This window comes from Sitophilus oryzae, unplaced genomic scaffold (assembly GCF_002938485.1).
Source record: "Sitophilus oryzae breed Bouriz unplaced genomic scaffold, Soryzae_2.0 scaffold_154_pilon_pilon, whole genome shotgun sequence".
Classification (NCBI taxonomy): Eukaryota; Metazoa; Arthropoda; class Insecta; order Coleoptera; family Curculionidae; genus Sitophilus; species Sitophilus oryzae.
The window spans coordinates 79,804-184,087 of record NW_022146225.1 but is presented as its reverse complement, the minus strand read 5'-3'; the positions used below and the strand labels follow the sequence as shown (position 1 = coordinate 184,087).

At 30.9% G+C, this 104,284-nt stretch overlaps 2 protein-coding genes and 1 pseudogene across 3 annotated transcripts; 2 read left to right on the top strand and 1 right to left on the bottom strand.

Annotated features, from left to right (window-relative positions):
* Positions 1-3,833: 3,833 nt before the first annotated feature.
* LOC115878986 (twisted gastrulation protein homolog 1-A-like) lies at positions 3,834-19,984 on the bottom strand. Its single transcript, XM_030895601.1, has 5 exons — positions 19,752-19,984; positions 13,167-13,381; positions 7,002-7,202; positions 5,625-5,832; positions 3,834-5,314 (listed from the first exon to the last, which is right to left on the bottom strand). The coding sequence occupies exons 2-5, from the start codon at positions 13,372-13,374 to the stop codon at positions 5,200-5,202; spliced, it is 732 nt and encodes a 243-aa protein (XP_030751461.1). The 5' UTR covers positions 13,375-13,381; positions 19,752-19,984; the 3' UTR covers positions 3,834-5,199.
* A 7,015-nt stretch (positions 19,985-26,999) lies between these two features.
* Positions 27,000-33,645, top strand: LOC115878976 (paraplegin). 2 transcript variants are annotated; one of them, XM_030895586.1, is made up of 13 exons: positions 27,000-27,226; positions 27,278-27,568; positions 27,628-27,993; positions 28,048-28,237; positions 28,289-28,415; positions 28,629-28,674; positions 31,641-31,814; positions 31,868-32,001; positions 32,524-32,660; positions 32,756-32,958; positions 33,069-33,258; positions 33,314-33,435; positions 33,494-33,645. In XM_030895586.1, the coding sequence occupies exons 1-13, from the start codon at positions 27,074-27,076 to the stop codon at positions 33,593-33,595; spliced, it is 2,235 nt and encodes a 744-aa protein (XP_030751446.1). In that variant the 5' UTR covers positions 27,000-27,073; the 3' UTR covers positions 33,596-33,645. The 2 variants fall into 2 exon arrangements, with proteins under 2 accessions (XP_030751446.1, XP_030751445.1); XM_030895585.1 differs by lacking the exons at positions 31,641-31,814; positions 31,868-32,001; positions 32,524-32,660; ... (2 more) ...; positions 33,314-33,435; positions 33,494-33,645 and adding exons at positions 28,901-29,034; positions 29,536-29,672; positions 29,768-29,970; ... (1 more) ...; positions 30,325-30,446; positions 30,505-30,730 and having other exon boundaries at positions 28,629-28,848.
* Positions 33,646-36,351: 2,706 nt separating this feature from the next.
* LOC115878965 lies at positions 36,352-103,812 on the top strand (annotated as a pseudogene).
* Positions 103,813-104,284: the final 472 nt, after the last annotated feature.

The following is a 104,284-nucleotide window of genomic DNA, read 5'->3' as shown; positions in this document are numbered from 1 at the left end:
AAAACGCTTAAACACATATATACACCCTGTATATAAAAAAAATATTTTAAGATTTTTTAAAAATGTATAAGGTGTTTCATAAGAATAGACCATTGATTAGTCACGATCTTGCTTAAAGCTCTTGACGTTAAAGCTGATTTTTGGCAAACGGATGTCTGTGGGTTGTAAGAGGTGAAGGGAGGGGAACCAAACCGAATTCAAATTTCAAGAGGGTGAGAACGCCCTTCAATATATTACAATATTTGCTTTAATTAAAAAACGGTTAGCATTTCGGGAAAACGCTTGACAAGGCATAATTTATTTGGCTTTGTTCACATATTTTGAATTTTTAATAAACATACAGGGTGTTCAAAAAGTGTCTGATTGACCACGATTCTGCTTAAACTGCTTGACGTAAAAAGCTATTTTTTGGCAAACGATTTTTCGAAAGTCTAAATTCAACGATATGAAACTACCCTCAAATATTACCAAGTTATATAATAATCATCGCCATATTTGTTTTTTCTCATGCTGAATGCTGACATAAATGTGAGAACATTTTATCTAGTTTGTAATGTTAATGGAAATTCTTGCTTGCTTTATCATCCCCAATTACAAATGATTAATTCGACCGAACGAAGTCGCTGTACACGCTAAGTTATCTTTATAAATTATAGCCTATGTGTTATTCTGATGTATAAGCTTTATTTGAAAGTCATTAAAAAATATATGAAAAAAAAAAAAAAAAAAAAAAAAAAAAAAAAAAAAAAAAAAAAAAAAATTAATAATTATTAGTAAAAGATTTTCAAAGGCGTAAAAAATAGCCTATAATGTTTCTTAAATAAGTGTATATCTATGTTTAAAGCAGTTTTATACAAATGTCTCAAAAAGTAATGAAGTTTTAAACATTTTAAAATACTTGTTTTTTTTTAAATTTGACAAAAATGTGTAAGCTATAGCTATTTGCGAAAAAAATAGATTAATCATATGCATTGATTTCTTTTTGACCAACATTACTTACCAGGTACAACACTGAAAAACTCTTCATTAATTTTAGGAATTGGCGTAGGCTGCAGAATAGCGAGTCTGTCCGATGGTGGACGGTTACCGAAACATTTGCCCTTCATCAGGTTGCCCGAGAGTCAAGAGCCGCAAGATGACAGCGACACCGACGATCCTCCAACGGAAAAAAGTGGGTATTCACCTTTTCCCAAGCCCACTTGAACGGATACTGCCATGTATAATATCCTAGATCATATATACTTGCGTGGATAGAACTATAAAACTCTCAAATTTTAAACAGTATAAAAAAAACTTAAAACTTACTTTAAAGTAAGTTTAGTTTATTGTCGCTTCTGTATAGCTAGGGTATTCTTGGGTTGGGGTATCATTCAGGAAAGTATATGTGGTCTAGGCATATCACTCATATTTTTTCTCTAGAAGATATTAGATGGTTAGTAAATATTGGACCTAATATTTTTATATATTCAAAGTTTTTTACCAAAAAAAATTTAACTTCTTTTTTTATTAAGTATTGATGACAGTTCTAATAATTTTCATTTGGATGGTATCAAAAAATATATTTTTATTATTGGGTACTATAATATAGTTATATATTGAATTACCTTTAGAGATAAGATTAATCGTCATTATTAGTATTTCATTCTTGGGTGTCATAAAGTGTTTACTAAATGTCTACTAATCATTGCGACATATTTATTCGGTGTATGTTTGCTATACCGGGTGTCCTCTTTTTGGTTGAAATAAACGGGGTATGTCAACGATTGACTATAGAAGATTTATATTATGCACGAAAAATATTTGGATGTAAAATACACTTTTAATAAATGTGTAGATATATACAGGGTGTTTCAAAAACCAATTTCAATGCGTTACAACAATATTTAAGTAATTTTTTTTTTTTTTTTTTTTTTTCTATGATCGTGCAAAAACTAACTATTTTTACAAGAAATTTGCCAAATATCCTGTATAAATGTGATATTAACTATAAATGATATAAAGAAATACTCTTGACAAATGTATTTATTTTGAATAATGTCTTGGACGTAATTTTTAGATGGCATCTGGTGTATCAAAATTATAATGCGTATCATATCATACTATACATATACAGAGTAATATATTTTACCTATATTTTTATTCTTTACATTTTTTTTTTTTTTTTTTTTTTTTTTTTTTTTTTTTTTTATTTTTAATGCTTATTTTTTATAAAAAAAAAAAACTATGAAATTTTAAAAGCAAAATTTTTTAATATTATAGATTTTGATATATTACTCTGCACATAAAACAATAGAAAAAAAAAAAAAAAAAAAAAAAAAAACATAATTTGTTTTTTTTTACGTAGAATACAGTGGGTTAGTCTGTTATTCTATGAAAAAAAATTTAATACTTCCATCTTGTTATAATCTATGTGATATCTAACAGCATAATATATTGAAAAAAAAATGCTTGTAACGCTAATAATCGATTGTCTAAGTGTAGATCACTTAAAATAACATTACTTTATTTACTTGAAATATCCAAATAATTTAAATCTCAGAAATAAGTAAACATAGAGGGTCCTGACAAATAAAATAAAACCAATCTATGTTTACTTATTTTTTTTTTTTTTTTTTTTTTTTTTTTTTTTTATTGTTAATATTTTGATTTTTTTTATTGTGGATTATATCTTTATATTTTATATTTATTGTAATGTTTATAATATGTTGTTAAATAGAAATTATAATTTTTAAGAAAAATTTTTTTTTATTTTAAAATTGATTTAAAGTATTTTTGTTATATGTTTCTAGTCATGTAAGTTTTTGATCTCTTTGCTGGTCGAAGAGGAAATTTTTTACATTATATAAACCTAAAAAATCTATACTCAATGTGAACATGTATCCATGAAAAGGTAAAATAAACATATACAAGTTGATTGTATGATTTTTTTATTTCCTTATCCAATAAAGAATATTACTACATTTTCGTTAAATTAGTTTTAGAAAAAAAATGACAGAAAATTACACTGGGGTAGAGACTTAATAAGTATATTTATATACAGAGGTAGATTTTGTAGCCTCAACTAAGATCCATCAATAATGTTAATTATTATTTTTTACTTTTACAAGACTTATATATCAATATATATGTCTAATAATACAGGGTGTTCGAAGCGAATTCAGGGAAATCAGTGGGTGATTCTTAATCGAAAAATATGAAAAAAAAGTCCTATAAACCTGGCCTGAAATTCCGTAAATTCTAAAAGTATATAGGGTGGTTAAAAATTTTATCTATATAATAGAGAAGCAGCGAGTCCACCTTGAGTATATTTGCCTTGTACAGCCTCTCAAATAGTGTCGTTATGATTCGGTGATAAACTCTAGGTCCATGTTCTTGTGAACACTGATGATACACGTCACAAAAATGCCTTTCAAAAAACTACGCATCAGACCCGTATGTATAAAAACGTTTTTCCATATATTTTAATGGTAAATCATCCCAACGATAATATAGCGGCGTATTTTCGAACCCATGTAGTATATTATATACAAGGGTTTCATTTTGCAATACTTTTAAAAAGAACACTAGTATTATTAACATAATATTTAGATGAACAATAAATACTTTTAATAATACAATAGAATAAAATACAAAGTCTTTATACAGGGTGTGCCATAAAGATCGCAACAAATGAGAAAACTTGTTTAATTACTGAGTTATTAAAAGTTTATTTTCAGCATGTCAAATATCAAAAAGATAATATCTTGAAAAAATCCTGGGTTTGCCCAAACAAAGGCAAATTATTTTATTATATTGTTAATTTATTTTTTTGTTTTTCAGTTATTATTTTTATCGTTTTTTATTTTAGGAAATTTGTTTTACAAGTAAAAAAGCCACAAACAAGCTGGTTTCCTTCCGGATTTTACGCAGTGGTGTTGATTTCCTTAGCAATGTAGTAATATCCCTTTTTCACTGGTAAAATACCCAGGATTTTATAAGAAAAAAAAATAATTTTGACATTGGAATGTGAATATTATTATGATGACAAATTATAAAAATTATTTTTACATAAGCAAAAAGGAGCATTAGGTAACAAAATATTTTCTAAATAGATTTTGATTAACGTATTTATATCCAGAAATAGGAGGGACTTTCAAAAAATATTAATTTTTTACATTTTTTCAAATATTTCCAAAAAATCGTATGATTTTCGCTAAAATTGCATAAAATAAAGGTTCATATACAAAATATACACACAAAACGTCAATTTTAAGAATACATAGAAGTTAAGAACAATAAGAAATTCCGTATAAACTTAAATAAAAAAAAATTGTTGCGAACTTTTTGACACGCCCTGTATTAACTGCGACAATAAAAACAATTTTTGAATATATACGAATATTGACAATAATATAAAAACTTGTTAACGACAACGTGTTTTACAAATACTTAAATTCTTAAAATATAGAGTTGTCTATATTTAATACACTATATATAGCATAAAACTAGCGATAAAAAAATAAGACTCTTTCAATATTCACAAATAAAAACTAAATTATATAGTTTTATCATTTAGCCAATAGCAGCAGTCTCTTAAATAGGGCTAATTCTTTGAATCAACACAATAAAAAATAAAGTATAAATAGTACTCGTACAACGTATACTATACTAAGATAGGTTTAAAATTTGACTCTAATCCTCCAATACTCTCGCGGGGTATTTTTACACCCCACACGGAATACGGGGGGTATTTTTACACCCCACGCAGAATATGCGGAGTATTTTTATACCCCGCCCAAAATTTTCAATTAAACCAAAGGGGGCGCGAGCAACAAAAAGTTAATAAATTTCGGATAAAGTCCAATTTAAATGCGATCTTGTTAGATCATATATGGCTCTCAAATGATTTGATCTGCGTTTGTTAACTTCAGACCTATATATGTATGGTAAAAAACATATTTTAGGTATCTACATGTTTTGATAAAATAAAAACAGTATCATAGTAGGCATAGAAATAACATAGCACGTGAAAATTAGATTATAATAAAAACAAGCGTAAAAAAACTATTTATATTTTTCACACTGTAAGATTTGACATTTAACAAACTAAAATATTATTTCTAAGCCTACTGCGACGTTGTTTCTATCGATCACACTGCACCGGACAAAAATTGCAATAAATACTTGTAAATTAATATGTTGAAGTTGAATAATTTAAACTCAGTCTTCAACGTATTCCGTATCGTCGTCGTTTTCTCCAAAATCGGGTTCATCCTCGTCTATGTCATTGTCTTTCAGGACAATCAGCTCGTCGCTTACTGGACAGTTGCTGCACCTAAATAAAAAAGATGAATTAGATATTAATGCTGCAATCATTACATTATCACTGCAACAACTGCTAAAAATAAAAAATAGAGGATAATGGGGTAAAAAAAGAGCAAAGAAGTGCGAAGTATTTTTTGAAATCTCTCGAAAATATGTCGAAAATTTACAGTGGACGATGGACTTCCTTACTTTCTTCAAAAACCTTAAATTTTGTTTAAGTGTAAACCTAAAGTATGTATGAGGATGTATTTCAGCAACAAAAAAATATTTGCACTTATTTAAGACTCGCCCTGTATATGGTACAGCGTGTGTATAATTACCTGCTCTCATTTATTCCGTAATTAATGCATTTATCGCCCACGCATTCGCAGCAGCCGTCGTGAAACCACCTGAAACTTTCTGCTCCCATCGATTGACAGCTGGACTTGCATTTGGTCCAGCTCATGCACTGAGCCCAAAACGCTACAGTACAGTTCACCGTGTATATGTTCGAGCTGGGAAGTACCGATTGCTCTGCGTTTTTTTGTTCTGGAAAGAAATTAATCGTTAAGTATAAAGTTCTGCGTCTTAAGTATTGCTTTTATGTATAAAAAAAACATAGCATATACAGGGTGGTCCGAACTGTATTCCGGAAACTTCGACAACATATTCTGCAGATAAAAATAAGCAAAAAGGTTGGTATTAATGTATGTCCTAAAATGCTTAGTTTCAGAGATACAGGGTGTAGAAGTTTCATTTTTATTTCGATTTTTCCAAATAATTTCTGAAATAACGTCAATATTTGGATGAAATTTGATGTCTGGGAGTTTTTTGACATGGGAAATTTGATTTTGATGTCAATATGACTCCTACTAGTAGAGGGCGCCACCTGCATGTGTTTTAACTGTTTTGAAGCGTAATAACTTTTTTTCCGTACCTGTATAAAACTACCGAGCGAAAAAATATACATCTCTGTGACTTTTTACCTAAAAAATATATCTTTGTAAAAATCGCTACGAACAACCGTTCTTAAGATATTTAGAATAGAAATAGACAATACATGTCATTATTGACGAAAAATAAACACGTTGAGTAGGTTTGAGTTTAGTTTTCTAAATATCTCGACAACCATTACCCGTAGCAATTTTTACCAAGAGATCTTTTTCACGTAGAAAACGTCGTAAATGTATATTTTTTTACTCAGTAGTTTTATACAGGTACGGACGAAAAGTTATTACTCTTCAAACTAGTTAAAAAATATGTAGGTGGCGCCCTCTACTAGTAGGAGTCATATTGACATCAAAATCAAATTTCTCATGTCAAAAAACTCCCAGACACCAATTTCATGAATTTTCATGCGAATATTCATGTTACTTCAGAAATTATTATTTGGAAAAATCGAAATAAAAATGAAACTTAGTACTGAGAGAATTGTCAGCTCAGAAACTTCTAACAGCCTCAAAGGGAAAATGACATACCAAAAATGTACAACTTTGAGAAATACACCTCACTGTATTGCGAAACACCTCAGCAGGTAAAATTCCTTTTGTACCATATACTCTGGTACGACTGATATCGGAAATAGAGAACTAACGTCTGTAAAACAGTCTTAGATACTGGCTTTTGTGAAAGCCCTATGAGTGTATCATAAGTTATAACGGAAACTGGACCTATTTGGGGACACTATAGGCCACCCTGTATATTTTTTATTGACTTACGGATCATAAATTTGATTTCCTTCTTGTTGTTGTAGTGTGTGATATCAATGTCAATGGGAAAAGTGGTGCTGTTCCATCTTTTGAAGTTGTCAGGGGCTTCTGTCAAGGCATTGAACAATCCTGGTAAGGATTCTTGGAAGTCTTCTACATGGGATTTCTTGCTGAGGGGACTGCTGGTTGCGTTGGGCTTCGGACACATGTCTGAAAGTAAAAAAAATCATTATAATGATGGCTTTACTTAAAAAAAATAGTAGGTATTTTAAATTTCAATCTGGAGTACAATGGCTGTGTGCATAACGACAATTTGACTCTAAATACCAAGTAGGTTGGGACTGTAATAGGCCTAAACATTTTTTTGACAACCCGGTATATAGGTATAATTACGTAGTATTTAGAGATGAAAAATTGAGATGGAACTTGCTAATTTAAGATAATTTAGCGCTCCCCCACATAACAGTTCTGTTGTATAACTAAAAAAAGTGCTAAGTAAACTATGCTTTCCCTAATAATTGTAACCTTAAAGTGCTACAAAGCTATTTGTTTACATTAAACCATTAGAACTTGATTTGGAACATTATTAATGTATTGTTAATACAAAAAAGTGGGTTCCATACAAATTTTTAAGTACATATATTATAAATAAAGTTAAAAATAATTAAAAATCTGTTTAAGCTTGCGCAAATGAAGCCCTTTCTTACTCCTGCCGTTCTTTGCATAAAGACTCTGTTTTTTTATGATTAAATTAAAAATTAGCGGCTTTCAGATTTTCCTCTTCTGTACGAATTAGTAAAAGTGAAAAAAATCTACAAGGAGATTTGATCACCTAGAGAGCTGCAACAACAGACTTATGTATTCTAAAAAAAATTTCTAACTTGAGGTAAGACTTAAGATTTATTAAGTCTTGAGTTTAATCAAAATGATTTAAATCTTAGTATTATTAGTATGAAAAAATGATTTAAATTTTAGTATTATATGTGACATCATTAGAGTAGATGAGTGTCCATTTTCATTTTATATTATTACTCAAAATCTCTATTGTATTTCATGGTAGTTATCTATAAAAGGTAGAGGAAATTATGACATCTTAATTCCCGTTAATAATGTTAACGATACAAGCTTATAATATCAATTCAGTAAGAAATAAAATATTGTAACACAGATAACATAGTTAATTTATAGTCTTTTACATACGGAAAACCCTGTTTGCAATCACATATTTTACCTAATAATTACAAGAAAATAGATAATTTTGATTTGAATCACACATTATTTGCACATCTGCCAGATGCGCGCACATATTTTAAATTCCTCGGGCGTTTTTGCGAATCGAAAATCGATGATTTTTCATAGAAAATGTCTGTGGGAGTAAAGACACTAATTTAAATAAAATGTTATTTGTTTAAAATAATGGTATTCAGCCAGGTGTTCGTTCGTGTAGAAAGATAGACTTTGAAAAAATAAATTCACACAATTTAAATGAATTCCATATTTTATTTATAATAATACTGCTATGCTATGCTATGTGTGTAACGGTCTAGTCTGGGTTCTATTTAAAAAACTCTAGTCAAAAATGCTCTTATACAACGATGGTTCTTTCTGCATAGGTTATATCAAAAACATCATTACAGTGTTAGAATGAGTGAATTTCTTGAGTTATAACTCATCATACAGTCTCAGGGCTTTCACAAAAGCCAGTATCTGAGACGGTATTACAGAAGTTAGATCTCCAGTTCCGATATCAGTCGTACCAAAGTTTATAACACGAATGGGTGTCGTCTCGGCGCACTTCGTCATTAGGTGTTCTGGTGTTTCCCCATTTTCCCCACAGAATCTGCATTCGCCATTGTTTCTTAGCTTCAAACTACTGAGGTGTTCATGGAGGAGACAGTGTCCTGGTAAAATCCTCGTGACAATCCGAAGATTATTAATTCTTACTTAAATCAAGGAAAATCTTTGATTTTTCTCGGTTGTAAGTTCTGAGAAATTCTTCACCTCTTCTTCACACTTCTTTTTAGTGACACGCATCTTCAAAGATGAAAGATTTTATAATTCAAATATTTGTCTCTCGTAAAACAGCCAGAGTTGGTTATAGTAGACAGCAAACTGCAGGAGAGGGGATTGGGCATTAGATACAGATATAGGGAAATTGGAACAACTTTCGTTGCACGTCATCAATAACACCATGCGTCGTCTTATGGAGTTTGCTTGTGGTCGTATTATGATGTCCAACGCTAATGAGGCAGTTTCTTCAAAAATTATAAAATCTTTCAAAATCTAAACCGCTCTCATTGAAAAAATTCCGAAAAGTATTTAAAACGTTCATTTTCGAAGTAATTATTGCTATCTTGTGAGTTTAATTTAAGTTTTATTTACTCAAACCCGTGATAATTGTGAAAAAGTGACATTAAAAACTAAAAAACTGTGTTGTGAACTGTAAACTGCAAAAACCATCGTGGATCGTGGCATAACGTCGGTTTCCAATGTTTCATAGGTATTTCATATACATGTCCTGAGATAAAATAAAGTTTCCTGTATGCAACATACTGTATTTTATTTATAAAATTAAAAGAAAATAATAATAAATTCGAATAAATAATATTTGGCGACATAATTCCGGAAAAAGCCGAACCGATCCGAAATTATCAAAAGCTTTGGGTCGCGACCGTTGCAAGAATAGCGCCAAATAGTGTTTACATTGTTCTCATGGGCACTTTCCAATCTAAACTTATTTAATGTTTGTGTGTTGTAGAAAACTTACTATCCAGATTTTTTTTTCTTTGTGTTTAGGGTTGAATTACTAAATAAACCACATGGTTTTATGCAATTTAAATCAGTGTATTGTTTGTTTTGGTACTCTAAATTCGTTATTAGATTCCTTTAAGTAATGATCTTGTTATAGAGTTTATAAATTTGATACTGTTCGGTGCAGATGCCGACGTTGATCGTTAGCATCGTAAAAGCGGAGAGTGTTTGGCCTATTCCTGGAAAAAATCTGGAGAAGTTTGGGAAACAAATACGAAGAACATCAATATTTATCGATGGGAATGGCAAACGTATTTCTTGCAAAAATAAATAGAAGATCTTTCAAAATTTGAGGGTTTTTATCAACACAGACAGACCTTTTTCTCTAAATTTCCAGAATAAATTACAATGATTTTAAAATTATCGTTTTTTTAAGAGAAAAATCTGAAAGCCAATCACAAAAAAACAGGGTCCTTATGAAAGGAACGGCGCGCGGCGGCGCACAGTAGGGTATTTGACACAGATAGTTGATCGAAATTTTTTTATGTAGACCTTGTATAAATTATTGCTATTTTCAATTAAAGAGGAAATAATATGAACAAAATAAAGGATAATTCGTCGATTCTAAAAAAAGATAGAAAAATCACTGTTCCAGTGTTTCCACGGTCAATGCCACTAATGCCAGTAGTAATATCGCAACTAATACTACTAATGCTATGACTGATCCGCGAGCAATGCCCATACCACTAAAGTCGCTACTAATGCCAAATTGTGCTATACTGCTAATGGCACTAATGCGATCGCTTTGTACACAACATGCCATCGCGGTTTACACCTCGCATTAGTATATCACTGATTGGCAAATTAGAGGAAACCAAGAATGTTTTTCTCATTTTATCAGCAAAGTCATAAAAAGTCGCAGTATTTTATTTTACTGTATGAAAGCCCAATGTTTACTAAGTAAAACGTATATAGACAATATGCTGAATTCTTCGAAATGCGCAACTAAATCTCTAAGTATAATAAAAATGTCACAAATTTAATCAAATTTTCTGAACGCCTAACTTTTAGTTGCAAAAAAAATCGTTAGTATAGAGAACATCAAAATAAATAATACGTTTTTGTAGAATACATACCTGCAGCTTGCTGAGCCATTTTCAATCAAAACAATAATATAAACGTAAAAAGAGCACAAGAACAACAACAATTTATAATTTTAAACATAAAATTAAGCCATTTGCCTCTTATCTGTGAGAAGTACCAACTTTGACGTTTCGTTGAAACAAATGAATGCAACTAAACACACCCATAGCAACGCCATTCGTGGCAGAGATGATTTAACTTATCATTTATCTTTTTTTGGGAAATCTTAAACACATTTGCTTTTTCGAATTTCGATCACCTTTTTCATGCTAATACCCCACCGTGCGGCGGCGCTACGAATTTTGAATTGAGTTAACTGTGTCATGTAGGGTATCGTATGAAACAGCTTCATTGACACAAGTTTAAACAGATTTTTAAAGTTTAGGGTTTAATGTAAATTGAAAATATACAATATTTTTCTGTCCCAGCCACTAAAGGTATTTTTCATATTCCTTTTGGTAAATTGATTCACCTTTAGGTGGAAGCAATGCTTGAATAAAAAAATGCCTTATGTTGGATTAACAGATGAACAGAAAGGAAGAACTATTGCTCTCAAGGAACAAGGAATGCCCCAAAGAGACGTAGTAGAGATAGATGCGTTACCCAGGGTGTTGTATCGAAAACGTATGCAAGGTACTTGGGACTAGAAACTTTCAAGAACAGGCCCAGACAAAGTCGTCAAAGAGTCACAACTGAACGACAAGACCTTTGTGTGCCAAATTGCTAGAATAAATCCCAATGTTTCTCATTCACAGCTACAAAGACAACTTCTGGTAGCTACAGTACGTCTGCTGGATCTGTGACTATGAAAGGAATGCGGACAAAAAACATTTAAATAAACAACAATATATTTTATACGTCGACCTGACGAGTACGTCACCGCAAATCGCTCCGCCCTCTCATTTTATTGGCTACTTGCAAATTTGTCGAATTTTTATTGATGGGACGCGTCGTCTTATTTTTTACGAAAAACATCGAAAGAATATCGTTTCCCCTCTCACGGATACCCCGTAGCTACAGAGCGGACAGACGTACTGTACAGGTGTAAACGTTTCAGTTGAAACCATAAGAAAAAGGCTTCGCGATCGAGGATTGTGCAGTAGGAGGGAGTTACGGGTCCCACAGTTATCTGGGCAAAATAAAATTGACCAGCTAAATTGGTGCCTTCAACATTAAAACTGAACATTTGAGAACTGGCAAAAAGTTCTTTTTTCGGATGAGACCAGAATTGGCTTAAGATCAGATGATTCGGGTTCCCAGAGCTCCAGGAAGACGAGCGAGACTCCAGGTAACCTGTACCAAAATATAAAAGAGGAACTGTAATGTTCTGGGCAGGTATTATGCTGGGAGCAATAACTCCGTTGTTATCACTTCAACAAACTTTAACGGGTCGGAGGTATGTTGATTTAGTCCTAGAACCAATCGTTAGGCTTTGAAGAGCTGTTAAGGAAAATTTTAACTTCATGCACGATAATGCACCTCCCCATACCAGCAGAGTGGTTAGAGAAAGTCTTAAAACGGAAGGTGTCATAGTTTTGGACTGGCCTGCATGTTCACCAGATCTAAACCGTATCGAACACTTTTGGGACCAGCTCAAAAGAAGGGTTAGAGAGGTTAAACAATCTAGGAAATCTCGCACCAAGATCTCGCACAGCTTATTGATGCAGCATTAGCAGAATAGGAAAACATACCCCAAGACAACGTTGATAATTTAATAAGAAGCATGCTAGCGCGGATAGAAGTTTGCGTTAGGGCTAGATGTGGCAACAGGGATTATTAAATTTATCATTTTTTTTTGTTTTTGCTTTTTGACGATTAAGAATTAAAATATGAATTAAAAGTCTTTGGTAAGGACTGATTTTTATTCTTAAACACAAAATTTTCATGCGTTTCAAAAACTATGAAAAATAATAGATGATTCCATATAAGTTTGGTTGTGTGTATTGTAGTATATTTTCAAAAGAAAATACACCGATATTAAGTATTATTTTAGAAGATGAAAGAGTTCTAATAATTTTAAAAATTCAAATAGTAGTTTTTATTTTATGTACAATTTTTGGTCAGCAAAATCAAATGACCGTAGTTCAAAAGACACAAGAAAAAGCAGTAAGGATGTGTGAGTAAAAAGTACCGATACTTTAATATAGGCCACTCAGTATTTTGTATCTCGGTAATATAAAATAACTATCCTACAATAGAGTTTCAATCTTTTAACAGCTTTATAGTCATATTCGTTCGAATCCCTTTTTTTTAAATTAATCTAAATAAATCGGTACCTACCTACACATGAGCAACACTCAGTATACAGATATCCCAAACAATTCAGGCAGTCTTTGCAACAGGAGCAATTGTCAAAATTAAAATCGCAATTGCACGATTCGGTCAGCAAGCATTTGCTGACTACACTGCCACATACTGCCTCGTTGCAGGGTAGTACAGACTGTATGAGATATATCGTCGAAAGCAACAGGGGTATGATATAATTCATGGTGTATCTGAAAAAAGAAAAAACATGCTTTAATATAATAGATAAAATGCTTAAATCTAATAATAGTTATTTTTTATACAAAACGATAAAATGGTATTTTATCGTCGACCGGAAAGGATTAATTTCGGGGGACGATAATGCAATTTTATCGTCGTGTATAAAACAATATTTTTTCCATAGCGAGTTACGTTTTAAAAAATATTCAGAAATTATTATTTCAAGGAATTTATTACGAGTAGAAAAATATTGTGCTGGGTTGGCGTTGATTTCTATGTAATTTGACAAATAAATAAACTGTCTCTGTCTCTTTAGTTGTCAGTTTTGAGTCAATATTTTTTAATTCTCTTTCGTGTCGATTGTTGATTGAATTGGAGCCAGAAATGGCTCAAAACGAAATAATTAAATTACCAACAGATATTCAGGCAGAGGCGACAAACGCCATATCCAAACTACTTCCATTTAAGTCCCGAATAACTTATGAAAAGGAATACAAAAATTTTCAAAATGGAAGTAATTAAAAACGTGCGATAGGAAATAAAGTTCTTAACCTATCCTCGCTGTTAAAGTATCATTTAATCTACCCTTGCGGTTAAAGTACTATTTTATCTACTATTTTTGGTAGATATAAGGCAATTTTAACAGTTGCTATGGAAAAAATAGTTTTTCGATTCTTCTTCTTCTTCCTTCTTAATACTAGGCGAATCGCCTGTTTGGTTTCGTCGTCTCTACTGGTTAGACTGACAAGTTGTCGCTCGTTTTCGTAGACGTCCTAAGCTTCTGCGGCCTAGCGGTGATTTGTCGCGTGCAACTCTCACTGTCCTTCTGTTGTCCATTCTGCTGATATGCATGCTCGTTCTATTCTTCCTTTCTGCTTAGTACCCACTCATTTATATTTTCCACCTTGCATGTCCTTCTTATGCTTTCATTTCTCGTCCTGTCCAGAAGCGTCTTTCCAGCTATTCTGCGTAGTACTCTCATTTCAGTTGTCTCTAGTAATTGTTTAGTTTTTGCTGTATCAGGTCGAGTTTCTGCAGTGTATGTCATTATTGTTTGTACCGTTGCCTTGTAAATCCTCGCTTTAGTTTCCACCTCAATGTTTTTATTTCGCCATATTGTACCATTCAGGCATCCTGCTATTCTGGTTGCCTTCGTTGTCCGTTCTCGCACCTCCGCTTCTACATCACCATATCCTGAGATTTCTATGCCTAGATACTTAAACTTCATCTCTTGCTGGATAACATTGCCCTCGACTTCCAGTTTGCATCTTAGTGATACTTTTGATGTCGTCCTGCATTTAGTTTTCTGGGTCGATATTATCATATTAAGTGATTTGGCAGTGCAATTAAATCGATGTAATAAGCGCTGTAGATCGTTCTCATTTTCAGCTACCAATACGGCGTCGTCGGCATAGCTAGAATAGTAATTTCCTGGTCGCCCATACTGTATCCCTTCAGTAAACGTACATTTCCTATTATTTCGTCCATAATGATGTTGAAAAGAAGAGGGCTCAGGGAGTCACCTTGTCGGATACCACAGCCTACATTTATTGGTTCGGTCAGGACCCCGTTAATTTTAGCTTGAATTTGGTTCGCTTCATATATGTTTTGTATGGTTTTAACGAGGTTGTGTGGGATTTGCCTATTGTAAAGAAGGTGTACAACGTCTCTTAGCTGCACACGGTCGAACGCTTTTTCTAAATCAATAAAACACATATACGCTGGTTTGTTATATTCGATTGATTTTTCTGTTATCTGTCTTATGACAAAAACCGCGTCTGTGCATGATCTGCCCGATCTGAAACCTTGCTGTTCATCTGCTAAGCATGTTAAGTCGTTTATTTTGGTTGTTATCACTTTTGTCGTAAGTTTTAGTGTGGTGCTTAGAAGATTTATGCCTCTATAGTTTGAGGGCAGCTTCTTATCTCCTCTTTTAAACATCAAGATAGTGGTGCTGGTTCGCCATTCATCGGGTATCCTGTGTTGGTAAAGAATTTTTTGAATCAGGGATGTTAGCTGCTGTATGAGACTTTGGCCGCCATATTTAAGTAATTCGTTTGGGATATCATCTTGCCCTGGGCTCTTCCTATTCTTTAGCTTTCGAAGGGATGTAATTATATCGGCTGCCTCAATCTGTACGTTGTCGTTGGTCATTATTTCGGGTGTATTTAGTTCAACCTCTATTTCTATTCTGATTTTGAGTTTTTCGATTGTATGATTAATTTATTATACCAAAAAAGATTTTTCTAACACATAAATACAATATGATCGAAAAAAAAACGGTGTCAGCGATGGTTATGAAATTTTTGGCTTTTAATAAAATTATAAATTAAAATCAAGAAGAACTAAAAAAGAATAAAAAAAATCGTATTTTTATAACACGTAAATTGACCGAAAAATGCGCAATTACAATGAGCCCAGCATGCAAAATCGTTTATTGACTTCGAAAATAATCAAATCACGAATTTTGTGGACCTATTTTTATGCCCGTTTAATAATAGTTTTAAAATGCGTTCCACACAACGCTAATTCGGAAAATCCCATAAAAAATATAAGGAAAACTTATTGTATTCCTTTCAAATAATATTTAAAGTTCATCCATAGTCATGTATAAAATATAAACTATAGTTTGTCTAACGGGAGGTTACATGACAGTGACAGCTCTGTCTGTCATTTTAATTCGAACTTTAACCATACTATACATTGACTTGTTTTGACGCAACATATACAAGCAAAATGTAAACGTTTCATATCTTTATTTCATTTTTAAAAGGAAAAACAAACGTTTCGGCCAAGCATTACAGCCTTCATCAGTGTAGTGTCTATAACAAAATACCAATTTCACATTAAGTTATCACAAAAATCTATGTTAATTTTTTTTTGGAGAGAGAAACAAACTTGTTTCTATATGATACTTAATTTGAAATTGGTATTTTGTTATAGACACTACACTGATGAAGGCTGTAATGTTTGGCCGAAACGTTTGTTTTTCCTTTTAAAAATGAAATAAAGATATGAAAAACCTAATGAAACCTTAATTAGAGTTTTCCCGAACCTAAATTCCAAGAAAATAAAAAATCAGAATTTTTAAAAACAAGGTTCAAGAATAATAAATTTTCCAAGTAAACAAATAAATATAGTAATAAATAAAAATGTTCTAAATCTTCAAATAAAAAAGTGTAGGGTAAAAATTAGGGTATATATTTATAACTTTATGAATATGTTTATACAGAACTGCCATAAAAATATACCAGTTGAAGGCGTTAATTCTTCAGATTTTGCTTCAAAGATTCATTATACTTAGACCATTAAAAATAAATTACTTAATCTCGATATAAATTCCAGTAATACAGCATTCAGGAATTAGGCCAGCCTACTCTTGTAAACTATTATATCTCGATACCTAGGTTTATATAGAATTACAGGTATATAGTTACCCCCAATATTTCCATTCTGTATAGTTTATTTTTATTAAGATAGATATACACCTGCGAAAATTGTACCTCAGCTTTTATTATAGCACTATTCAAAAAGGGTTTCTTGAAAATTAATTTAATATGCTAACTGTATTTACAAATAACGCTTCAAAAAGGTACCTAAGAAAAATCTATTGAATGACACTAATAGAATTGCAAAATACTTTAAAAATCTTTCATTTAAAAACAAAAAACAAGTTTTAGTTGTCAGAAAGACTTGTCACGTTTCTGAAATCTCTCAGATATGTTTAAGATACTTGTTACCTCACTGATCACAAGTTCAATGCCAAAATCAAAAGTTCCAAGACCCTTGAGCAACAATAAACAAGTTTTAATTGTCATAAAGACTTTTCAGGCTTCTAAAAATTCTCAGATGTATTTAATAAACTTTCTTAACTGACTGATTACAAGTCTAATTTCAAAATTAAGAGATTTACGATATATGGGCAACAAAAATCAATTTTTGTTGTCAAAAAGATTTGTCAAGCTTCTGAAATCTCTCAGTAATGTTTAAGAAACATGATTAACTGACTGATCAATGCCAAAATCAAAAGCTCTGAGACACTTAAGCAACAATAAACAATTTTAAATTGTCATAAAGACTTTTGTCAGCTTCTAAAAATTCTCACATATATTTAATAAGCTTTCTTAACTGACTGATTACAAGTTTAATTTCAAAATTAAGAGATTTACGATATATGGGCAACAAAAATCAAGTTTTAGCGTCAGAAAGATTTGTCAAGCTTCTGAAATTTGTCAGTAATGTTTAAGAAACATGATTAACTGACTGAGCAATGCCAAAATCAAAAGCTCTGAGACACTTGAGCAACAATAAACAATTTTAAATTGTCATAAAGATTTTTGTCAGCTTCTAAAAATTATAGCTTATTAAATATATATTCTAACATATATTTAATAAGCTTTCTTAACTGACTGATTACAAGTTTAATTTCAAAATTAAGAGATTTATGACAAAAAAAACAAGTTTTAGTTGTCAGAAAAATTTGTCAAGCTTTTGAAATCTCTCAGTAATGTTTAAGAAACATGATTAACTGACTGAATACAAGTTCAATGCCAAAATCAAAAGCTTTAAGACACTTGAGCGGCAATTAACAAGTTTCAATTTTCATAAAGACTTGTCAGGCTTCTAAAAATTCTCTGATATATTTAATAAACTTTCTTAACTAACTAATTACAAGTTTAATTTCAAAATTAAGAGATTTGCGATATTTGGACAACAAAAAACAAGTTTTAGTTGTCAGAAAGACTTGTCACGCTTCTGTAATCTCTCAATTTTTTTTGAAACTTGATGAACTAATTGATTACAAGTTCAATGACAAAATCAAAAGCTTTAAGACACTTGAGCAGCAATAAACAAGTTTTAATTGTCATAAAAACTTGTCAAGCTTCTAAAAATTCTCAGATATATTTAATAAACTTTCTTAAAAGACTGACTACAAGTTTAATTTCAAAATTAAGAGATTTACGATATTGGGACAACAAAAAATAAGTTTTAATTGTCATAAAGATTTGTCAAGCATCTGAAATCTCTCAGTAATGTTTCAGTAACATGATTAACTGACTGATTACAAGTTCAATGCCAAAATCAAAAGCTTTAAGACACTTGAGCAGCAATAAACAAGTTTTAATTGTCATAAAGACTTGTCAAGCTTCTAAAAATTCTCAGATATATTTAATAAACTTTCTTAAAAGACTGACTACAAGTTTAATTTCAAAATTAAGAGATTTACGATATTGGGACAACAAAAAATAAGTTTTAATTGTCATAAAGGTTTGTCAAGCATCTGAAATCTCTCAGTAATGTTTAAGTAACATGATTAACTGACTGATTACAAGTTCAATGTCAAAATCAAAAGCTTTAAGACACTTGAGCAGCAATAAACAAGTTTTAATTGTCACAAAGACTTGTCAAGCTTCTAAAAATTCTCAGATATATTTAATAAACTTTCTTAAAAGACTGACTACATGTTTAATTTCAAAATTAAGAGATTTACGATATTGGGATAACAAAAAATAAGTTTTAATTGTCATAAAGATTTGTCAAGCATCTGAAATCTCTCAGTAATGTTTAAGTAACATAATTAACCGACTGATTACAAGTTCAATGCCAAAATCAAAAGCTTTAAGACACTTGAGCAGCAATAAACAAGTTTTAATTGTCATAAAGACTTGTCAAGCTTCTAAAAATTCTCAGATATATTTAATAAACTTTCTTAAAAGACTGACTACAAGTTTAATTTCAAAATTAAGAGATTTACGATATTGGGACAACAAAAAATAAGTTTTAATTGTCATAAAGATTTGTCAAGCATCTGAAATCTCTCAGTAATGTTTAAGTAACATGATTAACTGACTGATTACAAGTTCAAAGCCAAAATCAAAAGCTTTAAGACACTTGAGCAGCAATAAACAAGTTTTAATTGTCATAAAGACTTGTCAAGCTTCTAAAAATTCTCAGATATATTTAATAAACCTTCTTAACTGACTGATTACAAGTTTAATTTCAAAATTAAATTCTCTATGTTATTTGGACAACAAAAAACAAGTTTTAGATATTCTAAAGACTTGTCAAGCTTCTGAAAATTATCAGGCATGTTTAATTAACTTTGTAAAACAACAATTAAAAGACTAAAGGCGTTTTGGAAGTATTTTAAGCATTCAATCAACATTTTCGTGCTATATTTATATTTAACCAGTCAATTAGGCTAGGAATTTAATTAAATAACCAAAATGACGTCGACTGCTTCCTCTCGCACCACGAGAATACCGTCTTATTATCATAATGAAACCATCACTAAGCTTCATATTTACATCAGTACCATACACCTGCTCATTTACAGGATATCCCAGTGCTATTGTACCTGTATTTTTTTCAAAATCTTACCTTTTTTCTTAACTATTTTGCCTCCTTAAGGAATAATATCTTTCAGCAAATTGAAAGCACAAAGTTCCTTGAGGTACACAGACTGCTGGGAACCACTTTTACGGAAGTACTATTAAAATCGGAGGAAAAAATGGCAAGTGCGATGATAGACGAGGGAAAACAGTGGCACGCGATCACGCAACGAGAGTACCAAGGTACTTCCAACACGACTTATGAGCAAAACTAGTTTGTCCAGCTAGACAGAGTGTTGGGGATAAGCGGGTCTCTCCCGCCTGGAGACAAAGATAGGAGATCGCGAAGGTAGTACCTGAGGTGAGGAAGATAGAGAGAGAGGTGCTTAACGAGACCAGAGACGTGTCTTAGCAGGGGGACGCTGGAGAAAAATTATAAGTTAAAAATTCTTGGTAGGTACCAAAAAAAATAAGGAAATTATCTATATACTTTGTTCTAGTGGGCCGACTTTGATGGATTTTTAAGAAGAGAATTTTTAACAATGATAAATTATTACTATACAGTATGTCTCCGGGTTGTCTTTACAATAGGAAAAACTTTTTTATTATTGGCATTTTGAGAAAAATGCATTCTTCATAAAAATTTTTACTTGTTCTAGAATGATGATGTTCTAAACTTTATTATCTGACTGATTACAAGTTCAATGCCAAAATCAAAAGCTCTAAGACACTTGAGCAACAATAAACAAGTGTTAATTTTTATAGAGACTTATCAAGCTTCTAAAAACTCTCAGATATATTAAATACGCTTTCTTAACTGACTGATTACAAGTTTAATTTCAAAATTAAGAGATTTACGATATTTGGATAACAAAAAACCAGTTTTAGTTGTCAAAAAGACTTGTGAAGCATCTGAAATCACTCAGTAATGTTTAAGAAACTTGATTAACTGATTGATTACAAGTTCAATGCCAAAATCAAAAGCTTTAAGACACTTGAGCAGCAATAAACAAGTGCTAATTGTCATAGAGACTTATCAAGCTTCTAAAAATTCTCACATATATTTAATAAACTTTCCTAACTGACTGATTACAAGTTTAATTTCAAAATTAAGAGATTTACGATATTTGGACAACAAAAAACCAGTTTTAGTTGTCAAAAAGACTTGTGAAGCATCTGAAATCACTCAGTAATGTTTAAGAAACTTGATTAACTGATTGATTACAAGTTCAATGCCAAAATCAAAAGCTCTAAGACTCTTGAGCAACAATAAAAAAGTGTTAATTGTCATAGAGACTTATCAAGCTTCTAAAAATTCTCACATATATTTAATAAACTTTCCTAACTGACTGATTACAAGTTTAATTTCAAAATTAAGAGATTTACGATATTTGGACAACAAAAAAACAGTTTTAGTTGTCAAAAGGACTTGTCAAGCTTCTGAAATCACTCAGTAATGTTTAAGAAACTTGATTAACTGATTGATTACAAGTTCAATGTCAAAATCATAAGCTTTAAGACACTTGAGCAATAATAAACAAGTTTTAATTGTCATAGAGACTTGTCAAGCTTCTAAAAATTCTAAACAAGCAAAAATTTTTATGAAGAATTCATTTTTCTTAAAATCTCAATAATAAAAAAGTTTTTACTCTTGTAAAGACAATCCGCGGACGTACTGTATATATGCCAACTAAATATACATAAAATCTAGCTAAATTTCGACAAGACAGCTCGCTAAAACAAAAGGAGGGAAAAAATTCACAGTCACCTAGATTCTCTTGTCAATATTTAAAATTTTTCGGTAAAATATGACACAAATTATAAAAAAATAAAAACAAAACTTATTTTTGATATTGCACACGCAAAAATAAAAAAATCGTAATTTTTAAATTATTCTTAGTAGGCGCTGTGTGTTAACTTACTAAATTGCGGTACTACCAGCCGCCGCTGGGTCTAGAGAGTAAAATGCAAATGTTTATTTCCGAAAATCGTATTTATTAGGGATCCTTATTCTCAGAAAAATACTGAAAATAATTTTTGATTGTACCTGTCACATTTTATAGAATATCTCGTCCCATAAGAAGTATTTACCTCCGCTACTGCATGAGATGGTGGTACCTGCCAGGTGACTTCAATATTACTCAGTAAATATGCTTTATTGTGTACAATAATTATGCTATTCTGGAGTTGTAACGTTAACAATAGAACTACTACCCGCCATCGGCCAGTGAACATTTATTATTATTATTAGTGTCTTTTTAGTGCTTTTGGGATTTTCCATTCTTTTATTTAATAAAATATATATTGCCCTTTGGGTATACTACCTTCAAACACATATTTTTGAAAGAAAAATGGCGAATATTTATAATAATAAGTATAAATTTTAATTGCTACAGGGTATGATCCCCTGCTGATCTTGAAAATCTTAATTTTAATGTGAAATAGGTTGCTTTGGTTTAAACCTTTTTTGTTCTGATTCTGTTTTTTTTTTCTCAATTTTAGTACGAATTTGATTCCTTTGGTTTCAACCTTTTCATTTGTCATTCTCATTGTGCTGAGATATATCTCACTGCAACAAGAGAGGACCTCCTTTGATTAAAATCAACAAAGATGATCATTTCTCTAAATTTGATTTGATGATCATTTCTCTAAATTGAAATTTGAAACAAAGATGATCTTTCTTCTAAATTTTTAGTTTATTGTCTAAAAAAACTAACAGGCCATTGTAAACCATTACTATTCACAATGAACCTTGCCCCAAAGACCACATTTAAATTACATGGGAATTTGCCACTCTTTGCAAATATTTTTTTTTCTCGCGATCTTGTTCTCTCGCAGCCATGATAATCGCACATTCTTCTACAGAATTGAACGCTCTGCAAAAAAGATCTCTTACCATTTTTCGATTAACTTACTCCTCCAAAAGTTACTCACGGTTAAAGTTAACCACGCGGTAAATTCCTAAATTTTTCAACTTTTTTGACAAAATTATGATTATTTTTGAAAAATTTAATCTATTATTTGAAAAAAAAGCTATTTTAACACAATTGAATGCATGACAGGTAGTTAATTCTAATATTTATTATAGTATCAGTTAGAAAATGGTTGAAGTTTTAAAAGTGAATAATGACGAAGAGTGGTTTATAAACAAAAAAAGTATTCATAAATTCAAATTCGTTACAATTTTTTACACGGTTTAATATTGATACACGTTTTCTGCAGTTAGACAGTACGGTATGGTTAAAGGATGCTGGATATATGTGAGGCTTAGAAATTGTGAAAAATTTGAGAGTATGTAGTTAATGATACTGCAGAAAGAGCTGTTAAATTGTCAGAAGAAGAAATATCAAAATCCAACTAAAGAATGTTTATTAAAATAAATCGGTTATATTTAAATGGTTTAAACTTCATTATACTTGAAGATTTCTTAATTTCCAAACCTTAACACCATCAGAATTGTATATTTTTACAGCAATAGATTAAATTTTTCAAAAATAATCATAATTTTTTCAAAAAAGTTGAAGAATTTAGGAATTTACCGAGTGGTTAAATTTAACCGTGAATAACTTTTGAAGGAGTGGGTTTATCGAAAAATTGTAAGAGATCTTTTTTGTAGAGCGTTTAATTCTGTATAAGAATATGTAATCATCATGGCTGTGAAAGAACAAGATCAAGAGAAAAAAAATATTTTCAAAAAGTGGCAAATTCCCATGTTGAACAGGAAGTGAGTCGTCTTTGGGGCAAGATTTATTGTGAATATTAATGGTTTTAGAATTAGAGAATTTCTTCCCCTAGGAGATGCAAGACCTTGTCGTTGGTGGGGAAGCTCCTGGTCAGGTGCTGGGGGGAATCCCCTCTAGCACTTAGCTTGGTCTAAGAAGCATCTCCCTCATCGTCTTGTCCCTGACTGTAGTGTCGTGGCCAGGGAATTGCACCAAGACATATAACGATACCGGGCGGGGCTACGGACAGCCTCAACCTTGGGGCACCCCATTGTATTTTACCCCTACTTCTACATGCGGGGCTCTGTAGAAGTGGACCGACTGTCCCTAGCGACTCATAGGAACACTATGAGATCTGATAATAATAGTAATAAAAACATCACCGGTGAAGCTGTGGGGAAACTCCCTAGCGACACTGGGAACAGTAACAATGAAAGTTCCAAGGGGCCAAACCCAAAGAGAACTACAGGAGAGGTGGCTGACACTTGCGTGAGACCATCCTCCGCAAGTGGCATACAAGCTACCACCTCCTCCAAGGGTCAGGGAGCCTACCTCCTACCTCTAAACCCAACAGGCGACACAAGCTACCGTTTCGTCTACCCGGCCTGGGTCGTAGCTCCTCGACTGTGAGGGACACGGGTCTCCGTAGGAAGTCCTGGGACTGTATGATGAGTTATAACTCAAGAAAGGGGGACACAATAGATCTCTAAGGTCGCAGAGATTAACCCCCCTCCCACTTATTCTAATTCTAATGGTTTACAATGATCTGTTATTTTTTTAGACAATAAACTAAAAATTTAGAGATCAACTTGATAAATAACGAACACCCTACTGCTAACGTTTAACAGAAATTCTGTTGTACGACTCTGATTATAACATTAAATCTGAAACAGAAATTCTCAACTATTGTTTTACCTATCTTTCTGGGATTTGTCTACCTGTCTGGGTCTACGGAAAAAAGCAATTCCAGTTCATTGAGCGCCGCTCTAAAGAAACGCTCCATGGTCGCGGGGGTCTGATTACTCACTTCCTGTGCTTGTTAAGGCCCTTAAAACCTAAGAATGCCGGTGAACATTAGAAAGCCAAGCCAAAAGGAGAGGTTTTGTGGTGATTTATGAAATTTTTAGCGCCACTCGAGCTAACAAAGGATAAGAATTCCACCCTGTGGAGTTAAAAGATTCTCTCAGCTTTATGAGAAAAAAAATTAGCATTGGTGTAGTTTAAACAGGAAAAGGTAAAATTAATGATGCATGGTTACATGCAGATTTACTATTTTTGAGTGTAGCATTTTAACGTTTTATACAGGGCGTTTCAAAAAACATGTGCCATCTCTCGTAGGGAGATTCTTCACGTAAAATAAGATTTATTTTTTATATTGTGCTTTGTTTCGTAGCTACAGGGTGTTAAACTCTTAATAATCTTTGGATTTATTATAATTTTCAATCCAAGTACTTTTAGTGATTCGAATGAAATTTTGAGGGTAAAAGTTACTATAAGTGCTACATATTTTAATGCTAAAAAAGTGTCGATAAATTCATCAGGGACGTGCATATATGGGTTATCACTGGAATATTTTTCAAAAAAAAACATGTGCGCCACTGGCTTTTATTCTTTCAATATCAAAATCATGTAGGCCGTTTAATTCCAATTAAAAATTATCTCTTGATATACTGTCAAATTCGGCCTCCTTGATGAGATAAACGCAATTTTATTAATCACAATTAATAAAATTAAAATAAAAATAAAGTTAATAAATTAAATATTTTACCTAATAGCTATTAACGGAAGATTTTTCTCTCTAAACTTGTTTGTAATTAATAACAACAAATACAGTTCCTAAAAAAACATTTTTTCTGAAACGCCACTGTTTTATTAACAAGACTTTCAGGAGGCTTCGTTAAAATCATCGGAATGCGCTCTGTGAGACCGTCTGGCGACCACCAAAGACGATCTTGTGTCTTTAAAGGTATCGCTGGACAGGTACTACCAAAAAACAAACAATATTCTCGAGCCCGATGCTGCGATTTGTTTGAATAGCTCGTTTACTGGTCAGGAAACCAAGGCGTAAGAAATTTCATGACAGGAAAAGTAAATATTTGGATAGTTGTCCCGCTTGGGGGCAAAGAAAGTAATGGAATAACATTTTTTCTGTTGCTATGTGTTATTTATTTAGTTATAAGTTAGGTAACGACTATTTAACACCAAAAATAAATTCTAAAATTTAACATCTGAGATATACAGGCAACCAGTAATACACTTTTAGATCAATAAAAAAGATTTAACAATAAATATTCATGAAAACAATTGTTACATTCCGAAATTAAGTCTAGGTACCTAAAGAACAATTATAAATCGAAAAATAGTATCAGAATCCGCAAAATTCCATTATATATTCAATTTAAAATTGACTAAATAGCCACAACCAAAATTTTTGTCGTACCTATCATGTACTAGAGATGGGCAAAAGTAACCGGTTTTTTGAATAACCGGTATTTTCCTCTAAAATAACCGGTTATTTAAAGGTAGTTTTTTTTTCACCAGTTAACCTAATAACCTTGCATTACGTTCACTAACCTATAGCCGGTTATTTTTTTAAAAATCGTACTTATTTAAAACAAGTAACAATTAAATATTAGCTGTTTGAATCGTAAATTTCGAAGAAGCGAACGGCACGGATCTTCCAGATATTACGACGATAACGGGAGATCCCTCCCGCTCCCAAAACGAAAATATATGACATCAAACATCAAATGTCAAAATTAAATCAGGCATCAGGCGAACCCTGATGATAATAATCAAAACAACGGCCGAATGGCCCCTGACAGGTCAGGCCGTAAAACAAAGTACTAATGGCATAGACTACTACTAGCCACCAGCTAGCCAAGTGATACGAACCTAACTTCAAATAGATTCTCTAAATTCTATATTTAAATTTTTACCGACTTTAACGGATTTTCAACGGTTCTTCAAAAGTTTTCCATGGTTTCGCCCAGTTTCACCCACGTTTCACCGTAAATATATTTTATTTGCAGTTTGAAGTCTCTCTTGAAGCTTATACTAAAGAATACAAAATTGAAGTTCAAGTAATGAATGAAGATAATCTTTCATTATCTATTCATTCAGTCTCCTTATTTTTCTTTGGTATTTGATTAAAATAACTTGGTTGTAGATTGTAGAACTTGTGAGTTGTGTGGTTTATTTGAACTTTAAGTACTTACTAGTTTTAATATCATATCCATGTCTACTCAAAAAAGTGAGGTTAGCATTTTTATTTAAATTCATTTTGTACATATACATACTTACATTGCTACAATCTCTATTTAATCATGCGATTTAACTAAGTTTATTATCTAAATTTGAAGTAGACCTATGGAGTGTAGAGGTAAGTAAACCTATAGGAAAACTAAATATTTAGTTTTGCTAGGTTAGGTTATTTGAATAACCGGTTAATTTGTGTCGGTTAATTTTGTCAAGTTATTATTTTTTAAAGATAATTCCGGTTAACCTATAACCGGTTTTTTACCAATAACCGCCCATCTCTATCATGTACGTATCAGAAGACACGGCCAAAATATTTCAGTCAGCTGTCAAGACCAATCTAACCTCACAATTACAAGGAAAAAGTCCAAAATGAAAAGTATTTTTAAAAATGTATAGATTTTTAAATACAGTACGTTTACCTTTAAGTTATATTCTACGAAATGGGCTTAGTTCAAACAGTGTAATACGAAATGTAACAGAGGACACGTTAAAATGTTACCCAAGAGTCAAATCTTCGTCATTTCGTCCCATAACACCTAAGGTAAATAAACCAAACGAATCTATATAACTATTTGACTAATACTTTTTTTAGAAATTAAGAATTATCCAACAAGAATATGCCGCTGTTTGCTCCCTGTTACATCGATCAGGGTTGAGAGATATTACACAACTCCATCCTTTTCTTGGAGCTGTGAGATCGTTCCATACAACAAATAAAAATGCCCAAGGCGATCCTTTAAAGCCGGACCCTGACAGACCGGATAGAGATGATGATAAGGATAAGTTATCCGCTTTAATTGCCAAGGCCTTGATGTGGATGCTGTCAGCATACATGCTTATTGCCCTGATTTCATTGATGTTTCCCAGTAGTAATCAGCCAGAGGTATGAGATAACTTTTTGGAGTGAATTTTTAATACTGTAAACAATATATCATGTTTTAGACAATGAGATATGTATCTTGGAGTGAATTTTGTTATCAAATGTTGGCAAAAGGAGAGGTACAACAGATTATTGTTAAACCTGATGTCGATTTAGTAACAATTATTCTACATCCAGGGGCTATAATTAAAGGAAAAAGGGTGGACACTCAGGTTTTCCATATGAACGTTGTGGATATAGAAAAGTTCGAAGACAAATTAAGAGAGGCTGAAAGAAGATTTGGTATAACCGATGGGGTACCGGTTACGTATGAAAGAAGCACAGACTCTGCTGGGAAGTTACTGATTTCATTACTTGTCGTGGGCTTGCTTCTTTCCATCCTGGCAAGAAGTAAAAGTATCCGACCTCCACTGGGTATGGATATTTTTGTATGTTTTTATCTATTTTTTGATATTTTATATTTAGCATTTTTAAAATTCTAGACACAAATGGGTAGAGCAAAGTTTACTCTAGTTGATCCACTAATGGGGCAAGGAAAAGGTGTACATTTTAGTGACGTAGCCGGCTTAAGAGAGGCTAAATTAGAGATAAAAGAATTTGTTGATTATCTTAAAAGACCAGAACATTACAAGGCTTTAGGTGCTAAAGTTCCCAAAGGAGCCTTATTGTTGGGTAGGTGATTGTTTTTGAAGTAAATAAAAATGTATTAATGCAATAATTCAGGTCCTCCTGGTTGTGGAAAGACTCTGTTAGCCAAAGCTGTAGCTACTGAGGCTAATGTACCGTTTCTGTCAATGAATGGTTCAGAATTTATTGAAATGATTGGAGGTCTTGGAGCTGCTAGAGTGAGGTAAATATTTTTTTTAAGTAAAAGTTTCTTTCAAGCACTGGTCAACAATGTTTCAAAGTGTTATTTAATTTTCTAGGGATATTTATTGTTTTTATTGTTATATTTTTCTATTTACATTTTATTTTATTGTCTTTTATTTGGGCTATTAATCTGTTAGGCCACTAAACCATTATTTATTTATTTATACAGAGTCATACAATTTTTTTTTTCTAGGGATTTATTTAATGAAGCTAGAAAACGGGCACCCTGTATAATATACATTGACGAAATCGACGCTGTTGGCAGGAAAAGAAGTGGATCTTTAGGCAATACAGGCACAACAGGGGAGAGTGAACAAACTTTGAATCAATTATTAGTAGAGATGGATGGGATGGCCAGTAAAGAAAATGTTATAATGCTGGCATCCACTAACAGAGCGGATATTCTAGATAAAGTATATTTTTTTTAATTTTTTATTATATTTTTTAAAATAATTTGAGTTATAGGCTTTGCTTAGGCCTGGAAGATTTGATCGGCATATTTTGATTGATTATCCTGATCTGACTGAAAGGAAGGAGATTTTTGAATATCACTTGAAAAGTATAAGGCTAGAGAATCCTCCTTCAAAGTTTTCAAAGAGGTAATTGTGAGAGTTTTGAGTCATTTTTTTTTTTTATATTTACCTATTTCTTTAATAGGTATAGTTCCTAATTTAGGTTATCTTATTTACCAACAGTTTTTGAGTTTTTTTTCAGTTATTTGTTTTTAATTTTTTTCTCTTATTTTTATTTTTATTTTTAGTTGATAGTTACACTCTTATTTTTATTTTATACCTATTTTTTTAAGTTAGACTTCCTAATTTAGGTTGCAAAGCGAGATTTTGAGCGTTTTTTAAGATTTTTTTTTAAATTTTTATTATTTTCATTTTTTAATATTTTGTTTATAGTAATACTTTTTTATTTTTTACCAATTTTTTAATAGTTATACTTCCTAATTTAGGCTAGGTTATTTAACACCAGTTTTTGAGTTTTCTTTAAGTCTTTTATATTTTTCTTTTTCTTTTTTTAATTTTTCTTTTGTTTTTTTTTCATTTTTCTTTTTTTAATTTTTCTTTTTGTTTTTATTATACTTTTTAATTTAGGTTAGCTTATTTGACACCTGGATTTAGTGGAGCTGACATAGCTAATGTCTGTAATGAAGCGGCACTGCATGCCGCCAGATCTAAACAACATAAAGTCACAGGAGCGGATTTAGAATATGCTGTAGAAAGGCTTGTAGGTGAGTTATACATTTATACATTATTATTTATCGTTTTTCGTCTTATTTAGGTGTAATTTTTAATGCAATTAATGTATTTTTATCATTTCTATTAGGTGGAACAGAAAAAAGGTCACATTCGATGTCACCTCAAGAAAAACGCGTGGTTGCCTATCATGAGTCTGGTCATGCTTTAGTTGGGTGGATGCTTGAGCATACTGATGCTCTTCTGAAAGTGACCATCGTGCCTAGGACTAGTTTGGCGCTTGGTTTCGCCCAGTATATACCAAAAGACCAAAAACTTCACACTAAGGAAGAGGTAGGTTATTATTTATTTATTTATTTATTTTTATTATCTTTTTTTTGTTTTATTATTTTTTCATTTATTTCATTACTTATTTCATTAACAGTCAAGTAATTCTTTTATAGCTCTTTGACAGGATGTGTATGACATTGGGAGGCAGGGTTGCCGAATCGCTCACGTTCAACAGAATTACCACTGGTGCTCAGAATGACTTGGAAAAAGTAACCAAAATGGCGTATGCCAACGTAAAAGAGTTCGGCAATAACGACACAGTTGGTTTGGTCAGTTTTCCTGAGGAAGAATCCAAAGAATTAGGCAAAAAACGTTCTATTTTATTTATGTTTTTTATTTAAATATATTTTTTTACAGGGAGAAGACCTTACAGTAAAAAACTTGCAAATCTGATTGATTTAGAAACACGAAAATTAGTGACAAAGGCTTATCAAAGGACTGAGGAAGTGTTGAAGGAACACAAAGATAAGTTGGCGCTGGTAAGAAGAAAAAACAGTGTTTTTTCAGGTTATGTTTGTTATTGATTGTTTTTTATAGCTTGCAGAGAACCTGATAAAGAAAGAAACGTTGAATTATGATGATGTAGAGCAACTATTGGGTCCACCACCTTATGGAGCTAAAAAACTGATCGATCCTGCTGAATTTGAAGAAACTATTAGGAAAGAAGGGGCAGTTTCGACTGAAGAGAACAATAGCTTCAAGCAAAATGCGTGATTCGATTCTTTTTTAAATTGTAGATATTTATTATTAAATAAATTATAAAGCAAATCATTGAAACTGTTTTTTTTTGTCCTATTGAGAAGTATAAAACAAAAGTATTAAATTATTTTTGATGTATGGATGCTGAAGAGCGACGTGTGTTTTACAGAAAGATTTTTTTAGAATTTATCCATATTCATACACTTCAATATTTTGTATATCTTGAAATGCATAATATATGAGAAACTGCGAATAGAATCATTAAGTATGCAGCCAACAATACATTAAATCGTAAATATCCTATTTATTATTTTCGACCTTATGTCGATTACGCTTAGGGCACAAATTAAACAAGCTAATCCAGAGATGACATTAGGGTAAAGCGTATTGTTAGTTGCATACCTTTTTTACAGATTATTAACAGGAAATATGAAAATTAATACAGGAAAAATTACTTTCTTTTTTCATAGTTACATGTTCGTTATATGAATTACTACTAACTGCAAATAATATGACGAAGTATTTGTTTTTAATTATACGGATATAATCTTCTTGTGGATTGTTTAGCACTTTCACTATGTTATAGAGAGAATTATGAGTACCTGCTTGAAGAAAAATATATTTAAAATTTTACCAACCACTTCAAATAACTTGAACAGTAATTTAAATGATTCAAAAGTACTTTAAATTAACAGAATTTTCTTAAAATGCTTTTTATTCTCTAAAAATACCTAAGAGGATTAACCAGAGCTCTCTGACATCAACAGTACAGCATATTGGGATGATATTAACAATAAATATTGTTTATATATTGAGTTAAAAAAATATCAAAGTATAATTCTACTTGCAGTAAAAGGAAAGCTTTGAAAGAAAATTGAGTTATTAACTGTAAAACAGACATAGAACACTTTCTAGTGCATTTAATCTAGTTTTAATGACAATTATGCGCGCAGATGCGCTCCTGTATAATATACATTGACGAAATCGACGCTGTTGGCAGGAAAAGAAGTGGATCTTTAGGCAATACAGGCACAACAGGGGAGAGTGAACAAACTTTGAATCAATTATTAGTAGAGATGGATGGGATGGCCAGTAAAGAAAATGTTATAATGCTGGCATCCACTAACAGAGCGGATATTCTAGATAAAGTATATTTTTTTTAATTTTTTATTATATTTTTTTAAAATAATTTGAGTTATAGGCTTTGCTTAGGCCTGGAAGATTTGATCGGCATATTTTGATTGATTATCCTGATCTGACTGAAAGGAAGGAGATTTTTGAATATCACTTGAAAAGTATAAGGCTAGAGAATCCTCCTTCAAAGTTTTCAAAGAGGTAATTGTGAGTGTTTTGAGTGATTTTGATTTTTTTATTTTTATATTTACCTATTTCTTTAATAGGTATAGTTCCTAATATAGGTTATCTTATTTACCAACAGTTTTTGAGTTTTTTTTCAGTTATTTGTTTTTAATTTTTTTCTCTTATTTTTATTTTTATTTTTAGTTGATAGTTACACTCTTATTTTTATTTTATACCTATTTTTTTAAGTTAGACTTCCTAATTTAGGTTGCAAAGCGACATTTTGAGCGTTTTTTAAGAATTTTTTTTAAATTTTTATTATTTTTATTTTTTAATATTTTGTTTATAGTAATACTTTTTTATTTTTTACCAATTTTTTAATAGTTATACTTCCTAATTTAGGCTAGGTTATTTAACACTAGTTTTTGAGTTTTCTTTAAGTCTTTTATATTTTTATTTTTCTTTTGTTTTTTTAATTTTTCTTTTTTTCATTTTTCTGTTTGTCATTTTTCTTTTTTTAATTTTTCTTTTTGTTTAAAATTATACATTTTAATTTAGGTTAGCTTATTTGACACCTGGATTTAGTGGAGCTGACATAGCTAATGTCTGTAATGAAGCGGCACTGCATGCCGCCAGATCTAAACAACATAAAGTTACAGGAGCGGATTTAGAATATGCTGTAGAAAGGCTTGTAGGTGAGTTATACATTTATACATTATTATTCATCGTTTTTAGTCTTATTTAGGTGTAATTTTTAATGCAATTAATGTATTTTTATTATTTCTATTAGGTGGAACAGAAAAAAGGTCACATTCGATGTCACCTCAAGAAAAACGCGTAGTTGCCTATCATGAATCTGGTCATGCTTTAGTTGGGTGGATGCTTGAGCATACCGATGCTCTTCTGAAAGTGACCATAGTGCCTAGGACTAGTTTGGCACTTGGTTTCGCCCAGTATATACCCAAAGACCAAAAACTTCATACTAAGGAAGAGGTAGGTTATTATTTATTTATTTATTTATTTTTATAATTTTTTTTTTCTTTTATTATTTTTTCTTTTATTTCATTACTTATTTTATTAACAGCAAAGTGATTCTTTTATAGCTCTTTGACAGGATGTGTATGACGTTGGGAGGCAGGGTTGCCGAATCGCTCACGTTCAACAGGATTACCACTGGTGCTCAGAACGACTTGGAAAAAGTAACCAAAATGGCGTATGCCAACGTAAAAGAGTTCGGCATGAACGACACAGTTGGTTTGGTCAGTTTTCCTGAAGAGGAATCCAAAGAATTAGGCAAAAAACATTCTATTTTATTTATGTTTTTTATTTAAAATTTATTTTTTTACAGGGAGAAGACCTTACAGTAAAAAACTTGCAAATCTGATTGATTTAGAAACACGAAAATTAGTGACAAAGGCTTATCAAAGGACTGAAGAAGTGTTGAAGGAACACAAGGATAAGTTGGCGCTGGTAAGAAGAAAAAACAGTGTTTTTTCAGGTTATGTTTGTTATTGATTGTTTTTTATAGCTTGCAGAGAACCTGATAAAGAAAGAAACGTTGAATTATGATGATGTAGAGCAACTATTGGGTCCACCACCTTATGGAGCTAAAACTGATCGATCCTGCTGAATTTGAAGAAACTATTAGGAAAGAAGGGGCAGTTTCGACTGAAGAGAACAATAGCTTCAAGCAAAATGCGTGATTCGTTCTTTTTTAAATTGTAGATATTTATTATTAAATAAATTATAAAGCAAATCATTGAAACTGTTTTTTTTTGTCCTATTGAGAAGTATAAAACAAAAGTATTAAATTATTTTTGATGTATGGATGCTGAAGAGCGACGAGTGTTCTACAGAAAGAATTTTTTTAGAATTTATCCATATTCATACACTTCAATATTTTGTATATCTTGAAATGCATAATATATGAGAAACTGCAAATAGAATCATTGAGTATGCAGCCAACAATACATTAAATCGTAAATATCCTATTTATTATTTTCGACCTTATGTCAATTACGCTTAGGGCACAAATTAAACAAGCTAATCCAGAGATGACATTAGGGTAAAGCGTATTGTTAGTTGCATACCTTTTTTACAGATTATTAACAGGAAATTTGAAAATTAATACAGGAAAAATTACTTTCTTTTTTCATAGTTACATGTTCGTTATATGAATTACTAACTGCAAATAATATGATTAAGTATTTGTTTTTAATTATACGGATATAATCTTCTCGTGGATTGTTTAGCACTTTCACTATGTTATAGAGAGAATTATGAGTACCTGCTTGAAGAAAAATATATTTAAAATTTTACCAACCACTTCAAATAACTTGAACAGTAATTTAAATGATTCCAAAGTACTTTAAATTAACAGAATTTTCTTAAAATGCTTTTTATTCTCTAAAAATACCTAAAAGGATTAACCAGAGCTCTCTGACATCAACAGTACAGCATATTGGGATGATATTAACAATAAATATTGTTTATATATTGAGTTAAAAAAATATCAAAGTGTAATTCTACTTGCAGTAAAAGGAAAGCTTTGATAGAAAATTGAGTTATTAACTGTAAAACAGACATAGAACACTTTCTAGTGCATTTAATCTAGTTTTAATATTAATTATGCACGCAGATGCGCTCCAAGTACCATCTGTCTTACCCCTAGACCGTGTTCCTTACGAGGTACTATGCGTTTTGCATTCAAAGTACTGCTGCGACAAAAAATAATTAGTTCTATAGGTACCTTTCACTGGAACTTTCTATGATATTTATAATAATAAAATCTTTTTATTTATTAGATGCTTTTTCTTAATTTTTTCCTTGTATATTAATTCAAAAAAAGTGGTACCAGTTTTTTTAAATACAATACTTATTTTTCTAAAGCTTTTCACTCATACCATACCAATTTTTTCGTAATTACAACATTACAAACGAAAGGCAGATTTTTATTTAAGGTATAGTTTACAGAATTTGGTCAGTCCATTCAAAATGGATAAAATCAATAGAATCCACTTCTGTAGATAGAGCTTGTAATGGGCTTGTTCTGTAACTACTTTATTTGAAACAGTATGTCGGTGTTTGAACTGAAAAAGTTGTCGTAGGAGGTGTAGGAATAATATTTTTGTTCAAGCTTTAGTGTGATCATCACTGAGATTCTTTATAATTGGTAAATTAATTGTTTGAGGTTTGCGTTTTGGTTTAGAGGTAATAGTTTGTCCCAAATAAATAAAAATATCAAAGTTGTATCTTTTTAAATGGGACACCCTATATATTATTACATTTTTAGTCTCTACGATTAAAATAAAGGTAAATTTAATTAAGGTTTATCGCACTTTAATCTTACTGTTTCTGAAATATTTACGATTTTGTGAAAATATACAGTAACAACATTTTAATGCTCTATTTCTCTAGGCGTATTTGAATTTTTAAAACCAAATATTGTAGTGAAGTTTTTCTATTTACTAAATTTTATGTTGCAATAAAAAAAATAATACTACTTTATACAGAGTGTCTAAAAATTAATTTTAAATAATTACTCGTTATAAACCGCAATAGTTTGTTTAATTTAAATGGAACACCCTGTATATTTTACGAGAATCAGATGCACAATTTAATTGTCTATCAAATTGTATTATACCATCTTTTACCTATCTCATCAAGTTTTCGTAGAAAATGCATTTTCTTATCAATTAGACCTCATTTATCAATATATACCTATGGAATATTGACATTTTAGATACCGTATGATCGAAAAAAAACGGCGTCCAGTTGGCTGGGAAATGACGATCGATGACAGTTCCCATATAAATTTACATATAAAATGACAGCGATCTTCATTTCATAGCCAACGCTGACGCCGTTTTTTCTCGATCATACGGTATTTTTTTAAAGCAACAAATGTACAAATAGTACAGGTGCTAAAACCGATAATATTACTAGCCCATTTGTTTACAAAAAAAAAACCAATTCAAATCTTTATAAAAGCGTATACCAATTAAAAATACCACCATTATTTCCGCCCAAATATTAATTAATAATTTTTGTAAACATCTGTTTGTTAGCCGGGTAGATATATAAAACATTGCAATCTGTGATATTATCTGTGATATATCATTAATGCAACAAGTTTAGAAAGTTTTGAATGCATATTTCATCTCTTTTAATATAAATTTAATCATACAGATACAACTAAAACACTTTCGTCTCACCCCTAAACCCCATATCCCTTCAACCACGACACCCTAACCAAAATTCCCGACCAAGCAATACCAAAAAAACACAAAATATCGCGCTCATACCGCCAAAGAACCACCGTTCTTCACCGTACTTCACCTCCCAACATTTCCTTCTCTCTTGCCGTTGTATTGTTGCACTTTCAATTCTTCAGAGAACCGCGAACCGTGGTACTCAACGCGTCGAAGAACCCACGAATTAAGGCGAATAATACACGGTACGATCGGGATGAATTTGGACTGATTCGGACTGTCTGGTGGTTATTGTATGGACTGATGGCTGCTGATGAGTGTTGATTATGTGTTCGAAACGTTGTTTTTTGTCGGCGGCATCTTGCCGGAGTACAGTGTCGTTCCTGTTGGTTGTGATTCTGTTTGTTGGTGGACTGGTTGGTCGAGGGAAATGTCAAGGTAAATAGAAATATGGAGCGGTTTCCTGATGATGAGTTTGGGATGTTAAAAGGCTCTTAGTTTGTTGTATTTATAGCAGTGTAATACCATATTAAAATCCAGTTTGGCAATTTTTTAATGGTAGCTTTGGTCTACTCAGCTGTAAATTATTTATTTTAGCCCACATATTTGTTTTTTATTTAATTATTAACATTCATTCTTTTTTTAGAAAAATTGTATCAAAGATTGATCCTTTTGAGGATGATCGTAATTTTAATTTTACCTTAATGTTAGAAAATAAGTTATTTAAAATAAAGATTTCTATAATATACAGGTGCGTATCAAAAGTGGCTCACCCCTATAATTTTTTTATTTTTTCAGATAAAAAAACGAGATTTGGTATGGTAGTATATGACATAAATTAGGATTGATTGACACATTCAATTGTTTTCGGTCACTTCCTGTTTCAACGGAAATTACAACTTTTGATGAACTTATTTTTTACTTTATTCGATAGAAAATGACACTCTGAATAGAATGACATATCATATGTCAACTTCTGACATTCTCACTTGAAAAAAAATCGTATTTTAAAGTTAAAAATACTAATTTTAACCAAAGAGCCTTGGTAAAATAGCTTTGATCGTCTAATGTTTTTAGTGTCTCATGGGTTAAAAGATGCCCAAATCATATCTCAATTTTTTCAAATGGAACGAGGGTGGCTCATTAGCATATTTGGAAAAAGGATTTTTTTACGAATAATTTGATACCACACACTTGGTATTTCGAGTCAAATTTTCGTTACAAACCCTTATAATTTCTAATAAACCACATGCGAAAATGCCAAAACTTGACATATGATATGTCATTCTATTCAGAGTGTTATTTCCTATAAAATAAAGTAAAAAAATACTAGGGGTGCCATTTAAAAATCAAAAGTTGAAGTCATTTCCGGTGAAACAGGAAGTGACCGAAAACAATTGAATACGTCAAACAATCCTAATTTGTGTCATATACTAACATACTAAATCTCTTTTTTTTATCTGAAAAAATACAAAAGTTATAGGGGTGAGCCACTTGTGAGACGCACCCAGTATAGTTTTATATTATAAATATATTATTTATAGAAAATTCTTTAAAGCATATAACTGTATTGTAAACATCTCAAATTTTAGTAAATATAAGTAGGTACACAGTGCAAATTAACTAATAATTAAAAATAAAATACACAATTGACTACTATAACAAAGACAGCTTTACCATCTTCCAAAGAAACTGAGATTTTAACATGAGTCAAATATACATATATTTTAAAGATGCAAAAACTTTTTTTTTTATTGCAATATACTTAGCATTTATTTTTTTAAGCGAAACATAATAGAAAAAATAGCACTGAAATGATCTCCTGGAGCATCTCCTTAATTTCTGTTCATTCAACCATTTCCTAACGCACTATATGTGCCGCGTTAAGTTGAACAAACGCGTAGGTCTATATTACTTGAATCAACTTTGCTTTTTTGGTAGATTATTCATTAACATATTAGCCTGTGGGTAGTGGAAAACGTTATAGAAACAGATCACTTCGACATGGATATTTATATTACTGTTTTACAAGTTTATTATACCATAAAATCATAGATAAATATAATAAAACAGGTCAAGTAAAAGCATTTTATTCTAAACTTTAGTCAAATACTTTAAATATTGAATTTAATCTTGAAGTATATTAATTATCAAAGAAATATAGAGCCTTATAAAAAATCCTTCAAATGGCAATGGGCAGGACACTTGGCAAGAAGGAATGACAACAGATCGACCACAAAAATTACAGCATGATACCTACGAGGAATTAAGAGTTTGACAGTGTTTTCAAAATATATTTTTTTTAATTTTACTTTTCCTTAGATTCACTACTAGGTATAGTGCATTATAATATTAATATTCTTGACATTGAACATGAATACATCTTGTAAGTACCTGTTTAACTGCTCAATTATGACATTATCAATGAACGTTCAATTTACAGTCATTTTCGAAGAGCTTTTGCCAGTTTTGTAACATGGAAATGCACCGAAAAGATCTATATGGAACTTTTCAGTATATGAATTGGTAGTTAAGTCATTTTGTATGTAAAATTTTATAGGGGAATGTCGTCGATTATCATTTCTAATCCCACTGGACGCCAATTTTATACTATACCTAATTTTTGGATATCTAGAAAAATGGATATCTATCTTGGACATTAGATATAGATACAATGGCGGTCTATTCAACATAAAAAGACTCAGGGCAAAAACACGTACAAAATTCATTACAGAACTTCAATACGCTGATGACTGCGCTTTAGTGGCAAAAACGTTACAACAATTACAAGAAATGTTGAACACATCTACCAGGGCATACGAGGCTTTTGGCCTTAAGCTAACCATCGACAAAATCATGTGCACCCCCAGGGAAGATCATAACAATGCTATAAGAATCGGAGAAGAACTATTGGAATACGTAGCGGAATGCAATTACCTCGGCAGTTTGATTTCGGAAAAGACAAATATCGACACTGAAATTCAGAACAGGATTACCAGCGCCTCGACAGCATTCTGGAAATTAAAAGACAGGGTTTTCTACAATCATGACTTGAGTACAAAAATAAAACTTGCAGTGTACCGAGCAATTATAATCTCCACCATGTTATATGGGAGCGAAACAAAAATTGCAACAAAGACACCTTAGACAACTCTTAAGAATCCGATGGTTCCATCATGTCACAAACGTATCGGTCCTTGAAAAAGCTAACTGCGAGAGTATTGAAGTCATGGTTACAAAATCCCGCTTAAGATGGGCTGGTCACGTATGCAGAATGCAAGAAAACCGCATACTAAAATCTCTGCTTTAGGGCGAGCTTATAGACGGTAAGAGGAGGTCGGGTGGAGAACTCAAAAGGTACAAGGACATTTTCCACGAAAAGTTAAAGGGGATTAATATGGAAAATGAGTGGGAAGAAACAGCTCACAATAGAACTCAATGGAGAAGAATTGTAAACTCAGTTAACAGCGACAACCAAAAAGGAAAGAGGCAACAAAGCAATGAGATTATTGAATGTCCGGAGTGCGGTAGGCAGATAGCATCACGTATCGGGCTTTTCAGTCTCAGAAAAGCTCATGAAAGAAAACGCCTTGCGTGACTATCTTCTGATGCGTGTCAAATACTCGTCATCGAGGCAGTATGTATACAGGGTTGTTCACTACATACGACAGGGAGTATTGTAGCTAAACTATGAGATTTTTACAAATTGTAAGTATTGGGTTCGATGAAGGACTATTAGAGGTACAATTTAAAAATAATTTTACAAGATACAGTGTCCCAAATAAGTATAATATCAAAGTTGTATTTTTTTAAATGGAACACCCTGTATATTATTACATTTTTAGTTTCTACGATTAAAATAAAGGTACATTTGATTAAGGTTTATTATACTTAAACCTTACCGTTTTTGAAATATTTTCAATTTTGTGAAATTGCAGTAAAAATTTTTAGGGCTCATTTCTCCAAGGGTATCAAAGTTTTTAATACTAAATATTTACTGAAGTTTATTTACTGATCAGTTATTGTGTTGCAATAATAAAAATAATACTACCTTATACAGAGGGTCTAAAAATTTATTTTAAATAATTATTAGCTTCAAACGGCAATAACTTGTTTAATTTAAATGGAACACCCTGTATATTTTACGAGAATCAGATGCACAATTTAATTGTCTATCAAATTACATTATACCATTTTTTACCTATCTCTTTAAGTTTCCGTAGAAAATGCATTTTCTTGTAATTTAGAACTTATTTATCAATATACCCATGGACTATTGACATTTTAGATTATTTTTAAAGATGTCCCAAATTTTTAAAGAGTACAGATACTAATATTGTCGATATAATTCGTTTATTTCATTAAAAAATAAAAAAAAACTGTTTAAATATTTGTTAAAGAGGATCAATTAATATGATTCCAGTATTCAAACTACATTAACTGACTGCGTTGATTAATAATAATTGCTCCAAATACTAAAAAACTGAATTTTGTATGGGCATTAGACAGTGTGATAAAAAGTAACACCTTAAAAATGATATTTCATTTTTTAATAAATGCTTATTTATAACAACAGAGACTTTAATTTGATAACTTATTATTATATTGATTTCTGACTCAAATCCACATTTATTTATAATAATTTAATAACGAACACAATTAAGTATGTAATTAATTAGTATATGGGCGCAAATAATGGTGTTATATTTAATTAATGGTATACTCTTTTATAAAGATTTAAATAGTTTTCTTTTTGCATACAAATGGGCTAGTAATATTATCGTTTTGCTAAAAACGATAATATTACTAGTCTGTACATTTTGTACATTTGTTGCTTTAAAAACAATCTAAAATGTCAATATTCCATTGATATATTGATAAATGAGGTCTAAATTATAAGAAAATGCATTTTATACGAAAACTTGAAGGGATAGGTAAAAAATGGTATAATACAATTTGATAGACAATTTAATTGTGCATCTGATTCTCCTAAAATATACAGGGCATTCCATTAGGAGTAAAAGAGTTATTACCCATTTAATATGTGTTAAAATAGAGCCACCAGGCCCCTCAGTATTGGCTATTATTGCAACACAATCAATAAATAACTTCATTAAATATTTAGTAGTAAAAACGATGACCTGCTGAAAATGGCTTTAAAATTTTTACTGCAATTTCTAAGAGTGAGCCTGTCAAAACGACAGGTAAGTATAACAATCAATAACACTGCTGGCCTATCCGTAGAAACTAAAAATGTAACTCCCCAGGGTTTTCCATTTAAAAGCCTCCCAACAATATTTCTTATTTGGGACACTCTTTGGCAAAATATTTTTAAGTGGCAAACTCTAACAGTCCTTCAACAAACAAATACAATTTGTAGAAACCTCATCGTTGCTGTGCGATATGTGGTGGCTAACCCTGTACTCTATCTAGAAAAACATTTGAAATTTCAAAGTTTCAAAAAGATACAAAAACAAATAAATACAGATATGCAGGAAAAATTAACAATTTTGAAAAGCATTAATATAGCAATTCTGAAAGTGTTTTTGCTTGGATGATTTTTGTTTATTTGCGAAATCCTATTAAAAGCCAACACGCTACACGTATAATTTATCAGAAATTTAAATGTCAGTCAATACTAGATCAAAAAATTACTTATAGAAACTTTAAAAGAAAAAAATGGAGTTACTGGCAGTGAACGGCTTGATTATACAGCACTAAAATTATAATTAACGCTGTTTGAGATTAAGCTGTATGCAAATAATAATAGCATAAACGTTGTGAAATTTGAAAATATTCAGGTGCAAATAGTGTTTTATTTTGTTTAGCTTATAGTATCAGATAAACACCATGCCGTATAATAGTGCGTTTAAAATACAATAATAATTATTTATAACACCACTTGACAATAACGTACCTATAATTTGGAATGTAGCAAGACGTATTTTTTTCAAAAATAATGTGCTTATTTGGTACCTAAACTCAGTGAATTAGATTTGCGTTGAATTATCCAATTATATGTATAGGTGTTTAGTAAGTTGTTATAGGGATCTGAACGCTAATAGTGCGAATTTAGATTTTGTAAAGCTCAAATTTAGAAAGGAGAATGGTCGGTTCTAGCGATTAGAGTAGTAGGCGTTGTGGCAAGCGGGTAGAATGTCTTTTTTGGGCACAAAAACGAGATTTGTGATTGGAATTTGTGGTTGAGTATTCGATTTAAATATATAGATTTAACCTTCAGATTAATATATTTGGAATACTATTAAAAATATGCTTGAGATGACTTTGCAGACTACAAGCGCTGGATGTATACCATGATAGTAAGACCCATGATTACTTATGGAGCAGTTGCCTGGTACACAAAACTAGAGCAACGGACGGCAAGGCTAAACCTATGCAAAGTCCAGAGACTAGCATGCGTTTGCATCACAGGAGCCATGAGAACCTGTCCAACAGCAGCAATGGATGTCATTCTAGATCTAACACCACTGCACATTGTCATTGCATATATGCCAATGCGACAATGATTAGAATGGTCACTAACGGAATTAGTACTGGGAGAATTGTCAGATCAGGGGCTTGGAACACCCTCATAAAGGAAATACCACTCCTGCAACTCCCAGTGGACGATATGCCAAGAACCTACAACTTTGAGAAACATCTCAATGTAGTATTGGGCAATAAAAAGGATTGGAAGAGCAAAACGCTTGCCCAGCAGTTAAAAGACCATACCATAACTTGGTATACTGATGCTTCCTAAACCAATACGGGAACAGGGATCGGAGTGTTTGGGCCGAGAGCTAAATACTCCGAACCAATGGGCACTTACCCTAGTATCCTACAGGCAGAAATCTACGCTATCGAAGATGCGTACAACTTATCTTAGATAGGAACTATCGGAAACAAGAAATAGCCATCTGGTCTGATAGTCAAGCAGCGTTAAAAGCGATCAACTCAGTATCAATCAATTCGAAATTGGTCAAAGAATGCATAGAGAAGCTGAATAAATTAGGCAAAGAAAACAAAGTCCTCCTACTCTGGGTGCCTGCTCACCAAGGGATAGAAGGCAATAAAAAAGCAAATAATCTAGCTAGGAAAGGAGCGAACATTCCACTAACTAGACCAGAACCGTTCTGCTTTCCAAGTGGTAACCAACTCAAGGCAGAACTCAAGAACTTAGAAGATTCCATCCGCAACCTGGAATGGAAATCTTGCAACGGTCTAAGACACTCGAATAAGTTTCTGAGGGCTTATGATCAAGAAAAATCACAGATCTTCCTGGGTTTAAGTAAGAACAATCTTCGGATTGTCACGGCGTTTTTAACAGGACACTGTCTCCTCAATGAACAGCTCAGTAGATTGAAACTAAGAAGAAACGGCGAATGCAGATTCTGTGGGGAAGATGGGGAAACACCAGTACACCTCATCACTGAGTGCGCCGAGACGACAACCATTCGTGCCATGAATTTTGGTACGACTGATATTGGAGATGGAGAACTACCCTCTATAAAACCGTCCCAGATATTGGCTTTTGTCAAAGCCCTGGGACTCTATGATGAGTTATGACTCAAGAAAGGGGGACACAATGGATCCGTAAGGTCGCAGTGATTAACCCCCCTCCCACTCATTCTAAATTCCAAATTCTAAAAAATTACAGACTACAAGAAGGTATAGAGTTTACTACTGGAATCTCAGATGAGACAAAAAACGTCCGCAGAGCTACAAAAACAGTCACAGGAATGGATCCAAATTACTGGGTAGCAAACAGATCTCTAGAATTGTGAAGAAATTCTAGAGACCTGACTTAAAATTTACTGCACAGATCTACTAAGACAAGAGAGAACACATTTTATGTTAGTGATGCAGGCAATGAGGGATACAAGAGAATACAAGAGAGTAATTGTAGTAGAAAAAGGCTCGGGGATTTATTTTTATTATAGTAAATTAACCCTTTATGGGGCAGTATTAATTTTTTTTCTAGTTTGATCAAATTGACTTCTGAAAAAATATAAACTAGCACAAAGGGAGCATATCTTCTTAATATCATTTTTGAAAAAGTTAACAAATAAGGGAGTGGTGGGGTGGTGGTCAATTTTTCAACCAGAGACTATTAAAGCAAATAGATAATATGTAATGATCTAATGTATATAATGTATAAACTGTATATATCATCCAATGTAAGAAAAAAGAGTAAGTTCATTTTGATTATCTCTGTTAGCTCTCTAATCAAAAATATGCCCATATCAAGTAAATGAAATTTTGTTTTTCGAGAAACTCGCATCCTACGAGAAATGATCGAAGATATACAGGATATGTTAATGATTTTAGAAAATATCATCCGAGCCGTAAATTTGGTGCACTAAAAAAAAAGAAATAAACGTCGCAGATACATTTGTTTCTATATTTTTAAATTTTTATCACACGAAATTTGCATAGAAAATGCTTGGACGACAATTATTACCTATATGACACACAGCGAACTCAGTGTCACCAATGCTCACTGGTCGAATATTCAACCGCTTACGTTAATTTTTCGCCAATTCATGGTTGATTAAATGGCCAAAGCGCGCATAGAAATAAGCATGGCAAACAAATTGGGCGATAATACACTTCCACGCGACTGATTAGTTGGTTAAATTAAAGTGGTCGATTTAGCGACCATCAACCTATGAAGGATTAAACTAAAACCCTAATTTAACATAACAAAAAAATTTATAAAGTAAGGAAAATTAACACTCGTTTAACTATTACTTCTTGGTTAAATCAAACTATACAGCTGAGTACAATCGATTTAATATGCTCTTTATGGTTGATTTTATCCATTTTTTTCTTGTTTTGAATAATATTATAGTATATTATATCATATAAAACAACAAAAAAAGAATTAAAAAACATTTAAACTTCAGGAACTGAAATATGACTTTCCATATTTTTCTAATTTATTTTGCAAATAAAAATTAATTGTTCTGATATTGATATTTATGCAATAATTAATTCGTTTTCAATAACTTAGTATTGTTACTACAATTAATTAATTATTCACGGGCGTAACAACTGGGTGGAGACATAACTATACCAGGTAACTCGGAACACCCTCACCATAAATTGTGTAAATATAATTAACCTTCATAATATTTTTATTTTCTTTAAAATTGTAGGTTTTTTAAACTATTCATTTATATAGGCTAAAAAATTAAATAGACATATACTATGAGAGGATAAAATATAATTTGCAATATTAATTGTATACTTTTTTTAATCAACTAGTGATTAAATGTTTTATGAACATCTTCTAAAATTATAATTATGTACCTTTAAAAAATTTCGTCATAGCCGAAATAGCCTTATTTTTTCAGTTAAAAAAACGAGATTTGGTATGTTAGTATATGACATAAATTAGGATTGATTGACATATTCAATTATTTTCCGTCATGTCCTGCTTCGCCGGAAATGACTGCAACTTTTGATTTTTACCGACAATATGAACAGTAACAACGCGAAAAAGTAACATATTAGAAAATGATGTACAGAAATATCTTATATGTGAGGATACTTCATCTACCTGTGATTTGGATACTATAAATTTGGAAGATTCTGTCAGCAGTGATTCTCCTGAATCAGAGTAGTTACGATCTATACATTTGTTGTCCTAATGTAAATTTATAGGTATCTTAATTTTTAATTAAATATAACATTAATGTTTCTTTTTCACAAGAAAAACATTTTTGTCTTAGATAGTTTATATTGTAGGAATCATGTTCTAATGTTATTCCAATTCAGTTAAAAAGCGAATTTGGTATGTTAGTATATGACGTAAATTGGGATTGATTGACGTATTCAATTGTTATCGGTCACTTCCTGTTTAACCGGAAATGACTGCAACTTTTGATTTTTAAATGGCACCCTCGGTATTTTTTTACTTTATTGGATAGAAAATAACACTCTGGATAGAATGGCATATCATATGTCATACTTTTGACATTTTCTCATATGGTTTATTTGAAATTATAACTTGCGGTTCGTAATGAAAATATGACTCGAAATACCAACTGTGTGGTATCAAATTATTCGTAAAAAAATGTTTTTTCTAAATATGCTAATGAGCCACCCTTGTTCCATTTGAAAAAATTGAGATATGATTAAATATATACGATTTGAGCATTTTCTAACTGGCCAGGGGCGCTATTCTGTACAATCGTCGGTATCGGTAAGTTACCGATAGCTATCGGTACGTACCACAGTGCTTCGTCCCATGGACAAAAATCAAAAAATAAGTTAAAATTTACTAATATCTGAATATATAATTTTATACTTATAGCAATGTTCAACCATCCTGTATATTATTTTTCATAAACAGCGTTTTTGTTAGCAAATATTTTCACTAAAAATAAATTTTGCGATCATTATCTCTCAGTGAAAAGAATAACATTCATAGTAGTTCTGTATATTATGGAGTTAAACGGGTACGTACTTAATTGAAAGCCACTATGGATATTGTTAAACAAGGTATGTCCTTTAAATTTATTTCTAAACAAGTTCGTGATTGTTTAGTTTTTATTTATTTTTTAAGATGATTCTTAAATGGGTATAAAAATTTTACGTTTTCAAACTTCAAAAAGGCATTTAAAAAAAACATATCAAAACATATCGTATTTATTGAATATTTTTGTTGCCATATTAATACACTTTTAATTTTTGTATAGTTCACCTGCGTCTGCTTGCGACGAACTTTATTTTATAATACTTTTCAGATGGAGTAAAATTGATAAGCAATGCCGATCTGGCTAATACTTGGCTTGATCATAAGGAAAAGAACTCAAAATTATTTGTATTTCAAAAAATATGTTCTTATTAGATATTGGTGAACCTTCCAGTCAAACGAGACACCACTTGTGCCTGAAAAAGTCCACTATGTTGGAGCGAAACGTCGCATAAAAAAAGTGTCCATCTTTCAATTTATTATAAAATCTCATACCCAAGAAAAGGAAAAAATAATATATGGATATGGTTTATTAAAGAGGTAACAATTAACATCCGAACACCTCATACCGACAAAATAACAGTAACAACGCGAAAAGGTAACATATTAGAAAATGATGTACAGAAATATCTTACATGTGAGGATACTTCATCTACCTGCGATTTGGATACTATAAATTTGGAAGATTCCTTCACCAGTGATTCTTCTGAATCAGAGTAGTTACGATCTATGCATTTTGTTGTCCTAAAGTAAATTTATAGTATCTTAAGTTTTTTTTTAATTAAATATAACATTAATGTTTCTTTTTCATTAAAGAAAAATATTTTTATTTTATATTAGGCTTATATTGTAGGAATCATGTTCTAATGTTATTCCAATTCTTTTTTATCACAGGAATTTATTTAATACTTACTCCGTTTTCATACTATAATAACTTATTATTTGCTTAGATGGAACACAGCTCCAACATTATTATTATTTATAAGATTTTTTTTTCATAAACGTGGGACTAAGAACATCATCATTTAGTACAATGAGAGTACTCATCATTTTTGTCAAATAAACCTAGTTTGAATAAATTGCTTACAATAAAAGAGAAGTTTTGGATTTTTGTCCTCTAGAGCCATATGTTCGAAGCACTGTGCGTACGGCCAATGAGCGTCGTGTTGATTGTTGTCATAGTTTTAGCTGTCATTAATAGGACATATAGCAAATTTGTACCGACGACTCTCGGTATCTCTACCTTGAGGTTAACAAGGGCACAGTAGGGATACTGTTAATTGTTGTTGTCATAGTTACCGATCGGTTCTATGGCAGATTTCGCAAATTTGTACCGACGACCGTGTCCTTGTTAACCTTACGGTAGAGATACCGAGAGTCGTCGGTACAAATTTGCGATATCTACCATAGGGCCGATCGGTAACTATGACAACAACAATCAACACGACGCTCATTGGCCGTACGTACCGATAGCCGTCGGTAACTTACCGATACCGACGATTATACAGAATAGCGCCCCTGGACAAGACACTAAAAACTTTAGATGATCAAATCTGTTTTTCCAAGAAAAAAAAAATAATAAATATAAAGCAGAATTAATGATCAATAATTGAAAGCCTTCATTATAAAATGCGGTTTCGTAATGACTTTTGTGTTCGAAAATCGATGTAATTACAACATTATTTATATTATAAAACTATTCAATAACACTTTTAATTATCTATGTAAGTCGCGCAGCAGTTATCTGGGTCTATAGGTTTTTACCATCGATGCCGTGTCATAACATAACTATTATTACATTTCTTTGTTCCTTTTTCGGACACTGGTCGCTACTAGGCGCGTAGTAACAACTCTTTTATCAGATTGGCGACCTGATATTGTTAATTAGAAAGTGCCTCCGCATTCCGTCACAATTTTGCTTCTTTATTTTCGATTTCTGAAGACTTTTTGATTAGTCAGAACTTATTATTAGAAGCAAGATCAGATTTAACTGAAGCGCAGCCCAGGGACCAAGAAAAATGCAGTCAAATTATCTAAATGGGTAAGAAGAGAGATTAGTAACCTAAAAATGACTCAATAATTTTACATCTATAGTGTATCTCTAGGTTACTAGGTTACTCCTTCTACACCCTGTATCTCCGAAACTAAGCATTTCAGGACATACATTTATACGAACTTTTTTTACTTATTTTTATCTTCATCACCCTGATAATATAATAGTTATATGTACGTATAATATATTAACATTTTGTTAGTTTACTGAGCTACCCTGCGTTAAACTGCGTTAAACTCATTTAACTTTATTAACCATAAAAAACATTAAATATCTAAAGAGGAAACGATGTATTTCGTCAAATTGTCATTGTTGAAAAGGTTCTGAAATTTCTAAATGATATTTTAATGGTTTTACTAAAGCACCGAGTTACTCAACTTTCCTAATTCATGAATTACCTTTTTCAAAACAAATCTAGACGTAATTTTAGTTTGTTAAAATTTGTGTCAGGTTAATTTTAATAAAAAAATTAATTTTTTTCAGATTTTGATTTATTTTAATAATTACATTTGTGTATAATTGTGTAAAAAGAAAGACAGCAATAGGTTCAATTAGAATGAGATTATATATGTAGATATACAGGGTGTCCCAGAAATAAATGCAAGTATTTTAAGGAGTGGTAGATTTCGATAAAAGAAACATATTTTCTCTTTATCGTTTTTCAAATAAGTCCAAAATAACGGAGTTATTTTACTTTGAAAATTTCCAAAAAATAAAATTATTTTTTTGCTAAAAACCACTGGATTTTCTTTCTTGTAAATTTAATCTAATACCTATTTTGCCATATTATCAAGGAATTATGTTTATTAACTGAAAACTAAAAAAAAATCCAAAATTTTCAAAAAAAATTTTTCACGTAAAAAAGCTCATAGGCGTGTTTCTGGGGTGGAACTACCAGTTAAAATACTTGCACTTATTTCTGGGACACCCTGTTTAATGGATGTTACACCATAATTAGAAACGGTTGAGTAAACTGAAAATATCAATAATAACTAATTTTTAACATTTAAACAAATTAAGAAAATTTAAAGAAAATAAAAAGTAAAGGTTAGAGACACAGGCTTATTTGGTAGAAAGTGTTGATGCGAGACGTAAATATGAGTCAACGGTGAGTACTGGGGGCAAGTACCGCTAGCGTAAAATTACCATACTTAACGTGATCATCTCGCGGTGATAACTAAGCCCGGGGGCAAAAAATACAAAATTAAACAGCTTATACAGTTATTCAAAGATAAACAATTATTCTGCGAGATTATGACGCGAAATTATGAGCTTCACAGTCTAATTTTAGGTTTATTTAATTTATTAATATACGAATGTGGGTTTTTGACACGTTTTTTTAAGAAATTTGCATGTATGTATTCTACGATAGAATGAAATGAAGTTATTTTTTTAATTCAGACAATATCTTACTGCTACAAGCTAAAAAATGTCCATAGACATATTTTTAATCAATTGTTCTGCTAAAAGGAAACACATTTACACAATACCAACACAGAAAACATATTCCGGTAAACATTTTCCTGAAAGGTTAACAAGTCCGAGCACACACAAAACTTCAATTAACATAAAATCGCAGCCAATACTTTCTAATGCCGCAGGTTGAAAGCTGTACATCACAGAAAACCGATACACAGCCATGATAAAGATACTATTAGGCAACTGCGAATCGACATTGGCATTTAAACATACCCAAATCAGATTCAGTAAAAGTGTATAAATTGTTATTTTGAAAGTAATCGAATGATTAAATTAGTTTTCATCAGGAAAATAAGGCAGAGAATGACTATTTACTTTATATTTTTATTTATTATGCACACTTTGCGTTAAAAGAAGTTCTAAAAAGAACAATGTTCGACAGGAAGGTCTGCTAGTAAACATTTTCAAGCTTAAACTAAAAACTCGTAATAGAAAACTAAAGTATCAAAACGATTGACAATGTCAGGAAATAAATAAATAAAGGCGGCAACTTGACATTTTTTACAGCAGAGCTACCACCTGAATCCCCAGCGCGAAATTTAAATTTCAGTTAGTCAGAACGGCGCCGAATATGTCCATGGTTGGCAACAATGAATTAAACACTAAAAGCACAAATTACCTATAACAGATGCGAAAGAACACCGAATTACGCGTTCAGGTTTCTGTGACCTTCAGAAAGAGTTCATAGACAATCCGCATCAATGTATAGTTTGGGTTATTATTTGTTTGGGTGAAAACAATCTGCACGAATATGTTATCGAGGCATACCAAAAGGTCTACAGACTTCGAGACATACGAAAAATCAAGTCCATTTAGCGTGTGTCGCAATTTTCACACCTTAAAAAATTAGTTTTTTATAGCTATAGCAACTGCAGCGACTATGAAAAAAGCTGTGTGATTTTCATAGAAAATAAGGGCACCTGTAATTTATTTGAGAATGTTATAAATCGCTAAAAGAGGTTTCAAATCTCTTGGATTTCTATTAATATTAAATAAATTTTATTAAAAATTGAACTAAAATTGTTAGTATCATTAAAAACAATTCAAATTCAAAAATTGTATCAGTCAAATTCCCTCATTTAAGGTGAATATTAAAGTAAATATAAATACAGCTCATTCTAAGCTCTACTTATCTTTAAGAAAAATTTAAATCATTGTTGCAATTGGGCCTTAATGCCATTTCGAATGAACAATAGTATTAATAATGTACATTATAATAATAATAAATTTTATATCATAGTGTGTATTAAAACTACTAAAACACTTTTAAATTGGTATTATATTAACAACTTTTGTTTTTTAATCCAAAAAAAAGTTACCAATTTTCTCAATCAAAATATTTGTGGTCCTGAAAAGGACCTTCGTTTTCCCATGTTCGTCAAGGTAGGTAATGGGTAAACGGTAAAAAAACAGGATAATGAAATTTAAAAAATTACAAAAATTGTTCAAAAGTGCCTCCCTCTTGCATTAAACAATAACCCAAACGATCATAAAATCCCCTCCTCACATTGGATAACATATCAGGGGTGACAGTGTCAAAGGCATTAAATATTTTCTGCCTTAACTGCTCCAAGTTTTGAATTTCTTCATGGCCGTAAATTTTAGATTTTATGTACCCCCATAAAAAGAAATCATTCACCGAGAAGTCAGGTGAAATTAAACGTCAGTCTAAACAAAACTGTCATTTTTGAAAACTTGTCAAAATTTGGACACACGCTAAATGGACTTGATTTTCCTATGTCTCGAAGTCTGTGGACTTTTCTGTATAATCTCACAGTAATTTAATAGATTGCTCGTCATATTATATCAGCTCGTAGGAGATTAGGAAAAAAAAAGATATTTATAGTATAAAAAATTAATTTATTTAACAAAATTTAATTAAAGATGTGACAAAATAGTTACATTTCTATTGGTTCTATCGGACTTTTTTCGAATCTTTATTTTTTGTAAACTTTAATGCATAAAATATTTTCAATCTAATAAATAAGTAATATTTCAATCTAATAATTAACATAATTAAAGGCATTTTGAGTTGAAAGCATTTCTCAGAGGCTGTTTGATATAATGAAAATTATTTTGACCACCCATGTGAGAAATTTCCTCTTATTTACATCATTAAATGATTTATTAGATTGAAAATATTTGATGTATTAAAGTTTACAAATAAAGATTTATATAGTCGAAAAAAGTCCGATAGAACCAATAGAAAGGTAACTATTTTGTCACATTTTAATTAAATTTCTTTAAATAAATTAATTTTTTATACTATAAATATCTTTTTTTTCCTTATAAATAAACACATTTGCTGCCTATTTTAAATAAGATATACAAATTACCAAAACTTAGAAATAACAGTTCAAAAGTTCAACAAAAATCCTACACGCGTTTTTAAAAGAAACATATAACCACGCACTATGTCATTCCAGCAAGCGAATACGACACAGCATAGGTTTCCGGACTAAACGACTGGTGTATTTACACCACTCAATAGGCGTGTCGGGTTTGCCGAGCGGTTTCCGATGCAGTCGCTTTCTTTCGCATCTGTTGTAGTTAATTTGTGCTAAAAGTATGAATAGTGTACTTAAGTATTGCCGTTCTGAGCAAATGTCATTAGATAAAATCATAATTTATTAAACTCAGATGTTATTCTGTTGTAACTTATAGATAGCTTTCCATATATCTCAAATTATTTTAAAAGAATACAGAAGAATAAGCTTTTTGATATAGTATAAACAGAATATAATAAATCAGAAATTGCGTTATATTATTTCATTCAACGCTTGTCTGCACTGATATTGATAAATTATCATAATAATAAGAATATCTCATCTGAATTAATATTATTAATAATAGTAAATATTATCTTCCTTTCACTGCACGAAGAGTAATGGGGGGCAACTACGTGTTATATAACACACACTCTCATTTTTGTTAATAATTAATTACTATACTTTACCACGTTCCGTTATGAATGATTTTCTTTTTCATTATAAGATAATATTTTTATACTATAAAATAAAAACGGTGTCAGAGATGGCTTCAAAATGAAGATCGCTCTTATTTTATATGTAAAACTAGCGTGTACCAGCGACTTCGTTCGCGTCGAATTAATCATTTGTAATGGTGATGATAAAGCAAAGCAAGAATTTCCATTAATATACAAACTGGATAAAATTTTCTCACATTTATGTCGGCATGAGAAAAAACAATATGGCGATATTATTATATAACTTGGTAATATTTGAGGGGTAGTTTCATCTCGTTGGAATTTGACTTTCGAAAAATCCGTTTGCCAAAAATAAGCTTTTTACGTCAAGCAGTTTAAGCATAATCGTGGTTAAGAAATTACTCAACTTTTTGGAACACCCTGTATGATTTTTTTAAAAATTTCAAAATATGTAAAAAAACCAAATAAATTATGCTTGTCTAAGCGTTTTCCCGAAAGACTAACCGTTTTTTAAATAACAAATATTGTAATATTTGAGGGGCGTTTTCACCCTCTTGGAATTTGAGATTCGAGAAACCCCTCCTTATCGAACCTCTACACCCTGTTAGAAATTCAATATTTAAAGATGCATATTTTACATTTTAAAAAGGAACCAATAAATGATCCTTTTGCACTCGGTCGGCGGACCTTATCTTAATTTCTTCTGGGAAAAAGTTTTATGGCCTCTTGGCAATGGCTTTAAGGGTTTCGCCAGATGCGTGTGTTAGAAAGTAGTTAGTTGTTGTCTAGCATTTATAAGAGGAACTGTATCTTTTCACTAGTTTAAAATAAATTTAAGTTTTACTCTATTTTTTCGTGTTTAATTCTAATCACTGCCCCTGCAACTCTTGTTTTTTTCAACACACCCCACAGTCAATCCGTTTGCCAAAAATCAGCTTTAAACGTCAAGCAGTTTAAGCAGAATCGTGATTACTTAATGGTCATATTTTATGAGACACCCTGTATAAATTTATAAAAAATCTTAAAATATGTAAAACAACAAAAATAAAATATACGTGTTTAAGAGAAAAACTTTTTTAAAAATATTTTAATATTATAGGGATAGTTTCACCCCCTTAGAATTCGAGTTTCGAAAAATCTCTTCTTATCGAACCTCTACACCTTAGAATCAACCTGTATGCCAAAATTTGAGCTTCTTACGTTGAGTGGTTTGAGCAGGACCGTGATTAATCAGTATGTCAGTCACTTAAGGATTTTATATATTAGTATAGATTATATGGAATATGTCATCGACCGTCATTTCAAAGACAACTGGATTTTTTTACTTCAATTTATTTGTTTTAAAAACTTAATTAATAAAATGAATTTAAACTTGCATGTAGTAATTATAATACAGCCCATGTTAATACCATTATTACTATGAGTACCATACGAGTAGGTATTTAACGAACAATAAAAAGTACTTATATAGTTGCCTAATATTTGTTGAAAACGTATTTCGACAGAAACAATTTATACTGTCCCCTCTAGCCTGTATAACTTTTACAAAAATATATCGGTAATCGATAAAATAGGTACTACGGTGCTACCATACTAATATTTCAAATAGGACTTTCACTTTGTTCTTTACACGATATTGTTAATATAATATCCATATATTCTATGCCCAATTAATAGTATCTGGGATATCTTTTTTTGAATTTTTGTTTTTAGTAATAATAATATTATTTTTTTAGTTATTAGCTATTATTTAGTTTTATTAGTTTTAAAGTTGTTACCTTATTTATGAAAAAAGTATAAAGAATATTATATTTTTAGAAAGCTCATAAAAGGCAAATAAAATAATTTACAGTGTGTCCCATTTAAAAAAAAATCACAGCACATAAAAAGCACAGGTTAGGGCAAATCTGTGTAGCCTGTTTGGTTTCATAAAAAGCATCAAAGTGATGTGAAAACCGCATCTTTGTATATCTACTCATAAACGACAAACCCTCTAAAACCCACGAAAATGGAGACATCCTGTATAGTGTATCGAACAATGTTAACCATATACGGATAAAAGTTATTTAAGCTTTTCAGATTTTTTTTTCTTTTCATGAAAATTTGTGTCTCTCAGGAAATTGCTAATAAACTAGTCAAATTTAAAAAAAAATAAACATAGATAAGAATATTTTATCCAGCTAGATTTGACAAGGTACTTAGTAGTGCTTCTAGTACCACTGTCGTATTTTACCAAGAAGAGGTCAAGTCGAGTTGAGGTCACAAAGTCTGTGTACTGGTCTCGACAGTACTAAAAGGAAAACGACGACCTAACTAAGAGCTCTTGTAGTTAGACCATCGGTATTTATAGAATCCAAATCACTTCATTCTTACTCATTATTTTGTTATTTTACTCTAGTTTTAAGTAGGTTTAGATTTTCAATCTCAATTTAATACATTCCTCAACTCAGACAGAAGGTATCCAAGATAAACTAGATGTAAAAAGAAAAATGTTAAAGTAGGACAAAGAATATGTACGATGAAACGTATAAAGTTCATAGTCAAAAAATTAAAAAAAAATAGAATCTGTTAAATGTCATACAAAGCAGAATGCTAATACTTTACATAAGACCTTTAGTCATCTACTGCTTCCATAGGGTCAAACATCAATGCAAAACATAAAGGAACTAAAGAACCTTCAAGAGGAAAGTACCCACAGCTCTTTTATCTTAACGGCGAATTAGTTGTTGTGTCTGGTACTACGTCTTTCGTGTTTTTAGGTCAACGAAGAACTACTACACATATATACGTTGTCCCCAATTTCTAATCTGGTTTTAGGAAAAACATAGATCTTTGATTTGATATTATAATTATATAGGTATAAAAACAAAGCTTATTTTATTTAATAATATTGTGATTAGTTATACAGGGTGAGTTTTTAATAAGTGCAAATATTTTAGGGGTACTATATTTCGACTCCCCAAATACATCCATGAGTTTTTTTCGAGAATTCCGAATTTTTTGTTTTTTTTTTAAATTTTTAGTTAAAAACATAATGTCATGATAATCTGACAACATAGCTCTAGTAGATTAAATTTAAGAGAAAGAAAATGCAGGAAAGATCGAATGGTCCTCAAAATTTAAGAAAAAAATATTTTTTTTAATTTTCAAAGTAAAATAACTCGATTATTTTGGACTTATTTGAAAAACGGTATAGTAGTAATTGAACATTAATTAGTATAATGTTATACTTATAGGTGTAATTTAAATGTCTATGAATATAAAAGTTCTCATCTCCGGTAGTCTTTTTGGATTCCAAAGTTAAATAATGCAATTTTACCTTGACTGTGAAAATAAGAAGAGAGATATTATATTTTTAGAAAGTTCATAACCTAGGCTAATAAAGTAAAATGATATACAGGGTATCACATGAGAAAACAGGGAAAATGAGAGCTCTCAAGGAAAAATAAGTTAGCCACTGGATTTCTTTCGACTAGCTATAAGATAACCAATATACGAAGAGAATCGAAAAATGCAACAATTTTAAATTCGCCCTGTATTTCAGGATCTAAGAAGGCTAGGACAAATCTGTGTGTAGATCTTTAATGATGTGTTACAGTTGAGGGTTGGAACCTTTGGTGTTAAACAGCAAAATAAAAACACTAAATCACCACAATACACCAAAACAATTTTACTTTTACACTGGACGCGCGTTTCGCTAACCATGTTAGCATCATCAGCAGATGATTATAAACTGAGTTTATAATCATCTGCTGATGATGCTAACATGGTTAGCGAAACGCGCGTCCAGTGTAAAAGTAAAATTGTTTTGGTGTATTGTGGTGATTTAGTGTTTTTATTTTGCTTTTAATGATGTGACAACCGTATCTTTGTATCCCTACTCATAAACGAGAAAACCCATAAAACACTCGAAAATTGGACAGCCTGTACATTTTTTGTTCTGCAATATAAATTTTACAGCACGTTGTTAAGAATATATTAGTATATTTGTATTCATGCATTGTACATACTTTTAAATTCCTGAAATATAATATTATTAATGTTAGATTTTTTTAAATTCTTTTTAACTAAACTTTTTCGTGAGCAGTTCATTGTAACGATTTTTATCTAGAACAACTGTGTTGGCCTTTGGCTTTTTTGACCAAATTTAGCTGTTTGTATGAGAGCGGTGCTATGGCAGGATCCTTGAATTTATGGTAATAGCAGCGCCCAAAGAAATACCATGGTATACTGCACACGGTTTAAGTTTTTGTGGTGTTTCTAAAGGTTTACTATTATAGGTTTTCGTTAAATAACTTATATAATAATGAATTGTTTTAATAATTGATTGTTCTCACCCATTATGCTATACTGATAGTAATTTTGTGGAAAAAAAGAAAAAAATAGTAAGATATTAAGCAAAATACTGTTATTAGTGAATGGGAATTATTTTTTGTTGAAGACTTTCATAAAAATGATAAAGGAGTAATAAATATCATGTAATCTAGTAGCTTTTAAGGCGTATTTTTGTAAAATAATGTTTTTTTATAGCAACTGTTAAAATTGCCTTATATCTATCAAAAATAGTAGATAAAACAGTACTTTAACCTCAAGGGTAGATTAAATGATACTTTAACAGCGAGGATAGGTTAAAAACTTTATTTCTTCCTCGTATATGTAAATTTTTGAATTATATTCGACACTATTTTTTTCATATGACACAACACTGATGAAGGCTATAAACGTTAGCTATAATGTTTTTTAAACCAAAAAATATAATGAAAAACCAAATTAAAACTTAATCAGCGTTTTTCCCGAACCTAAAGAAAATCAAAAATTTTAAAATACTTTTACATATAAAATGACAGCGATCTTTATTTAATAGCCATCACTGACGCCTTTTTTTCTATGATATTGTATTATTTGCAAATATAATTTTTCGAACATTAATGCTTTCAAAATATACATATAAATTTTGTGAATGCAAATAATAATATATTACTATTAGTAGATATTGAATGTTTTTTGTTAAATTAGATCGATTTTTCAAACCCCAAAATTTAAAATATATTTTACATTTTACCCATTATCTTATGTACCTATTCATTATTTGTGTATTGTAAAACATTTGCTGCATTTGTATGGTTCATAGTTTATTTGCCAAAGTATTTATTACTATAAATAGGTATATATATATATATATATATATATATATATATATATATATATATATATATATATATATATATATATATATATATATATATATATATATATATATATATATATATTGTATTTATTAACTGTATATTATGTATATTTCATGTAAACTATATCATTTTTAAAATACAAACCAAAAATACGAGGAATATTTATGTGTTCCATGTATTCTACAACATATTTATTAATCCGTGGTATCTAACTAGCGTGACGTCATAAACCTCGCTCTGAGACTGTTCTATTAGAGACGGCATTGGTCTGATATTTAGAAATGTCAAAGGCTGATGACATTTTACTTTTGTCAATTATGACATTTTGCGTTGATTTTTGCAAGAATGGAAGAACTGTCACTTGTTTTATTATTTTCCTTTTCTATTTCACGAAACTAAAAAGAGTCACCTATTTGATTCGTTCAGGCACTCATTTTAAAGAATATCAGTAACTTTTTGGATAGAGGGATTTTATATTTGCCATGTTGGTAAAAAATAACGGTCAAAATTCAAAGTTATTCATTTTATAGACTATAAATATCATGTAATCTAGTAGCTTTTAAGGCGTATTTTTGTAAAATAATGTTTTTTTATAGCAACTGTTAAAATTGCCTTATATCTATCAAAAATAGTAGATAAAACAGTACTTTAACCTCAAGGGTAGATTAAATGATACTTTAACAGCGAGGATAGGTTAAAAACTTTATTTCTTCTCGCACATTTTTTAATTGCTTCCATTTTTGAAAATGTTTGTATTCCTTTTCATAAGTTATTCGGGATTTAAATGGAAGTAGTTTGGATATGGCGTTTGTCACCTCAACATGAATATCTGTTGGTAATTTACTTATTTCGTTTTGAGCCATATCTGGCTCCAATTCAATCAGCAATCGACACGAAAGAGAATTAAAAAATATTGACTCAAAACTGACAACTGACAACTAAAGAGACAGCTTTATTTATTTATCAAATTACATAGAAACCAACAATTAAAACGTAACTCGCTATGGAAAAAATATGGTTTTATAGACTATGAAAAAATTGCATTATCGCAAACAATAAAATTGCAGATGATAAAATACCATTTTATCTTCTTGTATAAAAAATAACTCATTTTTTATGGTTTGTCTATAAAATAAAAAATACGGAAAAAGAAAATATGCCTCTACTGTGAATAAACGAAAATATTGTTACACAATATCTTCGTGAGAAACTGAACTTATTCTAGTGATTTTTCTTATTTTGTAACAGCATATAAAATCGAATACAATACCGATCTATAGACAAAAAATGCATTTTTATTCAAACGTACGAACATTCCGCAATCAGTTCCAACGGATACTTAATATTTAAACAATGAATATGTGTTGTCATAAGTGATATCGTGTGAAATCCTATACATGATGATGTTTTTAATGTATTTGGTACGTTGCAACACCATACACGATATTATATTGTATATTGGCTAAAAAGGGAAACGTCGAATTATAATTTTGGCATTGTTATCTATACTAATATAGACTGACACACTGATTAATCACGATCCTGCTCAAACCACTCAACGTAAGAAGCTCAATTTTGCCATACAGGTTGATTCTAGGGTGTAGAGGTTCGATAAGAAGGGATTTTTCGAAATTCTAGTTCCAAGGGGGTGAAACCACCCCTCAAATATTACAATATTTTTTATTTAAAAAACGGTCAAGTTTTCGAAAAAACGCTTAAACACGTATATTTTATTTTGTTTTTTTACATATTTTAAGATTTTTTAAAAATGTATACAGCGTGTTTCGAAAAATCTAGTCATTGATTAATCACGATCCTGCTTAAAGCGCTTCACGTAAAAAGCTGATTTTTGGAAAACAGATTGACTTTAGGGTGTAGAGGTTCGGTAAGAAGGGATTTTTCGAAACTCAAATTCTAAAGGGGTGAAACTATCCCTCAAATATTAAAATATTTTTTAATTAAAAACCGGTGAGTTTTCGGAAAAACTCTTAAACACGTATGTTTTATTTTATTGTTTTACAAGATTTGTTATAAATTTATACAGGGTGTTTCATAAAATATAACTATTAAGTAATCACGATTCTGCTTAAACTGCTTGACGTTTAAAGCTGATTTTTTGGCAAAAGGATTGACTGTGGAGTATAGAGGTTCGATAAGGAGGGGTTTCTCGAATCTCAAATTCTAAAAGGGTGAAAACTCCCCTCAAATATTACAATATTTGTTATTTAAAAAACGGTTAGTCTTTCGGGGAAACGCTTGGACAAGCATAATTTATTTGGTTTTTTTACATATTTTGAAATTTTTTAAAAAATCATACAGGGTGTTCCAAAAAGTTGGGTAATTTCTTAAGCACGATTCTGCTTAAACTGCTTGACGTAAAAAGCTTATTTTTGGCAAACGCATTTTTCGAAAGTCAAATTCCAACGAGATGAAACTACCCCTCAAATATTACCAAGTCATATAATAATATCGCCATATTGTTTCGGCGTCGAATTACGCCAACGAAGTCGCTGGTACACGCTAGTATATCTATAATTTGCTTGTAAGATGTCATCCACTGGGAATGGGGGGTTTCCGCCAAATTTTAAGTACTATAATCATTATAATCATTGTATCTAATGCTCAAACCTCTCTCCTGCAGTTTGCTGTCCATTATAATGGAGAGCGCTGCCATGAATATGTTGAATAGGAGAGGCGGTAAGACACATTCCTGCCTAACCCCTGTGTTTGTTAGGAAGGGATTGCTCAGTTATCCATGATGTGACACTCTTGACTTGTTGTTGTTATGGAGGCTTTTACACACTGTGAGAAATTTGTTGGGTACTCCCAACTTTTTCATAATTGCCCTAAGTGCATCTCTGTTCACAGAGTCGAAGACTTTTGTTAGGTCGATGAATGCAACATAAAGTTTAGACTGCTGCTCTCTTACATTTTCCTGTAGTTGGCGGATGGAGAATATGGAATCAACGGTGCCGCGGTTGGTGCAAAAACCCGTTTGCGATTCTGGGAGGGTTTTTTCTATACGTGGGTGCAGGCGGCTTGACACAATTTTTGCAAGAATTTTTCCTCCAATAGCCAGTAGTAAAATTCCCAGGTAGTTTCCGCAGTCTCATGCACTTCCTTTGTTCGTAAATATATTTACTATATTCGCGTTGCAAAGTCCTGAGATACCTCTCCGCTTTCCCATATGACATCGAAGAGAGCCTTAAGATGACCAATAAGTTCTTTACTTGCACACTTATAGATTTCAGCCGGAATCGCGTCACAGCCAGCTGATTTGTTGTTTTTAAGCTGTTTTATGGAGTCCTGTTATACTGAGGTATTGTGTTGAGTGCTTCTATATTGGGGTTGTTTTCTTGGTTAAGGATTTTCTTGGTTAAATAAGTGGCAACTTTTGTATATCTTTCGTACATTAAAAACTTTGTAACATTAAACTAAGGTTTTTCTTTGATTGATATTATTTTTGTAAGTAATTCCACGTAATAATTAAAAATTATTATCACGCACATGGTTTCTTCATATCTATTTTAAAGTAATCAATTATCTAAACACACGCCATTTGAGCAACTTCCTGTCTATTATATACAAACGTTACTTAAATCTAGATATAGCAATAAATCATTGAAATACATTTATTATCAACTTATACGAAGAATGAATAATTTCAAGCAGTTCGAAACTAGTTCGACGAGGTACACTAATATGGTGCTGAAACTGCTAATTGGTACTACTTTATCTTACATACCATTCTAAAACGTACGATCTGTTTTTTATACAGGGTGTCCCAGTATCCCAGAAAGAGATCCAAATTTTTTTCAACTTTTTACGCACATTTTTAAAAAGAATTAAAAATATGCAAGGTAATAATCAATAATTTTGTTCAAATTGGGTAACTTCGCTGTAAAATTAACAGGGGAAGCAATATTTGGACAGTAAATTACGACATTATGAAATTTTTGAAATGGGGATTTAATTAAAAAAAACACTGAGCAAAGAAAATGTCCAAAAAACGTCAGTTTAGTATAAAAATATATTTAAATCATCCTTTATAATATAAGAATCTCAGATAGGTACATTTTTTTTTCGTCATACCTGTACATTTAACATTCAATTTCTGGATTATTTTATAGCTTTCAAAAGTAAAAAAAACTTACAGAATGTTATTAAAACTCATAGGATACCAGATGCTATAAATTTATTATTTAACATGATTCTCGGCATACATTTTAACATAACGGTTTATAATTTTATCCAGTTCACTTGAAAACTATTCAGATATAAATATTAAACGACAATTAATATCAATAAATGATATTTCCTCTAACACACATAGATAGACTTTCAGGAAGTGTATAATTTGTATTACAGAGATTATTCTTAATTAATCCAGTTATGTTTTTATTCAACAGGTTCATTTTTTTTTGGAAAAAATATTTTTTGCTCTGCTTTGGCGAAGAAGAAGATTAGCGTTTGATTCTGTCATCTTGACTTATTTGTTCCTGTATCGATAATATGTCTTGCCTTTGGTCTCAAATATTCTTTCCAGTCCATATGATTCTTTTCCCAATTACATGCCTTGTTTTCAAAAGTGTATTTTAGAAATTTTTATTAAATGAGAGATAATATTATTTCTAGAAGACTGAGTTAATAAATAAACTCACCACAAAACTACAACTAATTTTTTATCGAGCTTACTGAATCGTAGATATCTGTTTATTTTTTACACCGTCCTAGTTTTACGAATGAATAGACACAAAGAACAAAAAGACGAAACGACTACTATGTTTTAATATTTTCTAGCAAAACAACAGTTAACAGAATTCCAGCAAAAAGTAGTGAGCAATTTTTCGTAAACGATCCTACAATGAGAATGCGTTTCTGGGTTAAACATTAAGTGGAATTCGTCACAAGTTGTTAATTGTTCTTATTTTATCAGACACACGTATGGAGGTCTGTCCGTTAGATGAGAGCTTCTGCTGGTTTGTTAAATGAATTGTACACACGTTAAATTTACAACTGTCTTTTGTATACGCAGACAGCATAATATATTAATTTATTCAATCTATTTATTCAGATGCACCATATTATATCTCCAGTTTTTGTTAAATAGTTCTTATCCAACAGCCACTACTTATACAGACATTACTCATATGCATATTGACATGCATATAAAATAAATAATAAGACACGCGTGAGTTTTTCAAGTTATAACAAACTAGTGTGTTATATACAGAGAAATAGAAGAAGAAGGGATAGAGAATGAGCGTCAACATGCGCAGAAGGTCTAATCAAGTTGGGCGCCATATTCCAGGTCTCCGTGTCATTTTGTATATAGGTGGTAATCTATAAGTAATCAAATATCAATTTGCTGTTTTCAACCATACGGGGGGCAATTTAAATTTAGTGAAATTCTATCATTTATTATGGTTAGATAACATTAACACAGACATTAATATGATTTATTTAATTATCATCAGTTTCAAAACTGCGTACAATATTGGTATATAATACACTAAATATACGATTATTCTGACAAAAGACGCTAAGGACAGATGACCTTTTCTTAGTCGTTAAACACTCGAAATGCCATTAAATAAGTAGGTATTTTCAATTATTTCATGTTTACTTGTACGTGTTTCAATTTAAAATTTTTGCAAATTTGGTAAAAATTGTTCTAAACAACTTTTTATTCAAGTTGTATATTCATAAAAAACATTTGGTTCATAATTATTTTTGATGATTACCTTGTATTTTTAATATAAACCTAGAAAAAATATGTTTTTGTTTTATTTTTTTTATTCGTCCCTTCAAATTGTGTACAAAATCTGTTACATAACATGTTCTCTAACAAATATTTTCATAATACATAAACATCATTGATTTTATTAAGGGTATTATTAGTATTTATCCTGGTTTTTGTCGACAATAAAAACTCAATCTTGTAATAGAACATCAATTTTATATTTCGTAAAATTATTTTGATACAAATTCAATTTGTCAAAATTCAAGTCATTAATATATTGATAAACAACCCAAATTATTCCTAAATATTTTATTATAAAAAAAACTGTTACCGGTAAGTTTGTAAAACACATTATGGTTTGTCCTAATACTAGAAAAAATCATTTATTTTTTGCACAAAAGAAGCTTGTCGATCCTTATTTATCCATAACAAAATTCTGTATGTACAACATACATATACCTAATTTATTATTAAGAAAATTAGATTATATGATCTCAGAATTTTAAGAACATTTTTTTAAGATAAAATAGTTTCTTCTCAACTGTTAATACTTTGGCCTGTATTTTATCTATTTAGAAACATGGGATTGACAATCCCTTTACTAAAATACATACTGGAAGGTACTGATTAAGTTTCATTGCATCAAATACCTTTGCTATAAATCCTGGCTCACAATTTAAAGCCATTGCAAAATGCTTTTGAACTTCATCATAGATTTTACAAGAATAAAAGTGTAATATTGAAACAAAGTAAACATTGTAAGCTTCATGACTAATAGTCTCATTTTTAACACTCTTTAAATATCATCTCGTTAACAATTATGAATATTATATGATTTTTTCAGTGATTTGTGGCACAAATACAAATTAATGGCATATATTAATTTGTCGCAACCAAACCATAACAGTTTTTAAATAAGAAACTTCTGCCTACAGATTTAATTTTCTTATTGGCATAATACCCTTTCTTCCTATATAAATCTTGCCATTTTTTCAGTCCAATGTTCCTTGTTTTTACAGTTGTAGGAATACTAAAAATGTTGACTATAGAACTCGATACTATGTTTGAAAAAGCCTTCATACCTGTAACTGTGCATAAATCTAATTAACTGAATTCTTCTCCTCTTGGCACTCTGAACACTGCTGCTGCTAATGTTAGATATTTCTAAATATTTTTAGCACAAAACTACAACTGCCTACAACAAACTTTACAATAAAAATGTTAAATTTTCGCTGTTCGATTGAAATACCAGCAAATACCCTATCTTATGTTTTCTTTTCCTCCAAATAATCTTCTTGTCAAGTAAGGACCAATCTTATTTGACATATTTCTGGTACACTTGAACTTGTGCTTTCATGGACACTATAAGAGTGCACTGTTTTACAGAAGCACGAACATTGATTCAAGTATCTTCTTCTTCCTCCACACGTTATAAAAACATCCTCTTTAAATGGCCACATCATACACTTATTTTTGATCATTACCAATTACAATCACGATTTTTACAAATCGCCTTTAGGAAAACTAAAAATAAACAGTTTTGGATCATCTGTAAACACGATTATGTTGTATAAACTTACACATGAAAACTAATCATTTTATCCAGCGTATTAGCTTTCTTAGAATGACTATGATAATATACAACAAGCCTTTTTGAATTAGTGTTTAGAATAATTGAGATAATAATAAATTTTAACTAGATAACAACACAAACGAAAAAAAAACAAAACAAACAGATGTCAATTAAAGAGGGGAAGTGACAGCGAGACCGGGAAGATGTCTGCCATCTTGCCTTCGACAAAAATTTGGATGCGCACCCGTCGAAGCTCATTCTCCCACTTCCATATCTCTGGTTATATATAACTTCAAAGCCACACCATTTTATAAAAATTATTAAGCTTTATTCATAAATTACTAATTCAATTATTTATTTAAATTAACATTAACATTAAATGAAAATGATTTTTTTTTGTAGATTCAGAAATTGTAAAACCTTGTATGCCTCCAGATGCTGTCCCTCCACTGCTTGAAATAGGCTCTGTCATTGCAACGGCTCGTTCTGGAACACTTACAGCACCTTGAATCTTCTTCGCAATCTCTATTTTATTGTTGATGGACTCTTCGTTATATCCTTTCCCAACCGTTGCAGATCGCCATCCTCCGTATCTTTTTAATGTTGTCATGTTCACTCCTGCATTTGTCAGTAATGTCAGAGACAACTACTTATCTCTGGTAATGCAGCGGATGATCTTCTCATACAATGGCCAGTGTATTGCTCAGGATGTTGTAGGTCCAAGTACTTGCGGAAGATCTTCCTAAATCATTTTTCTTTAAAATCTGACTTGCTGGTTGATAATTCACTATTTTATCGTTAAAAAATCGCGATTTATCTAAATGACGTCTTAATGTCAGTGCCACATACTTGGTCAGTGCTATTTATTATTTACAAACACGAAACATCCCCACATCCCCCTTTAGAACTTCGTCTGTCATGTTAAGTAAATAATAAAGCGCCTCTCGTGTTTGTTCGCACTCAAAAAATTTCAGTTAATGCCTGTATATAGTTTTAATCAGATAATAGGTACATTAAAGAAATGCTAACTTCATGTTAAAAAATGGAAACAAACGCCACCTGGTGTAGCCTGGCAGTACTAGCTAAATTGAGGTGAATTGGGGGGAATTAAAAGAGGGGAAATTTTTAAAAATATATTTTTATAAGTATCACTGATTTACTGTTTAAAGTTAATAAACATATTTTTCATTACTTTAATATAATTTAATGTATTAAAAAATATGTCTATTAACTTTACACAGCAAATCAATGATATTATTAAAGACATTATTTTCAGAGAAAATTCATAGTAAATAAATTACACATTTAGTAAATAATATCATTTATTTTTTAGAGCTGCGATTTATATTACAATAATATTGATATATATATTTTTTAACAATGAAAAAGAATATCCCGGAACCTGAAAAAGAAAGATGATCAATTAATGACTTAAATTAGTTCAAAATACATTTTGCAAATAACTAGTGAATTGGAAAGATAAACATACTATTAAACATACATTTTAGTGGTATGTTATCATCTATTTACTGATAATACATAAGTATATAATAGGTAAATAACATGCATAAGGCACTATGATACAACTACCTAGTAGTTGTATCATAATAACACACCAGTATCACAAAAAATATGTGCTAATTTAAATTCCTTTAATGATCTAATGAAACACTATCTAGCCTCAATGCATACCATTCCAAAGGCAAAATAAACTATTATACCAAATAAATATAAGCTGAATAAAACATAAACCAAGCCAACGTGCATATACAACCAAAAAATGCATCAAAAAATAGTTTTATCAGATCATACCCTTGGATATATTATGTATTTTATATATCGCACATCCCGTTCAAAAGTTTACTAACTCAAAATAGAGAATATAGAGAACATTGTCACAAGAGAAGTAAAAGAAAATTTAAGTTAAGGCAATATGCTCCTTTTTGCATATTAATGGCCAAATAATATAATGTTGATTTAATAAAATTTTACTGGCATTCTTCTGAGGTATAAATCAGATTAAAAGGACATTGTTTTTGTAATAATTGTTTGTTTTGTAAACATTTTTTGAAGACAATACAGTTTTGAACGGACTGTGCGATATAAACAAGGATCTTATTATTATTTGAGGTTAGAAAGTATTTAAATAACATAAAACATAATCAAAATCATTTTTCATCATAAATTATAGAGGTACTTACGTGTTTTGATATTATTATCAGGAAATAATACGTTTAGTTAAACAGGTACGCTGCAAGGCAAGTTCTATAGGCGGGTCTTTGCAAAAGTTGAAAACTAAAAATACAAAAATACGTTTACATCTTAGTTGTATTTACGAATAAAGTATTTGTGTGTAATTTCTGACTTACCAGTTAACTGAGTAATCGCATTAAATACATCCAAATGGTAATTTAATATTGTAAAAAAGCAAAATTGTTTTAAATCACTTGCCAGGACAGCCAGCCAGCTTCTTTGTTGGCAAAATGGCCGCGGTATCATGATTTAAGCAATGTGAGTGACAAAGAAAGCCATTGCCTGGCAGATGTTGTTTTCTTTGTCGTTTATCCTGGCACGTTTAAATTTGACTGTTGGCTGTTTTCCCATACAAGTGACACCCCCGTGGTTTTAATATATTTTTTAAATTTACATTTTTTTAATTATAAAGTAATATATTACATTTAAATGGAATATATTACATAACAATTATGTCAATTGCAGGATTTCAAAAGCTTGTTTTCTAACATTTTTTAAATAAAACGAATTACAAAATTTCAATATATGTATACTCTGTTTTTTTTTCTCAGGTAAGATTTCGACAGACGATGACAGAAGAAAAGCAGATGACGTCCCATACCAATCTATTTATTTTACTAAAAAAAGTTTCTAATAATTTTTAAGATAACTATGGATGGGTTTAAATATAAATTCGTCATGCGTCGTCACTTTTTGTTTTTAACCAGTTTTATTGGTTTATTTCAAAAATGACAGATCGTATTTCAATTTTATTGGTTTGACGGAATGATGAACGACAAACGGATGCCAATGCGTATGAACTCGCCTTTAGATTTTTGATGTTTGTCAAAGTCTTGCCAAATTATAGGTTATAATTTTGTGACAATTTTTGTCAAATACCCTGCGTTTTGGAAGATGATGCACTTTGATTCGTGTTATTACGTGTGTTTTGTGTCTTTTGAAGTCAAGTGGAGGAAAAATCGAATGAAAATTAACTGTAGAACTCAGAGCACAGTTTATGGTTAATACTGTTAATACTCGCTGCCCAGGCAGAAAGACTTATACAGATACACCAGTAAAGTTACTATACAGAGATACACCAATAAAGTTACTATCAATAAAGTTCGTATACCATCTCGTCGTAGATAAGTACATCTCAAATATGGTAGAAGGACCATACTAAACACATACTAAAAACTGGAGTAGCTGTAAAATATCGACATCACACGATAGCTAATTAATGGATTTTAGTACTGCAAAAAAATAATGTCAAAAGGTACTGGTTTAAAATAAATTAAGATTAAAGTTAATTAATCAACCTGTGAGGTATAAAATTTGGTAAGTGTTATTATTAATAAAATAGTTTGTTTTATTTATGTTGTTTTATTTATTCCTGCGGAATATTACAAATTTGTATTTGTACATAAGTTATATTGATAAATATAATCATAAATGCGGGAAGTTTCATAAAGCTTGAAAGTAAGAAATAGTTCTTTTTTATATTTTTTGGTATGTGGTCTTGTTTTTGTTTGTTTTGTATTAACACATACCGTTTTTTATTAAATAAAATAACTCGATTACATTTTTTCAGTTTTATATAGTTTTTTCACAATATTTTGAAGTTCCTTGTCAGTCAAATTTTAAATACATATATTAATTTCCTGCTCTGCTTTCCAGTTGTACCAACTTATTTCTTTGTAAAATAAAATAAACTACTTTGAAATTAAAATGACAGACACATCTATCACTGTCAAGGATCTTCTCGTTGGACAGACTATATATTTGTCGTAGGTATGAAAAAAGTAAAATATAAAATGGAAAAACGCTTACTTACATTGCAATAAAACTTCCACTTTTAGTTTTGCAATCTAAACGCAATATTTCTATTTCACAAATAAAAATATCCGAAAACACTAAAATCACTGAAACTTTTGCACTTTTTGTTTTGGACCTGCATATCAACATTACGCTGTACTATTATGTGTTTGTTGTTGAAATAATATAAAATATCTAATTATAACTTGTAAATTTTAATATTTTAACATGATTTTAACTACTTTTGACAATAACTAACTTTTTGATATCAAGATGACATATACAAGGCAACTGACATATATGTCATAATATTTGAATCTTAAATATATATGTAATATAATTTAAATTACTATGCTGCAACTTTAAACTAAGAAAACATTTATACAGTTACAAAATACAACAAAGTGTAATAATATAGTTTGAAAACAATGAATATTGAATTAAAATTGAAAAAGTTAAGCGCGACCCTTTGTGTCAAAATTAGATGATTAAATTTTCGCAATTTTTACACCATTTGATGACCGGTGGCGCCTCTAGTGTTTATTCGGGCAGTTGGGCTTTTACTACCGCTTACGGCCATCAAAGAAAAAGTTCTAAAACAAAAAACGCACATCTATGTTGCATAGTAACATAAACACACCCTGATAATTTATTAATTCGCAACAATTAAAGTAGAACTGACAGATCCTTTTAAATCAATTATTCATTAGAGACTGGACATGAAGCAGTTCTGCTGTTGGATAAAATTTTGTATGGCAATAAATTATAAGTAACTTGAGAAAATTAACCTATCTAAACATTTCCCTAGCTAAACATTTCCCAGCGTGACTTAAATATAAGATAACGCACTAGTACCATAAATAATTAATTTTCTTGAACGTTTTTTTGAATATAAGTATATTTTTTAATTGCACTGGGTTAAATTACTTTTACTTTTAAAATTTAAAATGAAATCTCATTTATTCAAAACATTCATAAGCAAAGTCACTCTAAAATTAGTATAATTATTTTTCTATTATAAACAATAGTAAAAGCAGAAGAGATATAATTTACTTTTCTTATAATTAAACAATTAAAAGAAAATAGTAATTATTTTTGAATCTCACATTATTTTAACCACTAAGACCGTCGGAGAAATCATAACAATATTCATAAATAAAGAGACAGTCTCAGATGTGAGACCATTAGAACGTTCAAACCTACACACTTTCTCCAAAGATATTCTGTTAAAAATACAAAATTCTTCCTTTTTTTCATGCAAAATACGCAGGATATAGAAAGTAATAATAATTATAATATTGTAATTAATTTTTTTGGTTATATTAACTGTCGTAGTATATATTAAGTATCAAAAATGTTTTAAAATTAAAATTAATTTATTATTGCTAAATAATAAATCTTCAAAAATATTTGCATCCCACTAACACCAAATCTGTTTTCAATACAACAATATCAACAATAACTTCTTATTGTTATAACTATTTACATTTCAGTTAATCCTCGACTGGCCATATACAATAGTAACCGATATTTTTATCTCTTCTGTAACAATACCTGTTAAGAAGCAAACAGAATGGTAACTTCCTGCATTTTTTTGACCTTGATCTGGGACAGGACAAGTAGGATTAATTCAGTTTTAAATAGAGGTGGTACCTATAGAAGTACCGCACCCAGATAATTCGACCTTCGAGCTGGCTTGAGTTCTATAACACTGATTTTTACCTTTCGTTTGTCACCAAGACATTTAATTTTATTTGCAAGTATTGCCCATAAAATCTACATGAAAGGCTAACCAATATTACATAAATATTATAATACTAGCGTGTACCCGCGACTTCGTTCGCGTCGAATTAATCATTTGTAATGGTGATGATAAAGCAAAGCAAGAATTTCCATTAACATACAAACTGGATAAATTTTTCTCACATTTATGTCAGCATGAGAAAAAATGGCGATATTATTATGTAACTTGGTAATATTTGAGGGGTAGTTTCATCTCGTTGGAATTTGACTTTCAAAAAATCCGTTTGCCAAAAATAAGCTTTTTACGTCAAGCAGTTTAAGCAGAATCGTGGTTAATCAATTACCCAACTTTTTGGAACACCCTGTATGATTTTTTAAAAAATTTCAAAATATGTAAAAAAAAACAAAATAAATTATGCGTGTCCAAGCGTTTTCTCGAAAGACTAACCGTTTTTTAAATAACAAATATTGTAATATTTGAGGGGCGTTTTCACCCTCTTGGAATTTGAGATTCGAGAAATCCGTCCTTATCGAACCTCTACACCCGACAGTCAATCCGTTTGCCAAAAATCAGTTTTAAATGTCAAGCAGTTTAAGCAGAATCGTGATTACTCAATGGTCATATTTTATGACACCCTGTATAAATTTTTAAAAAATCTTAAAATATGTAAAACAACAAAGTTTAAGAGTTTTTCGAAGAACTCACCGGATTTTAAATAAAAAATATTCTAATATTTGAGAGGTGGTTTCGCCCCCTTAAAATTCGAGTTTCGAAAATTCCCTTCTTATCGAACCTCTACACTCTAAAGTCAATCCGTTTTCCAAAAATCAGCTTTTTACGTCAAGCGCTTTAAACAGGATCGTGATTAATCAATCACCAGATTTTTCGAAACACCCTGTATACATTTTTAAAAAAAATTAAAAGATGTAAAAAACAAAATAAAATATACGTGTTTAAGCGTTTTCTCGGAAACTTGACCGTTTTTTAAATAAAAAATATTGTAATATTTGAGGGGTGGTTTCACCCCCTTGGAACTGGAATTTCGCAGAATCCTTTCTTATCGAAACTCTACACACTAGAATCAACCTGTACGCCAAAATTGAGCTTCTTACGTTGAGTGGTTTGAGCAGGATCGTGATTAATCATCGAGTTAGTCACTGAAGGATTTTATATATTAGAATAGAAGTCTCCGGTTTAGTTGACAAAGTTTACTGTAGTGTTAAATACCACTACAATTTTCTTTTATCTAACAACAGTTTACAAATAAAATACTAAATAAAACTTAGTTTATAGGTCACCAGAACAACAGAAGCAAACAAAAAGAACAGTTAAGACACAATTACCAACAAAATGTACTTAAGTATTCAGATCCTTGCTAAATTTAAATTCAATTTCTGTATAAATTTGCATAAATAATCTATAGATATACGAAGATATCACTAGTACCATAAATTCGGCACTAACGAGAATGTCCTGTATATTTTCAGTATTTTACCTTTATGTTTTTGGAAAAAATAAGATTTTTAATACCAGTTATATGATGTTTACCGTTTTATACAATATTTCCTAATATTTCCTGTCATTTTTCAAAACGTCTCTTCCTGTTTTACATCATCAAACACATTGCACATGTCTAAAAACCGGGCATTAGCTTAAATCAATAGTTTTTCAGGAAACAGAAATTCATAATTTATTATTAACACATTTTTCAGTACATTTACCTAAACGATTTGTCGGCTATTGCAACTAATAACGGCATTATTTGATATGATTGAAAAAATTGATCGTAAAAATATGATTAATGTCATTAATTTGATATACATAGTTGATTTCATTGAATAAACACATGGTTCGAGAGAAAGCTTCCTTATGGGTGGTAATTAGAGTTGATCGGTTGGGTCAGTCAAGGTATAGAATGTTACATTTACACGGTAGTGGTTTCTATTAAAATATGATAAAATAATAAATAGATTATGGTGAATGTTTAGAAAGTTTTTCTATGGTAATTTTCAAATTGCTTTAAAAAAATGTAATTTTGAGACCCAGTTTAGAAGATTTATATACCTATACAGAACTTCAAAAATATTTTAATTGCAATTGTTTTTTGTTGCTTTATCCATATTCTTTTACATAAACTTCTTTCTCAGATTGGTATAACGACACCAGATAACCAAAACAAAACATTTTTACTTTTTAAAACTCGCTTTTAAAACCTTTTACGTCCATTTCAGCATAACACCCTACTTATATCTGTTTTTTTTTCTATTTTTCAGATACAAAATGTGGCCATCCACCCGTGCCGTTGAACGCTCGCATGACCTTGAGCTCGCCAGCTTTGGCACCGGGTACCACCGCGTCGTACAGGTGTGATGAAGGATACGAAACTTTCGGAAATACACAAATATCGTGTTCTTCATCGGGGCAGTGGACAGGAGACCTACCATTTTGTGGTAAGAACACTTATAGGGTGTATTCCGTTGCTTGCCTTGGTTATGGTTTTATGTTCCGTTTCTATCGGTTCTTGAAAGTTTTCTTATTACGGAATACGGTACCTGAAAAATTCGGTTATAGCTGGCACCAAACTAACCAGCGCAAGAAGGCTGGTTTTTCTGGTTTTGTTTGTCAGTCAATGTCATTTATGTGACACAAATCAAGCAAATATTGGAAGTTCGAGTGAAATTCTCATTTAATTTCTAAAATTTGTAATAATATTTTGTATTTACAGCCAAAAGCAACGGGGGTAGGCAGTAAAGGTAAATAAATTTATATACATAAAGCGGGGGTCCTACAGCTTCTGCCGCATCCCGCATTTCGACCTCCATATTGCTCGATTTTGCCATTCTTCCTGGTTAATAGCTCTGTCTCTCATGTACTGGTCTACTCCATCTAACCACGTAGTTGTAGGTCTTCCTCTTTTCCTTCTGCTTTGGGGACGATACTCCATTGCCCTTTTTGGTCATCTTTCCTCTCCCATTCTTTTTACGTGCCCATACCATAGTAGCTGTCTCGATTCGATGTTGTCGGTGCTGGTATATATTCGCCTTGTTCTTTGCCTGATCTCCTCATTTCTAATGTGTGCCATCCTTGATATGCGACATACTCTTCTGAGAAAGTCCATCTCCACTGACTCGACCATCCTTCTTTCTTTTGCTGTAAATTGACAGCATTCGGCACCGTATGTTAAAATTGGCTCTACGATTGCTTTGTAAATCCTTATCTTTGTTTGGATGGATGTTTTATTTGACCACAGGAGATGGTTTAAAAGACGGATTACTTTCTTACCTTGTTGAACTCTACTATGTATATCTTTCTTGGAGTTCCCTTCTTCAGATATAATACTTCCTAAATATTTATATTCGCTACACCTTTTAATTTCATGTATGTGTTGTTCAGGATCTTCAGTTTGTTCTTCTCCTACTTTCAGGTATTCGGTTTTTGTGAGGTTGATATTGAGTCCCCATCTGTCGTATTCTTCCTCAAGTTTCCTGAACATATAGTCGGCATCCTCCTCACAACCTGCAACAATAACTTGGTCGTCTGCAAAGAACAAGGTCGATAGAAGTGGTTGTCAATCTCTATTCCCAGAGCTCTACTCTTCCTTCTCCAGTTTTTCAATGCCTCCTGGATATATATTTTAAATAAGGTAGGTGATAAACTGCACCCCTGTCTAAGTCCTTTAGATGTCAGGAAGGATTCCGATAGGAACTTCCCCTGTCTGATCATACTTTTTGGATTTTTGTACATATTCCAGATTGCATCCACGTAAATAAATTTTATTATCTAAATAGAAAGACTTTTTAGGACCATTTAAACTTATCATGCAGCCATTGTTTCTTAAAGTCAGGAACATTTAAGGAAAACATGAAAAACAAGACAACAAGTAATCGTGAATGTTTTTTAAGCTATAAAAATATAAATATTGATTAGATTTGTTTATTTATTATTGATCTGTTTTAATATTGGACCTACAAATCGTCACTTGAGCTGTCTAACGAGTTTAACAGTTTATTAATAAAGTAATTTTTAATTAAACTCCATTGAAAGACGAAGCAAACGTAAAAGCAGAGAATAGGTACATTAAAAATACATAAAAGATAAATTTTATAATAAAGGTATTGAAATTTAGAAAACGCCAACCGTAGGAACCGCTCTTTACCGTAGTTTACCGGTCTGGTTCGCCTGGTTTTGCAACGGAATTTCAATATGATTAAGTTTCTTCCATAACAACTCCATGATAGACTCAATACAAAGTTAAATAAAACTAAAATAAAATCAGTACAAAAACCTTCGGCATAACAAAAAAAACGTATTATTTTTTTCAGAAAACATGGTTTAAATATATTTGAAGAATTTACACGAGAGAGTAGTGTAAGAATTGTGAAAATGTTTTTATTAGATGCTTAAATAATCATTGCGTAGGTGTTTTGGGTGGGAAAGAACGCACATACCTGTTACAGTCTTAATTATTACACCTAGATTATACAAGGTCATCATAGAAGTACAGCCGCATAATAATAGACGGCATGTTTTTTGTAAAATCCTGAGAATATAGCTGGATTTTTTGTTAATAAAGATTTATTGTTGTTCTACGAGGTTTTCTCGTTATAATTAGGTTTTAATTTATTATTTTGGGGATAATAATAATACTCCATACTGAATTTTTGCCCCTCACCTCAAGAATCATACTTCTTCAGCTTATGGTAAACTTCTGATGGACAAAAGCCTTCTTCTTCAAAAGGGACCAGCCCCACAAGGTTTTTTTGTTATAACTAGGTATTAATATATTCTCTTAGTGATAATAATGCTATTTCGAACTGAATTTATGCCTGTTATTCCAAGAATTATACTTCTTCAGCTTATGGTAAACTTCTGATGGACACAAGCCTTTGGCTTCAAAAGAAATTAGTCCCTCAAGGTTATTTCGTCATTATTAGGTTTAAATTTATTATTTTGGTTATAATTATAATATCCCATATCAAATTTTTGCCCTCCAATCCAAGAATCATACTTCTTCAGCTTATGGTAAACTGCTGGTAAACAGATTACTTCTTCTTCAAAAGGGACCAGCTCCACAATATTTTCTCCTTATAATTTGGTATTAATATATTCTTTTAGAGCGAATTATATTATTTTATACTGAATTTATGTCCCTTATTCCAAGAATCATACTTCTTCAGCTTATGGTAATCTGCTGATGGACACAAGCCTACTTCTTCAAAAGGAACCACTCCCTCAAAGTTTATTTTTATTCACTATTTAAGATGTTATACATGTTAGAGAGTTTTAAAATTAGGAAAATATCATTCTGTGTTTTTTTCTTTCTATTTTTTGTCTTTAAATTCCATTTTGGAGAAAACAAGTAAAAATCTTTTTTGAACATCGGAATACAATGTTTTTTCCAAATAAACTCAAAAAATTCACAAAAGCAACGTGATCTAACTTGAAAAATGTTTATTTTTCAGGTGTTAATATAGCTTTCCGTAAGCCAGCAAACCAGTCCACTACAGTTAGAGGTGGCAGTGCTCTAAATGCCAACGATGGCGAACGCAGTACAGAACACGACAGCAAAAAATGCTCAGAAACTCAAAAAGAGGCCAGTCCTTGGTGGCAAGTGGACCTTTTGAGGCCGTACCCCGTTAAAGTGGTCAGGGTGACTACTAGGGGTTGTTGTGGTCATCAACCCTTACAAGACTTGGAGATCAGAGTGGGAACAGCAGTACTGATTTGCAGAGGAACCCTTTATGTGCTTGGTTCCCGGGAACTATAGGTACTTGTTAATAACAATTTATTTAATTTTTTTGTTTTAGGCCTTTTTAATAGTACCGTATGATCGAAAAAAAAACGGCGTCTAGTTGGCTGGGAAATGAGGATCTATGACATTTTCCATATAAATTTACCTATAAAAGGAGAGGTATCTTCATTTCATAGCCACCGCTGACGGCGTTTTTTTTTTCGATCATACGGTATATTGTTTTATTAGGAGCAAAAATGATACATTTGTAAAGGGGCTGTACGTTGGACAAAAAGTACATTTTTACTCCGAATAGAACATGCTATTTGTTTCAAACAATTTTTTTATAATTATATAAACAAAAAAATGTTTTTTGTTTATATAATTATCAAAAATTGTTAATAATTAAAGCACTACCTCTAAAGATGCCAGTTTTTAACAATACAACTCGTTTTTATGTCACATTTAACTGTAGTTAATTGCAGACAAAAATAACTTAATAGCGTTAGTTACTTCCTCTCATTCTGATGCAAATCTCATCCATGCTCTGTGGTAATTAACAATGAACACCCTAATTAAATACATTAATAAGTCTTTTTTTGAAAAAAAAATGAATTACATCATTTAGGAAATCCTTTTTCTGGTTTAATTACCAATCTGCACGATATGCAGACTAGTGGTGTGTTTTTTTTCCATTATTTTGTTGAGATCATCTATTTTTTATATGAAAAACGTATGGTTTGAAATATCGTGATGTTAAAATCATTGAACGATGTTAAAATAATGCTGATTGTAGTGATTTTCCGATCACTTCCTGGTAATCATGTATTCTTGTTTATTTCTGATTCATTTGAACCTATTAATTTAAAGTAATTATATTGTGAAAGGAGGTATAAATATGAAAGTAATTATGAAGAACTATTTTAATGCTATGAGGAGTAAATCTTTTGATTAGTGTAATTTTAACACTGTCTCTAATACTTTCTTCTTATGTTGATTTTTTTCAGATGAAGGATCTACAAAGACGTTTACTTGTGCAAGATCTCTCATTGGCCAGTACGTTTTTCTGCAACTTGTTGGTGTAGAAGGTTCATTATCTCTTTGTGAGGTTGAGGTGTTCACTACTGATGGTAAGTAAAAATGTATTTTTCGGGCAATTGCAAAGTTTTAGTAAATAAGAAATAGTATGGCAATATCGCATATTCCTTTAAATGAAAATAGTATAGAGTTGCATCCAGTTTTGTACAGAAAATTGGAGATTACGATTTAAAAAAAAAACTTACAACTTCATCATTCTTTTTTTTGGGATACCCTGTATGTAATAAGATATTTTTAGAATATGCATATTTTTAAATCATGTAACATTTATACTAAACTTTTTTTCCTATCTCTGTCAACAACGACGATATTCGACTTCCTCGCACTAATGGGCCACCCTGTATGTTCTGTAATTTCTTTCGCATTTATTTATTTACACCCTGTATACTAGAAATTGGAATTATCTTATTATGTTGGTGTATATTGAAATAATAATGTTGCAAAGAAGTATTAAGAACTATTAAATATAATATGTATACTCATTTTAAAAGAAAAATATTTAAAAAAAATCAAAATATATAAATATTTTTTTTATTTTTTGGCTGATTTAGTTAATAACACTTCAAAAATCAGTAGAAACAAAACCATTTCTTGGAAGTAGTATATAAACATATGTTTAATGAAAAACATTGGAGACATCAACAGCCACATGGACCACGAACCCCTTTTTCAATACTCTAATATAAAACTAAATAATTTTTACTGTATATTTTTTCAGAGTTAAGTTAAAGTTTAGAAGGTTTCTATATATAAACAAGGATATATGATTGTTGAAATCTCTACGAAAAAAATTATTTACAATTGAAATGTAACAAATATAACTTGAGTAGAGTTACAGCAATCACATCATTATTTTTATATAATTTTAACATGTCGGTAACATTCGACATACGACCAATCAGAGCGAGAATATTTTCTCAAATTAATTATAACCTTCATGCTGAATTGGCTGCATCTAAAATTAGACTGTCTTACGAGATCACAAGTAGTACCAGAAAAAAAACAAATATGACAATGGAAAGTATGGTTTTGAAAGTAAAAACATTCAAAGTTTGAATGGTGTAAAATATATAAATATTACTCTTACTGTTAACATTATTTCCGGCATATAAAATACTGTGTGTTATATTTTTTATGGTCAATATTCTCCAATACACTTTGCTCTCGTTAATTTTGAGATTTTTTCTATTCTATATTGCACTTATTTTCTGTAACAGCAGGTATACTATTTAGAATGTTCCTTAATGACATGCTGGTATTTAAGGGGGTGATTCTTGAACCTATTCTTAAAAAAATCTTTATATAAGTATGTCCTAAACATGGTAAAATTTTCTAATTTTTTTTCATAATATGATACTGTGATATATATATATATATATATATATATATATATATATATATATATATATATATATATATATATATTATATATATACATATATATATATATATATATATATATATATATATATATATATATATATATATATATATATATATATATATATATATATATATATATATATGTATATATATATATATATATATATATATATATATATATATATATATATATATATATATATATATATATATATATATATATATATTTTTTTATGAATCTTGAAGTCTTATATGCATTAAAATGGCGTTTTTGATGTACAATTTATAGGACAACCAGTGGTGTCCGTCGTGTGTTTATATTGAATATTTTGAAAATGAGAAAAAAGAAAAAATGGTATACCACTGGCTTCTCCGAACATAAACATTATTTTCAACATCTTCATTCATTTCTAACTAATTTTCATCTCTTCATTTCATCCGACTTTAGGTTTTGCTTTAAAAAAATTAAGTTATCATGAAAAATATTTTTTTTAGAACATTTTACTACCCTGTATCTCAAAAGTTAAGATATTTAAAACACATAATAATAATGAAGCTTTTTTTGAGAATGTATCTCTTAAATTAAAAATATCCTCTTAAATATTAGTATTTTAATAAGGCACACCCTCTACAATTAAAAACATACAGCAATATCGAAAAGAATTGAAATCTATACAGTATGTTACACATAAGTAATTACAATATTCTACTGCATATAGATAGCTGCTGAAGATAAAATAGGACAATCCCACTCATAGAGTAACGTATGGGTCCAAAAATATGCATTATACAGGGTGTAAACAGTATAAGTCTCAAAAGAATTAGAAGATGATTTACTTTCTTGAAGATAATGAAAAGTATTTCTTTTTCTTTATAATCAGGACAATTAAGATGTCAAAATATATTTTTTTTATATTTAAAACTGGCATCTTGGTGGATTTTTAATCAATTTACGACCTTTTTAGGACACTCTGTATATGGAAAAAAATGCGAGGTACTGAAATATTTAATTTCCAAAAAAAATCACTGTAAGAGATACCTAATATTTTAAACAATACCAAATTATATTAATTTTTGTACTAAGCATAATTATTTTAAAATAATTAAAATAATATTTTTCATTTTTAACAAAAGTAACTTACGTGAAAACGCCCTTGGTTAAATATGTGCTTCCTACAAATTATTAATACCCAATAGAGACTGTATTACTCTTGGCCATAATATTTTACTGTTTTTTCTGTGCCCTTCTCCATAACCTTGAATATAAGATTTAAATATATCCATTTAAAATTCTTTCATACAAATACATTTATTCATTTTTATAACAAAAAAGAAACAAGACTTAACCTAGACGTACAATGTTGTAATTATATTAGGCCTTCACACTGTTGCTATTATTGAGTACTTATATTTTTTTCTCAAACCATTTACAGGTGATAAGTTTAAACTACGTTTTTTTGTATATTTTAAATAGTTTTTATGAGTGAGGTATATTAAAAAAATATATTATTTAAAGATATCTAATGAAGATATATACAGGATGACTCAATGTACTTGAAAACGTCCATATGACGGTTTTATATAAAATTTTTATTCAAAACACTAACGTGTGCCCGCGACTTCGTTCACGTCGAATTAATCATATTTCAAAATATGTAAAAAAAACAAAATAAATTATGCGTGTTCAAGCCTTTTCCCGAAAGACTAACCGTTTTTTAAATAACAAATATTGTCATATTTGAGGGGCGTTTGCACCCTCTTGGAATTTGAGATTCAAGAAACACCCCCTTATCGAACCTCTGCACCCCACAGTCAATCCGTTTGCCAAAAATCAGCTTTAAACGTCAAGCAGTTTAAGCAGAATCGTGATTACTCAATGGTCATATTTTATGAAACACCCTGTATAAATTTTTAAAAAATCTTAAAATATGTAAAACAACAAAATAAAATTTACGTGTTTAAGAGTTTTTCCGAAAAACTCACCGGTTTTTAAATAAAAAAATATTCTAATATTTGAAGGGTGATTTCACCCCCTTAGAATTCGAGTTTAGAAAAATCCCTTCTTATCGAACCTCCACATCCTAAAGTCAATCCGTTTTCCAAGAACCAGCTTTTTCGTCAAGCGCTTTAAGCAGGATCGTGATTAATCAATGACCAGATTTTTCTAAACACCCTGTATACATTTTTAAAAAATCTTAAAATATGTAAAAAAACAAAATAAAATATACATGTTTAAGCGTTTAAGCGTTTTTTCGGAAACTTGACAGTTTTTTAAATAAAAAATATTGTAATATTTGAGGGGTGGTTTCACCCCCTTGGAACTGGAATTTCGAAAAATCCCTTCTTATCGAACCTCTACACCCTAGAATCAACCTGTGTGCCAAAATTGAGCTTCTTACGTTGAGTGGTTTGAGCAGGATCGTGATTAATCAGTGAGTCAGTCACTTAACGATTTTATATATTAGTATAGATTAAAACATATTTTTAGACAAGTTGTAGTTTTTAAATACAATGTTGTATTTCTTTTCTGAGTAATTCTCTTACAAAATTTCCATGTCAAAAATGCGATAAAATCATTATTCTATATACAGTGGTTTTCAAAATGTGACAACTGTTAGGCTAAGGTTTCTACATATTAAAAGATTTCTGAAAAAAAATGTAATTACAAATTATTTATACTTTTAAACTTGAAATATTTTACCATATTGTTTTCTTCAAAACTCATCATACATTAAATAGACTAAAATACAATTTGTATACAGGGTGAGTCAAAAAAAGATATTATTTTTCCGCTCTGATATGGAACATCCTGTATATCATAAATTAAAGTAGTTTTTGTCTCTTTATGTTTTGTTACACTACACTTTATGTTTTGTTACACTTTCAATGGCCAAAACTATTTTTTCCATAATACACTTTAATAACAATTATTATTTTACAACTATAATTATAAAATTTGCTTTTTGTTACATTACATTTATCATTTTTCGAATGCCATAATCTCATTAATTAATTAATTTAATACGGCTTATTAAAACTACCTACTAATTATCAGTAAAACTATAATTATACTATTGCTTACCTTCTATTTATATTCACGCACAGTGATTGATATTATTTGACAATTCAATGTTACTATTATTTTTTATTTATTTTTTATTTTATTTTTTATTTTATTATTAATTTTAGCATTCTTTTAAAAAAATCGGTAGTTCTAATAAGATGACAGAAATTAATTTGCTTATTTTTGTTTCAGAATTTTCAGTAGATAGATGTGCACCAAAAGACGCTCCGGAAGAAGCCCAACTTGCTGCTTTCGCCAGAACATGCTACGAATTTGGTGTTACCAGGGGAGGATCTTTCCAGGAAGCCAGAGCATATTGCCAAAGTAACTACAAACATTTATTAAATATTATATTTATGTGTATACAACAATAACTTAACATGTTACTATGTAAAACTTACCGAAACCTATTTGAATTTAGGTCACAATGGTGACTTGGTACATGGCATGAACCCAGGCCAAACCTCTTTCATTTATGCTGAGCTTGAACGAAGAAAACCAACTCTCAGAACGCAGTTGGTGTGGATTGGTGCTCAGAAAGAGCCAGGACTTACATCCAGAACTTGGAAATGGGTCAATGGTAAGTGTATCATCTTTAACTTTAGTTATCATGCATTCATTTTTATAACAACATAGTTTCATTACTATCTTTTATACTTATTCCATAATATTAGTGTCATCAATGACTAAAGAATCCAAGGACATAAAGCCCATTTACGGGCTGCACCAGAATTTGTTACGTTAGACGCCATCATTTTGGAGCCTACGGATAAGTCACCACATCGTCAACAGCGACAATTTTAGCGATTTTTAATAATTTGTTATGTGTAGTGAACTTTGTATAAACTTTATTACAATGGTGATGTGTTCAGCTTTCAAGTGTAAAAGCCGCAATTTCCTGACGCTAGCTCGTGTTTTACGGCTTTGAATTTGTACTCTCAACGCACGTAAAGAGATTCCACTTCAAAAACGTACAGTACTTTCGAAACGCCCGGTATATAGGATGATAAATCGCCCGTGTCTCAATTAGGATCGAAATTAAGAAATTGCGGCAATATAAACAAGGCTTTTAAAAGCCAAATGCCTCTATCCTGTAATTTCCCAATTTAGTATTCTTTGTAGAAGCTGCCGAGTTGTTATTACCATACATTCTTTCGTTTTAACTAGTACAGTAGCAAAAATGATTCTCAAATACGTGTTTTTCTTGTTTTTTGTGTCTAAAATCGTTGCTATCGATACAGAAGTGTTTGAATTCGATCTGTTATGGTACGAATCGAACAGTACCCAACCCTATTTGTACAAAGCCCGGTCAGAAATAACTGAAGGACTACGAAAATCTGAAAAAATTCAACTAAACACTTCTCTAGAAAGTTTGAGTGCCGTTGATCTGACATTTATACCAGAATTAAAGGTTTTGAGCTTGGACAATATCAGTTTAACTTATATCAAACCAGGAGCCATCAATAATCTCCCCAAAACCCTTCAGAATTTGTCAATAACCCTTAACAAGATTCCACAACTCGATGAAGGAGTCTTCAACAACCTAACGGTACGATTTTTGAACCTTTCCCACAACAAAATACGAACCATCAAGAGTGAAGCTTTTGACAACATGAAAGACCTAACTACCATCATCCTGGATCACAACGAACTCTCTCAGTACGATCTAAAGTTTGCAGGCTGTCAGAAATTGAACCATATTTCAATCAAGAACAATTTTATCGAACAGTTACCGGCAAATCTGTTTGCAGCTGTTAGTGATAATATTATGATGGTCGAATTCAGTTATAACAAGCTTAATAAAATTCATAAGCTGGCTTTTGACATTAAAGAGTTCAAGGAGGTGTATTTGGATCATAATGAGCTGACCGATGCTGTGGTTTTGATCAAGCTTGTTAAAGCTGATAAGGTGAATTTGTCTCATAATAATATCAATTGTCTGCCAAAAGAGTTTATGGAAAATGGGTTAAGTAAAATCAAGGCTTTGAATTTGATAGGGAACCCACTGAATTGTAGTTGTCTTCATGACTTGAGGAAAAAAGTTAGGAAGAATATTGAGTTTCAGAAGATGTCTCCTTTGGTGAAGAACATCAACATCACTCTTCCCGAAAAAGATTGTGTTAAGTAATAAAGTTTTTGTTATTTTTCGTAGAATATAAGTATTTTTTTTGTATGGGATTATAGATAATTTTACGCTCTAGGTAGTTTGTAAAAAGATATTTTTGTATTTAGTCAGGCATTTTATTTTTGTAACTGTACTGTATGTAATAATAAAACAAATTCTTGCCATCTTTAGCTTTCTATTTTACGCTGTCTAGGTTTGCGGTACTTCCAATCCGATTTGAAACAAACAATTTGGTTTAATCTTGGAAAATAATAATGGTTTTAATGAAAGGATGAGGAAATTTACTTGTTCCTGTAGATATGTACCGGGTGTTTTTTAAAAGTGGCTCGGCTCCTATAAGTTTTTTTTTATTTTTTGAGATAAAAAATGAGATTTTGTATTTATGAATATATGACATAAATCAGGATTGATTGACGTATTCAATTAGTTTTTCTTACTTCCTGTTTTACCGGAAATGACTAAAACTTTTGATTTTTAAATGGCACCCTCGGTATATTTTTAGTTTGTTCGGTAGAAAATGACACTCTGAATAGAATAACTTCAATCTAGAGTGCCATGGCTGTGTTAAAAACATTAATTTTTAATCAAGGAGCCTTGGAAAAATAGATTTGATCGTCTAATGTTTTTCGTGTCTTGTCCTGGCCGGTTAAAAGATGCCCAAATAGTATTTTTAATCATATCTCAATTTTTTCAAATGGAACAAGAGTGGCTTTTTAGCATATTTGGGAAAAAAACATTTTTTTACGGATAATTTGGTAGTGATGAGCCAAACCGTGATTTTCTGTTCACAGGCTTACCTGTGACAGCGACTTTGTATTATCTGTGACTCTTAAGTGTGACTGTGACTTTATGATTATGAATCCGAAAGCACAATCACGGCTAAAATATAAGATACGATACGAATGATACGATTCTGTTGTTGTTGTTATACTAATTTTTATTTGTCCTTTATCAAAGGCCGCTGAAATAGAAAACACTAAACATTGGGTAAAAGGTATATTATAAAATAAAATAAAACAATTTTTTGTTTAAAACCAACGGGAAAGAATAAAATATGCAATATGCTCATAACAATAACGAACGAAACTTAACAACACGAGATAAGGTAATACGATTGTTAAACAACAAATATTTTTTTTTTTTTTATTGTATTAAAATAAACAGAAATATATATAAATATAAAAATGTTTTTTTTTTTCTAAAAAAATAAACAGTATAAAGTAAAACTTTATGTTTGGCTTTAAAACCACTAAACTAAAGAGGAACCAAACCGATTCGTAGTGATAAAAAATGGTAATAAAGTATAAAGATACATAAAAATTAAATCCGCTTCAACGGTCACTGTCATTAGATCACTTTGTCAGATATCTATCCTATGAGACGTACGGCGCCATCGGCAGCTGCGTTCGCGACGCGCGACGTCCAGCTCTGTGAAGTATTTTCTCGTTACCAAATCACAATTAATATAATCGTACGCTCTAGCAAGTCACCGTTTATTTTCAAATCAGTCACAGGCCGAGACTGTGATTATAGAATATCAGTGACAAAATCACAGTTACCGATATTTCACTCATCACTAAATTTGGTATCCCCATGCCGGGTATTTCAGGTCAAATTGTCGTTATAGACCACGTAATTACAATTTCAAATAAAACCATATGCGATTGGGTACCATTTTCTATCAGATAAAATAAAAAATAAAAAAAAAAACCGAGGGTGTCATTTAAAATCAAGAAGTTGTAGTCATTTCCGGTTAAACAGTAAGTGACCGAAAACTATTGATACGTCAATCAGTCCTAATTTATGTCATATACTAGCCTTGCAAAAGCTGACGTTTTTTTATCTGAAAAATAAAATGTTATAGGGCGAATGATTTTGGGACGCACCCGGTATACATGTGTTAGTGGATGAAACGTTGTATTTCACTCGTGTTTTAATTGCATTTTATCCACTAAATTAGATTAAATATTTTGCATTGATAAAATGTCCATTATTATTATTATTTCATTTTTATTAGTTTTAAATTCCAATATAGTTTATTCTAAAGAAAATTGAAATAACACCAAAATGAATCTTCGGAAACGCATTTTAATGACATTTATACAGGGTTGGGTCTTAAGTACGTGCAAAATATTTTTTAGAATTGAGTATGTTTGGATGCAAAGAAACCTCTACGATTTAGTTTACCAAAAAATAAAATTTGGAATTTTAAAAAAAAAAAAATTCTGGCAACCTAGGTAATTAGATTAAATTTACAAGATAGAAAACCCAGAAAACCCAATTAATTGGTTCTCAAAATTTAAACAAAATATTTTTTTTTTAGAAGAAAATTTAACAGAAAAATAGCGATAGAGGAAAATAAAAATAAAACGATAAAGAGAAAATATGCTGCTTTACCGAGATCTACCAATATACAAATATTTGCACTTATTTAAGACTCACCCTGTATAGCATTAAAATGAGCAGTTGAATAACTCAAACACTGACAGAGAGGAATACATTCTAATATCTAAATCTTTCTCCTAATGAACCAAGATGCTTTTTCCAAGCATCTGCATCTATTGTGTCGGTAATTAACGGAGAATTATTTATGCTCGTACAAAGTTCGGTTCAACAACACCTCCGGTGATTTAAAACAATGAAAATTGAATTAATTACAAGTAACAATTAATTGAGAAAGACTTTCTTCTACGCCATTGTGTTTGACGGTCTGGAAAAGTGCGATTTGTTTCAAGATTTGAATGACTTAATTCATCAGTCTTTGCATTTAGTAGATATACAGGTGTTTTAAAAAGTATGTACCATCTCTTAGGAGATTCCCATTAAAATAAGATTTATTTTCCTTATCAACATAGGTCAATTCTGCTTTGTTTCAGCCAGCTACAGGGTGTTAAAGTCATATTTTTTTTTTTTTTCTCTTGTTTAGCATAATTGTGTAGACTGTTTATGGCCTATTAAAAGTTGTCCTTTGATATTTTGTCGATTCCGGCCTCCTTGATGAGATAAACGCAATTTAGTAATCCCTATACTGACCTATGTTGATAAAGAAAAGAAATAGCGAAAGATGGTACATGTTTTGAAACACACTGTATATAATAAATTGAGCTTAATTTCTAACCATCAAATTTAATGTGGGTACTTTATTATTCTTTTCACTATTTCAGTAACACAATTTAAAAAAAGGCAAAGTTAAAGAGATTAGTAAGAGCTATTGAATTCAGCGCTTAAAGTAGCGTTATAGCTTAACATTAATTCCATAAGATCGCTTTTATAAAGTGAAATTAAAACTTGCGCAATACTGACTCGTGTTAAATAGATGCTTATAAATTATTCATTAATATGTAGTTTTTACTATGGAATTATACGTTTCACATTAACATGAACTGCAAAGCACATAGAATTAAAAGTTGGTTTATTGATATTTATCACTTTTATGGATTATGATTAGTAGTGGGAACTATCGGATGAATACTATCGAAACATTCGATAGTTGCAATTAATTCGAATAATTCGATAGTTAGTAGAAAACATTCGTTGAAACTATTCGAATAAAAAATTATCGAATAGATCGATCCGTCATCTGCCTTGAAATATTGTATTCTAGTAATTCGGCTGCAAAAACCATTTTATTTATAAAATTCGATTTCATTTATGAAATTCATTCATTCCTACGTCAGGATGGATTATAATAAAATATTAACTGAATTTTAGTTGTCATCCCGGCGACGTAGGTTTTTTTCCGATAAAGCGGTCGGTGGCAATCAGTGGCAATGCTATGAAAGAGCCGGCATCTTTGATTTTTTTTTTTTCGATCATATGGTACATTATTTTTTATTGGGGTGCTAGTATTTACACAGAAAATACATTATGAAGGGTGCTGTTGCCATATTTTGGTATTAGTTGATATTAGCAAAGAGAATATTATTGTTTGCTTTGGTTAATTAGGGATAGTATGTCTATATATTCTGCATTTTTTTTATTAATATTCTGTTGTTACATTGCAATATACTTGTTATTTTGGATGCAGGAGAAATTATTTTTAATGTTTTTTAGCAAAGAGACTGGTTTAATAAATAATAATAACGGTAATAATTTATTTATACCTATTAACAACAAAATTTAAAATCATTTAATATAAATATTTTTCTTTTTAAGTAGTAGCAAAATATAAACAACAAATTAGTTGTCAAAATTATTTATAATGCAAGATCCTATTTAAAATAATATAGTCTCTAAATTTTTTGAAAGCGTTGGTTTATTAAATAATAATAATTACAAGAGACTAATTTGTTATAATAACAACAAATTTTTAAAATCATCGAAATATAAACATTTATTAATTTTCTAAAAAAAAAAAAAAAAAAAAAAATATAAATAAAAAGGAATTAGAAATCAAAATTATTTATATTAAGGTTGCTTTATATTACTATTTAAAATTATATTTACTTTTACTGGCATTTACTTTAAAAACCAAAGTAAGATATTTTTTCTTCGCAAAAACTACATGTAAGGAAATTGGCATAAACAAGATACAAACATCGTTAACTTCTTTTTAAATTGGCACGTGTAAAACTTTCATTTTAATTTCCTCACCCCATAGTTTGAGTTTGATAACCATTTACTTAAATATGATTGCTTTAATACATTACTTAAATATGATTATTAACTTCAGCTTCGCTTGTATTATTACAAAACATCACAAAATACAAATATGTATTTTTAAAAATTAGTGTACGTTCATCCCATCTCTTAAAATTGCTACTTCTCAAAATTTCCATTAAAATGAACCCATATACCATATAAAGGTAAATGGTGAAAGATCGGACTACGGAGAACCACTGTGTTAGGTACTTTCGGAGAAATTTTGACCACCTGCACAGGCACACTGATCGTCCCAATAAATAAAATTTAAAAAAAAAAAAAAAAAAAAAACTATTTTGGTATTTTAACTATTTTAATAAACGCAAAAATAGCACGGTATTTATACGGCGAAGTTATAAAGATTTGGAAGAACTAATAATGCCCACTGACGCATACAAAAATCAAACAGATACTAGAATTTCATTTATCAAAGGCATTCGATAGTCGTGACTCAACGATAACCATTTAGTCACACGGCGAGGTTGTCACATATTTATGCTTTGGTATACAAATGAATGAATGATTTTATTCGAATAAAACCATTCGATAGTTGAAATCATTCATTCATTAACCTTTCGATAGTCTAATTCATTCGATAGTTCCATCACTAAATTATGATCGAAGAAAACTCTAAGCGAGTAGGTTCAAACAGGGTTTACACTGCATCATTTTTTAAATACGAAGTTTTGGTAAAAACTTGAATTTTTGATTAAGTTACTTTGAAAGGTTTAAAAACGAATTGTGAAGATTTTTTTTTTTCTATTTGAAATTCTATTTTGATGTATAACCAAATAAGTGAATCACTCAGAGTGGAATTATTGAATGTAATCATCCTTGATTACATATTTTCATCCAGTTCACTGTTTCACATATCGCGCACTGCCACTGTTATCTTTGAAAAGGTTCTGGAAATGTAAAAATGTTTTTTTTCTGATAGATGTTGCAACTACTAGTAATTTATTAACAGACACGACTTACTCTAAACCCTGAAGTGCAGTTGCACGATTTCCTCCATTCAAAAATGCCAAAGATTGGGGCATTGGAAAGTTAAACTGAATTTATTTCAGTGCCTATCCGTTTAAAAATTATTGCAGCTTTGCTAGGTTGCCATTCTAATTTAATTCTGCTAAGATAATGTCATTGAAATGAAAATGTTGATTTATTTATTAAACAATATGGAGTATTTGGCAATGGTGCATTTTACAACAGGTTTTATCGAACCATATTTCTTATTAAAATTATTTTTTTTTTTTTAATAAAGTATTTATATTTCATCATTGACTTTAACTTTATACTGATAATATTTAATCAATAATTTTCAGTTTATTGAAACAAAACGTCATTTTTGAGCCCAGAAATTTGAAATGAATACTGTAAAAGTTAATTACTTACCAATGATGTACAATATTTTATTTTATAGTGCTTGGATGAAACCTATATCTTATAGAATAAGTAAATTCCTTTGTCGACAGGTGATTTAGTGCTGCGCCCTTCGTGGGGCAAGGACCAGCCCAACAACTACAACGGCGAGCAGAATTGCGTGGTGTTGGACGGAGGTCGCGGCTGGCTATGGAATGACGTGGGATGCAATCTAGATTACCTGCACTGGATTTGTCAGCACGGTAAGATCACTCTAGCCTTGACTCGACCATATTTTTTATTTATTTCTATTTTGTTTATTCATGCATTATTAGATCATGTAACACATAGATACTTTTTTGATAATACGCATCTTGTAACCAACATATACTATAAAGTTTGACGTCACAACAGGGCAAAGGTAGGATTTATGAATTCACCATAGAACTGATGGATGCGAATATATTATAAGAAAATGTAGATTTTAAAAATAATTTTTATTTAAAGAAACCAGTGACGTACCATTTTTTTCTTCAATAATATTTAGTTTAAATACCCATTGGGGACACCACTGATGAAATAAAAAAGTTAATAAAAAATCAAAAAATGTCATTTTATGAGTAAAACAACGTTTTCCAAATTTAGTGATTTTTTCGTCCAACGGGGCCGAAGTTTCCGGACACCCTGTATAATATTTTATGTAAACGGAAGGGAGCTGATATGGAAGGTATAGTGAGAATCAACGTTTATGTGGACTTTTACGTGTGTATAACATTTTGAAGGGATGCGACGCATTGCCCGCATCAATGGAAGAAAGAAATAAGAGGAAACAAAAAACATACACAATGTTTGACGTTTGAACTTTACAAATGCCACAAAAACCTGTTAATGTAACAGGCGTGGTCACTTTGCAACATTTCCACAATATTTATCGAAACCATTAAGGAAAAACGTACAACAGTTCTTTCGCATCGACCAGCAGATTGCTTTCATTATTTTGTTTAATATTATCAGCAAACAATTTACGGGCGCGAAACAGAATTTCAAGCAAGGTTAACACCGCGCATAAAGCAAGCGATTTGTATTCTAATTGAATGAGTGGGAATATTAATAAAACGATTATGTAATTGTTCAAATAAAAAAGGCACTATAAAACGCGTACGCTGTATAAATTGAATTTATTTTGCGTAATTGTATTATTTTATAAATAGATTTTTTATTTGATGCAACCTACTGTATTTGTTTGATTTACTTTCGTTTTGATGTACACCAAAAAATATACTAGCATGAATAAATAGAACAAGTTTAGATTGGAAAGTGCCCATAGGGATAATGTAAACACTATTTGGTGCTATTCTTGCAACGGTCACGACCCAAAACTTTTGAACATTTCGGAGCGGTTCGGCTTTTTTCCGGAATTATATCTCCAAATATTGTTTGGTACCAAATTTATTATTATTTTCGTTTAATTTTATAAGTAAGCCAAAAGACGGTGTGTTGCATACAAGAAACTTTATTTTATGGGACGCATGTATGAAATACCTATGAAACATTGAAACCGACGTTATGCCACGATCCACGATGGTTTTGCAGTTCACAGCACAGCATTTTAAGTTTTTAATGCCACTTTTTCTCAATTATCACCCAGTTGAATTAAATAAAACTTAGATTAAACTCACAAGATAGTAATTATTACTTTGAAAATGGACACTATAAACACTTTTCGGAATTTCTTTAAAGCTAGGGAGCGGTTTATGGAATTTTGAAAGATTATCATGATTTTTGAAGATTCTGTCGCTGACAAGAGAAAATTATTTCGTTTTGTTTACCCGTTGTTCTTAGCGACCGTTATAGCAGCGCCAGATCGCGTTTAACGGTCGCGACCCAAAATAATTTCGCGACCTAAAATTTTTACGAGGCTTTCAATCTAAACTTGTTACATTTATCTATGATACCTAGCTAGAAAAAGAATGGACTCTGCCATACTGAAAAATAGTTCTACAGATGTGGCGCCATCTATTGAGTAGGGCTTGTTTTAAAATGGATCGAAGCGCGGGCTTTTTAAATAGGCATTATTTATTAGATTTTTTACTCTAAAATAATTAAAATTTAATTATTAAATCTTATTTTTACACCAAATTCAACAATTACTAATTAACAAGTATCGTTGTTATGTGTAAAAAATAGGATTTAACAGTATAATTTTATACAATAATTAAATAAAATTAAAGCCAAACTTGTCTAAATATTATTTATTATTTAAAGTTTTATTTATAAATCAAATATTCAAAACAACGTTTATTATAATAAAACAAGACCAACGTAATAGGCCCAAAGTTTTATAAATGGAGTAAATATAAATAGGTAGTTAAATAATGGCAAAATAAAAGACTTACATTATATTTTTGGAGACCCACAAACAAAGGAATTGTCTAATTAAAACCTTACATAATATAACAAATTATAGTTTTGAAAAACGTTTGATAATCATTTGATAATATTGTGAATGGCGCTATGACAACGACAAATATTTTTTTGAGAATGACAATGGTATGACAATGGCCATTGGAAACTATGGAAACTACAAAAATTCTGATTTAACGCTATCTGGCAATAACTAGTAGCTACTTCTTAACCTAAAAATCACCACCTAGCGCCTGAGGCTGGAACTATTTTATTTGAAATTTCCGTGGAAACAGTGGAACCACTTTGTTATTTCACTTTCCGGCCCCTGATTTGCGCCATAACAACCACTGGTAACTATAGATATAGAAATTACCAAACGAAGCGACAAATTTTCGCATATTTATTTATTTTTTCAAATGAAAATGCCGTGCCTATTTTTTAGTGTAGTGTGGTTGTAAAATAGAATGGTATGCACTGGAACCTCGGAGGAAACACACTTCTCTCCCCGGTATGTAATAAGTATACTATTTTTAAATAGTATACAATGGTTAAAATAAGTTAGGGAATAAAATTATGTAAGATTTTGTATGTTTTGTAAAAAAACATTATAAATTGAAACAGCAAATTTACCTTAACTAATCTAGCGAAAGAACATTTTTATTTATATCCTAGACTCATTTATTTGCAAAATTTAATGGTTATTATTTTATTTTAATTCTGTGCAAAAAAAACTCCTAGAAAAATATTGTCAGATCATTCTGTTTTTATTAAAAACTATTATTGTATTTCACTATTCTGGTTAATTTCAATTTAGAAATACACAAGACAAAAAATTATGCTTGGGAGAAACTTTCTAATATTTTTATAAAAATGATCAACTATGTGAATTTGTGGTTAAAATAAAACGACGTCACAGTAGGTATAGAAACAACATTTCAGTCTGAGCTTTACTCTATGTTTATAACTTTGAAATTTGTTTGAGTTTCTTTGAGTTATTTGAACTCTTTATTAGGCCTTACAATTAAAATAAAATAAAATACCATAATTTGAGACAATAATACACGGCTCGGGATCTCTACTACCAAAAATAAACAGAAGAATTAAGCATGAAGGAACTCAATCATATTGAAATCTAGAATGCCACTTTATACAGAGGTGTTCCAAAACAAATGCAGAAAACTTTAGGGGGTGATACCTTGTTGATTTCAAAATAATTTTTTTTTTTTTTTTTTTATGAAAATTTTCGCCAAGTCAACCATTAGGGAGATATCGAGGTACAGAGATGGCGGAAAAATAATGTAATTTTTATCGAAAACAAAGAGAGATAGACTAATGAAATTTTTATGGAATAAATTTACTGTTGTAGAAAACACACTTTCTGGCAATTTTTCTTTTTAAAATGAGTGGAAGGGGTTGAAATAAACTACCTATCATTCTTGTTGCAAGAAATTTTCCGAAGGAAAATCTTATCAAATACATGCAAAATATAAAACTCACCGATTTGAAATTAAAAATAAAATATAAAGCATTTTATGTCAGGACAAAAAAAATTTTAGATACTGAATCTGAGTGATAATGACAAAATAATAATAATCTAGATAATAATGTATTGCAGTAAAGTATTTTCAAATAAAATAATATTAGAAACATCCTAAAAGAAATTGACAGCTTTATTTATTTCAAAATTATATTTTTTCTAAAATTTTTTTCTTTTTTTTAGATTCTTTATCTAAAATGTTTTTGTCCTGACATGTAATGTGCTACGTTTTATTTTTTAGTTTCAAAATCAATTGAGTTTATCAAAAAACACGAGATAAAAAAGTTCCTAAACAAACTAAACTATCAAATTTTTTTTTTTTTTTTTTTTTTTTTTTTAAATTTCGTTAAAAATTAATTAAGTAGCTTTATTTCAACCCCTTCCCTCATTTTAAAAAGTGAAAATTACCAGAAGTGTGTTTTCATAACAGTATGCTTCCATAAAATTTCATTAGTCTATCGCTTTTCGTTTTCAATATAAAAATAAAAAGCATTATTTTTCGTCATTTAACATGATATCCCCTAATGAAAGTTTGACTTTTGACCTAACGTTTATAAAACAAACTACCCTTTATTTTTTGAATAAAGGAATACACAGAGAGTTTTTCGCATTTGTTTGAAACACCCTGTATAAAGGAAAGAAAACATTCGACCAATGTGTACTACCAATTCTTATGACCTATGCATACGAAATCTGGACACTTAAAACCAACATCATAAAGAAACTGGAGGTCCTTACAACGCTCAATAGAACGAAATATTCTTGGAATAACTTAATGAGACCGTAAAAGAATAAAGTGGATACGACAAAAGGACCCAGATGTCATCCACAGAATCAAATCCCTCAAAGTGGCATTAGGCAGGACACCTGTCAAGAAAGACGGACAACATATATACTACAAAAATTACAGCATGGTACTCAAGAGGAATTAAGAGACCTAGAGAGAGACCAAACTTGAAATTAGCGGCGCGGATAACTTGGGTAGCATAGCTAACAATAGACAACAAAGTGACCAACTACAAAGAGGGAGTACCTAAATATGTATTTCTATCACCTACTGTCATTTTTCTTATATGCCAATAACCTAGCGAGATATTTTTTATTCTTAAATATATAAGCATCTTCTGAATTTTCACATATTTTTAGTGCCGTCATCTTGTGGAAGTCCTGACAAACTAATCAACACCACAATAGCCGGAAGTGACTACAGTCTTGGAGCAACAATCCACTACAACTGTCCAGAAGGGCACATGCTCATAGGAGACAGCAACAGGACTTGTGGAAAGGAAGGATTTTGGACTGGCATGCCTCCAACTTGCAAATGTACAAAACCTTTATATCTTTTCTACCAATTCACTCGGTAGCGAAATTTTTGTTTTATTATTTTGGTTGTTGATTGGCAGGAAGTCTGTCTAACATGGATCATGGAACAGTTACTCTGAAAGATTCCAGAACTACTCATGGAGCTAGAGCTATATATACTTGTCATGAAAACTACACATTAATAGGTAAGTCAATAACAATCTTCTGTATCTTTCTTTATAGTTTCATAAGTTTAATCATTTCACTTGACCTTTGTGAAAACGCGCTTTTAAACTGATTTTTTCTGATATAGGACACGAAATTAGAACTTGCGGTGATGACGGAAAATGGACCAATTCCACACCTCAGTGTCTTTTCGATTGGTGTCCAGATCCGCCTGATATCCATGGAGGGGTTGTCCATACCTCTGGACACAGAGCTGGAGATACTGCCACTTATACCTGTCAATCCGGCTACGTCATTTCCGGAGAAGGGGTAAAATCTGATTTCATGCTTTATTTTATATATTTTTAACGTCCTTTAGAGGGCGAGTTTAGAGATTAAGTGCACATATTTTGTAAATATGTTGGTGTATTTCGATCCCAGGAACACTAGTCTATGAGGAATTTTTCCTATCTATTTTTTTCACAAAATAATTGAGTATTTTTTATTTTTGAAGGAAAATTAAATTTGTTTTAATTTTTGGTTAAAAAACATTAATATATTGATGATATGGCAGCACAAATGAGTAGATTAAATTTAGAGGAGACCTAAAATACCAGAAAGAAAATGACAGTGGTTTTCAAAATTACACAACACAACTTATTTGAAAAACGGTAAAGAGAAAATATTGTTTCTTTTATCGAGATCTACCAATTCCCCTAAAATGTTTACTTATTTAACTTACTTATTGCGGCTCACCCTGTATATTAGTTTTTTTTTTTAATTTTTTTGATTTGGAATATACCAGGTGCGCCTCAAAAGTAAACCCTATAACTTTTTTAAAAAAAAAAAAAAAAAAAAACAAGATTTGGTATGTTGGTATATGAGATAAATTCGGATTGATTGACGTATTCAGTTGTTTTTTTTTTTTTTTTTTTGTTTTTTTTTCTACAACTTTTGATTTTTAAATGGCACCCCTCGATTTTTTTATTCGATGAGAGAATGACTTTTCATTAATATGCTTGTCCTGGCTTGATTAAAAAAGATGTCCAAATCGTATTTTAATCATATCTCAATTTTTCAAATAAAACAAAGGTGGCTCATTAGTATATTTGGAAAAAGCTTTTTTTACAATTTAGTACACTTTTGGTATTTCAGGTCAAATTGTCGTTATGGACTGCATGTTATAATTTCAAAATGACATATGCGAAAATGTCAAAAGTTGACATATGATAATATGTCATTTCAATTCAGAATGTCATTTTCTATCCCGAATAAAGTAGAAATGCCGAGGTTGCCATCTAAAATCAAAAGTTGTAGTCATTTCCTGTGAAATAGGAAGTGACCAAAAATAATTGAATACGTCAATCAATCCTAATTTTATGTTTTGTCGAAAATAAAAAAGTATGGGGAATTTGACTCACTTTTGAGACACCCGGTATATTAAATATAAGACATAAGTTACAGCTTGTGAAATTTAAGACAAATAAAATTTTAATACAGTAGATAAAATCTTCGCGAATGAGATATTTTGGTGCAACAAAGGTACTAAGACATTCTTTTTTAATTATTTTGGGGTACTTTCTTCTCAGTAAAATTCAGTGTGTGGTTGAATGGGGTCTCAGAAGTAACCCAACATGCAGAAGAACCCGGCAGCCACCTTCAGGAGTTACATGGTAGGGGAGTGAATTTCAACGTCCATTTCCAACATGAGGTACCACTGTGAAGTTGGCCACATTCTTCGCGGTGAACCTTCACGTCTATGTCAAAGAAGTGGTGAATGGTCTGGTACTACACCAACGTGTGAATGTAAGATTTTTTTGTTTTAGATCAGGTTGATTTGGATATTCTATAAAAAATGTTTTGGAGATATTGATTGTGTGAAGAAGTTCCTACAATGTTGTATGGAGAGGTACACTACACTAATGGTACTACATACTTGGGAAGCGAACTAACATACACTTGTGCCAAAAATTACAAAACTATTGGAGTTACTAAACGATATTGTATGCAGAATGGTCTTTGGAGTGATGCGACTCCAAAATGTGAAGGTGCTACATTATTTACAATGTTAAAATGTATATGGTAAAATGTGTGTGTTGTTTCGTGAATAACTTCTTAGAGGTTATTTTTTTGCAACGCGGGTTCATTTTTGAAAACTACACATACTTTTCCACCACAAAAGGTACTCTTGTTGCACATCGCTCAGAGTGATGGTTTTCGAAAAAATTGACGGCAAAGAGCCGATGCTCCGATGGGTTGGTATCAACATAAACTTATGAAAGTTATGGCGGTTCAAAAGTAGCCAAGTAGTTGTCAAATAATTAATTGAACAATCAAAATTTTGTGATTTTTAAAATATCTTATTGCTTTAAAAACAGAAAATAATCCACTAGATTTCTACTTCTGGTGCCACTTTGAAAGCTTTGGTTTACTCAGTGCCGATTAATGCTGAAGAGCAACTACGGCAACGCATTATTGACTGTTCCAATCAAATTCGGACAAGCACCAAGGATATTCCACAGGACAGTGGCGGATTAAGGGGGAGGCGGAAGGGCAGAGGTCCATGAATTTGTTTAGCCAAAAAAGGCAATTTGTATGGCACTCATTATTGTTAGTAATATAAGTTACTTGAGGGAACACACTAATTTACCATAAATAACTATTTTTACGTTTTCTTATTGTTTTAAATGAAAAGTTATTAAATTTTTTTTTTTATATCTGTTTTCAGAAATCAGATGCCCTGAGCCTATTCTAGCCGAGCACAGCATTCTCTCAGTGACCGGAAATGACAGAATGTATGGTAGAACACTTATAAGAACAGCTGAAACTTCAAACGTTGGAGCTTCTTCCTTCAAAATCGGTGCTTTGGCCAAATATAGATGCGAAAGAGGGTATAAAGTAGTAGGGGAACCCCTGAGTACTTGCGAGGATAGTGGACAGTGGAGTGGAGATGTGCCACAATGTGTCTGTAAGGTGGTGTGTTGTAGATTGTAGCCCAAGCAGCATTTTGGACGTCCTGGCCTGTACTAGTTTGGAGAATAATTTTTGGGTCAAACGACGTTGGATACCCACGTTGGCTAGCAGCCTAATTGAGTACAAACTGCAACGTTATTTAAAATCCTAATTCACAGAAATACAAAACTATAAAAATATGGCGTCTAAGTCGCGTTTTATCCTAAATTGGGATAATTATAGTAAAAATATTATTTTTTATGAGTTTACAGTTAGAGACATATCCCAGATGGCAGTAAAGGAAAACAAAACAAAGTGTTTAAGTGTGGAGGATGTTTGAAAATCATAATTATTGAATCACTTTAACCGACTCTGTAACTCGTTACCCAATGCAAAAAAGTTAAACGCAAAACAACTTTATTGATAAAAATATTGTTGCTACTTTTGAAAAAAGTTTTAAAAAAAAAAATTTCTCAAAAATGTTTTTTTTTTTAGTAATATGAGAATAATTTATTAGCAGTCGAAAAAAAATGTTTCCCGCGTGTTGTTTAGGGTCAAATATTTCAAGTTAATGTATTCAAAGAAACGGGGTTGCTATTTTTAGAAACAAAAGAGCATTTTTCTTATTCAACAACATGGCGGCTTTCACTTTGTTGTTTGGAGATTAAGATGGAGTAGTTCGGGTAGTCGCATACTGGACTAATAGTCGCAGTTCAGCCTTAACAGGTAATTGCTGGGCATACTGACCGACACCCTAATTTGAGTCATCCTAGAGGACAGACACATGGCCATCTCAATTTGTCAAACGTCAAGCAAAATTTGCTTGTCCACCACCCTCTATATTCTAAAATAAACAGGCGAGTGGATAGAAATTATCATCGGTAATATGTCGATGTATATTTAAATTTAGAGTGCTTTTATATGTGCCCCTTTCTTACGTCCCATTTTAATTAAGTTTTTTTTTTATAAAAGAAACAAAACAGCATGAACAGAACAATGAAGTAAAAATTTAAGATTTAAGGTTATGGTTCGAGTTCAAGTACGGTTACCAAAGGGTAGTGGCTCGACGTCCCACCAACGTAAGAATAAGGAAATCAACGTTGGAATTAGGTAAAACCTGTAAAACAGACTGACGTTTCTATAACGTTAGGTGGAGTCCTGAAAGTGTCGTGGGAAAACTCTTTATTGCCAACATTGTAACTACGTTGTCCGAATTACCTAAAGATCATTTAAGCAAAAGGTTACAAGACAACGTTTATTCGACGTCGCAGAAACTTTTACTTTGCTGTAGTACTAGTTAAACGTCAGCACAACGTTATAAAGCATTTAAATTTATGTTAATACCCAAGGGTACAGAGCTAACTATTTTTTATAACTAATCCAACGTTGTGTTTAGTAAACATGTGGTCGCAAGTCTTGAAAATGCTACTTGGGAGTTACTGGGGGAAAGTTTTGTGTTCTTTGTGTTCCCCTTTCTTGAGATATAGCTGATGATAATACAGTCTCAGTGCTTTGGGGATAAAACCGGTATCACAGGACTTTAGTTTGTATCGTTTAGTTAGTTCTCTCCATCTCCGATATGTTTTTTATTGAAATCTTAATATACCTACTCTGTTTTTTATTAATCCTAAAACTTATTATATGACTGTCTTTTTTCTCTTAGATGTGGACTGTAGAAATCCAGAAAAAATCAACAACGGTATTGTGACTTTACCATCAAACGCTACTTACTATGGAGCACTAGCTCTGTACTCTTGCGATCCCAATTTTGAACTGGATGGTGTTTCAAGACGTTTGTGCTTGGAAAATGGTACATGGAGCTCAGACACGCCACTCTGTAAAGGTACGAAAATGTTTATTTATTTTCTGGCATGTTTTTTCTAATTTTGTGAACATGTGTACCTTACATTATTTTAGTTGTAATTTTACTTACACTTAAGGAAACAAAACATTATTGCATAGATGAAATTCTTCCTAAAATACTTAACGATTAATCTTCTAAAAAACTAGTTATTTGGTTCTTGGTTTGATAGAAATTCAATGTAAGAACCCAGACACCTTTGCTGGTGTTGAATTCAAGATCAGTACTCACAGCGTCGGTGGAGTGGCTCAGTATTACTGCTCTAGAGGACATACAATGCAGGGTAATTCTACCAGGATATGTCAGAAGAATGGGTCTTGGAATGGGTTAGCTCCAACGTGTGTTCATGGTTGTATTGAATATACAGGAGCTGATTATTTTAAAGAAGAAAATTAATGTTCACAATATAGTCCAGTTGGCTGTGAAATTACATATAAAATGAATTTACATATAATGTAGTAGCGATCTTCATTTCATAGCCATCCCCTTTGACGCCGTTTTCGATCATACGGTACTATAAAATCGAAAAACAGTTTCAAAGACAGCTGAGGAAAAACAATCGATAATAATATTGAATATTAAAAAAAAAAAAAAATTATCATTAATTATCATTCACCAGCCGTCTTTGGTACGTTTTTCGATCATGGGAATTATTTAGGAATTATTTTAATATTCACTGAATATCAACCAACTTTTCAGCTGTCGATTGTGGGCATCCTGGTTTAATAGAAAATGGCAGAGTGATTGTTACCAATGGTACAGTTTACAACAGTGCAGTAGAATACCTTTGTATCCCATCCTACGAAAGGATAGGACCTTACTTGAGGAAGTGTCTAGATAATGGATTATGGTCAGGTGATCAACCAAGATGTGAAAGTATGTTACCAGTTTTTGTTTTAATTGTTTGTAATTTTCTGTTTTTCTTTTGTATTTGGTGGCTGCAGAAGGAGACCTCAGGAGGAAGATTCAAATTTGGGTACAAGTATAGGGATAGGTGCAGGAGTTGTGGTATTTTTGCTGGTGCTGTTGGGGATCATTTACCTAAAATTGTAAGTCTCTTTTTAGCTAAAATATTTTAGGTTTGAAAAAATATTATATTAAAAAAAAAAAAAAAAAAAAATTATATACCTATTTATGGTACAATAGAGGTCAGTTCAGTATTGCAAAACTTTCTGTATGATCTGTCTAACAAATCAGGGAAAATTTCGACAGAAGAGATTCAAAAAATCACAGAAAATACAACTTGTATGAGAATGAATATGACAGACACAATAATTGCCACCGTCAGAATAAAATAAAGAATGAATAGCGGATTGTGGAATAGTCAATTACAATCTTCACTGAATTTTTTTAACCAAGGTATGATACTTATAGCATTATTTGTTTTCGAGAGGAATTATATTTTCAAATATAGAGAAAATCATATGATCAATGTTAATTGATCAACTAGTATGCGGATTGGGAATAGTCAATATACATATAGTGGATTGTGGAATATAGTCATTAGTCATTGCTTCATTAGCATTTTGCAATTCTCATTGGATTTTTTTCTAAAATTGTGATCAAAGAAGACAGAGCAGAAATAATAACTATTTTCTAATAAATAAAATTTTATACATAAGAGGAAAAAAATCGCTGTGATTATTTTTGTATTGATCAAATGGTATAGTATATATGATCAAGACGCATTATAATAGGATCATTAAAATTGTGATCAAAAATCAAAGACAGATCAAATATCATAACTTCTTCTGTACATCCACATTTCAAATATATAGAAAGAAAATTGCTATGATAAAATTCTATACATTAGCTCTGACATAAGGAAAAAAAATCGCATTGATTATTTGATCAATGATCAAATAGTACAGTATATGATCAAAAGATCAAATAACATTATAATACGATCATGAAAATTGAGTCGGGTGAATTATAACTTTTCCTACTATATCCACGTTTTCAAATATAGAAAATTGTTATGATACGATCATTTAACCAATCATAAATTATAATCCTATCATGATCAGGTAGCATTATTATATCATGATTAGCAGTTATCAAGATTATTTTGATTTGTTTAAACGAGGATTGTCAGAGACAAATCCTCTCCCGATAAATTTTAAAAAAAAGAAATCCTCGTTTAACTGGTAGTTAATACGAGTAACGAAAAGAATTCATACAAATTTAAAAGCCAGCAATATTAAAATTTTCCGCCTTTCTTACAGCAAGCTAAAGATTCTAGCGCCATCTATGACAAACCACTCAACCTAAATAGAAATCAATGCAAATTTGCTTTCATAAATATCAACTAAACACTAAAGTACCGATAACAATGTTTTCATAAATAGTAAAACAATATCAATCATAAATAATATAAAATATAGTTTAAGTCAAAACCAGAGCAGAGAATATTTGACAGTGACAGATGTTGCATTAACGCGCCTTAATTCTGGAATGTCAAATTATGTTTTTTTTCAGACGCAAACCAGTGACTGTCAAAAACACTGAAAACATCGAAGGTGCCGAAAGGAAAGAAGATAGAAACGCTGCTGTCATGAGTTACGCAACTTTGAGCGATCGTAATGGCTACAATAACTATGGTCAAACGAATATATATGAGAACATTCACGACCATGAGAATATGTATGACGCTCCTTATGAAGAATCCAGTAGGGACAGTGGTACTTACGAACCTGAACCCATTGGTAGGAATGGGAACGTTGTTACTATCAATGGGGTAGCTGTCAGATAAGATAGACACCATGGGTTGATCCAATTTTAGTATTAACAACTGCCTTTTGAATTGATTGTGATGCTGTACATAGATATTTAGAAAAAACTCGTAGACAAAGAATATTTTAATTTATTTTGGTTTAATCACAGTTTTAAGTTAATGGCGAACTCTTAATAATTGTGTAGAGTGCTTATATTTACTGCACGTGATGTTAACACAGAATACGAGAAAATTATTACCAATAAGTTACCTAGAACTGTAAAATAATGTATATTTTTTAAGATGTGTTTGTAGTTTAAGGTGTACAAACATCTTAAAATATATACATTATTCCCTGATTGATTTCAATAGTAATATTTCTCGTATTCTATTAACATCCTGATATAATGTCTCGTTATTAAAACAAACAAAATAAATAAAATATACTGCAATCTACAGTTCCCCTAAGCTGCTCTATATTACTGGCTTATCACAATAATTCAAAAAGAACACGGG

Excerpts from the sequence above, each read along its gene's own strand:
- LOC115878976 (XM_030895585.1), top strand. The coding sequence starts at position 27,074 with ATGTATAGATTTTTAAATACAGTACGTTTACCTTTAAGTTATATTCTA. Across the intron at positions 27,994-28,047 it reads CACTGGGTATGGATATTTTT|ACACAAATGGGTAGAGCAAA; the intron begins GTATGTTTTTAT and ends TTAAAATTCTAG. Across the intron at positions 28,849-28,900 it reads GAGCGGATATTCTAGATAAA|GCTTTGCTTAGGCCTGGAAG; the intron begins GTATATTTTTTT and ends TTTGAGTTATAG.
- LOC115878986 (XM_030895601.1), bottom strand. The coding sequence starts at position 13,374 with ATGAATTATATCATACCCCTGTTGCTTTCGACGATATATCTCATACAG. Across the intron at positions 7,203-13,166 it reads TGAGTGTTGCTCATGTGTAG|ACATGTGTCCGAAGCCCAAC; the intron begins GTAGGTACCGAT and ends TTTTACTTTCAG. Across the intron at positions 5,315-5,624 it reads TACGGAATAAATGAGAGCAG|GTGCAGCAACTGTCCAGTAA; the intron begins GTAATTATACAC and ends TTTTTTATTTAG.